General features: G+C 43.6%; 1 long non-coding RNA gene across 1 annotated transcript; it reads left to right on the top strand.

Annotated features, from left to right (window-relative positions):
- The first annotated feature begins 34,135 nt into the window (after positions 1–34,135).
- LOC121289966 lies at positions 34,136–129,967 on the top strand. Its single transcript, XR_005945684.1, has 5 exons — positions 34,136–34,381; positions 119,187–119,561; positions 121,692–121,765; positions 123,128–123,196; positions 128,638–129,967. It is a non-coding gene; the product is annotated as an uncharacterized LOC121289966 (long non-coding RNA).
- Positions 129,968–144,179: the final 14,212 nt, after the last annotated feature.

Raw genomic sequence — 144,179 nt, 5'->3', positions numbered from 1 at the left:
TTCCTAGTGGTATGATCCTTAGCTTAATTTTTCTTTTGTTATTTATGTGTCTGTAGAATACTTTATTATTTCCGTATATATTTCTTATAATTGATCCACCTGCAATGTTAATTATGTTTCTGTCTCCGTGGATGCTACCAGGTCTGTTAAGATTTTCCAGCAATTTCTGTTGTTATTTCTGATTCTTAGCATCCATAATATTTAGCTTTTGTTTTAGAATAAAATGAGAGAGCCAGTATATTCTCCCAATGATCTGCTTGTCAATTCCAGTTTTGTATAATTAAACTCAAACACCAATGTATCTGTGATTGATTTGGAATTAGGATCAGCATCTATCACTGTGATCTAACCAAATTGATCACAACTGCATTCCATAGAAATTTGGTGCAAGTAAAACACAGGGACATTTTTGTAAATGATTTTCAGTTCTAAAAGTTCCTTTTGACTTTTTACAGAGGTGGTATTCTTCTTCAATTTTCTTGTATGCTCAATTGTAAAGAACTTTTATTGACAAATAAGTTCATGTGCCAAATATAAAAGCATACATAGACAGGATTTCAGTGAATATATTACATCTGTAGATGTCAAATCAAGTACTTCAGCTATTGATGGAATCGGTCGTCGTCAGTCTAATTCCATGCTATGGAAACAATGTAATGCATCTTTTGAAAGCATTTTGTGAACAGCTGAATATCTTTTGACAGCTGAGTGTTTCAGAGCTCTGTGACATAGGTAGCAGAGCAGCTGTCATCCCTGGGTTATGTAATTTATCCATTGGACAAATGGAATGGAATTGCTTTTCACAATTCATGTAAAATAGACTGTAGCGATACTGCATTTGTATGACGAGACTGATAGTAACTTTGGTGGCAACGATGTAATGTAAATGAACCACTACTCATGCCTCTGGCAACTTGGAGTACATTCTCAAAATACTTTGCCTCACACCACAAGCAAACGTGGAAAGTTGTCATTGTACTCTGACTTCAGGCTGGCATGCAACCTAGCAGAAATATGGCTTTTGTATAGTTGGCTTCATTGATCTTCCCCAAGCATTGGGAAGGTTGTCACCTAAAATGAAAACTTTAATTGTTTTTCCTTTGAGTTTCATCCATTTGGATCCTTCTGCTCTGTCTTATTCCTGAAGGCATTGACTGCTTCCTCAGATACAGTTCCACAGGTGCCACATATTTTCTAGAACCTGACCCAGAGGCCATTCTTTATGCTTGAGTTCTAAGCAGTGAACATCAGCATAACATTCATTCAGAATGGACTGAACATCCAAGCTCAATCCCTTCCACAGCAGATGTTCACGCAGCAGGGACTACCCAGTGTACGCAGCTTAGAAGCACTAACCAATTTTCTCCTCCCTATGTCACGGCTGCTACAGCCAACTGTAATTTCCATATCTTTGTCATAACTTACCACAGACTGAGGATTGAGCCAGACTTCTTCCATCCCATATAGTTTAACTGCAGACTGCTTTAATCAGCGAAACCATCAGCGCTACGGATTTTTGCAGCAGTGTTTTTATATTAAATGGGGTAAATTTGAATCTAATTCCAAATATTCACAGCACTCTGAATGCAGAAATATCTCCTCACCCCAGTCCTGGCTGACCCCTTATCCTGAGACAATCGCCAAACTCTTTGGTCAATGGGATGTAAGTTGGGAGATGCGTGTCAAGACCCTGGAGATGTCCTGACACACATATACGTGGAAATTGCCCGGGAAGTTTACACTTCCGATGGGTTGATTTCCACTGACCAGGACCATCTGCGAATGTCTCCAACTCTGAGCTTAGGGCGAAGACTTGGGCCAGATATGCAGAACCTATCCGCATAATTACCTTGGAAATGTTAGACCGTTTAACACCTGATCTAACTCAGAGATTAACCTGGGTAACTCAACTGAGCGCTACAACAAACCACATGACACCAACCCCCGACTCAATCAACACCAACCAACCCAACCTGACTACTGCCCTGACCACTGGACTAACCCCCTGACTGGACCGGACTACCACCGTGTCCATGCGACTACTCCCTGACCAGGCTCAACGACCACTCAACTACCTGACTAATCACTTGGCCAGACCTGAATACCTCCCAAGCAGCCTGATTACCCCACCCCCAACCAGACCTGCTGACCAGAAGATCTAGGCCAAAATTGTGACTTATTTCAGGATTCTCCAACCAGGGAAACCAGCTCTACCCTGTCAATTCCTCTAACATTTTATTGGCAGGATTTTTCCTTCATCAGGCGGGCGCAATGGTGGGCCCGGGAGTGGCCGCGAAATGGACCGCCACCTGCAATCGGGCCCCGACAATGATTTCACGCTGGTGGGCCAATTAAGGCCTGCCCAGCGTGAAACGTGGCTCCTCACTGGTCGGCAAGCAGCATGCGGGGGAGGGGGCTTGTCAGCCGTTGGGTCCAACGGCAACCTGACAGCCAGTTTAAAAGTGGCCTAGGCAGCCCCTAAAAAGCTGCCATGGAGGATATTCCCTGAGTGGGCACTATGGACCCGAGTGCAGCTGGACATGGCAGGTGGGAGGGCAATTCAGTTGGGCACTCGGCTCCCCGCTTCTCTGATGAGTGCCTTTGCCATCCTCCTGGAGGAGGTGGCTGCCTGGAGGGACATCCTTGTCACAAGGGATGGGAGGAGGAGGCCATCACACCTTACCAAGAGGGCATGGGAGGAGGCGGCAGTGCTGGTCAGCAGCCGTGACGTAATGGGGCACTCCTGAGTGCGGTGCCGGAAGTGCTTCAATGATCTGCTGCATTCAGGAAGGGTAAGTACCATGCTGGCATGGATCAGTGCGCAAATGTGTTAAGGTCTGGCTGTCCCCCCCAGGTTGCTAGAGCCTGAGTGCCAACTCTCAATCACACTGGAGCTGGCCCATTGGGTGAGCCCTGACTGCTTGGACTGGGTGCCTTGCGGCTCAAGGGCCACGACTCAGATGTGGGTTCACCAGGCTGCAGTGGGGCAGCAGGTAGAGTCTGGACTAATCAATGCTCCTCTGTTGTTTCAGGAGAAGACGGTCCACAACAAAAGAGAATGGTCGCAATTCAGCAAAAGCCCCGCTAGCCTCCTAATCCTCTCCAGTTATGAGCAAGATGTCCTTGAGCTCAAGGGTTGGCATGCTCCTCGTGCTTTCGGGGCATTGAGAGGCGGGGGTGCCAGATGAAGGCAAGAGCGCAATGCAGAGATGAGACTTTCGGCTTGTGCACCCATTCTAGTGTAGTCTTTTCATTGATGGGAACTTCAAACTTGGAGTCCCCATTGATCATTGGAAGACTAGAGCACCATAATGAAGATCTCCATTGTCTCAACAGGGTGCCCGGCATGCACAGTGACAGCGTGATGACTTAAACTAATGATATGTCTTTCTTCTCCCTTTTAGGTTCACCAGCAGGTTCGATCCCCGGACTCCGAAGGGCTACCCCTGACACTGGAGGACCACTGGGTGCCATTTGCACCTGCGTCAGACCCGTTCTCTGAAGCAGGCACCAGCACAGATACCAGCACCTCATGGGCATTAGAACAGCAGCTAGTATGGTGGTGCACATTGATCAGGACACTTCAAACTCACTTGAGGTGCAGGCGGAGGCAGAGAGTGCCCAGGGCGCCGGCAGCCGGAGGATTGCTGGGGACCAGGACTATGCTCAGTCGAAGGCTGATGATGAGTATCTGGATTCATTCATTAGGCGGCAGATGCTGGATGTCCAGCGAGATGTGTGGAAGGATCTAGCAGAGATCCACGAGGGTATGCGTGCCATGATCTCTATAATGGAGGAGTCCATGCAGAGCATCAGCACTGCATTGACCATCATGGCCAGGTGCACTGCCTCCTCCATTGAGAGCTTGGCAACTCTCATGGAGAGGCAGCTCCAGGGGCAGAATGAGGGGTTCCTGGTGTTGCGCTCAGACCTGCAAGCTCTCACACAGGCAATCGCAGGTGATTAGTGTCAGTGTGAGAGATGGATGAGGCACTCAGTATCCCAGCTAGGTGCCTGTCCACCAGTGGTGAGCAGGGAGGTCCACAGTGATCTCGCGTTGACCCACAAATTGCCTGTCATCTATGTGGGCTCCTCTCAGGGCATTGTGAATGACAGCAACAGCTCTGCCGCCCCTTTGGAAGTGATAATGACTGGGAAGATGCCAGCCATAGCACTGGCCACTCCCTCCCAGTTAGGGCAAGCACAGGCTCCACTGGCCAAAGGACGACCATCAAGGTCATCAAGTCCAACAAGACAGCAGTCAGCAGGCTGTCTCCAATGCCGATGCCAGTGAGGGGGGAGCACCAACTTGTAGCACTCACAAACCTAAGATAAAGGTGCCATGAGCACAAGAGGAACAGGTCACGGGTGATTTTCTATTCATTTTTGCTTAGCTTATGAATACTGGTCTGATGTTGAATACCAGAAACATTTCTGTTAAGATTACTGAACTGTTAGAATGGCATAAATTTTGTTTTTGTAGTCATGGCCTGAGTATGCTACACCTTTTTATTTCATTGGTGCGGTGAACGCCAGTACCTTAGGGAGGCGATGGCGAAGTGATATGGTCGCTGGACTGGTAATCCAGAGACCCAGGGTAATGCTCTGGGGACCTGGGCTTGAATCCCGCCACAGCAGATGGAAAAACCTGGAATTAAAAGTCTGATGATGACCGTGTCAATTGTTGTAAAAACCCATCTGGTTAACTAATGCCCTTTAGGGTCTGGCCTACATGTGACTCCAGACCCATAGCAATGTGGTTGACTCTGAAATAGCCAAGAAAGCCATTCAGTTGTAACAAACTGCTGCAAAGTCACAAAAAAGGAATGAAACTGGGTGGACCACCCAGTATCGACCTAGGCACCGCAAACGACAACGTCAATCTCAGCCCTGTCGACCCTGCAAAGTCCTCCTTGCTAACATTGGGAGAGCTGTCTCACAGACACAGACATAGTCATCCTCATGGAATCATACCTGACAGATAATGTCCCAGACACCCCGTTACCATCCCTGAGTATATCCTGCCCCACTGGCAGGACAGGCCCCAGAGGTGGCAGTACAGTGGTATACAGTCCGGAAGGAGTTGCCCTGGGAGTCCTCAACATCGACCCCAGACACCATGAAGTCTCATGCCATCAGGTCAAACATGAGCCTCCTGCTGATTACCACATACTGCTAATGAATCAGTGCTCCTCCATGTTGAACACCAATTGGAGGAAGCACTGAGGGTGGCAAAGGCACAGAATGTACTCTGGGTGGGGGACTTCAACTTCCATCACGAAGAGTAGTTGCGCCACTACTGACCGAGCTGGCCGAGTCCTAAATGACATAGCTGCTAGGCTGGGTCTGCGTCAGACGGTGAGGGAACCAACAAGAGGGAAAAAAAACACTTGACCTCATCCTCACCATCCTACCTGCCGCAGATGCATCTGCCCATGACAGTATCGGTAGGAGTGACCATCGCACAGTCATTGTGGAGAAGAAATCCCCCCTTCACATTAAGGATACCCTCCATCTTGTTGTGTGCCACTACTACCATGCTAAATGGGATAGATTGTGAACAGATCTAGCAAGACTGGGCATCCATGAGGTACTGTGGGCCGTCAGCAGCAGCAGAATTGTACTCAAACACAATCTGTAACTTCATGGCCTGGCATATCCCCCCACTCTACCATTACCATTATCATCAATTCAATGAAGAGTGCAGGAGGTCATGTCAGGAGAGCACCAGGCATACCTAAAAATGAGGTGTCCACCAGTGAAACTATAACACAGGACAACTTGCGTACCAAACAGCATAAGCAGCAAGTGACAGACAGAGCTAAGCGATCCCACAACAATGGATCTGATCTAAGCTCCGCAATCCTGCTGCATCCAGTCGTGAATGGTGGTGGACAACCCAGCAACTCACTGGAGGAGGACGAGGCTGCACAAATATCCCCATCCTCAATGATGGAGGAGCCCAGCACATCAGTGCAAAAGATAAGCATTTGCTACAATCTTCAGCCAGAAGTGCCAAATGGATGATCCATCTCAGCCTCCTACGGACGTCCCCAGCATCACAGATGTCAGTCTTCAGCTAATTCGATTCACTCAACGTGATATCAAGAAACAGCTGAAGGCACCGGATACTGCAAAGGTTATGGGCCTGATAATGTTCCAGCAATAGTACTGTGCTCCAGAACTTGCTGTGCCCCTAGCCAAGTTGTTCCAGTACAGCTACAACTCTGGCATCTACCCAGCTATATGGAAAGTGGTCCAGGTATGGCCGGTACACAAAAAGCAGGACAAATCCAACCTGGCCAATTACCACACCATCGGTCTACTCTCAATCATCAGTAAAGGAATGGAAGGGGTCATCAACAGTGCTATCAAGTAGCATTTCCTTAGCAATAACCTGCTCACTGATGCCCAGTTTGGGTTCTGCCAGGGCCACTCAGCTCCTGACCTCATTACAGCCTTGGTACAAACATGGATAAAAGAGCTGAACCCCCAAGGTGAGGTGAGAGTGACTGCCCTTGATATCAAGGCTGCATTTGGCTGAAAGTGGCATTAAGGAGCCCTAGCAAAACTGGAGTCAATGGGAATCAGGGGGAAAACTCTCCACTGGTTGGAGTCATACCTAGCACAAAGGAAGATGGTTGTGGTTTTTAGAGGTCAGTCATCTCAGTTCCAGGACATCACCACAGGAGATCCTCAGGGTAGTGTCTTTGGCTCAACCATCTTCAGCTGCTTTATCAATGACCTCCCTTCCATCATAAGGTCAGAAGTGGGGATGTTCGCTGATGATTGCACAATGTTCGGCACCATTTGTGACTCCTCAGATACTAAAGCAGCCCATGTCCAAATGCAGCAAGACCTGGACAATATCCAGGCTTTAGCTGACAAGTTGTAAGTAACATTCACACCACACAATTGTCAGGCAATGACCATCTCCAACAAGACAGAATCCAACTATCGTCCCTTGATGTTCAATGGCATTACCATCACTGAACCCCGCATTATCAACATCTTGGGTGCTACCATTGACCAGAAACTGAACAGGACTAGCCATGTAAATACTGTGGCTACAAGAGCAGGTCAGAGGCTAGGAATCCTGGGGTGAATAACTCACCTCCTGACTCCCCAAAGCCTGTCCACCATCTACAAGGCACAATTCAGGAGCGTGATGGAATACTCCCCACTTACCTGGAACAGTGCAGCTCTCACTACACTCAAGAAGCTTTACACTGTCCAGGACAAAGCTGCGTGCTTGATTGGCACCACATCCACAAACACTCGCTCCGTCCGACACCGACTCACAGTAGCAGCTGCATGTACCATCTGCAAGATGCACTGCAGGGATTCACTTAGGCTCCTGAGACAGCACCTTCCAAGCCCACAAGCACTACCATCTAGAAGGATAAGGACGGAAGTTAGATGGGGACACCACCAACTGGAGGTTCCCCTCCCAGTCACTCATCATCCAGACTTGGAAATATATCGCTGTTCCTTCACTGTCGCTGGGTCAAAATCCTGGAACTCCCTTCCTAACAGCACTGTGGGTGTACCTACAGCTGCAGTTCAAGAAGGCAGCTCACCACCACCTTCTCAAGGGTAACTAGAGATGGGCCATAAAATGTTGGCTCAGCCAGTGAAGCCCACATCCCATGAATGAATTTGTAAAAAAGTACATAGAATTGAACAAAGCTGACTCTGGACTTTATTGCACAGGCATGGAGTGTTCTTTGTGTTCAAATGAAAGGGTCCTTTCAGACATCCGGGATGAAGTCGGCAGCACTGGCATGCGTTTGAAGCTGATCTTTGGTAGCCTCACTGAAGGAGTATTGGATCAAGGCGTCCCTGATGTCCCTGCCTCCCAGGAGGTTACCGAGGTTTGGCTCCATGCCCTCAGCTTCCTCCTCACCGTGCTCCTCTTCAGACTCACTACTGGATTCATCATCTGTGGCTGTGGAGCTGCGTCAAGATCCTCTTCCTCCAGTGGGTCCCCTCTTGCCACTGCCAGATTGCAGAGAAAGCAGCATGCAACCAGAGACACCCATTCTGAGGGGGCATTGTGATGCTCCCCCTGAATTGTACAGGCATCGGAAATGCATCTAGAGAAGACCTATAGTCCTCTCTACCACCACCTTTGTGGAGGCATGACTCATATTGTAACACTTCTCTGCCTCTGTTCTTGGGTAGTGGTGAGGCGTCATGAGCCACCTCTTCAACGGATAGCCCTTGTCACCCAGCAGCCATCCATCCAGTCGGGCTGGAGCACTGAAGAGCCTCCACACCTGGGAGTGTCTGAGGATGTAAGCATCACGGGAGTTGCCAGGGTACCTTGCACAGACTTATAGAAACGGCATCCTGAGATCACACACTTTCTGCACGTTTATGGAGTGGAATCCCTTCCTGTTGATGTGCTGGCGCCTTGATGGCCACATGTGTACAGCCTATTGCGCCCTGGACGCGGGGGAAGCCAGCAATCACTGCAAAGCCTCTAGCTCACTATGCCTGGTTGGCCTCCACCATAGGGTAAAGAATAAAGGTCAGTACCCACCTGAATAGAGCTTCTGTCACCAGCTTGACAGAACTGTGGACAGCTGATTGGGAGACTCCACACAGATCCCCCACTGACCCCTGGAAAGAGCTGGAGGCATAGAAGTTGAGGGCCACCATGATCTTCAGCTCCACTGGCAAGGGGTGTCCACCCACAGTCAGAGCTGATATCAGGTCCAATCATCTGGCAAATGGAGGACACGCTCTCCCTCAAGAGGAGGAGCTTCTTCGGCATTGCACTTCAGGTATATTGAGGTAGCTGCACCACCTCCTGTATGCCCTGGCAGCAGGATTGTGGCATCTTCTGTGGCCCCTTCCACCTTGGACTGCTTGCTGGCGCTGCGCCCCTTGTGCATGTGGCTCCCCTCCCACAGGTCCCTCCCCAGAAGCTCATTGGGACACCTGACCTCCTTTATCTTCTGCCCCTCTCTTCCTCCTCAGTGGAGGTGCCTCCAGAAGACACCACAATCCCCATTACCAGGGTAAGGGAAGGCGGTCTGATACCTTGAAGGGTCCACACAGTCTGAATCCTCAGGGGGCCTGGTAGACAGCAATGAGTCCTGAAATAAAGCCTGGAAATGCTAAGAATGAAGCCTCGAACAGAGATGAAGCTACCAAGTACCAATAAGCAACCAACTGCATCCTTCCCTAGGTAATAATCATGCATATATGCTTACTGATTAATAAAGGAGAAACAAAAATATAAATGCATGTTTTCAATTAATTTAATTATTTGACTAATTATGTATTAAGACTTACAAACACATAAGACTAAGAATGTAAATCATTTGTAGCACATGGAAGAGATATCACTGTGTTGCTGCAGCTACTGGTGGAAGTTTCATCCTGCAAACATAACCTATGGGCCAAATTTTGCTCTTGAAGGGTGGGCGGGTCCTACTGACTTGGTGGAGGGCGGGCCCCACCGACTTGGTGGTGGGCAGGCAGCCAAACGCCACCAATGAAACGGGCCCTGCTGCCATTTTGAGTGGGCGGGCCAATTAAGGCCCACCCAGCAGCCTGCCTGAGCGCTTCCTGTGCGGGGGTGGGGGGGGGTGGGTGGGGTGGTGGTGATTCCCCACCTGCCAGAGTGCGCTCTTTCACACATGCACGCGAAATAGCGTACATCTCCCTGAGACTAAGTGCTGCCTCAGGTAGAGCGCTGACAGTGTTTGAAAGTTTAAAAATAGAAAAATAAAAAAAATCATTAACATGTCCCCCTCGTGTGACATTGGGACATGTTAATAAATATCACAGAAACTTTATTAAAGTTTTTATAAAACCGACATGAAATCTCATCCTGCAGGTGGGTAAGGTTTCATGTTTTTCAGAAGCCCGCTGGGGCTCCTGGCCTGCCCGCTAGCCTTAAGGTTGAACAGGCAGGGCCTTTAATTGTTTTAACTACCCTGTCAATGGTCTCAATTGGCCATTGACAGGTCGGCGAGTGGACAGCTGATCACGCTGTCCCCCTGCCTTCCTGAATACTTAACTGGTGTGGAATGATGTCAGGGGTTTCCCCCAAATATTAAATAAATCGCCTTGTCCCCAAAAGAAAATAAATTAACATGCCTTTAGGACGTACGAGAAAAAAATTGCTTTCAATTTTTGATATCTTCAACCAGAAAATATATAATCATCTACTCAGACAGCTTAATGCAATGATGGAACCTTCAGCTCAACCCTTGTAAATGCTATCCTTATGCTTATACCTGATCCAAATGGGGAATTGCTGTTGACCTCGATAACCCCATCTCAACAATAACAATAACAACTTATATTTATATTGTGCCTTTAACCTCATGAAAAGTCTCAAGGTACTTCACAGGAGCATTACAAAAATAATTGGGGCATAGGCAACTGAAAGCATGGTACCAATGGTGGAGTAATTATGATTGGCAATGCACCAGAGGCCAGAATTAGAGGAGTGCAGATACCTTGGCGGGTTGTTGGGTTGGCAGAGAATACAGAGTTAGTGATGAGCAAGGCCATCTCCCTCTCAACAATCCATCAGGTTCCATTTAAGAATAAAAAGAATGAAATGAAAAAGATTAATTATAGAATCGATGGGATTTTCCACTTTGGTGTCATTGAAGTCAATGGAAAGGAAAACTTGGCGGGATGTATAGTTGGTGGCCGATCTACTACTTGCCAGTTTTATGACCCACCAAAGTCGAACATTCCACCCTATAACAGAGAAGAAGGTGACTCAGTGCATCCTTGGCCAGTGCATGCTAGCTCTTCAAACAAAAGCTCTATGCTCTCAGCCCATTTTCCTAACCCTTTCAAGTAATCTTTTATATTCTTCTTCTTCAGCTACTTATTTTGCTCCCTTTTAAATCATATTATAGTCTCTGCCTCAATAACCATTCATGGTAAAGTTTTCTTTAGGGGTTAACTTCGTGAGACTCTATTCACAGTGCAAAGCTCCATTAGCAGCACCACAATGGTAACGTTGCGAGCTATAATATTTTCCTAACTGTGCTAATAAATGGTTGTAGCAGGAGCAGAGTGTGAAAAGAATTATCTTCTGTTTGCCTTTGCTCGTCTGGTGATAATGACCAGTCTATGCCCCACTGTTAGCAATTCACAAGCAGTGGAAATATTCTTTCATTAATTCCCTTCTGAAAATTGCTAATAGATTTTTCTCCTTAACCTTCTCTGAAAAAGGACTCATTTTTTTTAGGTACATAGGACTATGCCTTCTCATTCTTGGTTTCACTTTAGCGAATCTTTGCTGTATCTTCTCTATGCCTGTTATATTCTTGATAGATGTAACTCTTTCGAGTTTATATTCTTGATGATGCACCACATTTTTCAACTGTAGATTAACCAATATCTTGCAAACATTAAGCATCCCTTCTTTCTTTTTAGTTGCAAAATGCAAAATCCTATTCAGCTTTCTTAAGGCCTTTTCTATCTTCATTCCCATGCTGGGAATGATTTAAGCAGAGTAAGCAGGGTTGTAAAGACCTGAAAATTGCTTCAGGCTACTTGCTGCCAATTTATACTCTTTTGAGCAATAAAAACAACAAATGAACAAATAATCAAATGATCAACACCTTAAAGGGGCACTGTTAAAAAAAAACTTTAAAAGAAACTTATCAAAATTATATTAAAATGTTGCTTTGGGGGCTGATGATATACTTCAGCCCCTCAGTGCCCACTGATTGTGAAGGTCTCAAGTGACCGGTGGACACTGCATGTTCCCTCTCCAGTGACACCCAGTTACAGACAGAACCACGGAAACAAGGCAGGCAGTCTGGTTGAATGACCCACTCAGTTGCCCACTGTCTGGATCTATTTATAGCCACCTTGGTCAGGCCCAGGAGCAGGCTAACAAGGAGGCCTTCTGATATGCCTGCTGCCCCTCAACACTGGGTGGCTAAAGATCAGGAGCCTAGGGCTGAAGTGCAGCTGAAACTTGAGAAGCAGACCCTAAGATATTGGAATAGGGGCTGCACCTTTTGCCACAAATTTATGTAGTGCTTTGGCAACCATCATCTTGACAAGGATCCTCACGAGGGCAGCCAAAGCTACTGCCTGTTTCAAATGGAAAGTGCACTTTTGTAATATGCAAATTGAAGTCTTTATGATGTATATAGGATCCCAATTCAAATTTTGAGATACACATGGGGATAACATTTTCTCCATTTGCACCAACAGCTCTTAAAGGGTCAACTGAAAAACTTTTATTTTTCTGGGCCAGGAGAAGCAGTTGTGCACTTCCTGGGACCACAAAGCTACTCTGATCTGCATCTCACCCATATGAGATTGTAATTCCTGGAATTGAGCCTTCCCCAGATCATGGGCTTTCCAGCTAACCCCACTCCAACACCCCTAGCCAAGCCCAAGTCCTTACTTATCTTGCCAGGATCATTTCCATGGGCACCTGGAACTGCCACTGATATTGACACCTGGTGGTGTCAGGAAAAGAAGTAATTAAAAAGGCCTTTCTCCCAAGGGGTTTGCACTTTAAGAGTGAGCATAAGTTTCCATTGTACAGAGCCTTGATCAAACCTCTACTGGAGTATGCACTCAGTTTTGGTCACTGAAAGGAAAGATATACTGCACTTGGAGGGAGTGCAGTGCAGATTCACTGGAATAATACTGGGGCTTAATGTGTTAAATTATGATGATAAATTTGCTTGTATTGCCTTGAACTTAGAAGGTTTAGGGTTGAGCTGTGTAAAATGATAAAGGGATTCAATAGGAGGGATGCAGGTAAAACTCACTGCTTCCACCATTTATGCACCATGGTTTCAGTATGTGCCATTTACAAAATGAAATGCAGCAACTCATCAAGCTTTCTTCAACAGCACCTTGAAAACCTGAGACTTCTATTGTCTAGAACAACAAGGGTGGCAGGCAAATGGGAACAGCACCCAAGTCCCCCTCCAAGCCACACCCTTTCCTCACTGGGAAACATGGCGCCATTCTTTCACTGTCCCTGGGTCAAAATTCTGGAAACCCCTCTCTAAAAGCACTGTGGGTGTTGGGCAGCAGTGATTTAAGAAGGCTGGTCACCACCACCTCCTCAAGGGCAATTAAAGATGGACAATAAATGGTGGCATTGCTACAATGTCCACATTCCACGAAGGAATATTTCCTGTGGTTGGGGGAATTCAGACAAAAGAGCAAACTCATGGGCCAGGATTCTACATTGGTCGGGCGGGCTCAACAGGACCAGGCAGGGAGCGGTCACGGAGCCGACCGCCACCCGCAGCTCAATTTCATGCAGGCCAGGCCAATTAAGGCCAGCCCAGTGTGGATCACGAGCGGTAGCGCTGAGCGCTATCTGTGCGGGCGGGGGGAGGAAGGAGAGTCGGGTCCAGCACTCTTTCACGTGCATGCGCACAAAGGAGCGCTTCAATCTCCCTGAGGCAGCTCCGTGCTTCAGGGAGACTGAAGCACTTTTTCAAAAAAATTTTGAAGACATTAAAAAATGTAATGAAACCTATTGAATGACTGTCACATGAGATGGGACATGTTTTTACTGTCATAAGAAGGTTTTTATTTAATTTGTTATAGCTTTAGGAAACCAAATCCTGCTCGTGGATGGGGTTTCCTAAAAAATGTAAAGGCTGCTTGGCCTTTTTACCTGCCCACCAACCGTTAGGATGGACAGGCAGTGTAAATTTGAAGTTAATTAGTTCATTAATGGCCTTAATAGGCCTTTCAATTATCAGCAGGCGCACAGCCCGATGACATTGGGACGCACGCCCAACATCATCACGCGTCATATTATGTTTCAGCATGAGGGGCATGCGCCTGCACACTGAATGTAAAATTCTGCCCGTAAAATTAAACTGAGCCATTTTGGAGTGAACTTGGAAAGAACTTGTTTCACACAAAGGGTAGTAAAAATTTGAAACTGTCTTCCCAAAAGACTGTAGACATTGGATTAAGTGAAACTTTCAGGACTGAGATAAATGGATTTTACTTGGGTAAAGTTATCAAGGAAGATGAAACAAATGCCACAAACAAAGTTGAAGTACTAATCAGCCTTGATCTAAATGGATGGCAGAACATGTTTGAGCAGCTGAATATCCTTGCTCCCATGTTTCTATTCTTGTCAGTTTAGGGCAGGAATCAAAGTGGGAGGCTGCAAAGGAGCCTGGGAGATTTTAATGCTCTTGAGGTGGGGGTAGGGGTGTTGCAGAAGTGCTGTATGCTTTCCAATCTACATCCCCCATTTTCCCAATTCTTGTCCTGATTTAATATTGACTATTTAATTTTTGCCAGCTTGCATTTTTATCAAAATCATGATAAGAGTCCAAGTCTTAATTTATATAGAATTACTTAATATGTAAATTTACCACATACATGATTCACTGGATGCATGAAAATGATAGCGTAATTTTGTTAATATACTGCATGAGATTTTATCTGTCCTGTTAATTAGATTTCCAAGCAAGTCTCTGTGGCATGCCAAAACTCTTCTGATGTGCTTCCAGAATCTCCTGTGTCTGGATTCCATGCTTTACAAAAAGAGAAGCCTTCAGAACAGCCCTGACAGGTTCCAATCAGAACACGAACACTGGTGGCAATTATCCAACAACACGTTCTCTGAAACAAAGCAAACCTTTCGAATATCCTGAGTATTCAACCAGAAGGATGAATGCACCCAAAAAAGTTCATAATTTCTGACCTAAGCAATAAGTAATTTGTTTCCTAATGGACCACTTGATGAAGGGGCTGTGTGTGCAGCCATAACCACTAAAGGGTCCCTGATTCAATTCCCTGTCAGTGCTACTAGCTAATCTCACCTGAAGGAACTGGTGGGTTGCATCAGTGAGTCTCAATAAAGAAAAATAAATAAAGTAAAGTTGCAATCATCCCTGTGATCTATTAGCCCTTGTTAGAAAATGCGCATATGGGCATTCAGCAGAATGGCTGTGATGCTCCCAGTTTGAATAGTCTCAAACAAATCAATTTAGACAAGTTAGCAGAGGGCTGTTAGCACATGTAGAATGATGCATCAACATAATTCTTTCATAAGCCTTTACATAGAATTATATGGTTTGTACAGTATAGAAACAGGCCATTCAGCCCAACTGGTCCACACCGGTTTGTGTGCTACAGCCAAGCCTCCTCCCACCCCTCTTCATCTAGCCTTTTCAGCATATTTTTCTATTGTCTTTTTACACGTGGGCTGAATTTTCCCCCTGTTGGGGGGAGGGGTTGTGCGGGGGCAGGCGGGAGAAGGCGTAAACCCAATCGGCGCCCCCGATCGGGCCCACACTGACATTTTACCATGGGCGGGCCAATTAAGGGCCGCCCAGTGTGATGCACACCTAAAAACACTAAGCAGGCGGGGGTGGCGGGGGGGTGGGGTGTGCGATGGTGTGGGTGGGGTGGGGGGGAGGGTGGTGGGTTCCCTGAGTCAGGCTCTGAGGTGCCTCAGGGAGATTAGTTAATGCTTTTAAAAGCTAAATAAAGGAAAGAAAATATTTTAAGACATGTCCCCTCATGTGACAGTGTCACATGAGCTGGGACATGTCAAGGAACATTAATGAAAAACTTCATGAAACCTCATCCTGCCTGTGGATGAGGTTCCATGAAAAATGCAAAGGCCGCCTGGGCTCTTCGCCTGCCCACCAACCTTAAGGTTGGACGGGCAGCTCATTCAACTATTGTAATTAGTTTTTAACAGGCCTTAATAGGCCTTTAGCAGTTTGGCGGGCGCACAGCCGAGTCAGCTGCGCGTCCGCCGAACTGGAAATCTAACGACGCACGATGGCATTGGGATGCATGCCCGACATCACCGCGTGTAATTTTACACGTCGGCGAGTGGGCCCCACCCCTATTCGCCCACCCAAAAAATCTGCCCGATGCATTTTTCTGTCTCCCTCTTAAAAAACGTATACCCAATTTGACAAGTTCCACATTCTAACATTGAGTAAAGATGGAGGGGAGAGAAATAATAGTCATAGAAAATTAATAAATAATTAAATGAACTGTTACCACAATTCAAGAGGGATTAGTAGTTTATATTAATGTAATACAAAAACAAAAATACCTGGAAAACCTCAGCAGGTCTGACAGCATCTGCGGAGAGGAACACAGTTAACGTTTCGAGTCCATATGACTCTTCAGCAGAATGTAATCATGACAGTTAAAGGCATATTCCGATGTAGGGTAGACTAACCTGTAATCAGCTGTAACCTATTTGTCCAAATGAAGTTTGTTGAGAGAATTACAGATTCTAGAAATGCAGCATGGTGTAAGCCATTTTGTATTGAAGAATTGCAGTGTCAGCAATGGTTCCATGGTTGTATTCTTTTAGCTGACTCAGAAGGGCATGGGTTCAAGTTCTGTGCCAGATGCTTGAGTTCATAGGGCAGAATCATCTGCCTTGATGAACTTCTCACCTACTAAATCAGATTACCTGATCACTTATCTAACTGCTGCTTTGGCAATCTTGCTTTATGCAAATTGATTGTTGTGATATTATAACAGTGATAAAGCTTCATAAGTATGTAGCTGGTTGTGAAATGCTTTGGGGCTGCCTGAGATTGTGAAGGGCACTATAAATTAAAATTATTTCTTTAACTGAGTATAAATGAAGATGTGGAGCCTGCATTTACTTGGCTCTGCTCTCAAGAAGTGCCAAAATTGAGGCAGCACAGACACTCATTGAAATACATCTTCCAACCTGTTGTGGTGCTTCAGGAGTTACTTTCTCGCTGTTACCATTATCCTTCTGCTCTTCCATGCTCTTTATGTTTTACGGTAAGGCCTATCACAGAATTAAGTTATGGGTCATGCAGCAGATGGCAGTGTGTTGTGAGTGCCTGAACTGCAATACACCCCATGATCTGTCAAGACTGTGAAGTGTTGCTTCAAGATTCCAGCTGCATGCTCTATAATTATCCTCGCAACAGCATGAGTCACATTGTATCTGCACTCTGCATCTGTCCATAATTTGGCACAAGTGTAGTTTTGGTCTCCCTGGAGTCATAGTTCAACTCTTCCTTTCCTTTCAAATTAAGCTGGTGCAGATGATTGGTGTAAGATAAAAGCATTCTGAGGCCATTGGGAAAGCAGGCATTGACGTACAAGATTCTGCACTAGTGACCACATATCAGCGACACACAGAGTAAAAATCCTTCTGGTTCATGTAAGCCACAGCATTAGACACAGACAGCAGAATGACCATTAGGGTGGCAATGACTGATCCCCTGGACACTTGAATAATCATCAGAGTGGTAGAATTGTGCATCGCTTGCCTGCTGCTATTGCTGGTCAGTGAGAAATATATTGAAGTTGTTAACCTGGCTAAGTTACACATCTATGATTTACGTGATATATTTGCATATATAAAACTAACAGATCCTGCAAATAACACAAGTCCCAAACTGGAAAAAACTATGTATGTTTATGAACTGAGAGTGAGATGACCTTGATCTTCCTGCAGGAGATGACAGCCTATATTTTCCAATTGGGATGCAACTCTGGTGGCACAGGATATCCGACCATGCAAAGGTGCCCTCCAAACCCGGACAAAATGCCAGCCTTGGGGTCATTTAAATGCAGGAGCTGATCTCCCCAACTCTGCCCGGGTCTGCCACTGCAGTAGAAGGCTGGGTTAATCAGTAAGTCTCAGATACCCCTCATTGTGCAGGATTGTCAATAATCACCTAACTGCCAGTGAAACAGCCAAATTGTTTTTTCTAAATTATTACTAATTTTTCAGGGGGCGCGTGCATGAGAGCGCTTTAAAGAAATGACACAGACCCTGGCTGATAAGCACTTCCTTTATCCCTCCACTGGAATATGCATGCTGAACATCTAGGCCTAACAATTAAGTGGTCCTTTTATCCAATGGATATTAATACTAATAACAGAGATTTGCCATGCAGTGAAGTGGTAAATCCTCCCTGTGCAGATGTTGCCTATAGATTTTTCACAGTTGTTCCAAATTGAAAGCTACAATTCCACTCGTATTATGCATTGGTAGCAGTGAATGAATGTCCATATGTGACAGAATGAAAATGACAGAATAAAAAAGGTGATGCTTGCCTTCAGCGTGAGGGAGACCTGCAACTTCCCCACCTCTTTGCTGCCTCAGTCCTAAATAGCTTGTGATGAATATTAAGTCCATGGTTCATGTTAATATTTTTGAAGTAATTTTTAGTTCTGGGAAAATAAAAGTTTAACTGTAGAAAATGGGATAAATGCAATTCGAGCAGCTTGGAGTCTATTACACCTAAGAGGCTGGGGCCATGTTGACTTAAAGGGGTGAGCAGCGAGAAAGGTAAGATCCTAAAACAGCAGGTGGGCTTACTTAATGGGAGAGCTGGAAACGTGATGTCTACACTGCTTGCAAAGAAGCGCAGTTGGGAGGGATGTTTTGTTTTGGGAGTTAGAGTTACATTAGTTTAAAAGCATTCAGTGAGCCCTGAAAGGCTACATTGTCATGGAGATGGGTGATACTTAAGAAGGTCCCCTGCTTTCAATTTATCTGTGTGTTTGATGGGAGGTGCAGAAATGGGATTATGGCAGTTTGGACTTTGTGCAGTTTGCAGCTCACTGAGAAGCCCTGGGAGCTGTCAGCAGGCTGCAGGCAGTTAGTGCTCAAGAGAATTCCTGGGGAGCTGAGAAGGTGGCAGAAGATCACTGATTCCATGCTGGAGACAGCTCAGGTTCAGTGAAGCCCTGGGAGCTATTTATAGCTCACTGCAGCTGGGAGACTAGAAGTCAGAGAATCCCAGGGGCAATGCCTGCTTATTGAAGTTAATGGTCTGAGAAAGAGTTGGAATTGTGCTGGTAATTGGAGGTGGGAATGCAGCTTTGTGAATCCCATAGAACACAGTCTCAGGAGAAGAGATTGAACCATCAGGAGGTGAGCAGCTGTTGACACAGTCCGAGTTAAAGCGGCTTTTGAGGGAATTGAAGAATCTAAATCTCTCATGAGGAAGACAGAGTTGTAACGAGATTTTGTGACTCACAGTGGGCATTGACATGTAAGTGGATTGTAGAGAAATCCATGGCTTTTGGTCTTGGTCACATCTGCCATATAATGTGCTGTGTGGTGCGTTTGGCCACTGTTTACCTGTTAATTCATATTTACCTCATGTTAATTCTGAATGTTAGGGCATAAGACAGATATTGTATTTTGTTTTTTTACTTTGCTGACAAGGTATAGTAAAGTTTATTTTGTTTGTTTAAAACCTTGGAATCTTATGGGTTTATTATTTTAATGGGTAATTGGGATTCCAAACTTTGTCGACTGGTCCTTAAACTGATCATGACATAAATTGGGTCTTGTCTGGGATCACAAATCAACAGCCAATTACTGGGTTTGGGGCTTGCAAAAGTTAAGGCTGATAAGGTTTTCACAGTGAAGTTCACTAAATTTATTGTAAAGCAGAATGGCTTTGTCAGTGGCTATGACTTTTCTGGAGAGGGAATATTTATCCCTTAGTGACTTGCAACAATTAACCAAGGTTAGTCACATTAGCAGAAGAGTTGAAGTGTTAAAAGCAGGAGTTGGGAAAGCAGACATAGTTGAGGTAATAGCACAGCATTTGGAATTAGAAAAAGAAAAGCCTGACACAGATATAACACAGCTTGAGTTAGCTAAAGTTCAGTTGCAGATGAAGCAGATTGAGATAGAAAGAGATAAAGAAATGTAAAAACTTGAACTCAAATAAGAGAAAGAAAGAGAAATGCCAAAGCTTGAGCTTGAACTCCAGAGAGAAGTTAGCAAGGGAAGAAAGAGAAATGGAAAGAGACAGAGATCTTCAAAGAGAGAAAGAAATCGGACAGTATGAACTGGCTAAAGAAAAGCTTAGGTTACATAGTGAAAGAAAAGATAGTAGTTTGGGTGATGGGTCAAGAATTCAGGAAAGGAAACCAGTGTTAAACCATTGACACTGCTGCAAGTGACAGATGTTTCCACAGGGAAAGCTGCACGAGAAAGTGAATTTCGTGAGAAATCCATTGCATTGAATGTTTTTTGCCTTGCGGATAGAGAGGGATGCAAAGGACTATAAGGAGTTTGTATTTGAAGGGGAATTCACTCAATTTTTGTCTAAGAGTCTAGAACGATTGTTATCCTGAGAGATGCTGGTTCGTCTTCGAGCTTATTGTTAGCAAAGGATTTAGACCTTTCTTCAGAAAGTTTGCTGAATCAGAGGACAGAATTTTTCCCTTGGTGTACGGGTCAGGAAACCGCCCGCCACCCGCGATTGGCAGCACTCCATGATTTTAAGCAGGTGGGCCAATTAAGGCCTGCCCAGCATGATATGCGAGTGGTAGCGCTGAGAGCTGCCTGTGTGGGCAGGGGAGGAGGGTGAGCAGGCCTAGCGCAAGCGTGTGAGAGAACGCCAAATGAGAGATATTTTTAAAAATAATAAAGAGCAGAAAAAATTAATGAAACATGTCTCCTCATGTAATTCTGTCACATGAGCAGGGACATGTTTTTGATTAAAAATTAAAGTTTTGGTTTAATTTGTATTTGCTTTAGGAAACCTCATCCGCCCCGTGGTTCAGGTTTCCAAAAAACATGCAAAGGCCACTTGGCCTTTTTGCCAGCCTATCAACCATTAGGTTGAACAGGCAGTGAAAAATTCAGCACAGTTGCTAACTTAATGGCCTTAAGAGGCCTTTTAATTGTCGGTGGGCGCACTGCTGGCTCCGGCGAGCGTCCACCGACCAAACTACTGCGCTACTGCACGTTGACGTCAGCACGCCCAGTCGACATCATCGCGCATCATTTCACACTCAGTTGGGTTGGGCGCATGCCCACCCGCCAAGCAAAAAATCCTGCCCAGAATGTATTAATGTAAGGTGTTGATGGTAATTATGTGCCTCTCCCATTACATAAAGGAAATTTAAATTGTGCTCTTATGAAGGTGCCTTACGTGGTTGGAATTAATCTGAAATTACCTATCAAAAATATATATTTATAATGAGAAATTATATAATGGACAATGTTGTTTTTCCACAGTCTGGGACAGCGTGCCATAATTCAGGAATGGTTCCTGTGAGTAAAAAACAAACTGATGGAAGAAAAGATACTGATGGAATAATTCTCACAATGCACAATACAGGGATAGGGAAAATGTTGGCAGAATTTCCAAATCAAAATTTGTCACAGAAAGGATTGAGACCTCCAAGCGATGCTAAAGAGTTAATGACAGATAACATTGAATTAAATGGTCCTTCCTGTCAGTGCTGAGAAAGCATGAGAATTAACCATGCCTGTCAGGGCTGAGATGCAGGATACAGCTAGAAAAATCCAGGCAACTGGACTGAGATCAAAAGACCAGTTACAACCTCGAGATGGCTGGAATAAAGTAATTTGTGAAATGTATGGAAGACTCAGTTTTAGAAAGAAAATTCAAGATCCAAAGGAAGAGGCTATTGATATTGTGCTCGAGAAAAATAAAATAAAATTTGATCTGAATGGGAAAAAGTTACTGGTCCCTAACCGGATGGTAACAAGCTTGTGTACCATTTTGTCGCAATAACTGAGGGGTTTCTAGTTGTGTGGCCATTGTCTTGTGTTCTCATTTGTCATGTGCCACCTTGTTCTAAGAGGAGAGAAGCATGAGTAGAAGTTTGCATTGTTAGAAAGAGAAACAGGATTAAGTCAGGATCATTGATCTGAGTTTGAGTCAGAGACTGAGTTTGAGTCAGAGACTTTGGACAGTTTTGCAGCACTTACCTGGATACCCAGAAATGTTAGACAGATTAAAACCTGGTCTAACGTCAGCTAACTCCATAACTGACTCCCCAATCATCACCCTGACTAGCCCCAACCACCTGACTACCCCTTCAACCTGAGCCAAATACCCTCTTGACCCAACCACTCTACTGAACTGACCTGACTACCCACCTCTGCCTGACTACTCCACCAGGCCACCCAAGCGCCCTCCTGACCTGAACCAACTACCCCACCTCCACACCCAAGTATCCTTCTCAACCACCCAACTGCCCTCCCAATCTGGCCTGATAAACCCCCTGACCTGACCCAATCTGACTATCCCCCAACCCGAAACCCACTCACCCTCCTATCCACCCTGCCCACCTTCACACCTCACCCACCCCATCGTATTGTCATAGTATTTGGGTTGTGACGTTAAAGCTGTTGCTTGGGGAAAAGTAGTCCTGATCACTGTAGCTGGAAACTACTTTCACATTGCCAATATTTGATCCCCAGCCTTAATTGGCCCGCCCACGTAAAATGGCACCGCGCCCCCAACTGGGGGGTGCTGACCGGAAGCACGCCTGTGCTTGCCCACCCTTCAACCTCACCCCCAAAGGGGGAAAATCCTGCCCTATGACTTGAAATCTAAATGCTGACAATGAGAATAATTCCAGGATTCAGGACCTCAAATGAAGAAGAAAGGAAATGAAGAAGAAAAATGAAGAAGAAACTGTTATTTTCATTGCAGATAAAAAGATTCAGGTTCACTTGATCCAGAATTTTAAAATGTATTTAAATGATATAAACAAACTTATTTGACTTAGATTGGAAAGTAGAAATTGGAAGCATTTTTCCCAGTACAGAACAAAATTCATGACAAAAGTGTCGATTAATTGTTTTATTAAGAAAAGGAGTTGGATAAATATTGGATAGTGAATGGAATTAAGTTTATGTGTTGGAGATGCAAGTTAGGAGACATTGGGGAGCATGGAACATTACTGCAGAAGTTTCACTCAGAATAAAGTAAGTGTTGTAAAGTCCATGAGAGAATCACTATTACATGATCTGTGAAGGAGCAGGTATAGGAGACAAATAGGCCACATTCTCATTTCATTCCTTATGCTGGCATCCCATGAGAAAGTTGGAGCACTGGGAATTTCCTGGATGTCACTTCCAATTGACTACCTTAACTTCAGCAGAAGTCCACTTATTTATCCATTCAGTGTTTCAGCTAAACATCTGCTGACATTCTAATCTTTCGTGTGATGTGGGCAAGGCCAGCATTTGTTACCCATCACAAATTCTTCTTGAACAGAGTGGCTTACCACACAATTTTAGAGGGCAGTTGAGAGTCAACCACATTCCTGTTGTTCTGGAGTCACATGTAGGCCAGACCAGATGAGGACAGCAGATTTCCTTCCCTAAAGGGGCAGTAGTGAATCAGATGGGCTTTTACAACAATCAATGATATTTTCATGCTCATCATTACTGCAACTAGCTGCAGTGGTGGGATTTGAACCCATGTCCCCCAGATCATTAGTGGGCCTCTGGATCACTAGTCCAGTAACATTACCACTACACCAGTCTCCCACATTATGGTGCATTATTAGTTCCCAGGAGTAATATCCAAGTGTTAAATTCTTGGGCACTTATGTTTTTTAATTCATTCATGGTATGTAAGCATTGCTGACAAGGCCAGCATTATATTGCCCATCCCTAGTTGCCGTTGAGAAGGTGCTGGTGAGCTGCCTTCTTTAACCCCTGCACTCCATGTGGTGGAGGTACACCCACAATGCCGTTAGGGAGGGATTCCAGGATAATGAGTGGCTTGGAGAGGAACTTCCAGGTGGTAGTATTCCCATGCATCTGCTACCCTTGTCCTTCTAGATGGTATTAGTCGTGGATTTGGAAGGTGCTGCCGAAGGAGCCATGATGAGTCCTTGCAGTGCACCTTATATAGATGGTACACACCCCTACCACGGTGTGTCAGTGGTGGAGGGAGTGAATGTTTGTGGATGGGGTGCCAATCAAGCGGGCTGCTTTGTCCTGGATGGTGTCAAGCTTCTTCTGTGCTGTTGGAGCTGCACTCATCCAGGCAAGTGGAAAGTATTCCATCACACTCCCAACTTGTGCCTTGCAGATGGTGGACAGGCTTAATGGAGTCAGGAGTTGAGTTACTTGTTACAGGATTCCTAGTCTCTGACCTGCTCTTACAGCCATAGTATTTATATGGCTAGTCCAGTTCAGTTTCTGGTCAATGGTAACCCCCAGGATGTTGATAGTGAGGGATTCAGCGATGGTCATGCCATTGATCAAGGGGTGATGGTTAGATTCTCTCTTGTTAGGCTTGGCATTTGTGTGGCGCGAATGTTACTTGCAGCTTGTCAGCCCAAGCCTGGATATTGTCTAGGTCTTGCTGCATATGGACATGGACCACTTCAGTATCTGAGGAGTTGAGAACGGTATTGAACATTGTGCCTGATATGACTGAAACTTACTATTAGTTGGCTCTCTCAGTTTGTTTATGCCTCTTTTTGTAGCTAATCACCCAACTTCATTTTTAAGGCACAATTGTTAACTTTACAGTAGCTCTTTTGTTAAGAAGTTTTGTTGAGGACATATGGAATATGTTATTTGCATAATAACATATTTAAGTCTTCCTGCAGCACTTTGTAAAATTCTTCTCAGAATTTTGAGTTCGAACTCATGCTTGTTTTCAGTGTGAATAGTTAAAACGAAAGCAGACAAGAACATGCACATCTGCTTCTTTAGTGGGAAACTGATGAATTTCAATTATTTATCATATTGATCTGCAGAAATTCTCATATACGTTATATGCTCCTGGTTTTTTAAGAACCTCAGTCCTTTTAAATCTGTGAACTCTAAACATTGCAAATCTTTTTTATAACATATTGAACTAATTTAGGCAAATCCTTGTCACCTCATATAATTCTGATCATGTTTGTTCTCTCTTTTTTTAATCTTTCATGGGATGTGGGCTTCGCTGGCTGGGCCAGCATTTATTGCCCATCCCTAATTTCCCTTGAGAAGGTGGTGGTGAGCTGTCTTCTTGAACCGCTGCAGTCCATGTGGTGTCGGTACACCCATAGTGCTGTTAGGAAAGGAGTTCCAGGATTTTGACCTAGCGATAGTGAAAGAACGATGATATATTTCCAAGTCAGGATGGTGAGTGATTTGGAGGGGAACCTTCAGGTGGTGGTGTTCCAGCCCAACTGCTGCCCTTGTCCTTCTAGATGGCAGTGGTCGTGGGTTTGGAAGGTGCTGTCGAAGGAGCCTTGGTGAATTCCTGAAGTGCATCTTGTAGATGGTACACATTGCTACTACTGTGCATCGGTGGTGGAGGGAGTGAATGTTTGTGGATATGGTGCCAATCATTGGGCTGCTTTGTCCTGGACAGAGTCCAGCTTCTTGAGTGTTGTGGGAGCTGCACTCATCCAGGCAAGTGACGAGTGTTCCATCATACTCCTGACTTGTGCTTTGTAGATGGTAGACAGGCTTAGGGGAGTCAGGAGGTGAGTTACTAATCGCACAATTCCTAGCTTCTGACCTGCTATTGTAGCCACAGTGTATATGTGGCCAGTCCAGTTCAGTTTCTGGTCAATGGTAATTCCCAGCATGTTGATAGTGGAGGATTCAGTGATGGTAATGCCATTGAACATCAAGGGGCAATGGTTGGATTCTCTATTGTTGGAGATGGTCATTGCCTGACACTTGTGTGGCACAAATGTGACTTGCCACTTGTCAGCCTAAGCCTGGATATTGTCCAGGTCTTGCTGCATTTGGACATGGATTGCTTCAGTATTTGAGGAGTCATGAATGGTGCTGAACATTGTTCAATCATCAGCGAGCATCCCTACTTCTGACCTTATGATGGAAGGAAGGTCATTGATGAAGCAGCTGAAGATGGTTGGACACCCTGAGGAACTCCTGCAGTGATGTCCTGGAGCTGAGATGACTGACCTCCAACAACCACAGCTATCTTATTTCATGCTAGGTATAACTCCAACTAGCGGAGAGTTTTCCCCCTGCTTCCCATTGACTCCAGTTTTGCTAGGGCTCCTTGATGCCACACTCTTTCAAATGCTGCCTTGATGTAAGGGCAGTCACTCTCACCTCACCTCAGGTGTTCAGCTCTTTTGTCTATGTTTGACCCAAGGCTGTGATGATGTCAGGAGCAGAGTGACCCTGTCAGAACCCAAACTGGGTGTCAGTGGGCAGGTTATTGCTAAGCAAGTGCCACTTGATAGCACTGTTGATGAACCCTTTCATTATTTTACTGATGATCAAGAGTAGCCTGATGGGGCAGTAATTGGCTGGGTTGGATTTGTCCTGCTTTTTGTGTATAGGCCATAACTAGGCAATTTTCCACATAGCTGGGTAGATGCCAGTGTTGTAGCTATACTGGAACAGCTTGGCTAGGGGCGTGGCAAGTTCTGGAGCACAAGTCTTCAGTACCATTGCCAGAATATTGTCAGGATCCATAGCTTTTTCAGTATCCAGTGCCTTCACCCGTTTCTTGATATCATGTGGAGTGAATCAAATTCACTGAAGACTGACATCTCTGGTACTGGGGACCTCCAGAGGAGGCTGAGATGAATCATCCACTCAGCACTTCTGGCTGAAGATTGTATCAAATGTTGCAGCCTTATCTTTTGCACTGATGTGGTGAGCTCCCCCATCATTGAAGATGGGGATAGTTGTGGAGCCTCTTCCTCCAGTGAGTTGTTTAATTGTCCACCACCATTCATGACTGGATGTGGCAGGACTGCAGAGGTTAGATCTGATTCGTTGATTGTGGGATCGCTCAGCCCTGTCTATCACTTGCTGTTTTTGCAGTCTGGCACGCAAGTAGTCCCGTGTTATAGCTTCACCAGGTTGACGTCTCATTTTTAGGTATGCCTGGTGCTCCTCCTGGCATACCCTCCTGCACTTTCCATTGAACCATTTCTGCAAAAATAAGGCCATTCTGCATCATAGAAAATTTTATTATTTCACGAACTTAAGCTCAAACAAAAATATCTGGGCCAGAATTTTTCCGTCAGCGAGTTGGGGGCAGAGCCCCCTTGCTGACGTGGGATGACGTTGGGGGAAACCTCCGACATCATCCCGCCCCATTTAAATATTCAGGAAGGTGGGCGGACAGCGGGATCAGCTGGACAATTGAGGCCATTGACAGGATAGTTAAATCAATTAAAGGCCCTGCCCGTCCAACCTTAAGGTCAGGGGAGCCCCAGCGGGCTTCTGAAAAACATGAAATCTCATCCACTGGCGGTGTGAGGTTTCATGTCTGTTTTTAAAAAGTTTCATAAAGTTTCTCTGCTTTTTATTAACATGTCCCATCTCATGTGACGTTATCACAAGAGGGGAACATGTTAATAATTTTTTTTTATTTTTCCATTTTTGATGTTTATAAAGCTTTCACCGATCTCCCTGAGACAGCACTTAGTGTCAGGGAGATGTGCGTGCATGCGCGAAAGAGAGCACTTTGACAGTTGGGAAATCCCTCCCCCCACCGTACAGGAAGTGAATAGCTCTTTCCGTCGGGCAGCCCACTGGGCAGGCCTTAATTGGCCCGCCCATTCAAAATGGCGGCGGGGCCCATTTCGGCAGCGGTGATCGGCTGCCCACCCGCTGCCAAGCCAGTGGGGCCTGCCCACCCATCAAGGGCAAACTTCTGCCCCTAGAAATCAAGGTTATCCCACTTACGTCAGTTGGGGGAGCTTACAAATGGGAACAGATACCCTGGTGCATATCAGTTTTTTACGCTTCATCTTACTTGGAATAACTTATATTGCCACTCTCCTTTAATGGTTCTTCGTCACATGTGCAACTTATCAATAACTGTATCAGTGAATAAAACCACAATCAATCTACACACATCCATTTCTTACAAATATATATGTCCATTGCTTATCAATCTCAAGTCTTTACTCACATCCTAAATACCAGTTTAGACATTCCCTTCACTTGCTATAAACATTTCTTTTTAAACAAAGTTGTTCTCACCAACTACCTATGAAACATTTCACTGCACTTTCTACACAAGTCAGTTCCATTTACATATATGTTAATCAACTATCATGAACGTTGTGATGAATATAGATTACATTATATCTAGCATTGCCAAGTGGATTTTGTATAACCTTTTAACCTGGCAATACAAGAGATCAATTTTTAAATAATGCAATAGATGGGTTTTATATCCTCCTATCATTTTATATAAACCTGATTGTAGAGACAGATCAAGTTATATTTTGTGAGATGTTAATACCAATCAGGATCACTTCACTTGCCTTGACAGGTTAGTTCCTTAATAAGAAGAAAAGGATATATTCACATTAAGGGTAAAGGTTTCCAACAGTCCACATCACTGTCAGGATCTCAGACACTGCAGATGGTTTATTGGAAAATCACAGGTGGACTGCATACCTTTTCATTGGGACAGGATTGGGCCATTTAGCCTCTCAAGCCTGTTCTGCCATTCAGTGAGGTCATTACTGATCTGCGGCCTAACTCCATATATCTGCCTTTTCCCCATATCCCTTAATATCTTTGGTTGAAAATAGTCTATCCAAATGGGCTCTCAGCCAAGAATGTATAATAAGGCTTGGCTGAGAGCCCAGAAATCCATTAGAGTGCAGAACTGCTTGAGCCCCAGGGAAACCATTACTTAATTTTCAGCTCTGTCTCTCTGATCTATGCGGTCAATTGCACAATGTTAATATACACAACATAAAGAGATTTCAAGTGCTTGCAGTTTCAGCTATTGACACTTTAAAGAGACTGACTGATTGAAACTTTGATTAGTCTGTAGTAAAAAGGAGTTTTTTTTAAGGAAGTGGAAAGTTATCAATGAATGAATGGGCTTTTTGAAGCTTTTTGTTTATACATTCTATTGTCACTTTAGGGTTCATTGGTTCAATCAGTGCTTAGTGGGTGAATAGGCATATGGCACATAAGGGGCCATGGGGGATGTGTGAAGAAGATGGTGGCACAGTGGTAATGTTGCTGGACTAGTAATTTAGTGGCCCAGGCTGATGCTGTGGGGACATGGGTTTGAATCCCACCATGGCAGCTGGTGGAATTTGAATTCAGTTAATGAATCTGGAATATAAAGCTAATCTCAGTGATAATGACCATGGAGCTATCATTGATTGTTGCAAAAACCCATCTGGTTCACTAATGCCCTTTCGGGAAGAAAATTTGCCATCCTTACCTGGTCTGGCCTACATGTGACTCCAGACCCACAGTAATGTAACTGACTCTTAATTGCCCTCTCAAATGACCTAGGATGGGCAACAAATGCTGGCCTTGCCAGTTTGACCACATCCCATGAAAGAATAAAAAGAAATTCTCTTTTATGGAGAGCATGAGGAGCTGTGGGGTTTTTTGGGGTCATCCCTTGGCATGGGGGAGCATGATGAGCCATAGGGGTTGTTTGGGGGATGCAAAGCTTGGTGTGGGGTGCATGTGAGGGGTGAGGGCTGGAGGGATTTTCTGTTTTTATGATAAGAGGGATGAAGTCCCAGTGAACCATGGTGGGTCTTTTAAACAGCCCACCTCCACTCCTGTCAACACCTACAGCTACCTTTGAATTTTTTTTCAGGACAGCTGGCCCAACAATCTTTATAAAGCACTGAATTGACACTTCTATGATGTAATATTGCTGTTAAAATCCACTGGAATAGACAAATCCACTCCTGTTGATGGGCTACAATTGGTTCTTAATGAGGTATTAAGTCATAATTATGGCTAAGCAACGTCTCTTGCCCTGGAAAACTAATTTTGTATTCGTGCAATGTCAAATGTTTCCATTATGATAACATTTTCATTAATTTTAAATATAACAATAATTATGTTAGAGATTGTTTAAAATATTTCAGTTTCTAATGCTTATCACCTAATCTTCATATTGCACTGTAAAATTGAAGGATAATCAATGTATTTTATTTCCTGGTTTGCTGTCTGTGAGGACTCTTCAATTTGACTGGCTGCTTTTGCTGCTTGATGAAAGCCTGGACTTTCTATTGAGTTGGAGCCAGCTTCAATTAAGGTCAGGAAATTCGAAATCCAGGCCAGAGGGACGGATATTTTTTTGTTGTTAGCTTTCTTCACGATCAGAGGCAAATATATTACTTTGTCGCTGACCACAAAATCCAGGCAAGTTTCTCTACAAAGTTATTTGTATTCCCTTTTGTCCTCCCCTTTAGTACCTATGTTCCTCTTGTATGTTTTTTTTTTATTTAGATTCAATTTTCTCTTTCATTCTCTGTTCATCCACAGTGCCCCACATTTAAATAAAAACAAAAAACTGCGGATGCTGGAAATCCAAAACAAAAACAGAATTACCTGGAAAAACTCAGCAGGTCTAGCAGCATCGGCAGAGAAGAAAAGAGTCGACGTTTCGAGTCCTCATGACCTTTCAACAGAACTGAGTGAATATTAGGAGAGGGGTGAAATATAAGCTGGTTTAAGGTGGGGGGCGTGCGGTGTTGGGTGGGGGGAGAGAAGTGGAGGGGGGTGGTGTGGTTGTAGGGACAAGCGAGCAGTGATAGAAGCAGATCATCAAAAGATGTCACAGACAAAAGAACAAAAGAACACATAGGTGTTGAAGTTGGTGATATTATCTAAATGAATGTGCTAATTAAGAATGGATGGTAGGGCACTCAAGGTATAGCTCTAGTGGGGGTGGGGGGAGCATAAAAGATTTAAAAATATTTAAAAATAATGGAAATAGGTGGGAAAAGAAAAATCTATATAATTTATTGGAAAAAACAAAAGGAAGGGGGAAGAAACAGAAAGGGAGTGGGGATGGAGGAGGGAGTTCAAGACCTAAAGTTGTTGAATTCAATATTCAGTCCGGAAGGCTGTAAAGTGCCTAGTCGGAAGATGAGATGCTGTTCCTCCAGTGTGCGTTGGGCTTCACTGGAACAATGCAGCAAGCCAAGGACAGACGTGGGCAAGAGAGCAGGGTGGAGTGTTAAAATGGCAAGCGACAGGGAGGTTTGGGTCATTCTTGCGGACAGACCGCAGGTGTTCTGCAAAGCGGTCACCCAGTTTACGTTTGGTCTCTCCAATGTAGAGGAAACCGCATTGGGAGCAACAAATGCAGTAGACTAAGTTGGGGGAAATGCAAGTGAAATGCTGCTTCACTTGAAAAGAGTGTTTGGGCCCTTGGACGGTGAGGAGAGAGGAAGAGAAGGGGCAGGTGTTACATCTTTTGCGTGGGCATGGGGAGGTGCCATAGGTGGGGGTTGAGGAGTAGGGGGTGATGGAGGAGTGGACCAGGGTGTCCCAGAGGGAACGATCCCTATGGAATGCCGACAGGGGGGGTGAAGGGAAGATGTGTTTGGTGGTGGCATCATGCTGGAGTTGGCAGAAATGGCGGAGGATGATCCTTTGAATGCGGAGGCTGGTGGGGTGATAAGTGAGGACAAGGGGTACCCTATCATGGTTCTGGGAGGGAGAGGAAGGTGTGAGGGCGGATGCGCGGGAGATGGGCCGCACATGGTTGAGGGCTCTGTCAACTATCGTGAGTGGAAAACCTTGGTTAAGGAAGAAGGAAGACATGTCAGAGAAACTGTTTTTGAAGGTAGCATCATCGGAATAGATGTGACGGAGGTGAAGGAACTGAGAGAATGGGATGGAGTCCTCACAGGAAGCGGGGTGTGAGGAGCTGTAGTCGAGGTAGCTGTGGGAGTCGGTAGGCTTGTAATGGATATTGGTGGACAGTCTATCACCAGAGATTGAGACAGAGAGGTCAAGGAAGGGAAGGGAAGTGTCAGAGATGGACCACGAGAAAATGATGGAGGGGTGGAGAACTCATTTCTCGTTATCTTGACTCCTTCTTTCTCCCCTTGTCCAGGCCCTTCCCACCTACATCCGTGATTCCTCTGACACCTTACGTCACATCAACAATTTCCAGTTCCCTGCCCCAACCGCTTCCTCTTCACCATGGACGTCCAATCCCTCTACACCTCCATCCCCCACCAGGATGGTCTGAGGGCCCTTAGCTTCATCCTCGAACAGAGGCCCAAACAATCCCCATCCACCACTATTCTCCTCCGTCTGGCTGAACCTGTTCTCACACTGAACAATTCCTCCTTTAACTCCTCTCACTTCCTCCAAATAATGTGTGGCTATGGGTACCTGCATGGGCCCCAGCTATGCCTGTCTCTTTATGGGGTACGTGGAACATTCCTTGTTCCAGTCCTACTCCAGCCCCCTTCCACAACTCTTTCTCTGATACATCGATGATTACTTCGGTGCTGCTTCATGCTCTCGTCATTACTTGGAAAAATTTATTAATTTTGCTTCCAATCTCCACCCCTCCATCATTTCCACATGGTCCATCTCTGACACTTCCCTTCCCTTCCTTGACCTCTCTGTCTCAATCTCTGGTGATAGACTGTCCACCAATATCCATTACAAGCCTACCAACTCCCACAGCTACCTCGACTACAGCTCCTCACACCCCACTTCCTGTAAGGACTCCATCCCATTCTCGCAGTTCCTTCGCCTCCGTCGCATCTGTTCCGATGATGCTACCTTCAAAAACAGTTCCTCTGACATGTCCTCCTTCTTCCTTAACCGAGGTTTTCCACCCACGGTCGTTGACAGGGCCCTCAACCGTGTCTGGCCCATCTCCCACGCATCCACCCACACACCTTCTCCTCCCTCCCAGAAACATGATAGGGTCCCCCTTGTCCTCACTTATCACCCCACCAGCCTCCGCATTCAAAGGATCATCCTCCGCCATTTCTGCCAACTCCAGCATGATGCCACCACCAAACAAAGCTTCCCTTCACCCCCCCGTCGGCATTCCGTAGGGATCGTTCCCTCCGGGACACCCTGGTCCACTCCTCCATCACCCCCTACTCCTCAACCCCCACCTATGGCACCTCCCCATGCCCACGCAAAAGATGTAACACCTGCCCCTTCTCTTCCTCTCTCCTCACCGTCCAAGGGCCCAAATACTCCTTTCAAGTGAAGCAGCATTTCACTTGCATTTCCCCCAACTTAGTCTACTGTATTCGTTGCTCCCAATGCGGTCTCCTCTACATTGGAGAGACCAAATGTAAACCAGGCAACCGCTTTGCAGAACACCTGCGGTCTGTCCACAAGAATGACCCAAATCTCCCTGTCGCTTGCCATTTTAACACTCCACCCTGCTCTCTTGCCCACATGTCTGTCCTTGGCTTGCCTCATTGTTCCAGTGAAGCCCAATGCAAACTGGAGGAACAGCACCTCATCTTCCAACTAGGCACTTTACAGCCTTCCGGACTGAATATTGAATTCAACAACTTTAGGTCTTGAACGCCCTCCTCCATCCCCACTCCCTTTCTGTTTCTTCCCCCTTCCTTTTGTTTTTTCCAATAAATTATATAGATTTTTCTTTTCCCACTTATTTCCATCATTTTTAAATATTTTTAAATCTTTTATGCTCCCCCCACCCCCACTAGTGCCAAACCTTGAGTGCCCTACCATCCAGTATTAATTAGCACATTCATTTAGATAATATCACCAACTTCAACACTTATGTGTTCTTTTGTTCTTTTGTCTGTGACATCTTTTGATGATCTGCTTCTATCACTGCTTGCTTGTCCCTTCAACCACAACACCCCCCTCGACTTCTCTCCCCCAACCTAACACCACCGCCCCCCCCACCTTAAACCAGCTTATATTTCACCCCTCTCCTAATATTCACTCAGTTCTGTTGAAGGGTCATGAGGACTCGAAACATCAACTCTTTTCTTCTTCGCCGATGCTGCTAGACCTGCTGAGTTTTTCCAGGTAATTCTGTTTTTGTGCCCCACATTTAGCTTGTTTGTATTTGGTTTTCAGTGGAATTTTTTTCTCTTGGATTCTACTGATTACCCTTATATGGCTTCCCATTGTTTTTCTGTTTCCTTGCTTTTCCAAGTCCTCTCCCAGTTCACCTTATGTATAGCTCACATATCGCTTTTTTGGAATAGATATGCCATTTGGAAGATTGTCTTGTTGAGTTGCTGGATGGATACATAGTTAACATCACTCATTTGCACATTATGTAAATGAATAGGAAATCACTGGTCATAGATTTGCAACTATTTCTATTCCAGAATCAAACAGATGTTGGTTATCAAATTCAGATCAGTTTGGTTCTTAGGTTGTATTTATTGCTTAACTTCTTCTCTAGCTTAGCTGAAAGTAAATCAATGCCGATATGCATATTGGTCAATCTCCTGTAGTTCTACAATGTACAGGTAATTGTAACAAAGGTTGTTTTGCCCAATAGAAATTGCCATTTAATGTAGGGACAAATCATGAACATTTATCATATGTCTATTAATAAACCATATCAACATCTCTGCGCCACTCTACAAAAAAACTCACACTTTTGACACTATCTATAAAAATATTGATATTATTTTCTGCCAAAAATAATGAAGAACTGCTGAATTATTGGCATTGGTACAGAAATTTGTCTTAAATTCTCTGGAGATTCACCATGAATGGCAGGAAGAAGGCAAGAATTCTAAACAGAAAAGTACAGAATGAGTAACACAATCCTTCAGCTGCAGGCAAAATGCTCTCACTACAGCTAATGTTAGAGTATTTACAAACTCATTTAACATCAAGTCTACCCTTGACCTAACTGCTAACCAGAGGGAAACCAAGGTAAAAGGTCTGATTGAATCATTAGTGAGTTATCCAGTGTTGATTTGATGTGCAAAAAACAGGAAAGTATACGGCAATTAGCCATGGATTTACTCTTTGTCTTATGTTGGGTTGATGAAGATGTCATGACTTTGAGATTAAAAGATGTACAGATTTTATCTTGAAGTAGCAAAATAATTGAAAAACATGAATGTGAAAAACTTATCTAATTGACCTAAAATATTAATTTTAACAGCTGAGACTTAGGAGTAAGTGCTGTGGGGTGTATTAGATGTACTTAATGAACTTTCAGAATTCCCGTATGAATTACTGGTCAACTGGTCAAAATAATAATGTTTACATTATGTGAAATGAATGACAATCAGTTTATATCTAATTATCACTGATTTGTCAAGTGATATAAGGAATAGATGACTATATAGGAAACAAAAACAAATTTATCTTGATTGTGGAAATAAAGTACAGAATTTAGATACTGGCACAATACAAAAAGTGCAAGCCAGGATGAATCCAGTAAAAAAAATTTTGTAGAAGTTTAAAAAATATTATGCCATGATTTAATGACAGAATAAAGAACCTCGTGATAACACACTATTATGTATTATAATGCACTACCTTTTGGTTATGATGAGATTTTTTCATTGGGAGCTAATTTTCCATTTTGCAGCAAGGAATTTCTTTGTTTATGCCAATATTTACATTACCCTAATTGATTAGTGGAGGATGTCTTGGTGCCCAAGTTGAACTGTTTTGGCATAAACCTTGGCCATCAGATCTACAATGATTTTTCACTTGATTTTAATTTTATCACAATTAGATAAGAGCTGGAGTGGTGACTGCCCTCGTGTTCCCTGTGGAAGTAATAAAGGACTGCAATTGCTGTCTGAGGCATTTTTCAAACATAATGTTGCCATTCAAACTTATAGAACCTTCTAGCAAAATTAACACTTCTCTCTAGAGATATAGTGCTCTGTACACAATGATCAATTACATTGTTTAAATAAATTAATCTTCCAACTTGGAAATCCTGCAGCATTTGCAATCTGTCAGGGATTTCTGCTCATTATAAAACTGATAGCACACTTACAAAATACCCATATTCATACATTTTAAATCAAACAGTGAAGTTCAGCAATATCTACAATGACAAATTACATTGTTCTAACTGTCAGCTGAAAGATGGCAAAACAAAAAATCATTATTCATATTGTTCCTTTTTTCAGAAAGCTAACTTTGGGATATATTTGATTTTTTATTTATTCCTTCCCTTCCAGTACCCTTCCCAATTAAAGGGGTAACTTGTTCCCAACATCCTGTCAATTCCCATCTTTAGACAGTGCGACAAATATCTAGCTCATGGCTCTTAGTAGTATTTTAGAGATAATTTTTAGTTCTGGGAAGATTAAAGTTTTACTGTAGAAAATGGGATAAATGCAACTAAAACAGCTTGCGTTCTATTACACTTAGAAGGTTAAAACCATGTTGGCTTAAGGGGTTAACAGCTAAAACAGCAGGTAGGCTTACTTAGCTGGAGAACTGGAGTTGTGGGACTGAATAATGCCTTCTGAAAATGGGAGCGTTACACGCCTGTGCTGACGTATTATTGGGTGCGGTGATGTCGGGTTTGCTGTCTCAACATCATCACAGCCAATCCAGATAATATGCTAGGTGGGCGGGACTAGAAATCGGGAGCTTGCCTGTGTTACTCAAATTTCGTTAAATGGTGTAGTTAAGTTCATTAATCTTCCAATTGACTACAATAACACGTTGTGTGAACAATAAAACGCTTGCAGAGTGCGTTTCACGCCAGGTGGATTTCTCAGTTTCTTTACCAGGCAGCTTGTTAGTGTGGGTTTAAAGGCTCCACCTGAGCCCTGACTGTCAACTTAGCAGTTCAGGATTCTGTGGCTGCTGGAAATGCTTCAAACAAGAAGTAGAGTATGCATTTCAAACTTATCTTATTTAGAGGCCTTATTCGTCCTCCACAGAGGTCACCAGTCTGTCCATGGAAAAAGCTTGGCACTCCAAAGAGTGGGTGCAATGCATATGGCCTGGATGGACACCTCCACAGTCCAGGCCAGAGCACACAACTACTCTGGTATATCCGTCAAACCTCCATGCATGTCACACTGGGCATCCAGCATCTGCCGCCATACAGTCGACTCCAGAGGCTCATCATCTGGCTTGGAATCAGTCTCTGGATCACCTCACACACTTCTCTGACTGCCCAAGGCCTGCTCCACAACATTCTCCAGCAGCTGCATGTGTGACTATGAAATGCCCTCTCCAGATTGTGACTGCCCTTGTTCCGATGCGCTAATACCTGCCGAGGTGCCAGTCTCTGTGGTGGTGCTTAGGGCAGAGAAAGGGTGTGACAGTGTTTCCTCCAAGTGTTCTCCCTCATCCTTGGAGGGGAATGATGGGCCAGCATCGACAATCTGGTCCGTGGAAGAGGTTTCATCTGTGCAAGAAAGGTAAAGAAAAGGGCGTTTGTTGTCATTACAAATCTATCCAGAGCTGTGCAAGGTCACAGTGCTCAGCAACATTACAGCCATGTGCAACAAGAGATACGACATGATGCAAATACTTGCAGCAACATCAAAAGCTTTCAACTAGGAAGCTTTCCTGGCTTTTAGCACCGGGATGAGAATTTCAACATTCATTGAATCCTGCCAAGTATCAATGCATCTCCCACTTGCTCTTTCCCCTTTCCCCCCAGTTTCAGCCATTTGCTAACTCACCAGACCCACGCCTTCCTCCATTCTTGTTTCTGTCAATCGATCTTGAGGATTCGGCTAAGGAGAGCAGGTGAACCTCCTCCTCATACGGCATTGGTATTGCAGGCTCAGGGACACCACCTCCAGTTCTGCCTCTCCGCCTTGCATTGTGGGCATGCTTCTCCTGAGAATAGGTGTAACACTGCAATGACTACCACTGTTAGGTTAATTGATGTCACCCCCCCTATGCATGATCAGCACAATGCTTGGCAGCCAAGATGCTGTCCACTTTCATCATCTGTACAGGCTACCACCGCACCACCCATCCACTCCACCACCCCACTGGACCAAAGTGAAAAGGGCACACAGACATCAGTGCTAAAACCAATGTCTTTGCTGTACTGTGCTGTCTTGAACTTCTGAACAACCTCACAAGCCTCCAGCATTTGTGACACTAACCTGTAGCTTCCTGGCACAAAAATGCACATACTGAGGACTTACTCATCCTGGCTGACGTCGGGAGATCATTGAGCCCCTTCTGGATTTGTATCCAAGTGCAACGCACTAGCCCAATGCTGCTGACCTTCATTGCAACCTCCTCCCAGGCTGCATATCTCACCAAGGGAGCTCTCCTCTTCCCCTCTGCTGGCATTAGTTGCTCTCATCTGACGGACAGAGCCCAGAGGAGGGCATGCAGAGATTCACCATCAAATCTCAGGGCTGCTTTAGCCCCTCTCCGCTGCCTCTCCCCTTGCTCATTTACCGCCGCTAACTAAGGAGGGAAACATGCTAAAACTAGACAACTCCTCTATGTTAAGATCTGGAAAACATGTTTATGTTCAAATTGAATGCCACCTGTGAACAGTGGCAAAACAAATGCACCATGGACATTTCAGAAAAAGATTAAACAGATTCAAAATTACCTGAAAAGTCTGCAAGTATTTCCAGTTGAAAAATGCTGCAGATCTATTTTGAATGAACACCTTTGCTTGGTCTCCTGACACTGCCCCTTGCCAGGTGGCCCTTCAAATGACTGGCCATGACCTCCTACAAAGTCACAGCCAACGACCTCGGACGCCGGACATCCTGTCCTTCAGCATTGATTGGGCGGAATCCTCACTGCCTTTGGCCCTCTAGGCCAGGAAACCCTCCCTTCGGTCTCAATTTGCCTAATTGCTGTGTTATACAGCATACTTGCACTGCGGGGCCAAGAGTCAGAAGACTGCTTACTTCAGGTTATGAGTCCCGGCCATCACACCAGAGTATTTTATTCAGCCCGTGGTTTACATTGCTTTTGGAGGTAGAGCAAAATTAGTTTAAAATCATTCAGCACCATGGAGATGGGTAGAGCTTAAAAATGTTTTCTGGCTTCAATTTATCTATGAGTTGGCTAGGAAATGGAATGTTCTGCAGGAGGGGAAAAGGACAGACTGAAAAGATGCTGCTGTTAGCAGGCTTCAGGCAGTTAGGGCTCTAAAAAGCCTTCGGCGAGGCTAAGGCTCATGGAAGTCTTAAGGAGTTAAGAAGGTGGCAGAAGGTCGCTGGTTCCAAGCTGGAGAGGGTTAGGGCTCAGAAGGAGCTCTGGGAGACATTTATAGAGCAATGCCACCAAGGAACTGGAGTTTGGTGAAACCGAGGGCAGTGCCAGCTTAGTGAAGCTAGCAGTCTGCAAAACTGTTGGAATTGTGCTGGTAATTAGATGTGGGAGTACAATTTTATGGAATGCTGTCTCAGGAGAAGAAAGTGAACCACCATGAGGTGAGCAGTCAGTGTGGCATCTGAGTCAGAGCGCCTTTTATGGAATTCGGAGGTTGGCTCTTCAAAAGTGAGAGAGGCAGAATTTTAATGAGATATTGTGGCTCACAATGGTCATTGATGCCTGGGTCGGTTGGTAAGAAATCCATGGGAGCTGTCTTGGTCACAACTGCCATTTCATATGTCGTGCAGTATGTACAACCACAGTTTGTCTGTTAATTAATATTTACCTCATGTTAAATCTGAATGTTATATTCTTTTACATTTTTGACTTCATACAGTAAGGTTTACTTTGTTTAAAACTCTGGGATCTTATGCCTTTATTCTCCTAGTGGATAACTGGGGTTTCAAACTTTGTCCACTTCAAACAAAAAGTTATTGGACTCCAACTGAATTTTTTTTATTCTTTCATGGGATGTGGGCTTCACTGGCTGGGCCAACATTTATTGCACATCCCTAGTTGCCCTTGAGAAGGCAGCAGTGAGCTACCATCTTGAACCGCTGCGGTCCATGTGGTGTAGGTACACCCACAGTGCTGTTAGGAAGGGAGGTTCAGGATCTTGACTCAGCCACAGTGAAGGAACAGCGATATATTTCCAAGTCAGGATTGAGTGATTTGGAGGGGAACATCCAGGTGTTGGTGTTCCCATCTATCTGCTGCCCTTATCCTTCTAAATGGTAATGGTCATGGGTTTGGAAGGTGCTGTCAAAGGAGTCTTGGTGAATTCCTGCAGTGTATCTTATAGATGGCACATACTGCGTATACTGTGTATCGGTGGTGGAGGGAGTGAATGTTTGTGAATGTGGTGCCAACCAAGCATACTGCTTTGTCCTGGACAGTGTCCAGCTTCTTGAGTGTTGTGGGAGCTGCACTCAACCAGGCAAGTATTCCATCACACTCCTGACTTGTGTCGTATTGATGGTGGACAGGCTTTGGGGAGTCAGGAGGTGAGTTACTCGTTGCACGCTCCCTAGCCTCTGACCTGCTCTTTTTGCCACAGTATTTATATGGCTAGTCCAATTCAGTTTCTGGTCAATGGTAACCCCCTAGGATGTTGATAGTGGGGGATTCAGTGATGGTAATGCCATTGAACATCAAGTGGCAATGGTTGTATTCTCTCTTGTTGGAGATGGTCATTGCCTGACACTTGTGTGGCATGAAAGTTACTTTCCACTTGTCAGTCCAAGCCTGGATATTGTCCAGGTCTTGCTGCATTTGGACATGGGCTGCTTCAATGTCTGATGAATCACGAATGGTGCTGAACATTGTGCAATCATCAGTGAACATCCCCACTTCTGACCTTATGATGGAAGGAAGGTCATTGATGAAGTATTTGAAGATAGTTGGGCCAAGGACACTACTCTGAGGAACACCTGCAGTGATGTCCTGCAGCTGAGATGACTGACCTCCAATAACCACAACCATCGTCCTTTGTGCTAGGTTTGACTCCAACCAGCAGAGTGTCTTCCCCCTGATTCCCATTGACTCCAGTTTTGCTAGGGCTCCTTGATGCCATACTTGCTCAAATGCTGCCTTGATGTCAATGACAGTCACTCTCACCTCATCTCGAGAGTTCAGCTCTTTTGTCCATGTTTGAACCAAGGCTATAATGAGGTCAGGAGCTGAGTGGCCCTGGTGGAACCCAAACTGGGCATCAGTGAGCAGGTTATTGCTAAGCAAGTACCGCTTAATAGCACTGTTGATGACCCCTTACATAACTTTACTGATGATCAAGAGTCGACTGATGGGGCGGCAATTGGCAGGTTGGATTTGTCCTGCTTTTTGTGCACAGGACATACCTGGGCAATTTTCTACATAGCCGGGTAGATGCCAGTGTTGTAGCTGTACTGGAACAGCTTGGCTAGGGGTGTGGCAAGTTCTGGAGCACAAGTCTTCAGTACCATTGCCGGAATATTGTGAGGGCCCATAGCCTTTGCACTATCCAGTGCCTTTAGTGGTTTCTTGATATCACATGGAATGAATCGAATTCACTGAAGACTGGCATCTCTGGTGCTGGGGATCTCCGGAGGAGGCCTAGATGGATCATCCAGTCGGCACTTCTGGCTAAAGATTGTTGAGAGTGCTTCAGCCTTATCTTTTGCACTGCTGTGCTGGGCTCCTCCATCGTTGAAGATGGGGGTATTTGTGGAGCCTCCTCCTCCAATGAGTTGTTTAATTGTCCACCACCATTCACAACTGGACCTGGTAGGGCTACAGAGCTTAGATCTGATCCGTTGGTTGTGGAATCACTTAGCTCTGTCTATCGCTTGCTGCTTATGCTGTTTGTCATGCAAGTAGTCCTGTGTTATAGCTTCACCAGTTTGAACCTCATTTTTAGGTATGCCTGATGCTGCTCCTGGCATGCATGCCCTCCTGCACTCCTCATTGAACCAGGGTTGATCCCCTGGCTTGATGGCAATGGTAGAGTGGGGGATATGCCGGGCCATGAGGTTACAGATTGTGTTTGAGTACAATTCTGCTGCTGCTGATGGCCCACAGCGCTACATGGATGCCCAGTCTTGAGTTGCTAGATTTGTTCGAAATCTAACCCATTTAGCACGGTGGAAGTGCCACATAACACAATGGAGGATATCCTCAATGTGAAGGTGGGACTTCATCTCCACAATGACTGTGCGCTTGTTACTCCTACCGATACTGTCATGGATAGGTGCATCTGCGGCAGGCAGATTGGTGAGGATGAAGTCAAGTATGTTTTTCCCTCTTGTTGGTTCCTTCACCACCTGCCACAGATCCAGTCTATCAGCTATGTCATTTAGGACTCGGCCAGCTCGGTCAGTAGTGGTGCTACCGAGACACTCTTGGTGATGGATATTGAAGTCCCCCACACAGAGTGAGCCCTTGCTACCCTCAGTGCTCCCTCCAAGTGATGTCTAATATGGAGGAGCACTGATTCATTAGCTGAGGGAGGGCGGTATATGGTAATCAGCAGGAAGCTTCCTTGCCCATGTTTGACCTGATGCCGTGAGACTTCATGGGGTCCAGAGTCGATGTTGAGGACTCCCAAGGCAACTCCCTCCCGACTGTATACCACTGTGCTGCCACCTCTGCTGGGCCTGTCCTGCCGATGGGACACTTCAGAGGGCATTTAAGAATCAACCACATTGCTGTCGGTCTGGAGTCACATGTAGGCCGCCGAACGCCCCCCCCCCCTCCCCCCCACCCCCGCACACTTCTGACTGGCCTACCCGACAGGCAGAAGATTCTGCCCATGGACTCTCATTTTGAAGAGCGTCTTGGTCAGGCTATCTATGAATGTGTATTCTAGTCTTTCGGCAGAACAATCCTCACACTATGAGGCCGTTAAAATTGTGTAACTCAATGCCTATGAGCTTCTCCCTGAAGCATTTCAACTGAAATTTCAGACTTGTTATGATCCTTGGCCAGACCCCCAAGTTGTTGCTAATAGAATAAAGCCGCAAGATTCCACCCATTTTGAACAAACAAAAATAAACTTTAGTGTATAGAATCAGAAAGATAAAATGATTTACAATATTTATCTTTTACTCTAACATTCAGGGTGTGCATGAAGTAAAGTGAATTAACAGGCAAACTGTCGTCGACCACACCACACTGCACAATAAATAACAAATGTGACCAATAAAGATTGCATGGATTTCCCAACAACCCACCCAAATATTAATTAAACTGTGAGTCAGCCAATCTCACTGAAACTCTGTCTCTTTCACAAGGGTTTTCAATCTTCACCCTCGAAGATCTCGCCTTGGAATTCTCTTCAAAAGCCACTTCAACTTGGATTGCTTCACCGACAGCTCACCTTGCAGGGTTTCAATCTTGCCTTCCAAGATTCCAATTCCCGGGTTCCCGAGTACACCAATGCATCAACCTACAAGCACAATTCCAGTTCTTTAGCCATGCCAAGGAGACCACCAATGCTCCAAAGGGTACCTTTGCCCTAGTGTCCCACAGCACAGAATCGCCAACCTTTGGCTGTCTTCTCAAATCTTCAGGGCTTCTCTTGAGTCCTCTTCAATTACCAGGGCATCCCCTGGGCACACTTCATTTAAAATCTGCTCCCCCACAGCCCTTTTTTTCTAATTTGGAGCCTGTTTCGCTTCTCTCTTTTAACTGAACTTAACTGGGATCTGTTTCTATCCCCTTTTTTTGTCCCTTATCTGAGACCTCTCCGTGTCCTCTGCCTGGGATAGTTTTTGGGACCTCTCCCTATCCCCCTTCCATGTCCCTTTCTCTGGGACACTTCTTTTCAGATTAAAACTGACTGACTGACTCAAACAGACTGCCTCAAATCTGCAGTTCACTGACCTTTAAACTGATCTGTTGACGGAAAATATTGTAACAAGCATTGGAACATCCTGTACTTTAAATGCTACAATCTCCACAGACTGTAAGCTTTCATAGCAAACAGAGACACAGAAAGAATGGATTTCATAACAGTCTTTAAATAAAAGACAGAATGAAACATGCATTGAATCTACTAGGGAGAAAGAAATGTGGGACCGGTGGTTTTGAGCACTGAAACATGATTGAATTTTGAGATTGCAGAAAAGTGAATGATAATGGAAGAATTTCGAAACAGCATCCTAATAGCTGTTAGGTCACATCTGGAAGACCACAAGGTTTCTAATGTAAGGCAAGTGACAGTTTTCGCAGATGGCTTTGATAAATCACATAGGCTGCTAGGAGTGCAGTAAATCTTGTTTGTTAACCCACAGGGAAGCTGGAGGAATTGAAAAGATCCTAGCTGTGGGGAGAAGGCATAAGCTGCTCCAGTCAATGACAATTATAGTATGGAGGATAAAAGTGATATGAAGAAGCCAATATGCTTTTATTTTCACAAGACAGAGCATACAGAAGCAAATTGTTTGAAGTGAAATGGTAAACCAGTGACAGTAATAGCAAGTCTTCTCAGCAAGTCTTCAGGAAAGGTTTTACCAGAAAAGGGGAAAGTGTTAAATCTGTGTCACTGGTGCAAATGACAAATATTTCCACAGAGTAAGCTATACCAGAAAGTGAAGATTGTGAGAAACCCATTGCATCTAATGTTTTTACCTCAGGAATAGATAGGAATTCAAAGGGTTATAAGGGTTTATATTTGAAGGGGAATTCACTCTATTCTTGTCTAAGAAATAGTCTGGAAAGATTGTTATCCTGAGAGATATTGGTTCAGCTCAGAGCTTATTGTTTGAAAAGGATTTAGAGCCTTCTTCAGAAAGTTTACTGAATCAGACTATATTAATAAAGGGTATTGATGGTAATTGTGCACCTTTCCCATTGCATGAAGGAAATTTAAATTGTGCTCTGACGAAGGGGCCTTGTGTAGTTGGAATTGTTCTGAAATTACCTATTAAAAATATAGAGTTTATATTGGCGAATGCATAGCTGGCAATGTTGTTTCTCCACCACCTGGGACAGCATGTCACAATTCAGGAATGGTCCCTGTGAGTAAAAGCTCCTCACTTATCTGTGATCCAGTTAAGAAACAAACTGATGTAAGAAAAGATACCAATGGAATAATTTTCTTAACGGACAGTACAGAGATAGGAAACATGTTGGCAGAATTTCCAAATCAAAATTCATCACAGAAAGGGCTGAGACCTCCGAGTGATGCTAAAGAGTTAATAACAGTTAACACTGAATTAAATGGTCCTGTCAGAGCTGAGACAGCATGAGAATTAACCATGCCTGTGAGGGCTGAAATACAGGATACAGCTAGAAAAATCCAGGCAACTGGACTGAGTTCAAAAGGCCAGTCACAACCTCAGATTGGCTGGAATAAAATAATTTGTGAAATATGTGGAAGACTTAAAGTCTTAGAAAGAAAATTTGAGATCCAAAATGAGGAGGCTGTTGATATTGCTCAGAAAGAGATAAATAAAATTTGATCTGAATGGGATCAGGGGAAATTGAAAGATCACAAATTGTATAAAGATCAATCCAAACAAATATATCAAACTTTTCTGCTTGAGCATATAAAACATCTGAATGATATTCTTAAGATGGCTAAGGAAGATGTTGATCAAAGGAGAGAATTGTTGGAACACAAAGAGGCCATTTTGAACTTGTTATCTCAGAAAGAATTTAAAATGTTTGAGTCTGGAAAAATTAACTTAAAAATGAAGATGCACTTACAATTAAGGCAGAAGAAGACAATTTAACCATGAACTTAACTGAGAATTCTTTGTAGAGTTTAAAGATGAGAAAGCTACTGACATGGAGGCCAATAAGGCTCAAAAAGCTGAAATCAGCACAGACAGTTTTAAAGAATATTCATCTGTGCAAAACAATGAAAAATCCTCTTTTGCAGATGGACCTTTGGACTATAATGATTAGGTAGCAGAATTACTTCATATTATTTACCTGGTTCCAGAAGATAGGGATGAATAAGTACGTTAGATAAGGGATCCAAGCATTAAGGTTCTTACAGCTTTACTTTATCCTCAAAATGATGGAAAAAACTGAGACAAATTTCTGAGGAAAGGGCTCTTTTAATGTGATGTGCATTTAACAGGCAGTTTTTCAGCCAATGGCGATCAGTTCTGAGAATATAGACAACAGTCTTCTTCCAATTTTTTATTCTTTCAAGGGATGTGGGTCCCACTGGGAAGGCCAGCATTTGCTGTTCATCCCTAAAAACAGTTCATCACCTCTCCTGATCTTAACACAGTATATGTCAGGGACTCATATGTAAGTTAAGCTAAACACAATAGTTGAAGTTTAATATTACTGTGATATGTTGCATATTCTATTTTATCCTAGGAGGAATGAGTTTTCAGTCAGTAAAGTGTAAACAACACACAACCAAATTCCCTATATGAATTGCCTGTGGTCAAGACTCTCCATTGGCGATAGGGACATAAGAAATTAACTATTCTGCACAAAATGTTATATTCTAGTTTGTAGGGAGTTAAAGCTCTTCTTGCAGGGGTGATCTTTTGGAAGACCTAAAAAATTAATCGCAGGCATTCACCATGTTATAGTTATATCATATCCCTTCATTTCAATAAGTATTTCTAGTCACCTGCCATGTTTTCTAATACTTTTAACATTTTCAACCTGGATCTATTCACACTCCTGAGTGTACTTTTCTCAATGTTTTCTTTTCCTTTGCTATAAATATCCTTAAGCCATCGCTCAAAAACTCCAAAATAGGTTTCTCCACTTATCCACCTTACCACACCAACAACAACACCACCAACCTACACCTCATCCCCAAGCTCACCAGTTTAAACTCTCACCCACAGCTTCATTTATAGTTGGCCCTTGAACAGTGGCAGCAGTTTGCTTTAGGTGAAGTCGATTCCTGCTGTACAAACGCCTTCTGTTCCAAAACTAGTCAAGTTCCTGGCCAACCTGACATTCTCCCTCTTATACTACAGTTCATACCATTCATTAAGCCTTTTAACCTTCCTCTGCCTGTCTGGTATAGTGAATAGCACATGTATTATTGAGAATTCTAGCCCTGAGTTGCTTTTGAGCTTTGTTCCTTGTGCCTAAAATTCCCTCTATAGGACCTCTTTTCTCAGTCCTACTAATGTAATTAATTCCCATAGGATCAATAAACATTCAAACTGTCATTATACACCTTGATTTACTTTGCTTGGCATCAGGATGGCAACATGCCATACTGGATTCCAAGTCAAGGCCACAGTCTGACCTGCTCATCCCCTAACTATTGATAATCCCACTAATGACACCTGTCTCCTGCACACAGTTGTCCCCAAGTTAGCAGCAGGTTCCATAAATCTGTGCTCTACATAATGATACCAATCTTCTACTTCCATTCAGAGCCTGATCCTCAACCTACCTCATATTTTAGGCAGGGGTAGGAATTGCATAGCGCCAACTCTGATAATCTGCTTCTTGACCTGACCTTTTGGTTGCCTGTCCTCTTCCTGTCACCTTTTCCCATCACTTCACTTCAGCATCTTTCTCTTCAGACCCATTCATACCTCAGAACATCGATGTAAAATTCTGTCTCCAGCTTGTGTACTGGATATTGCATTGAGTTTCCTCTCTCAAGTTCAACAATGCGCTGCTCAAGTGTGAGTAACTCAATGGCAATCTATATAGTTATATTCATCCTGCTGAGGTTTACAAGCATATCACATTTCATGCAATTCACTTGTCTCATCATTGTATACAGGCTTTTTAAGTAGCTGCAAAATTTAGCTTAAAAGAAAAATCATATCTGAAAGGTTCTATATCTGGACATTTGCCTTTTACAAAAGATATTACTGGAACATTACAGCATTAAACATGTACTGAGGTAGAAAATCTCACCCAAAATAAACAAAATCATGTTTTAAACAGACCAGCCTCAATCCTAAAATGTTAAGATAACACTGTCAATATCCTCACCTCTGAGCTTATGCAATCTCAGATATTTGAAAACTCAATTTAAAAATACAGATCTTTGACCTTGAAGTTGATTAAAGATCATTTTAGACTTTTACCATGACTAGTAATAAATAATGAAAATACATTGTTAAAGATGCAGTGAGAAGTAATAGCCGCATTAACCTCCTTGCACAGGAATACCCAAATATTTAGGTCATAATTCAAATTTTATGATATCAAATATGATGTGTTACAACAAAGTGACTTAGCAGAATTTAGCAAATAAAATTGAAATGTCAGTGTTATGGAACTTGAATGTTGCCAGTGTAAACCACTGCAGAAAATATTGCGTAGGCCAATGCTGCTGTATAAAATCTATTCTGATCCAAAACTCATCAGATGTTATACTGGGCATGATTGAGAACAAGCTGTACCTTTGGCTGCAAATGCTAACTATCGGCTGAGGAAATTGTGTACCACACCCAAAATGTATTATTAATAACATGCAGCTAAAAATTCATAAGGCATTTAGTGTGAATCAACTTGTTTAAAGGAAATGAAAGTCAAGGTTAGCTGTATTATGTATGCCACGAAGGCTTCAGTAAAACTGAACTTACAGAAAGTCCCACAGAGAGTAGTGTACACTGTAAAAACAAACTCAGCAATTAACAGGAAAACATGGAAGATAAGATAATAAACAGTCAGTGACAGAAAATGGGACAGTGAAGAAGTGAGACCTGATAGGAAAATGGATGGCAACAAAGGTTAACATTGTCTTATTTTGGAATATTTTTAAAGTAAAAAAACATAAATACAGCTAACAAAATAGAGCACAGATTTTAATGTTTTGGCATGCAATATTAAAGAAAAATGTTTTTCTTTTGAAGAGATATTAATTGCAGAAAACAACCTGCTAGTTTATAGAGATATGAATAAAAAGATGAGAGTTTTCCTCAACTATTGTTTGTGATCAGGGAGGAACTTTCCTTAAAATAAGTAGATGTCACAACTTCAGCAACTTTAATATTCTTTTCGGCTGAGCATCACTGGTCTCTCCCATAAATGAACTTTGCATCCTCGATGAGCTAGAATTCATCTTATTCAGCACAGAATCTACTCAGACAATAGCATGACACAAGAATTGTAAAGGAGAGCCCTTACTCTTTGTACTATCTATTGAAATATAACAGGAGCTGATGCAGAAGGTAGATTGGGAAACATTTGATTGAAATGATGCACAGCTTCAAACAAACAACAGATTCATTTTTACATAAAAATTCATGAATGAACAATAGACAGTCTTTATGATGAGTTCAATCAATTAATCTTTGCTCCTCTATTATGGAAAAGAATAAAGATGCAGCTCACTAACTCTTTGAACATTGGCTCACCTGCTGTAGCTAAGGTTGTCCGGATATTTTAATGCATAAACAGTTTCTTTCTCCTGCTCAGAGAATATGATATAACCTGTGCTTTAAAGGCAAAGAAAGGCTTCTCTACCACCAACCTTTCAAAACTTAATTAGTAAAATGATGGTAAGGTGTCAGTGAAGCAATCAAGCAGCACTTACAAAGCTCACTGACACTCAGTTTCAGTCCTGCCAGGGACACTCAACTCCTGGCCTCATTACAGCCTTTGTCTAAACATGGACAAAAGAGTTGAACTCAAAAATGAGGTGACGATAGCTGCTCATGATATCAAGTCAGCGCTTTACCCAGTGAGGCATCTAGGAGCCCTAGCAAAACTGAAGTTAATGGCAACTAGGTGGAAACTCTCTATTGGTTGGAGTCATACCTAGCACAAAGGCTGTGGTTGTTGGAAGTCAAACATCTCAGCTGCAGTACATATCTGCAGAGATTCTTCAGGGTAGTGTCCTACTGCCAATCATCTTCAGCTGCTTCATCAATGACCTTCCCTCCATCATAAAGTCAGAAGTGGGGATATTTGTTGATGATTACATTATGTACAGTACCTTTCGTGACTCTTCAGCTACTGAAGCAGTCTATATCCACAACACACATGCTTGGGCTGATAAGTGGCAAGTAACATTTGCACCACACATTGCCAGGCAATGACCTCCTCCAACAAAAGAGAACCTTACTATCTTCCCTTGACATTCAATAGCATCACCATCATTGAATCCCCCACTATCAACATCCTGGGGTTAACACTGACCAGAAATTTAACTGGATGAGCCATATAAATAGTGTGGCTAAAAGAGCAGGTCAGAGGCTAGGAATCCTGCAGTGAGTAACTCACCTCCTGATTCCCCAAAGCTTGTCCGCCATCTACAGGACACAAGTCAGGGGTGTGACGGAATACTCTCCACTTGCCTGGATGTGTGCAGCTCCAACAATACTCGTGAATTTTGACACCATCCAGGACAAAGTAGCCCGTTTGATTAACACCCCATCCACCACCTTAAATATTCTTTCCCTCCATCACTGACACACAGTTGCAGTGCACCCTATAGAAAATGCACTGCAGCAACTCATCAAGCCTCCTTCGACAGGACCTTCCAAGCACACAACCTGAAGGATAAGGGCAGCAGATGCATGGGAACACCACCATCTGCAAGTTCCAATCCACACACAATCCTGTCTAGGAATTGTATTGCCATTCATTCACATTCATAAAACCCATTCAAAAAATTAAAGTCTCCTCAAGCTGTCAATCTGCTTTAAAAAAAAAACAAAGCCTGTTTCACTTACCACATCAAAAACAGATAATCCTTTAATAACCTCTTAAAACCGTCAATCAAAATGTGAACACAGACCCCCAACCCCCCCAACCGCCCCCACCCCCCCACCCCGCGCTGAGATAAGTGGTTCAACAGTTTTTATAAATCAACTAAGCATTCATAATGGGCTAGGCTATAATAACAACCCTTGAACATTTGAACAATAGAGACTAATGAAATGGAAAAACCAGATAACATTTTGCTTCTAAGCTGTGCCGGATGTCATGTCAATCAAAGCAGCAGATTTTTTTCTCTCCAAATGAAAGCCACTGAACTTTTTTTTTCATTTTAAAAGGATCGTAGGCATTTAAATCACTTCAGATTATTACACTAGCGATCCCAATCACTGCAATTAAAACACACCTAACTTACAATACAGCATCTTACTGAAAGAACAATAGTTTTATACTTCCAATCCCGTCACTGAAAGAATTCCAGGAGTAGTTGACAGTTTTTTCTCTCAGTTCCCCACTTCGGGCTTTCCCCATGGTTCACACGTCCTCTGAGAGACTATGAACCATATCCACTTACTGAAGAGGCCCAACACCACAAAAATTGCAGGAAGTGGGGTGTTAAACTTCTCACCCCCAGCAAGGGTGAGAGCGTTGTATGTGGAAGTGCTCACCAACTCAGTGGAAGTGCTCACCAACACTCACAGTGACATTGGCACCCATTCTCTTCCCATCGCCAATGGCAGTGCTGAGCCTTTCTCTGGGCACATTTCACAATGGCTGCCATTAATTGGCCAGCCAGTGTAAGGTCACATTCACAGCGCGATCTTGGCCGGGAGTGGGTTTTACGTCCACTTCTGGCCATACCAACTTTGGGCACACTCAGAGGGTATAATTCAGGCCATGGTTGCAGGGGAATATTCTGAACTGAATATTCAAGGGTATTTGACATTTTGGAAAAATTGGATGAAAGGAAAAAGGAGGTGAGGGTAGCTCTATTAATACAGGATGAGACCAGTACAGTAGTGAGAAATAAACTTGCCTCAGAAGATCAAGATACAGAATTAGTTTGGGTAGAAATAAGAAATAGCAAGGGAAAAAAGTCACTGGTACATCTAGTTTACTGTCCCTCTCACAGTAGCAACACTGTAGGGCAGAGTTTAAATCAAGAAATAAAGGGGGGCTGTAAGAAAGGGACTACAATAATTGTGGGTGATTTTAATCTCCATATCAATTCGACAAAGCAAATTGGCAAAAATCACCTTGTGGATGAGATCATAGAGTGTATTCAGGATAGTTTCTTAGAACAATACGTTTTGGAACCAACCAGGCATCAGGCTATTTTAGACCTGGTAATGTGTAATGAGACTAGATTAATTAACAATCTCATAGCAGTAAAGGATTATCTAGGCAAGAGTGACCATACCATGATAGAACTTCACTTTCAGGTTGAAGGTGAGCAACTTGGGTCTGCAACTAGTATATTAAATTTAATAAAAGCAATTTAAGAATAAAATACATACTGATTTTGTTTCACAACAAGCCGGTGTGTTGTCCTGCCGCAATGGGAAAACATGCCAGGGACAAAATGGAACCTACAGAAGTGATTGAAATAATAGCACTTCTATTCACTAACAAGTGTTTCCAAGCTGGTTTCTACACATGAAATCTGTTCTTAATAATTTCTGTGCTGGGTATCATGTCATCAATTAAGGTTAGCCTAAAATCACAAGATTTTAAAATGTACCTGCTGAGGGATGACAAGTGCCAAACAGCTTCAATAAATCAAAAACTGCTGAGGGATCACAAGGTTAAGGTCTGCCTTTTTAATAATAAGAAGTGGTGTAGATTCTGTTCATTTCATTAGGAGATTGTAACTAATTAGCATATAAAGTCTGTCCTGATGTCAGAAGCCTTTAAAGGAAAGCAATTTACGTAATGAAATTTAAAAGTTCTCAAATATTTTAGCCAGATTACATATTATCAAGGAATGTCAATAATTATGAAGAGATGTCAATGTCATAGAATGAAAAAAGTGAAAAAAATGTTAATGAAAGAAAAGGCAGAATTTGGAAAAGGGATACTGATAAAGCAAACAACAAAATGAAAATTCCCATCTATCTTTGCTTCCCTACTGCCTCTTATTGTGTGCAAAATTTTCCTGCAAGAAAGTACGGGATGTGTGTTCGTGTTAGCACAGTGCTGTGGTTTGAGGATGTGCATGTCAGAGTAGAATAGTGCAGCTGTGTGAAAGGTGAAAGTGGAATGAGGTGGTGAGGGAATTAATAATGTGGAGAATGATATGTACAGAGTACAACAGTGATCAGAGGAGAGTGGTAGAAATCAGGGAAAGGATGGATTGTGAGTTCTGGAGCTACAGTTAGTGCATGGCTGAGCAGATATTAATTAGAGTAATTAGAGGCCATATCATAATTAGTCTTGTGAGTTCATTAAACTGCTTTTCCTACATTACAGCTTTATCCTACATACGATGCTTTTAACACTCACACGCTCTGCAATCTCTGCCCACTCAAGCTAGGCAGTTTGCCTGGATATTTTACTTCCCCTGGGGGATTTGAAAATGGCCCATCTCCTGCTGGCCCACACCACCAACACCTCCAATACAGCATCAGAAAACCAGGGAATCCTTGCAACTTCTTCTCTGCTTGTCATTATTAGCATCCTTCAGTCAGCAGCCAAAGTGGCCCTCCCCGTTAAGAGCTGCATAATTCTTTTAAACTCCTTTTCCAGAGGAGGTGGTGAGTTACCTCCTTGAGCAATTGTTCCTACAATTGGGTGGTTTGATAGGCCATTTCAGAAGGCAATAACAGTCAACGATATAGCATGGGGCTAGAATCGTAAGTAGGGCAGAACAGGTGGAAATGGTGGCTACCCTTCCCTGAAGAACATTAGTAAATGAATTGAGCTTCTTCGCCTCTTTCTCCTTCTTTAAGATGCTCCTTAAATCCAACCACTTTGATCCAGCTTTTAGTTATCTGTCCTGAAATCTCTTTCTGTTGTTTGGAGCTCATTAGAAAGATTGTCAATAAGCAGCACAAATAACACTGGCAACTCTTCTGTTCCATTTAAATTAGCCAGGAAGACAATTCTGGGCCCTTTATTGTGTCTACATGATTGGGCATATGCTCCAAGCACAATACCTGTTCCTTGCTTGAAAATGGGCTTAAACCAATTTTTACCTGTTACTTAATTAATGCATTAGCAGCGAATACTCACCAAGACATTCTGCTATTCCGTTTCTAAGATTAGAAAATTAAATTTGGTCCAGGACAGTTTTTAAACTTTAAGCACTCCCATGGGAAAGATTAAAATTAATGTTAAAACTCAGTGTCAGAAATAAGACTGTGTCGTGTAATGGGCTGACATAGTAGAAATTTCCAGCTGTGGACCCTGATTTTGTATTCTGCCCAGATTGACAGGGCGTGCAGTTTACCTGTCTACTGCCTATAAGAATCCTGCAGAAAATGAGTGGTAGTAGAAGCACAACAGAAAACTGGACCTAATTTAACAATAAAATAGCAGTCTCATTCAGGGACGTCACAAAGATGATTGGTGTAGGAGATATCACACTGATGAAGCAGGACATGTTCTCTTGAAGTTGGGGCAGAAGGAGCTTTAATTTGCATCTGACCTGAGCTGGGAGTCTTTGATGCTGATGTGGATGCTGGGTGCCTTTAATAGGAAAATGTTCTATTTCCCAGCAATAATATCCTTCATCTTGATGAGCACAAATACTGACAAAAAGATGAGAATTCATTCCATTCTCCAGCGTAGACATCCCTGTCTTTGATGAACAGAAAATTTGTGAGAAATTAAAAAAGTGAAAGAACAAAATTGAGCTCTCATCTATAGAAGCTAGGGAAGTGATTCAACTCCTTTGAGGACTCACTAGATAATATCCAGAGATCAATATCCTCAAGAACAGGATGTGTGTTAGAGAGCAAGCAGCACATTGACGAGTTAGAAAATTCTAACATGGCTTTATAACATGGTGTGTGATCACTGGAGAATACAGGCTGGAAATGGATTGAATGAATCAATGACAGCAAAATGAGCAAAAGAAAGAGAAGCAGAATTTTCTAGATTCAAATTGCAAGATTGCCTTTGCGAGATTACTTTTTTTTCTGCAACAGTTCCTGAGAAAGTTTTCAGGTTCAGCCACCCAACATCATTATGTTTGTGGGAACGCACAGACTTTAATATTTAATTTAACCTCTGCCTTGCCATGTATCTCACATTCCACTAGATGGATGATGTGTATATTATGTACTGGCAGATCTCCCTGTGATAAGGATAAGGGCATTGTATCATATTTAAAATTTGTTCCTGAGATTCAGATGCTGGCAAGATTACATTTATTACCCATCCCTCATTTTCCAGAGGAGCTGGTGAGATTACCTCCTTGAATAATTGTTTCTACTATTGAGTGGTTTGATAGGCCATTTCAGCAGGGATTAACAGCCATCGATATAGCGTGGGGCTAGAATCATGTGTAAGGCAGAACAGGAGGAGATGGTGGCTACCCTTCCCTGAAGGACATTAGTAAATTAATTAGGCTTCTCTACCTTCAGTCTGTCCGCAAGCATGACCCAGACCTCCCTGTCGCTTGCCATTTCAACACACCACCCTGCTCTCATGCCCACATGTCCATCCTTGGCCTGCTGCAACGTTCTAGTGAAGCTCAACGCAAACTGGAGGAACAGCACCTCATCTTCCAACTAGGCACTTTACAGCCTTCCGGACTGAATATTGAGTTCAACAATTTTAGATCATGAACTCTCTCCTCCATCCCCACCCCCTTTCCGATCCCCCTTTTTTCCAATAATTCATATAGATTTTTCTTTTCCCACCTATTTCCATTATTTTTAAATGTATTTCCATCCATTGTTTTATCTCTACCTTTTAGCCTATTTCTGTCCCTTCCCCCCACCCCACCCCCACTAGGGCTATCTGTACCTTGCTCGTCCTGCTTTCTAGCCTTAATGTTACCTATTAGCACATTCCTTAGATAATATCACCACCTTCAACACCTCTTTGTCCTTTTGTCTATGATATCTTTTGGCTATCACCACCTATCACTGGCCCTCTTTCCAGCTCTACTTATCCTACCCCCACCTTCCCCATTAAACCAGCTTATATTTCACCTCTCTTCTATTTTTCCTTAGTTCTGTTGAAGAGTCATACTGACTCAAAACGTTAACTGTGTTCCTCTCCGCAGATGTTGTCAGACCTGCTGAGTTTTTCCAGGTATTTTTATTTTAGTTTAGGCTTCTCTACCTCTCCCTCCTTCTTTAAGATGCTTCTTAAATCCAACCACTTTGATCGAGCTTTTAGTTATCGGCCCTGATGTCTTTTTCTGTTGTTTGGTGTCAAAAATGTTTTTATTTGCATTGCTCTTGTTCAGCATCCTGAAGTGTTTTACTGCTTCAAAGGTGCTAAGTAAATGCAAGTTGTTGTTGTTTTGTTACAATCTCCGTTACGTCTGCCAAAAATAGACCAGCAGATAAAGGAGTCGAAAACTGGCGTAATCAGGTTCTTCTTCAATTTCCCCTACAAGCTGTCCTATATATAATATTCTTAGGCCAAAAAATACAAGACAATATGCGGACAAAAGATTGCATATGGTGACACAGATATATTCCTGGCCAGAATAGAGATGGTCATAATTTACCTATCAATCAACCTTGGAATATGCTGTAAAGCACTGTGGTTGATTTTACATACATAATTTATCTATATATATAACTATCCCCCACCCTCTGCATATTCTGGAAAAATAATCTTGTTTTTCTGAAAAAAATGTAACTTTGCTGCAGTTTTGGCCGTGCATTCTATTTGTAGAGACTCTTTTTAAGTAGACTCAGGTTTGCTGAGTAACTATACTATTTGCTGTAGTGTGCTGTTTAAATGAACTGTTTGCTGTATAAGACATTTGCTGCAAGTCCTGTCATAAATCCTGCCCTGCCTCCAACTCATTTTGGCTGACACACGTGTGTGTCAATTGACACAGTGCTACTGATTAGCAGTTGCCTCTAAAATCTTATCACTTGGATAATCAGACTTTAAAAAGTTGCAAACAGCTGATTGAAACCGCTTTAAGATTCTACTTTGGCTGAAACTTTGGCTGAAATCAGGATAGCCCTTAAATGGCTAAGTACAGGACAAGGACTTATTCAACTGCCTGAACTAGTTGGCATAATTAATATGCTATAAGTGGCATCTTTGTAATTAACTCATACGGTAATGGGAAATGGTTAGTGCCATTTGCCTGGTAAAGGTGGCTATCCATGACAAGTCTGAATGGTTTAACCATAGATTTCCCATGATGCTGCAGAAATTTTGTTTTCTTCTCTGTAATATTCATTATGTTATTAGAGCCACTGGTTCATAGTGGTCAAGTAAAATGAGATTATGTGATTCTTGTATCCATATTTTCATGGCACTTGTAAATCAGTAGCTCTGATTATTTTTGGCCCAGATTTTCCCACAATGGTGAAACCGAAAATGTATATTGTAAATTGCCCATTAAATGCCCTGATCTCACTGTTGCTAACTTACTCCAAATGTTCCTAGTTTTCTAATAAGAGCATGCTGAATCAGGCATCACTCAGCAAAGAGCTGAAGTCATGAAACAGTCACCATCCAGAGGTGAGAATGGAAGTGTAATTCTGTAAACTTTAACCTACAATTATTTTAATCTTGACCCTTTCTCAGGATTGAGATTTTTGTCAGTTTTATTGCTGTAATTTGTGAACTCAGGCCAAGCCAAGTGACTACATTACAAATTACACCAGTAATTCATAAATTAAATAATTATTAACTTCTATTTTTGTGGATTATGAAGGCATTAAATGAGCTAAGCAAGTCAGCTTTAAGCTTTTAATTTATTAAAAAGCCCTGGCTTTGAATGAGACTGAAGATCATATGGGGGCAAAACATTTATGTAATGACACGTTGCTTTTCCCCTAAGTACTTGGGCTTGGAACATTTTTGAAGCCGATGCACATCAATTCACTCATGAGTGATTGAAACAATTATGATCAATAAGCAAATTAGTTATTCAAAAATATATGTTTGTTGTTTTAGTGGCCTTTGTGAAGTTGAGCATTGTGGGGAAACAGAGCAGACTTAATTTAAATTCTGAAAACGATCTCATAAATTGAATAGGCTCCAGCCATATGGCATGGCAATATTAAAATTGAAAATCCCAGATGCAGGATGTGTATATTCAATGACCCTATTTGTTTATTCATTAGCAGTAATACATTTTAACAACTTGGAGTTTACCCTCTTGGAGCAATAACATTACACTCCTGCCAGGCCACTTAGACCAATGTTTTGAAGTCTATATTGCAGCAGTGTGAAAATTGGTTTTAAATGCAGGAACCTCATGTTTACCATTGATTTCAAAGGGGTAAAGCTATGATTAACAACTTGTTCCAATGAGGGTAACAACAGAGCTGTGCAAAAATCCCAGTGTAACAGACAGGGGTCTTCCAGTGCAAAGAGTTGTCCCCGACCGAGTGTTGCAGACTGGCACATTCCAAGGTCCAGGACTACGTGCTGAGGGACACAGTTAAGCTTGGGGCAGCCACCGCAAAGGCGCAATGGGGAAGGGTCGCTGCCTAAGACCTTTCTGCCACAGTGCACTGGGGGGCTGGGAACTGTTGAGAGCCCCCCGGGCTGTACAGCGCAAAATGAATGTCTGCCAATGATTGTAATATTCATTGTTTGTACTGATACACCTTGTGATTCATGTTGTAAAAGTTGAAACTGATTGTATTTTTGTGATGGTGATTTTGAAATGGTTTGAAATGTTTTTGAAGACTTATGAATAAAGTATATTTTTGCAAAAAAAAAGACAGGGGAGGAGAGATAAGCTGAACCCCGCGCCCCCCAAATACCCTTCTCTTACTGCCCTTAATCAGTGTGTTATATTTTGTCGGAAAGGTAGATATGTGTGTTTCTAAACCCCCGTTAGCATGTGGTCAAATTAAAGAACCGAATCAGACTTTCGTGGGTTTTAAAAAAGATCATGTATTCACACTTATTCTGAAAATCTAAACGCTACATCAGTCACACACAATACACTCAAGAAAGATACAATTGAAGAAGACAATGTATTTCTACAATTGTTAAACCAAAAGCATAGCTACTAGTTGACATGTTTAGCTTGTTATATGGAATCAGTCCTTGTGGGCCTGGAAGAGAAAGGAATCCTGCTCCACTTTGGATTGTAGCTGAAATCAGATCCATTTTGTTGCAGGATTCCCTCAAAGATATGCATGTTCAGCAGGTCACCAACTATGCATTTGTGGTTTTTGTATCAGGAGGTCAAATTTCTTTACAGATGGACTTTTTGAAAACATTACAGCCTTCTCGTTCTTAAAAGGCAAAGCTGACAGTGCCTTTTCTGCAGCTGCTATGGCTTGTGAAGTTCTTCTGCAGACTGCCCAGATCTTTTCTGGGTCTTTGGATCAAAAGTCATTATCTCCAGCCAGTTTTGGTCACATTGATAAACTAGAATGGCTTGGAAGTCCAAAGATATCACTACGCAATAGGAGATAGATGGTGATCTTTCTCACTTCACTTGTGGATAACTGGTCTCGTCAACTGATTTGTTAAATTATAAACTTGGAGGCACAGGGCAGAATCATCCCAGATTTGTACTAAGCAGGTGTGAAAAAGGACATTTTACCAGCTAGCTTCAATGGTGAGTTTTCGTGCCATATCATCCCAATCCCACCTCATTCATCATGCATTCCCAGGAAACACGCCATTTCTCTGGTGGGTAGCCTCCGATTCACCCTCATGCTGTCACCTTGTTGCTTCCTCACGTCGGGCACAATAAATGCAGCCACACACACATCTCTCGTGCTTCCAGCCCAGGACTACTGCACAGAAGACATGGCCCCAAAAGGCAAGACAACTACAGCCCTCCGATTCAGTGACACATCCTTGGGAGGCCTTCTGGATACTGTTGGCACCCGCCGCGATGTCCTCTACCCCCACGCTGGCCGCAGGAGGCTCATCATTACTCCGGCTTGGGAGGCAGTTGCAGTGGTGGTCAGTGCCAATGCTGCACAGAAGATGTTGGCTATCCATTGCAGAAGGTGGATGAATGATCTCATCCATGCCGCCAGTGTAATGCAACCATCTCATCACCCTAAACTCACACACAGACACACACACATACACACACACACAAGCTTCTCACTCACTGCCAGCTCAAAGGACGTCACCACTCACTCTCTCACACATCCTCACAATCCTCCATCTGGACTCATCTCCTCTGGAGTCTGCCTCGCCAGCCCTGACCATCTTGAGACCACTTGCACAGATCAACATGTGTCCCCAGACACACCCTGGATTAGCCCCCTTCCCAGTAATGCCCTAGCCCTGTAGCCTCTTCCTTTGCCTGAGGCCACTTCTCTCCCTTCCCCAAGCAAGCCATAGCCCTGCAGCCATTGAAAAGCCACCCCAGCCTTACGGCTCATAAATAGAGACCTGCCCATGAGCCCGCTAAAAGTGACATGGTACTGCCTGCAAAGCCTGGTGCTGATGACTGTGAGTGCTGCCCGAAGCACGGTAGGCAAACAAGCCTCAAAGTCCCGCGCAAAGTGCAGCTCGCCAGATGCACGTCACTTATGTTCAGTTGTAAAACATGTAAGCATGATTGCCCAGATGATCCAGAGTGGGGGGATGATTCCAATATATTTTTCTTAGTTATGTGGTGAGTTATGGGAATATTGAGCAGATAATCTTCTTAAACATATCCGTGTTACTGTTCCCCAGAAATTTCAACCCACCATTGGAGGCCATGTCTTAAACTATCTAAACCCATAATCTAGGGTTCTATTCCTGAACTTCTTTACCTCTCTATCTCTCTTTCCCCCTTTGTCCAAACACATACATCTCTCCTAATACTGCTTCTCCAGCTCATGTCAATTTTTGCTAGATTTACGCTGAGGTGAAGTGCTTTAAGATATTCTTATCTATGCAAGATAAAGATAAAGTTGCAAGTTGTCTCACTTGAGGGGAGGTGGTGGTATAGTGGTATTGTCATTGGACTAGTAATCCAGAGACCCAGGGTTATGCTCTGGGCACCTGGGTTTGAATCCCATCATGGCAGATGGTGACATTTGAATTCAATAAAAATCTGGAATTTAAAGTCTGATGATGACCATGAAACCATTGTTGATTGTTGTAAAAGTTCATCTGGTTCACAAATGTCCTTTAGGGAAGGAAATCTGCTGTCCTTACCTGGTCTGGCCTAGATGTGACTCCAGCCTAGCAAGCCACTTAGTTGTATCAAATTGCTTAAAAGGTTGCTTGCATTTTTAATGCCTAGCCCTCCCACAGACACACATGCAGAAGAAGAGAAACAGCAGTTTGATTTTGGAAGCTATTTGAGTTGAATTGGTTTTGAAAGTAGCTGCCACGATAAACTGGAGCAAAGAGGACAGACAGCCAGTCCCAAGCTAAAGAAAACACCCCAAAATCCAGGGAGAGTGGAACAGAAAAAAGTCCCAAGCAGACCTTCTACTCCAAGGAAGGACAAGAATCTGGAAAAGGTCCTGTTACTGAAGTGAAGAGTGAGGGGCTGAGATGAAGGCTCCAAGCTTCATATTTAAAGAGATAGAAGCTCCCAAAAGCAGATTTAAAATAAGAACAGCTTGCAAGAGGCAAGAAGGTCCAAAGGGACAACTGAAGGTCTCGTAACTCTTTGCTGTGGGCATTTGAAGCAGTTGTACTGTTGACAGCTGAGTCGGTGAGAGAGAATGCACAGAAGACAGCTTGAATGCATGTGGGAAGAGGAACATCAGAAGGAGAGTTCAAAATCCTGGAGGTGAACCCTTGCAGAAGACGTCTGAGAGAAAGCGTCGGTTTGGGAGAAGATTCCAAAGTGAGGTCTTGCAGAGTGGAGATTGGAAACCCTCGTGTAAAAGACGGAGTGCAGTGAGTTCGGTTGGCTCATGGTGTGACAAGCATCTGAGGGGGGTTGAGGAGAGGTCCATAGCATCAGATTGACGTGGCATCTGTCACTTGAGGTCAGAGTGTGTTGTGTCTGACTAAAGGTTCCCATTGGTTTACATGGACTGTGTATTTACTGTGAACATTAAAATTTAAGATAGCTTTTGCAACTTGTGTTATCCTTACAAATCTGTACATATCTGTAAAAGCAGAGTTATGGGTAAAGAAGTATTGTTAAACAGTTCATCTTTTCTTGTTGAATAAATGTTTCATTCTTTTGTTCAAAGTTCATCAGCTGACTCCTGTGACTATGTTCAGTAGCTACTCTCCACGTATTTAAACAAACAAAATAAAAGTTAGGATCTATCAAGCTGGGTTCCACTCTGGGATCAGCCTTGTCCAGGGGTAACCTCAGCTGGTATCTTAACAACTTGGAGCAAGCACTGAGGGTGGTAAGGGCGCAGAATGTACTCTAGACGGGGAACTTTCATCACCAAGAGTGGCTTGGTAGCGCCACTACGAACGCAGCTGGCCGAGTCCTAAAGGACATAACTGCTGGACAGGGTCTGCAGTAGGTGGCGAGGGAACCAACAAAAAGGAGAAACATACTTGACCTCATCCTCACCAATCTGGCTGCCCCAGATGCATCAGTCCATGAGGATTTTCCCCTCGTGGGGTGGGCGCAGCAGATGGGCCAATTAACGGTCAGCCAGCGTGAAAGGCGTACTAAGACCCTCAGCGCTGCTGGGGTGGGGGCAGAGGAGCACGAGCACTGAAGTGTGCGCATGCACAGGGGAGCTTTCACTGACAGCTCCCTGAAGGCACAGAGCTACCTCAAGGAGCTGAAGGATTCTAAAATGAAAAATAAATTTTTTACATATGAGATAAACATGTCCCCACATGTGATTCAGTCACATGAAAAGGGACATGTAAAAAAGGATGTTAAAAATTTTTCATTGTTTTTTTAGTAAGTGTTGGAAACCTCATTCCGCCCGTGGATGAGGTTTTGATAAAAATGCAAAGGCCGCTGGGCCTATTCGTCTCCCCTCCCCACCCCCACCAACCAAATGATTGCACGGGCAGTGAAAAATTACTTAAGGGCCTTAATAGGCCTCTAAATTGTCAGCGGGCAAGCCTGCCAACTGAAAGATCGCGGGAGTGCGCAATGACATCAGGACGCTTGCTCAGTGGCATCGTGCACTATTTCATTCCCGTTCAGGCCAGGTGCGTGGGACAAAAAATTCTGCTCAGATTCGGTATGAGTGACCACCACACAGTCTTTGTGGCGATGAAGTCCTATTTCACATTGAGGATACCTTCCATCCTGTGGTGTGGCACTACCAATGTGCTAAGTGGAATATGTTTTTTTAACAGATCTAGCAACTCAGGACTGAGCAACATGAGGCACTGTGAGCCATCAACAGCAGCAGAATTGTATTCAACCACAATCTGCAACTTCATGGCCCAGCATGTCCCCCATTCTACCATTAAGACCGACCCAGGGGGTCAACCCTGGTACAATGAAGAGGGCATGCCAGGAACAGCACCAGGCAGACCTAAAAATGAGATACCATCCTGATGAAGCTACAACACAGGGCTACTTGCATGCCAAACAGTATAACCAGCAAGCGATTGACAGAGCTAAGCAATTTCACCAACCAATGGATCAGACCTAAACTCTGCAGTCCTGTCCCATCCAGTCATGAATGGTGATGGACTATTAAACAACTAACAGGAGGAAGAGGCTTCACAAATATTCCCATCGTCAATGATGGGGGAGCCCAGCACGTTAGTGCAAAAGATAAGGCTGAAGTATTTGCAACTGCCTTCAGCCAGATTTACCGGATGGATGATCCATCTCAGTCTCCTCTGGAGGACCCCAGCATCATAAAGGCCAGTCTTTAGCCAATTTGATTCACTCCACGTGATATCAAGAAACAGCTAAAGGTACTAGACACTGCAAAGGCGATGGGTCCTGACAATATTCTAGCAATAGTACTGAAGTCTTGTGCTCCACAACTTGCCGCCCCTCTAGCCAAGCTATGCCAGCACAGCTACCACACAGTTATCTACCCAGCAATGTGGAAAATTGCCCAGGTGCATCCTATACACAAAAAGCAGGACAAATCCAATCCAGCCAATTACTGCTCCAACAACCTACACTCCATCATCAGAATAAAGTGCTGGAAGAGGTCATCAACAGTGCTATCGAGTGACATTTGCTTAGCAATAACCTGCTCCCTGACACTTAGTTTGGATTCCACCAGGGCCACTCAGCTTCAGACCTCATAACAGCCTTGGTTCAAACATGCATAAAAAAACTGAACTCCAGAGGTGAGGTGACTGCCCTTGACATCAAGGCAGCATTTAACCAAGTGTGGCATCAAGGAGCCCTAGCAAAACGGAGTCAATGGGAATCGGGGAAATCCCTCCACCGGTTGGTGTCATACCTAGCACAAAACAAGATGGTTGTGGTTGTTGAAGTTCAGTCATTTCAGCTCCAGGACATCACTGCAGGAGTTCCTCAGGGTAGTGTCCTCAGTCCAATCATCTTCAGCTGCTTCATCCATGACCTTCCTTCCATCATAAGGTCAGAAGTGGGGATGTTCGCTAATTGCACAATGTTCAGCACCATTTGCGACTCCTCAGATACTGAAACAATCCATGTCCAAATTCAGCAAGACCTGAACAATACCCAGACTGAGGTTGACAAGTGGCAAGTAACATTCACGCCATAGAAGTGCCAAACAATCACCATGTCCAGCAAGAGAAAATCTAACCATCGTCCCTTGACATTCAAACACCATTACCATCGCTGAATCCCCCCACTCAACATGCTGGGGGTTACCACTGACCAGAAACTAAACTGGACGAGCCATATAAATACTGTGGCTACAAGAGCAGATCGGAAGCTAGGAATCCTGCGATGAGTATCTCACCTCTTGACTCCCCAAAGCCTGTCTACCATCTACAAGGCACAAGTCAGGGGTGTAATGGAATACTCTCCACTTGCCTGGATGAATGCAACTCCAACAATACTCAAGAAGCTTGACACCATTCAGGATGAAGCAGCCCACTTGATTGGCACCACATCCACGAACATTCACTCCCTCCACCACCAATGCTCAGTGATAGCAGTGAGTACCATCTACAAGATGCACTGCAAGAACTCACCAAGATTCCATGAAGAGCACCTTCTAAACCCATAATCACTACCATCTTGAAGGGCAAGGTATCAGATAGATGGGAACACCACCACTTAACTTCCCCTCTAAGCCACTCACCATTCTGACTTCGAAGTATATCACCATTCTTTCACTGTCGCTGGGTCAAAATCCTGGAACTCCCTCCCTAACAGCACCACTGCATGGACTGCAACTGTTCAGAATCACAGCTCATCACCACCTTCTCAAGGGCAATTAGGGATGGGCAATATATGCTGGCTTAGCCAGCAACTTCCATATCCTATGAATGAATAAAAATACCTTTGATATAATTTACAACTGTTTAAATTAGTCACATGAAAATGTGCCAAGAAGATTGAAGAAAGGGTTAATCAATTTTATATTTATTCCTAACTAGAAAATACGAAGCATTCAACTGCTTGGAGAAAGGGCAGCATCAATTTCTTTACAGTTGAAGCTCCTGTGGGAGATTCCAGCCATGGCATGCATAACACATATAGGCAGACTGCCCTTGATTTATAAGACAGAAAATGAGACCCTCTGGTGTCATTTTTCAATAGCTTGGCTCTGGTGCCGTCCATCTAGAATATCAAACTCATCCCTGAAGGGTAATACAGACAGCCCTGAAAATTGACAGTAATCCAGCTGGTAACCTCATTTGCCCTCTAAACACCCACTTGCCCAGGGAACCAGAGGTGACTATTTGATTCCTGCAAGTAATGGCATTGCTTCCCAGTAGGGAATAAAAAACAGAAAAAACATCAAATATACAGACCTCATATAATCTGGAAATTGCTGAATAAATGTAAATTTCTACATTAATCTTGGAAAATACTAATATACTGTGTACCAAATGTTCCCACGGCAAGTGCGTCATTAAAGCCAATGATATAGCATATGACAGCATGGTACTATCAACAGTTGGATATGTATTTAATTATTTTTATTGTTGACTATTACATCATGAAGTATTTACCGTTTAATAGAAAGATACATCATTGAGTTTAGATGAAGATATATAGGATAAATTTTGTCTGATTGTTTATATCTGTGTTATCAGGTGTTTATAGAGATAATTTAAATGAGAATACAAAGTAAGCTTTCAGGACTCTATTGCCAAAGCCATAAATCACATATATTGGAGCAGGTATTATACCTTAGAAACAAATGAAAGCCAGCATTCATCTTCAGAATGGAAATGCTATAGCGCCTGTGACCTTTTATTTAATTTTTCATAAACTAATAGCAATTAGTTAGGGACACTGGGTTAAGGGTCACAATGACCTCACTAACCTTTACTTAACTAAATGGAATGTAAATAATGTTCTGTTTAATACAACACATGACTTGCATTCTTATTGGAAATTTCCACTCATTGCTGAGAAATGGATGGCTTGGAAACTGCAATTTCTTCTCTTTTCAATGTTCCCTCTTCAAAGTAAAACGCCAATTGGATTAAAACAGCACTTTAGAAAATTGAATGCACCTGCTAACTTCAGTGAAAATATGATGTGGCACTAATTTAAAATTCAGTTTATAAAGCTAATATGTTATTGGTGCTTATGTTTACTTTAACAACTCAGATTAAAATAAGAACTCAACACCAGAGTCATCTTTCAAAATTTAAAAGCCACTGACATTGGTTTATTTAAGAAAACTGCACATTATAAATGCTGTACTTTTACACCTCATTAGCTACAAATAATATTCCAATACTATTTTCAAACAGCATGCTGCTTTGGATGATAGTGCACTGTGATTTGAAACACTATTTTAGTTATTGTATTCAACATTGCAGAGCAGCAGTTAGTGTTGTTAAATAAATATTACACACTTAACTTAAACAGATAATCATTTTATACCTTCTGTTGATGGGTCTGGGAAGAAATAGTCTAGCCAACCAGTTTCAGTAATGTTGATGCCACTTGATGCTAATGGACATGAATAAAAATGAGTGATTTAATTTTAAAATGTTCTATTTCAAAAGATAATGACATTGGCATGTAGTGGATAATTAAATAAGAAATTGTTCACTTTCATGTAACATCGAAAGAGATGCAACATGGGAAAGGAGAAGCAAAACTAAAATAAATGACATACTAGCAAAATATCATTTTATTCCAATACAACTGTAATAAAATTTACTTCATTAATTTTTGTTGGAAGATCTTCATTACTCCTGAGTGCCAAAATCTAGCGTGGACTGTGATTTGCTATGATGTACATCTGTCAGGAATTCCATCCCTCACAGTACAGCCTCATTTCCCCAAACACATTTACTGTGACAGACTGGTTACCACAACAGACACCAAAATTGGTCCCCCATGACCTTCCATCACGACGTCCAAGCTGATTTTCACAAAGCAGGGGAAGTAATATATTTTAAAATATAAACAGTTTACAAAAAATAAAAAAGGGCCAGATTTGTTGGTATAATAGTAGATCAACTTTGTCCTTCAATTACCGTCTACGAAGTAGATAAAAAATGTAAACTCCTATAAGCTAGGCTGAGCCAAGTCCAAACCCCTTATGCAAAACTTTTTGCTCAATGCAGCAGAGGAAAGTGTATTCCTTTGGCCTGATTTTTGGAGCAAAGTCTTCAGCCCTCTTTCTGCTGATTTTTCAGTCGAAATGGAATGGATAGCAATGTGAAATAGGACAGGGATGTGCTATGCTACATCAATGCCCATTTTCACACTCTGTTAACTTGCCGTTGAAAGCAATGTGTAATGTATAAAGCAACTGCCTGTATTGGAATCATATGCAAGTGCTGAAAATACATCATCCTTTGTATGTTGTACCAAAGTTTCAGAGAACCTTATATCACAGAAAAGGTCTGTTCTGCTTGTCTTGCCTGTGCTGATGTTTTAAAGAGTTGTCCAATTTAGTCCTACGCCCCAGCATAACCCTAGAAAATAGTCCTCTTCAAGTACATGTCCAACTACCTTTTGAAAGTTACTATGGAATCTGATTCTATCACATTTTTAGGTTGGTATTCCAGATCTTAGCACCCCTCTGTGTGAAAGTATTTCTCCTACTAGTGCTTTTGGCAATGTTTTTAAATTTATCACCATTGGTTGCCAACCAACTTCCAGATGAAATAATTTCTCAAAACTCCTCAAAAGTTTAAATCAGTCTCCCCTTAAGCTTCTGCTCTAAGGAGAAAAATCAAAGCTTCTCTGATTATCTCTCCATATAATGGAACTCCCTCATCTCTGGTGTCATCCTAGTAAACGTCACCTATACCCCCTCCAGGACCTTGACATACTTTCTAAAGTGTGGTGCCCAAAATTGTGCACAATATTCCAGCTGAGACCTAACCAGTGATTTCTAAAGCATGCCTTCCCAGGTTTTGAGTTCAATGTATAAAGACATATATCCCTTAGGGTTTCTTAACAGCCTTGTCAACTTTCCCTGCCGCTTGCAGAGAGCCATGAAGATGCCATATCATTTTGGGCACCCCTCCAAGTAGCACCATTTCGATTTCACTGCCCGAAGACATACGGGTGCCAGAGATATCCATTTTCCCCGGGTATCCAGCATTGCTTTGGCAGTAGTGACGAAACTGGGGTGGGGCTAGGGGGAAGAGTTTCATTACTGACATCCCAAAAGCCTCTGCAGACCATGGTAGCGAATCCAAAAATACAAAAGTAAGACAATCTTAAATAAGCCTGCAAGGCCTGGGACAGCAACCAACTATCCTTGCAAGCTCCCTGACATTGACTGGTCTATCCACCAATATATTTAATTGACAATAAGACCAGTTTGGCCAGGATCATAAGTTTCCAGTCAGAATTCCCAATAAGCTGGAGATGCTTCATAGATGGAATATTTAGATCATGGCCAGAATTTTCCCGTTAGTTTGCAGGGGCGAGGCCCGCACGCTGACGCGTGAAATAACACGCGGTGATGCTGGGCGAGTGTCCCAATGCCACCACGTGCCATTGCGATATTTCGTTGGGCTGGCGTGCAATGATATCCGATGTGCATTCGCCATTAATTAACAGGTCACTTTAGGCCCTCAAGGCGCCAATCGATGGCAACTTTTCACCGCTCGTGCGCCAACAGGCAGGTAGGACACATTTGTATAAACCTCATCCACAGGCGGGATAAGAGGGCTCAGTGGGGTCACAGGTGGGCTCTGTCAAATATTGATTTTTCGAAGTTACTGATACTTGCCTCTGTGATCTGCAATACTTCAAAACACATACCAGCTGCTTGGACTGGACTCACAACCTTCAGGTCGGCACTCTGCAGTGAGGAATCTTTTTTTGGCCTGCAGGTTTCAGGAAGCCTTCCCTTAGCCTGGGAATGGGAGCTGAACTCTCCACTGGAGCCACCTCCACTGAGGAGGAAGAGAGTGCTAGAAGGGGGAGGAGGCCAGGAGTGCACATTCAGCCTCCAGGGAAGCCACCTGTGGGAGGAGAGGTGCAGGCACAAGGGGTGCAGGGCCAAGAGGTAGTCCAAGGTGGAATGGGCCGCAGAAGATGCCACTATCCTGCTGCTAGGGTATTAAGGCAGTGAAGCAGCTACCTCAATATGTCTGAGATGCAGTGCTGAAGGAGGCTCCATCTCTCAAGGGAAACAGTCAACTATATCTGTCAGATGATTGGGCCTGAGATCTCCTCTGTGTGGGTGGACACCCCATGCTAGTGGCTGTAAAGGTCACAGCTGCCCTCAACTTCTATGCCTCTGGCTCCTTCAAAGGGTCGGTGGGTGATCTTTGTGGTGTCTCCCAATCAGCTGTCCACACTTGTGTCAAGCAAGTTAGAGACACAATGTTTAGGCGTGCATTGACCTTCATCCACAACTGTTGGAACCAGGCAAGTCAGACACAGTGAGCCAGAGGCTTAACGGTGATTGCTGGCTTCCCCCGAGTCCAGCATGCAATAGACTGCACACATGTGGCCATCAAGGCGTCAGCACGTCAGCTCGGTACCTTCATCAACAGGAAGGGCTTCCACTCCATGAACGTGCAGATAGTGTGTGATCACAGGATGCTGATTCTGCAAGTCTGTGTAAGGTACCCAAGTAGCTTCCACGACGCCTACATCCTCAGACACTCCCAGATGCTGGGGCTTTTCAGTGCTCCAACTCGGCTTGATGGATGCCTGTTGGGTGACAAGAGCTATCGCCTCAGAAGGTGGCTCATGACGCCTCTCCGCCATCCAAGAACAGAAGCAGAGCCGTGGTACAATAGGAGCCACGCCTCCACAAGGGATGTGGTGGAGAGAGCCATCGGTTTTTTCAAGATGCGCTTCCGATGCCTGGACCGCTCAGGGGGCACACTCCAGTACCCCCCAGATCGTGTGTCGCTGATAGTGGTTGCATGCTGTGCTCTCCACAATCTTAGGAAAAGGGGGAATCAGTGGACGATGAAGATGTCGACGCAGCAGCTGCAGCTGCACACGATGAGTCCAGCAGTGAGTCCGAGGATGAGCACGCACAGGGAAATGCTGAGGGGGTAGACACTGACCCGGGCATACTCCAGGGAGGCAGGGACACCCGGGAGGCTTTAATCCAATGAACCTTCAGCTAGCACAACACAGATGGACCTCTAGGATAAGTCTAGGCTGCAGGCTCCATACTCGATATCTAAGTGCAAAATCTGCTTGGATAGGAACATTAACTAAGGGCCTTGTCAATAAAGCTGAATGTCCCACAAATCACTCATAGCATTATTGGTAACCACCCAACTGCAGAAGAAAAGAGGCACCCTCAGCCATGGTGACATGTCAGAATTTAATATTACAACCAAAGGAACTTAAGAAAACAAAATGACAAATGTGTTAAAAATCACACCAACTCATAAAGACCTCATTGCGGGCCAACACAAAAGCACCGGTGATAAACCCATGGTGTGCCTAAGGTAAGAACAGAATTACCTGGAAAAACTCAGCAGGTCTGGCAGCATCGGCGGAGAAGAAAAATGTTGACGTTTCGAGTCCTCATGACCCTTTTCTGTTGAAGGGTCATGAGGACTCGAAACGTCAACTCTTTTCTTCTCCGCCGATGCTGCCAGACCTGCTGAGCTTTTCCAGGTAATTCTGTTTTTGTTTTGGATTTCCGCAGTTTTTTGTTTTTATCTTTTTGTTTTTATAGCTGTGTGCCTAGGTGCCTTGTGTTTATGTTTTCGGGTGCTAAGTCTTGACGCTGACCCCTCGCTGGGAGTGGCATCTGAGACAGCCTGCTCACTCTGCTGTCCTGTTAGCCTTGATCATCTTGGTGGTCGAATTCTGGCCCGTGGAGCCTATGCTGGCCTCGCCTGGGAGGGAGATGCCAGTTCCATGGCTGGGATCTCCCCAGCTGGGATCTCCCCAGTTATCGCAGCCTCATTGGATGCAACAGTCACTGGCAGAGGGGCGGAGGAGCTGCTGCCCACATCCAGAGCCCCTGACAGGTGCCTGCAGAGACGACAGGCAGCTGCTGCATCGATGTGAGGTCACTTCGGACCTCCCTGCTCACCGTAGATGGATGGGCACCGAGCTGGGAAACTTGTTGCCCAGACCATCTCCCACACTGGCACTGACCAGCTGAGGTCAATGCTGATATGAGGGCTTGGTGGTCCGATTGGAGCCCAGATTGATCTCCTGGAGGAGCCTCTCCACGAGAGTCGCCACTCTCTCCATGGAGGAAGCATGGCGCTCAGCCATGAGGCTCATTGCATCAGCAATGGTCTGCGTAGACTCCTTCACCACGGACAGCAAGCCAAGCATAGCCTCATATATCACCAACAGATGCTCCCGCACACCCGGCCCATTTCTTGTGTTTGCTGCATCGTGGACTGACTCCAGAGGCACATCATCAGCCACAGACTGAGCATGTGCCTGGCCTCCTGCAGTCCTCCAACTGCTGGCACCATGGGCATTCTTTGTCTCTGCCAGCTCCTCCAGTGACTGTGAAGTGCCCTCACCACTGTGCCTCGGGACACTAGCCGATGTTGTAATTCCCATTGAGGTGCTAGTATCTGCGCTGGTGCCTGCCTGGCAGAGATGGTGTGACACTGGTGAGTCCACGACTTCAGGGCCCTGAGGAGTGTGAGGGGGCCCCTGCTGCTCCTCCCCACAGCCCTGCTCCACTGATGCTGAAAGGAAGAACAAGGACATTGGATCAACTAACATGGAGACAATGTCAATGTGCATCCCTGTCCCCCGGATCATTATGTGCTCATCCTTCCATAAGCAATTGGCAAACCATGTTGCAAACTTCAATCACTGAACATTCAGCACTGCCATGGCTGTTGGGAGAACAATGTTGACCTCAATGCTGGACATACATACCTGACCGTGGCAATCCAGCCTCACCGACACCGGTGGATCTGGGCACATGGCGCCTCTCCAGATCTAGGGCCTCCTGCTCGAAGCGGCTGAGACTCGCCAACTGGGCCAGCCATCCACCAGTCCTCACCTGCTCGGCGGCATTATGTGCATTCTTCTCCTGCAAAGGAGAGAAGAGCATTGATTGGTGCTACTTGTACCTGAAATTTCTTCGCAGATGGCCCACACCAACCAGACACATTGCTGGGCCCCAGTGCCTCCTCACCCCGCTGCTGCCGGACACTCGCGCAAAGGTGCTAGGCCTGTCCACCACCCCCGCACCCCCTTGGCCAGATGCTGCCTACATCACATCAGGCAGCACACCTTCCATAGCAAGGAGGCGCAAGCATGTGGAGCGCAGAGGACAGCAGATCGATCAGTGCCAACGCCACCTTAAAGCTCCCATCCCAGAATGTCATCACCCTGACTTTGGCATGTCCTGGAGATCCAGCACTGCGCCGAGGTGCAGCTCCTCCAGGTTGCCCCCAAAACAGTAACGTGGGTCTCAGTGAACCACATGCTGTGGGTGCAGAGCCCATCTCCAGGGGGGAAAGCCTCACTGCTGGGTTAAATGACCAATGCCAACATGTTACTCACCCTTCCCGAGCACAACAAGTCATTGAAGCGCTTGCGACACTGGATCCAGGTGCACTGCACCACATCGCGGGAACTCACCACCTTCACCACCTCCTCCCAGGCATGTTTGGTCATGTGGGGTGCCTCCTCCTCCCGTCCTGGAGTACAAGCACCTCCCGCTGTGCTGCCACCTCCTCGAGGAGGGCAGCAAGGCAATCGTCAGAAAAACAAGGGGTACAGTGCCCCCCTTCCCTACCGTCCTGCCTGGCCTGCTCACCAGCAGCGCTCTGGGGAACCCTTCCACTGGCCGTGTTTCACAGCCTTTGAAAGGCTGCAGCAGCTTTTTAAAACAGGCTGCCGGGTCGCCATTGGACCCAGTGGTCATTGCAGTCCCGCTGCCGCCTGCCCACTCCCGCTGTCCTCCGGAGCCATGATTCAGGCTGGGCTGGCCTGGCCTTAATTGGCAAATGTAAAATGGCAGCATGGGCCTGATCGCGGGTGGCGATTGGGTCCACGCCTGCTCCTGCACCACCCACCCGACAGGCAGAAAATTCTGCCCCATGACCTTTGCTTTGCTACTGAAGAGAGTTCATTGAAAAGCTTAATTACCTGGAGTTTGGCTCACTTTGTAGGTTATCAGGTTATCAAACAGCGTGCTGAACTGCAGTCCAAGCTGTGAAGTTGAAAGTCGTACTGATGGCACCATGCCAAGGACTAGCATTATTTATTTGTGTTATTAACAAAATAAGCAAGAGGAACAACAATGGCACATCCGGATAATCTTTAAAGGGGCATTGTTGAAATTCTAAGCATTATGCCAGCCTTTATACTGGATACTGATCTCATTGGGTACTTATGATTATTACGGTCTGATTTGTAAATTGATGTTTCAATACGATCATTTCATGGAATAATGCATGTTGTAATTTATAATTTGTTGTTTGTTGAAAATAATGTCTAACAGCTTTCAAGGCATTTGTGGGAAGAAGTAGCTTCTGCCATTTTGTCACATCAGGAACAAGTGAGGCAATAGAAGTGAAATGTGTCATAGGTGGTAAGGCAAAACAGACCATAGCAATTCAGCAACTTGATTTACACCCCACTCAATTTCCATTTCCATTTCCTTTTTCATTGAGTGGTTGTTGTTTCACTATCATGTGTTTCATGTCACTGTCAATGACCAATTTCAGCCCCAGTGCATTCTACAGTATTTATCTGTGCAGAAATTAATATTTATTCATAACAACAATTTCTGTGATCTGTCCATACCTAATTGCCCTTGAAAAAGCAGTAGTGAACCACCTTCTTGAACTGCTGCACCCCATGTGGTGTAGGTACACCCATAGTGCTGTTAGGAAGGGAAATATTTAGAAAGTAAATCTAATCATTTGATTATTAACTGGTTCCACATCAGTTCACGAAATTAAAACTAAGGCACAGCAGCTTTCTTTGCTGGAGAGTTTATTGACTTAGTTCACAATCAACACCACTCCACCTCACCAATGTACCAGCTATCCCCATATATAGGTGTACAAATACCCACCACCTGTTTAACAATGTAACTCTTTCGAGTACAAACACGTTTCCATCTGTTTCAGATGAAGTTACATTGTTTCATAGTTTGCCATTGTGAGATTTGAACTCTTGATAATCTTTTAAATCTTTTATATTTTGAACTCTTGATACTCTTTTTGAGTAAACCTGTTTCCATCTGTTTCAGATGAAGTTACATTGTTTCATAGTTTGCCATTGTGAGATTTGAACTCTTGATCTTAGGGTTACAAACCCAGTACCATAACCACTTGGCTATTTAGGCCCTGTTTAACAATGTAATTGCCATTAAACCTTAACAATATAATTAATAAAACATTGATACTCATTACATTGTTTTTTGTATAATCAAGGTGAAGCATGCTAATGCTTAGGGAATGCAATATTTTGACATTGTCAACCTCAAGCCACCAAGATGACTCTGTCCCATACGATGCATCTGAACTCCAGTAACTCAGGGGTTTTGTATTATGCTCTCCTGTCCACTTTGAATGAGATAGGGGTTGTTTAAGTTCATTTCATTTAGGACCCAGAGATTAAAAGGAGACTTTCATTTCATCAATCTGAACAAGATTCAATTCCAGGCTGACAGGAGTGAAAAAACGGTGTACTAATCCACCCATGCTTCTGGTCTTCTCCATCTGATTGGATTTTCAAAATCTAAACAATGCAATCAAATCACTACAACCTAAAATCTAGCTCTCAGATTCAATATTTCAAATCCAAATTGTACAGTTTCCACTCCCATGTTACAGGGTGTAAAGCTGTGTTACATCCCTTGTACAAAATGTAATTCCCTAATTTCAAATGAAGACATCCACTTGATTTGATTTGCTTCTTTATATATGTTAGGAAACAGAAATGTAAATCCTTAGCAAAAGAGATGACATAGACTACAGAAGAAAGCAAGATTATTGTCTAATTGAAGCTAATGTAATCCTTGTTGCAAACCATATAACAAACAAATATAGATTGAAATAAGCAGCATATCAACCATGAGGCAAAAAAGAGATAAGTCAACCATTAATGAATATTAAGTAGAAATTTATTTGCATTTCATCCAAGTTTTTGAGCATGGAATCTCCATTCCACTCACCAATTAATATTTGTAAGCATAGATTCTGTCATTTTATTTAGGCTCCTTTAGGAAATTGGTGCCTGGCGGAGAGGGAGGAAGGACAGGCATTTCGTTCATTCATTCTTATGCTGTCAGGAAAAACATCTTGTGAACATTCAGCAAGCAGAACTATTTAAAGTAATCACTGCCTCCATTCGTATAAGGTTCCGAATAGGCATTTTTGGCTACTGCTGAGTTTTGGCAATTTTCAAAACAATTTAGCTCTGGGGTAGCTTTGACTGCAGCTGCGCTCTGTGCCTTCACTGCTTACAGGAAGGAGTTTTGAAAAGTTGTCAATATTGCTGGAACTACCATTGGGGCAGACACAGCAACAGTGATGCATGAAGGTTTAAAGAAGGCATGGACATTGTGGACAGGGTATGTATCAGGATTGTTGTTTCTAGAAAGGCTGAAGAGAAGTCCATTAGAGTTTTTAGCCATCGGTCCAATCTCATTGAAATCCCACACTCACAGACTAGCCATGGCAAAATGCTTCTCTTGCTATTAACTGTGGTCCCTGTTTTCCATTTCAGATCCTGAAACTCTAGAGTTCAAAGCTGGACCTGAGCAAGAGCAGACATTCTTCTAGAAGATCACACAACCTAACCTAAGCAGGCACCAGCTCAGGGATTGCTACCTAATTAATGCAGAGACTAAGGTAGTGAAGTCCGCAAGGGCACAGGATCAGTGGACCGGATGGCTTAGGGAAACATGTAAGACAGCCTTGCATTACCGCTTTGCTGCAGAGGGTAGAGATGTAGACCTCAAGCTTATAAAAGTAAACTGTTAGTTATACAGCACAAACCCCGAAGTGTCCTGGACAGCCTGCCAGTGAGATTCTGGATATTGACAGAAAGAATGAAGAAGTCCAACTCAAATCTCTATAAGGGCTTTGAACATGGAATCCACACCATTCAGTCAACCATGGCACAAGTGGTCAGCTCTGTGAACACTGTATTGGGACCGACAATGTTAGAGACTTAGGTGGCAGGTCTGACAGATTCGATGGAAGATCAGACTGCTGCCATCATGGTTCTGGGTTCCAGCAGGATTTGCAATCCATGAAGATGTGTGTGAATAGGAGCTTTGAGAGGATCTCATCACTCCTACACTCTACTTTCTCACAAGCCAATGGGAGTGCTCGGGTGCAGACCCAGAGGGTGGCTTTGGCCCCATGAGAGAGGGATCCTGTCCTCAGGATGATAGTATGCCTGGATCCTCATTACACCATCAACCAGTTCTCTTCTTGATATCAGACAGCCAGATGGGCCTGGCTGAAGCTGTTGACATACTTTATCCTGTCAGTGTGTCCTCTACTGCCAGGTACTAAAGGTCATCCACCAGATTTACCTCAGTAGGCCTCAGTAGAAGCTTAGCAAACTTCCACCTCCTTTCCAATAGATACTGGGGGCATACCTCATAAGAGCAGTAGAACAGGAGAGCATGCACACAAGGCAGACAATGGGGGAAGAATCTCTGGATTTAGTCCCTGCAGGATCAACAGGACCATCTTCGGTTCAGGAACCCAACCTCCTAATGGGTGGGCATTGCTGAGGTTGTATCCCAAAAGCAATGGCATTAAGCATCACATCTCTTGACTCCCCTACCAATTAGGGAGGATGGACCATTCTGTCTCAGGAAAGGTTCTTAATTAAAGGGACCATGACATGGGTTGAAAGGATTCATAAACACTTGGGGCAGAATTTTATGTTTGTCAGGCAGGAGGGTCCGACCCAATCGGCGGTGGGCGGGTAGCCGATCTCTGCCGGCGAAACGGGCTGTGCCGCCATTTTGCACGGGTGGTATAATTAAGGCCCACCCAGCATGTTTCAGACTCCCATGTACAGCGAGAAGTTCAAATGTGCAGCGGGCGTGTACAGACTGCCGGTTCCAGTTGCAGTCTGTATAAAGAAAGGCCAGGCAGCCTCCTTTAGGCTGTTCAGCATGGCCAGTGACCGGGCTCCAGAGGAGGTCAGGGCACAGGAAGAGGAGGAGGGGGAGGGGGGCAGGCTGCAGGGTAGGCCAGCGGCGGGGGGGGGGCAATGTGCCCCTCGGTTCTCTGATGCCTGCCTTGCTGCCCTCCTCAAAGAGGTGTCACATCTTCGGGAGGTGTTGTTTCCCGAGGATGGGAGGAGGAAGGCCCCCCACCTTACCAAGCAGGCCTGGCAGGAGGTGGCGGAGGTAGTAAGCTCTCAAGATGCTGTGTAGCGCACAGGCACACAGTGCTGCAAGCGCTTCAATGATTTGTTGTGCTCTGGAAGGGTGAGAACCATGTTGGCCTTGGCCATTTGTCCCAGCAGGATGCCTTAGCCTTTGAGGCCACACATCCACACCACCCCCCCAACCCCACCCCCACGTCTTGCTGTCATTACTGCATTGGGCATTTGGTGCTAACTGGGTGGACAAACAGATATTCACCATGCTTACAACAGCCTTAGTGGCTGAGGAGAAGATGGGTTCTCCACACAACATATGTTGGTGTTTGTCGCATTTGAGTAGTCTGGGGGCAACCTGCAGGGGAGGCAGCTAGACACATACTCAGAACTCCAACACATGTCATATTGATGGTGATGCTGGAAGAGGAGCCTCAAGGTGTCATGGCCAAGAGCTATCTGCTGGCCCTGGCACCACACCTAGTTGCGCCTCCTTGCCATGGGCGCTAAGACCCATGTGCTATTCAAAGTGATGGATGCCGAATGTGTCCAAAGTGGCCGTTGGGGGAGGGTGTTGGGAGCAGCCGTACTATCTTCTGGGGACTGATCACCAGTAGTGTGGACAGGAGCCGCTGGAGGCCTCAGATGGGCCACTGTGGTTGGGGTGCGGCGTGCGCGTGCAGAGTACATGAGTGATCAGCCCCAGTAAATCCTCTTCTCTGTTCTGCAGGCAAAAACTGAGAGCAATATCCGGGAGTGTCAGCGGACTGGTGGTGGGCACACCGTGCTGCAGCACCTCACCATGTGCGAGGAGTAGGCCATGGAGCTGGGGAGGAGGCAAGCGGCCAGGTTGGCAGGTTCGGTGAGGCTGGGGTGCAGCGGCCAGGTGTCTGAGGGCCACAGTCCCATCCACTCTGTCTCCCCACCATCCAAACCACTGATGATTGCTGCAATCGTTAATGCAGCAACACTACTCATTCACAGACAGATACAGTCAGACGTTTGGGTCATACACAAAGGTCCCTTGGCCCCTTGAGGATGCTCGTCTCTAGCACCTTCCAAAGTCACCTTATCCCATTTGTGACCACTATCCCCATGGCCTAACATGCCATGGCATCGCTGCTGCACATCCAAAGACTTAATGCATCTTAGGAGGGTTTGTATCTCCACCACCCTTTCAGCCAGTGCGTCCCACATTACTCTGTCCAAAAGGTCCTCAGCACCTCACCTGTCAACCTCATGGCCCTCAACTTAAATAAATGCCACCACGTTAGTCATCCCTGTGCCAAGGGGAAATGTTGCCTTCAGTCCACCCATTCTATACCCCTCTTAATGGTATGAAGATCAATAATGTGACCTGTCAATCTCCTGTGCTCCACGGCAAATGTCACAAGTATTTGCAATGTTTCCTCATAACTTCAACTCTCCAGGCCAGCATGCATCCAGGTCAGGAACCTCTGCACTCTCCCCACTCCAATGCCATCCCTCCAATGAAGCGCAGGTCACAACCGAACGCAGAATTGTAGATGTGGCCTCGATAGCGTTTTCTGCACATGCAACATGACCTCCCTTTTCCTACATTCTATTCCTCATCTAATAAAGGCAAGTCTGGCTTTGGCCTTGTTAAACACCTTGTGTTCCTGTTCTGCTATCTTAACGGGTCTGCCCCGCAAGGTCCCTGTAATCGTCGTGACTTCCCACAGTCCTACCATTACTCATGTATTCCCGTACCTTGTTTGTCTTGCGCAAGTGCTTAACCGCACACTTATCCACAAAACATTCGAAGTGGCATTCCTTAGGCCATCTGACCAGCCTGTCTGTATGCGTGTGTAATGTTTGGGCCTCCTCTTGACTATTTACCACCCCACCAATGTTTGTCTCCTTGTCTTGAAGGTTGAGCGCATTAGGAGACTGGGGGGAAAGGGGTAAATGGTGTTATTGACTGAACACTAACCAATGCACTGTACTTTTTGTTAATTTCAGCATCTGCATGGCTGCCAGCAACAAGCCCAGAGCTCCCCCTCCACACCTGAGGGCCATCACTTGCAACTTGCGCCACATCAGCAAGCTAGGCGCCAGCGCAGCGGCTACCACATCAGTGGGGATTATGACATTGGCTAGTGTCCCGGGTCACAGTGGAGAGGGCACTTCACAATCGCTGGAGGAGATGGCACAGACAGAGAGTGCCGATGGCTGACTGCAGGGGACCAGGCACATGCTGAGTCCAGCAGTGACGATGTGCCTCTGGAGATGTCAGCCATGCAGCAGCTGCAGGACAAGCGACAGGGTGGGTGGGAACATCTGGCAGGGCTGCATGATAGTGTTCTTCACTTGGTGTCTGTGGTGGAGGAATCCAAGCAGAGTGTCAGTGATGGCATCAACCTCAGGACAGAGCTTCAGGCTTCCTCCATTGAGAGATTGGCGACTCTCATGGAGTGGGGCTTCCAACAGATTGAGAATCTTCTGATTGGGTTACGCTCTAACCTACAAGCCCTCACAGCGCTAATGGCCACAGGTGGTCATTCCCAATGTGGGAGATGTTGTGGGCACCAAGTGTCGCCGCTCGGCGCCCATGCATCTGTGGTGAGCAGGGAGGTCCAATGTGACCTCAAGTTGGCGTAGCAGCTGCCTGTCGTCACTGCGAGCTTCTCTCAGGGCCCTCTGGATGAGGGCAGCAGCTCCTCCGCCCCTCTGCCAGTGACCGTTGAGGCTGCGACAACTGGGGAGGTTCCAGTTCTGGAACTGGCCACTCCCTCCCAGGCAGGACCAGCAGAGGCTCCACGAGCCAGAGGACGGCCGCCAAAGTCATCAAGGCCAACAGGACAGCAGAGTCAGCAGGACGTCTCACAAGCCAATCCGAGCAATGGGGCGGCATCTAGATGTAGCACTCACAAACGAAAGCATAAGGCACGTTAGGCACTCAACAGGTATGTCACTGGTGATTTTGTGTTAGCCTTAGATTAGGGTGTGTTTCATTATCAGCGTCAGAGCAACGTTTGTCATTTATTTTGATGGCAATAAAATCCACTTTTCTGACCATGGCTGAGGGTGTTTCCTTTGTGCTGTTTCACAGACATATCATGAGTGTTTGAGTGGACATTGATGTTCCTGTACTAAGCCCTTAGTTGCAGCTGATGTGGTGGAAGATGTAGCACCTAAATGCCACGTGTGGAAGCATTGCCGGTCCTCCTGATCCATGTGTGTGGAGCTAGCTGAAGGTTCGTTGGATTAAAGTGTCCTGGATGTCCCTGCCTCGTTGGTGTAATAGCGGGTCGGCGTGTTGCCCCTCATCATCGCTCTGTGCTTCCTCATCCTCTGAGCCACTACTGAATTCATCATGTGCAGCTTCATCCACTGCATTAATGTCTTCATCGTCAAATGCATCCCCCTTTCCAGCGCAAGATTGTGCAGAGCGCAGCATGCTACCACTATCAGAGAGACACAATTTGGGGGGTGCTGGAGTTCTCCCCCTGAGCGGTCCAGGCAACGGAAGCGCATCTTGAGAAGACTGATGGCTCTCTCCATCACAGCCCTTGTGGAGCCGTGGCTCCAATTGTACCGCTGCTCAGCTTCTGTTCTTGGATGGCAGAGAGGCGTCATGAGCCACCTTCTGAGGGGATAACCCTTGTCACCCAGCAGTCAACCATCCAGCCGAGCCGGAGCACTGAAGAGCCTCAGCACCTGGGTGTGTCTGAGGATGTAAGCATTGTGAAAGCTGCCTGGGTATCTTGCACAGACTTGCAGAATCAGCATCCTGTGATCATACACTCTCTGCACGTTCATGGAGTGGAAGCCCTTCCTGTTGACGAAGGCACCGGGCTCACCTGCTGGTGCCTTGCTGGCCACATGTGTGCAGTCTATTGCACCCTGGACGCGGGGGAAGCCAGCAATGGCTGTGAAGCCTCTGGCTCACAGTGCCTGACTTGCCTGGTCACAGCGGAAGTGGATGGAGGTCAATGCACATCTGAAAAGATTGTCTGTAATCTGCTTGACACAAGTGTGGACAGGTGATTGGGAGACACCACAAAGATCACCCACCGAGCCCTGGAAGGAGCCAGAGGCATAGAAGTGGAGGGCAACCGTGACCTTCAGAGCCACTGGCATGTGGTGTCCACCCACACAGTTAGGGGAGGTCTCAGGGCCAATCATCTGACAATCACTGTCCCCGTTGCCAGTCAGAGCCTCCTTCGGCACAGCACCTCAGTCATATTGAGGTAGCTGCTTCTCTGCCTGCATACCCTGGCAGCAGGATAGTGGCGTCTTCTGTGGCCCCTTCCATCTTGGACAACCTCTTGGCCCTGCGCTCCTTGTGCCTGCGCCTGGCCTCCCAAAGGTGGGTCCCCTGGAGGCTGATTGTCCACCCTTGGCCTCCTCCTTATTCTATCCCTCCCTTCCTCCTCAGAGGAGCTGCCTCCAGTGGAGATGTCAGAACCCATACTCCCAAGCTAAATGGAGGCCTCTGGAAAGCTGCAGGCCCGATAAAGATTACTGTCTGCAGACTGGTGAGCTGAAGTACCGAGTACTTCAAAGTACAGAGAAAGCTGTTGGAAATCAATCTGAACTGCTAACAATCAAACAGGCAAGTTTAAAACGCTTTCTGCAATAAATACTTTAGATAAAACATTAACAACCCCTCTGAGCCCACATATCCCACCCGTGAATGAGGTTTGTTAAAAAACTACTTACCCGCCTGCCCGTTGCGCCTGTGCGCCGAGCCGAAGATCGCACGGGAGCCTCAAAATCGGCGTCGATTGCCGAGTTAAGTGCCTTAACAAGGCCTTTAATTAATGGCGGGCGCACGTGGTGCTTCATCGCGCGTCCGCCCAGCTAAATATCGCAATGGCATGCACTGATGTCAGCATGCTCACCTGACGTCAGCACGCGACATTTTAAGCACTGACGTGCGGGGTCCACCACCTGCACATCATACATAAAATCTGCCCTTGGTGTTTCAGGCTGCAGCAACCTCAGAAATGGAGAATAACCTGGGAAGGCTAGTCCCACTCCCCCTCCCTTTCCTTTAGCTCTGAAACTTTTTTCTCTTCAGATAATTATCCAGTTCCCTTTAGAAAGCCACAATTGGACTCTGCCTCCACCATATTCTCAGGCAATGCCAGATCCTAACCACTCACTGCATGAAAAACATTTTCCTCATCTATGGTTCTTTTGCTATTCATCTTAAATCAGATAGTGCTCTCTATCTAATCTATCCAGACTGCTCATGATTTTTAACACCTCTTGCGAATCTCCTCTCAATCTTCTCCTCTCTAAGGAGAACAACCCCAGCTTCTCTTATCTATCCACATAACTGAAGTCTCTCTTCCCTGGAACCATTTTCATTAATCTCTTCTGCATCCTATCTAATACCATCACACCTTTATCAAAGGGTGGTGACTAGAATTGGGAGAATACTCCAGTCAAGACCGAACCAGAGTTTTATAAAGCTTCACCATAACTTCCTTGCTTTTGTATTCTATGGGCCAAATGTTTTGCTCCTGACCTGGGAGCGCAGAGTCAAGAAATTTCCATACTCATCAAACTCAACTCAGGAGAAACTGTTCCAAACCAAACTGCCAGATTTTCATTCCAGGGATGGGGGCACAGGTGCTAACTAGAGTCGGTTCCACCAACCTGGAAACAGTGCAGAGGAAGACACAGGGATTGCTCTGAGGCAGGCTTTTTAAAAGGCCTACCTCAGTGTTCTGGGGCTTCATCTCAGTTGTAATAAAAAGAGTGCAATAAAAAAACTACCATCTAGCCCTCACCTCTTACACCCACTCACACCTATACACTTCCCATGTCCCATCCAAGCCAACTCATGCACCCTCATGCCTCACACCCACCCACCAAAGCCCTTCATACCCTCCATGCCAACCTATGCACCTCTACCCACCCCATTGGCCATTTATAGCCTGATGCCAACTTAGCATTAACTCATGCCAACCCATGGCCCCCCCCACTCATCCCCATGGCCCTTTATATCCCTATGCCAACTAAGTGCCAACTCAGGTCAACCTATGCCCCATTCAGCACCATTTTCCCTTACAAGCTCCATGCCAACTCATCCAGTATCCACCATGGGTAGACATCAGAAACCATGTTGAGATGAAATACTATAAGGTTCAAAATATCTATTATATACTTAAGTATGTTAAAAAAAACACTCTGACTGATTAAAAAAAAACATTCAATACATTTAAAACTCTTCAAATACTTTTCCCCTTTTAAATTTATGTATTCATAGCTCCACATCAATGACAACTAATCTTTATGTAACAATTTTCAATCAAACTGTGAAGTTACAAGACCCCTGCTGTGATAATGATAGGTGTGGAATCAGTATCAAGCAGCACTAATCCTATAAAGAGAGCCCTCAGGTTTATGTCAACAAACAGCTAGTGAAATTGCAAGCACCAAATTTTTTCAACTGCAGGCTTTTTTTTTCAAAAATGTAAATGACTTGACAGCTTGACAGTTCCACAGACTTTATCCACTTTTTACACACATTCACGTCTGCTCTTAATAATCCCATCAGGTGCCTGACTGCTCCCAAAAGGGGACCTGACTTCTCCAAAAGGGCACCTTACCTCTCCAAAGAACTCCAGCAAGTTTCAACCCTTTTCTCTAATGTCCAAAGCCCACGAGTTGTGTTTCAGAAACCTGGGTGACCAAAATTGTTTCTGAGTAAAGACAACTGCATTTTTAAATGTGCAGCTACCTCCATGAACCGCAGATGGGCAAAATATATCTCATGCCCATTTCCCCTGCCCCAGGCAAAAATGGTGGGTGCCATGTTCGGGGATTCCAGATTCAGGACTCCAGCACCATTTTGGCTCAGGCAAGGAACCCTTCCAACTCAGCAAAAACTCAGGCCTATGCCTCTATTTCTAAAGTTCAGGATCCCGGATGTCATCTTAACACTTTCTCAACCTGCTCTGCTGCCTACAACAATTTGTGCACTTATACCACAAATCCCTCAGTTCCTGCACTCCTTTAGGATTATATCCTTTATTGTTTTGCATTGCCTTTCTTCATTCTTCCTACCAAAACAAGATTAAAAGGAAAGACTTATAAATATTCCAGATGTAGATGTAAACCTGAGAATTGGGAGGTTTTTGGAACACAGCAAAGGAAGAACAAGAAACTGGTAAAGAAAGGGAGAATAGAATATTAATGCAATCTAGCAAAAAGCATAACAACGGACTGTAAATGCTTCGATAGGTATATAAAAAGGAGGCGTTTGGCTAAGACTGTGGGTCCATTGCAGCCAAAGTCAGGAGAATTCACAATGGAGAATAGGGAAATGGCAGAGGAGCTAAATGATTACTTTGTGCCTGTTTTCGCTGAGGAAAATACAGGAAATCTCCCAGGTTTAGAGATCCAAGGGACTAGGGAGAATGAGAAGTTGAAGGAAATTAGTAAAAATAAGAAGGCTGTATTGGAGAAATTAATGGGACTGAAAGTTGATAAGGAATTAACTCATATACACTCAAAGTAGCCTTTTTTTTAACCACATCATAGTTCGCCGACATTCCTTCTGACAGTGAAGCATTAACCTCTTGTGCTTTAGCCACAAACCTGGATTGTAACAACAATGTCCATATTTCCTGTGGCCATTTCATCTATTTAGCTATCTTCTCAAATGAAATAAAGAATGCTTCAATATTTCTTTCTTCAAGCTTTGGAAGAGCTCGTACAAATTTAAACATCGCCGCACTGAGTTCTGATCTGGAACTAAGTCCTTCCTCACCTCCTGGTATCTCTTTTTCAACTGCCAGCCTTTTAAGATAGAATTTTCTGCCTCTCTCTTTTTCCCTTTCCCCTTTTTCTAAACTCACCATTTCTAATTCCCTTTCCTACTTTCTTTCTCTTTCCTGCCTTTCTGCCTGTTCCCTTTTGGAATGCCCTTTCTTTTTCCTTTCCTGCTGCTTCTGGTTCCATTTTTTTCATTTGCAGCTGAATTTGAGCCCATTCCAATGACCTGCCCCTTGCAGAACTCGATCTCTTGGGTGTCCCTTCCACATTTAAATGCTGTGCTATACCTTCAATTATGTCTGATTTCCTTAACTCTGCAGGTAACGCTAATTATAACTTATCTGCCAATCCCATTAATTTAGCTTTATTTACCTTTTGTAATCCAACCAAAGTTGTAACTTCGACTCCCAGAAAAGCCTTAGCAACTGCCAAAGATATTTTGCAGTCTTACCACTTAAAATAAAACCTCACACCAACTCCTGAATTCAAAGTGCTTCTTGTACTCATAAGCTTAAGATTCACCAACTCCAAACCAATGAAGGAATTTCAAATATACTCCAGATTAACCCCCAATTTTGTTATGGCACATCGGTTGGTAAATGCTAAGCTGCTGAAATCCCAGAGGGAAACTTGAAACAACTTCCACAACTGTTATGCAATTTGTATTTTTATTTCGAGATGTGTGCCTTGAATTCAGTAGAGTTTTTTTACAAAACTAAATGAAACATTTATTAATAAAATAAATAATTGTAATCACATACATAGGTCTGAAAATTGCTACTATGATAACCCCTAGCTCCCCTAATTAAGCTGACTACAAATTACACACCCATTAAGGCAACAATAAAAACAAAATAGACCCAGGCAAAGTACACAATACCCTGGACAGGGATACTCACAGTGAATTCTCTTAGCCTCGGTTCCTATCGGCAGCAGCTTGGTACATAGAGGATGGAGGCTTTTCACACTTGTTAGATCTTAGAATTCCTTCTTCTTACACATAGCCTTCTCTCCTTTACGCATATTTTCCCCTTTGAATGCAAATGTTATTGTTTCAATATGCCTTTGGACTTGACCTTTCTAATAATAAAAATCTTTCATAGTACCAAATTTATCAGTAAGCTTTGGGAAAAATAAACAAGCTGTTTGGCTTCTTCTGGCTAAGTGTAACATTTCACCCTCTCCTTTGAAATTCAAACTACTTTGGCTTATCTAAAAATGCATATTTTCCTTTACACCTCACATTCTAAAATTTCAGCCATGTTTACTTATTTAGCAATTCAAACCTAACTTCTCTTCTGATAGATCAAAGCCTTCAGACCAGCTGTCTTTAATTCAATTAAGTTCCACACACAGAAACACACACACATAGACTATCCAGGTGCCAGTCTTCCTGCTTTACAATAAATCCCGATAATATTATGAAAGTTATTATATTTTCATGACATCCCTGGGACCTGATATTCTGCATCCAGAGTGTTGAAAGAGGTTGCTATAGAGATAGTGGATGCATTGCTGATCATTTTCCAAAATTCTGTAGATTCTGGAATGGTTCTTGAAGATTGGAAGGTCACAAATGTCACCCCACTATTTAAGAAGTGTGGGAGAGAGAAAACAGGGAGCTACAGACCTATTAGCCTTACATCAATAGTAGGGAAAATGCGAAAACTGTATTATAAGATATGATACATGGATACTTGGGTAATCATGGGCTTATTTTTCCCTTGCCGAGCCGGTCGGCTAGGACGGGCAGGAGCGGACAGGAAGCCAATTGCCGCCCATGATTGGGGCCCAACCGCAATTTCACGCTGGTGGGCCAATTAAAGCCCGCCCAGCATGAAAGGCGCACAGCAGCGCTCAGCGCTGCCTGTGTGGGGGAGCGGGAGGAGGGCGAGCGGAGAACTTCACACATGTGCACGAGTGCACACAGGATAAACTCCCTGAGGAACGGAGCTGCTAGAAATTAGCATGAAAATTTTTTATTTGTTTTATGACGGATCAAAGCCCCATCATGTCCGTGGATGAGGTTTCACAAAAAACGCAAAGGCCACTTGGCCTTTTCGGCTACCTGCCAACTGTAAGATTGGACAGGCAGTGAAAACTTTCATTCAATTACATTGTTAATGGCCTTAATAGGCCTGTTAACTGTCAGCAGGTGCGCACTTGTGCGCTCTGACATCGAGACAATCGCCCGACGTCATCGCGTGTCATTTTACGTTCATTTGGGCCGGGCGCACGCTCGCCCAACAAGCTAAAAATTCTAGCCAGGATCTGATTCGGCATAGTCAGTATGGATTTGCGAACGAGAAATCATGTTTGTCGAAGTAGTTGGAGTTTTTTGAGGATGTCAGTAACAAAATTGATAAAGGTGCGTCGATGGATGTAGTATACTTGGATATTCAGAAGGCTTTTGATAAAGTCCCCCAGAGGAGGTTGATTAGCAAAATAAAAGCACATGGGATAGGAGGCAATATACTGGCATGGCTTGGATTGGCTAACAGGCAGAAAACAGAAAGTATGAATAAATGTGTCATTCTCATGTTGGCAGGCTGTGGCTAGTGGGCCCCAGCTGTTCACAATATATATCAGTGATTTGAATGTGCGGACGAAACATAATATTTCCAAGTTTGCAGATGATACAAAACTAGGCAGAAATGGGTGTTTTGAGGAAGATGTAAAGCAGCTACAGGAGGATCTGGACAGGCTTAGTGAGTGGACAAGAAATGGCAGATGGAATGTAACGTGGGAAAATGTAAGATAGAAGGAACAGATGTGCAGAGTATTTCCTAAATGGTAAGAGATTAGAAAGTGTAGATGTACAAAGGGACCTAGGTGTCCTTGTCCATATGTCACTGAAGGCTAACATGCAGACGCAGCAGGCAATTAGGAAGACTAATGGAATGTTAGCCTTTACCGCAAGAGGATTTGAGTACAGAAGAATAGAAGCTTGTAAAGACTACAATTGTATAGAAGCTTGGTTAGACTGCATCTGGAGTGCTGTGTGCAGTTTTGATCCCCTTTCCTGAAAAGGATATTATTGCCATAAAAGGGAAAGCAATGAAGGTTCACCAGACTTGCTGCGGGGATGGCGGGACTGCCTTATGAAGAGAGATTGGGCAAACTGGGCCTGTGTTCTCTACAGTTTCAAAGAATGAGAGGTGCTCATTGAAACCTGCAAAATACTTAAAGGAATAGACTGGGTAGATGCAGGTAAGATGTTTCCCCTGAAAGGCAATCGAGTATATTGATACAACCCTTTGATGGTATTAATTGTGACAAGTTCCCAGGTGGCCTTCTCTAATTCTAATTGTTGATGAGCATGACTCATATCAAGCTTCATGTAGATGGTTCCATCTGCCAGCTTGGCATACAGGTCTTCATTTTTGGTACGGGGTGTCTGCCCAACTTAGCCACTTTATAAACTGTCAATTTGTAGTCACCACAAATTCAGACACTTTGGAGGGTTTAAGGACAGGGACTATTGCCACTGCCCATTCTGAGAACTGCACAGGTTTTATAACGCCCAGTTTCTCTAACCTGCCCAGTTTGGTGTTGACCTTTTCCCACAGCACGTAAGGTGTTGGTCCCACTTTCATGAATCGGGAGGTTGCCTCTTGTTCCACATGAATTTTTGCTTGCAGCCCCTGGATCTTCCCAGGTTCATTCTTGAAGACCGAGGTGTATTTTTGTAGTAGCTCTGGTAACCCATTTGCTCTCAGCTGGAAAATTTCAGCCCACCCTAAGCTAATCTCCACTAGCCAGTTTGTCCCAGGAGGCTTGGGCCCTCACTACCATCAAGGGTAGTTTTATTGATTGGCTTCCATGATGGAAAGTAACTTTGCTTATGCTTCTGACTTGGATGTCCTCACCCGTGTATATTTTTAATTTGGCATCAGTTTCTTCCAAATTTAATTTATGTTCACCATAATTCAGATATTTGAAGGTGTGTTCACCAATTACTGGAAGTCCCTGAGTCCACTTCCATCCTAACAGGTCTGCCATTTACTTTCACTGTGACAAAGATTGGTTCTGTCTTTCCAACCTTCATATTAAATAACAAATAAGTAGCTGAATTTGTTACTTCAGGCCCTTCTACATTGTAGATCTCATGGGGTTTTTTCATTTGTTTAAAAGTTAGCCTGACTCTTTCCTTGCACATCTCATTATGTGTCCATTTCGATGGCAATAAAAGCATTAAATTTTTTTAAACTGCCAATCGTTATAAGGTTGCTTGTTTCCACCTCTAATGCAATTACTCCTTGTTTTCACTGCTAAGTCATTTATTTTTATTTTTCTGCTAGTGTTGGCTATTTCCCACTTCTTGGCAGAGCCTTGCATTTTTGGGCCCTTTTTGGCTGGGGCTTCCCACCCAGTCTGGAGAACAGCACCATTTTGCACCCCCTGTATGGTATTTGAATCCCTTACAGCACTGCCAAGGCCCGTGATATCTCTAGAGTCTTCTTAAAATCCAAATTTGTTTCGGACAGTAATCTCTTCTGAATCGGGTCCTCATTCACACCGCACATTAAATGATCTCTGACCATGTCGTTTAGAGATGTACCAAACTCAAAATGTTTTCTCAACTGTTTCAAACTTGCCATATAACAAGCAACTGTCTTCCCTGGGGCTTTATTCCTCAAGTTAAACTTCAACCGTTGCATCGTTACTGAGGGTTTTGGCTGGTATTGACCCTTCACAAGATCCACCAATTCATCAAAATTTTTCAAATCTGGGCCGTCAAACTTCGAATCAAGCTGTAGGCTTTATTCCCACATGTAGATAAGAGGATTGCTCGCCTCTTTTCTTCCCCTGTACTCTTGTTCATTTGGAAAAAGAATGCAAAGCATTCAATATAATGAGACCAATTGTCTGTGGCTGGATCGAAAGGGTCAATTCTTCAGAACTGTGACATTCTGTGAGGATTTTGTTTTGATGATTTGAACAGAACTTCTGCTTACAATTACTGTGCAAGGTACAGCCTGATTTTGTTTCTCTTGGTTTTTTCCATTAACTTATTTTGCTCTCGATGCCAGTTTGTTGTATCTTCACGTTATCCTTGCTTTATCCTCATCGCCAGTTTGTTGGACTTGTGAATCCCAGTTGAATGCTTGTTGTGGGATGACCGACTTGGTACTGTAGATAGATTTGATCAGCAGACACCTCTTAGGTGAAACACATTCTGTTTATTTACAAAGGTACTCAGCAGCAATTCATGTGTGCTTTCATATCAAACCCTATCTCCATACTTCTGACTACTAACTAAAGAGGTAGCCCGTGCTACTGCTCTATTGATGACACAAGATCATGTGATTTTCCTTTGTAACATTCTTCTTAAAGGTATGCTACACACATAGATAAATTCATAATTACCACAGTATGCCCCCTGCTCCAGTGGGAAGGAGGTCTTGTTCCAGAAGGCTGCAGATATCAGCAACAATCTGCCATGAAATCCTGAGTTTCCTGAGGCACTGGTGCTCAGACATGTCGAGAGATCTGATCCTCTGTCTGTGGACCCTGTATTGGCAGTCTCAGTTCTTTCCAGATGGATCCCAGTGTTAATTCAATCTGCCCTGTAAAGGGGTGTGTGGCTGAGGAGAAGGCAGCTGGTGCTGTAGCTGCTGCTGCTGCTCATCGGTGATGGTATGGCTTTTCCTCTTGTTCCTCATCAGAGGTGAAGGGTAGAGCTGCATAAGCTGCTCCCCTATCATGCTGAAGCCTGGCAGCAGGGATGTACAATTGAAAGCGAGTAAAGTGCTAGACAGGTGAAGTGCCTTCCAGGAAGTCAGCAATTACATCTTAAGCAGTGATAGAAATCTGAGGGAAGAATTGCTTTGAACAACAGTCTCTCACCTGACCATGGCTGGAACTCTAGTTTCACTGATCAAAGCCTTTACAGCTTGCCAGTTTCATTGAAGGACCACATCCACATGTACTTGCCTGCTCCAACCTGGCAAGGGGCACACACAGAATGATACCCATGCGTTAGGTGGGAAATTATGAATACAGAATTAAAGGGACACTGATTTGCCTTTTTAATTGGCTCAACTGGTTTCTCATTAGATCAGTTGGGACCCCTTCTTGCCACAGAACTCGCCCAGGGGAAAGTCAAAGAGATCGGGGTGATTTACGGATCCTGGTCCAACATCAGTTTCAGGAGATTTATCTCCCACATGCACTGTAACCCATCTCTATTTTACTGGGAAAATTCTCCCCTAGAGCTTTCTATAAGGTTGATTTTTAGTTCTCTGTGTTCAGTTCAAACAATTGTCAAATGAAGAGCAATGAAATAACTTTGCAAAGTTTGCCTCAAATTGCTCTTCATATTCTAGCCTTGTAAGGACAACACAAATTTAGAGTGTCAATGGTTGTTATGAGGACTGGTTTAATGGATGGAGGAGTGAGTGGGAACTTTCATGGGAAGCTCTTATCAGTGAGTTGTTGCCTTTGAACTCTGACAGTTGGCATCATTGCCAGGCCTTGCTCTTCCTCTAAAGTCCCAGCTTCCTGTTTCTTCCTCAGCTTCTTCCTTCTGTTGCAGATCCTTGCCTCATTTTGAAGGCATAATTGTGTGGTATTCTGTGCTCTTTACAGGTGGTCCATCATGGCCACCTAAAAACATCTTAGGACTAATTCAGAAGTGACCCTGACACACATAATAATCAGATGCAGATCATTGTTGTATCCATTTCACAGCTGAAGAATGGGCACAAAAATGTGGAATTTCGGGCCCATGGCTTTTTCATCTAAATGATGGGAGATTTTTCAAAACTAGAATTAGCATTATTTTCACTGAAAAGAAATTCAATCTGATGTGGAAAATTGAAGCTTGGAACCTTACAAATTTTTCACTGTATTGGTCCTATCATTTTGCCAGCTGACTTTGTTGAGCAGTAATGTATGCCAACGTGATAGAGCTGAACTCAGAAACAATCTTAAATTGAAATCGAGTGAAGTTAGGCAAATTATGGGAACACAGGAACAGGGGTTAGCCATTTCATCCTTGGGCCAGTTCTGCCATTAAAGGCGATCATGGCTGATCTATGAACTAACTGTACAGACCGAACTTTTCTCAGAGACAGTGGCCACTCCCACCACCTGAAAAGTGGGGGTAATCCTGTCTCCCCAGGCCCGGGAAGCCATGGCCAGATTTTGCGATCATCAGAGAGTTAGCTGGCTGAGGCCATGGTTGCTGCCTCCATACCACACAGATGGCCAGCAGCTCTCCAGTCCCAGCATCATCACTGCAGTGGCGGCCATAGCAGCAACAGCAGGCAGTCCCTGAGAACGAACAGTGATATAGGCTGGATGAACAGCTAAGTGGGGCAACTTCACCAGGGCCAATCAGGCAGGCCCTGGCGATGGAAGTGGTGGCGGTTGGGAGACTAGGAGAGGGGACAAGTGGAGGAAGCCCTTGCTGTTGGAGGAGGGGGCCTTCCATTGGGCATAGAGTGCATGAACAGGAGGGAGCACACCAAGCACACAGCCAGGCCACCTGTTAGCTTCGCCACCTGGCATGGGCAAACCCCCCCACCCCCACCACCACCACCACCACTGGTAAAATGCCAGCATCTGCAGTCTGAGGCCCTTACGTGGCCATTAATTGATAAAATCCCAGCAGAGGTGATTAAGCAACTGGCATAATGACCCCTCCAGGCTACCTGATTTTAGGCGGCACCCTATCCCCCCCCACCCGCCTCCCCATGTCCGACGGCCTGCTTCTGGGGGTGGGGCGTGGGGGCAGTGATGTAAAATTCCAGCCTATATATCCATTTCTTCCCCATATTACTTAATGCCTTTTGTTAACATGAAATTATCAATCTTGAATTTAAAAGTAACAAATGACCAGAATCAACAGCCATTTGTGGAAGAAAGCTCCAAACTCCCACCATACTTTGCATGTAGACTTGCTTCCTAACTTCCTTCCTGAAGGCCTGACTCTAAATGTAAGCCATGTCCTCTAATTCTAGACTCCTTGACCAGCAGGATTAGTTTCTCTCTAACTACACTATCAGTTTCCCCTTAATACCTTGAAACCTTTCTTTCAATCACCCCTTAAATTCTTTTAAATTCTAAAGAATACAACCCTAAGTTTGTGTAAAACAGATTAATTGATGAACGTGCATGACATCTACTTCAGTGGTAATGTCTTAGCATTTCTACGGCGCTTCATTTTCCTTCCAGTCTAATGGTTAAATATATTTGGCACCTTATTCCTAGAAGTCTAAGTGGCAATCAGTCTGTGACATCTGATTTCTGTGACCTTCTTGTTCGTCCATTCATGTAATTTCCCTGGCAGTCGAGTAGGATTTTGAAATAAATTCCTCAGAGACTCTCCTTGCTTATGGACCAGCATTTTAAATTGGACTTTGGAACGATATAATCTGAATTTCATGTGAGCCTAATTAATCTGAATACTTATTCCTGTTGGGCAGGGTACTTTATTCTGAGTAAGGAATTGTGACGTACTATGAAATATTTTAAATGTCTGAATTTAATTTTAAAGCAGAACTTACCCAGAAACCAGAGGAAAGCAAGATCCCCTTTTCAGTACAACATTCAATATATATCTTCAAAAAATGGACTTCTCCAAAACATAGTTCAGACAAGAAGATGGATGTTTCTGAGTTAAAGGAGCTGTTTTAAGATTGGCACAAGTTAGAAATCTTTTCTTCCTGCCCCATTCCCTCCCATAGGCTGCATATTATCACAGTTTGTAAAGAGTTAGACAAGAGTTAAATTGTAAAAACAAAAAAACTGCGGATGCTGGAAATCCAAAACAAAAACAGAATTACCTGGAAGAACTCAGCAGGTCTGGCAGCATCGGCGGAGAAGAAAAGAGTCGACGTTTCGAGTCCTCATGACCCTTGTCAGCTAAAGAGTTAAAATGTGCAACAAGTCATGAAAACATTATTGATTCAGCAAAAACCTGGCAGGTAAAACTGCATGTGAGACTCATTCACCAGTGTCAGTTATGCTCCTTCTGTTGGATCGCTTTGATCAGCGAACACGGTTGCACGCCTATCTACTGGTGAGTGAGTTGGCAAACAAGATACTGCAGATGCAGAGACCAATGTAAGATGAAGCACATGTTGTTTATTAACACACGTAACAGATCAATAACATGTGTGCTCCTCAAACCAGACCCTACTGATTGACATTGTAGCCCATGCTACACAGCAACTGGGTAATACAATCATGTGCTCAATCTGCTCGCTTTCTCTTAAAGGTATATTGCACCTCAGAATACCACATCCCTTCCCCTTTACTCGAAAGTACAATTTACAATCTTTACAATATATCAACTATTTGCTTAAATAAACTACAAATTCAGTCTCTGGAGGTTTCTTCAAATGTATTGAGCGTTCTACAACTTCGGATGTTTTATCCAAGGCCCCCCTCTCAGGAGTTATCTGTCCACTAGGCTCTCCAGTAGCAACCTGTAGGTTTGTCTTTTCCACTCTCTCAGGCTCAACAGATCCTACAGGTACTCCCAAACCAAGTGGAGTTCCTTCCACATGTGGTGTAGACTCCAACAGGAATGCTTGGCGTATCCTTTCTTGTAGATCTGTTTACCTTTTCCTGAGGTGATCTACGTGTCTTCTAATTATCCAACCTTCGACAGATATCTGATAGGAAAGGGGTCCTGTCACAGCACTAACTTCACCTGGCCATTTGGGCCCATCTCCAAAGCTTTTTGCAAAAACTATGTCTCCAACAGTGAAGTTTCTTTCACGTATGTAGTAATCATGTCCATTTTTCTGGGCCTCCTGACTTCTCTCTATCCTCCCTACTAAATTCAGCCTTATGAAACTCAACTGTGTCCTGAGATGTCTCTTCATCAATAACTGCAAGGGTAATACCAGCGGTCGTGTGTGATGTAGTCCTATAGCTGAGTAGGAAACATGATAATCTAGTTGCAATAGAGTCTCCATCCAGTTTTTTCATTCCAGACTTGAAGGTCTGGATTGCCCTCTTGGCCAAACCATTGGAAGCAGGGGGGTATGGTGTATGCCATTGAGACTTGTAAATCTTTGGGATTCCCCATTGGTGAATGTCGTTCCATTATCAGACACTATTATCTCTAGTAACCCGTGTACCGCAAAACTCTGATGCAATCTTCGTATACATCCATCCACTTCAAGTGAACATCTATAATCCAGAGGATCATTGGGTCCAAAAAAGGTCCCAGGTAGTCAGCATGGAGGCGGACCTATGGCCTTCCTGGTCATTCCCAGGGATGCAATGGAGTGGAAGGGGACAATTTCTATACCTGTTGGCACAATATGCAACTCTTGACTAAGTTTTTGATTTCTGTATCCATCCCTGGCCACCATAAGTAGCTGTGCACCAATATTTTCACTCTAGAGGTGCCAGCGTCAGCATTGTGCAATTCGGTCAATAATGGCATTCTTCCTCTCAGAGGCACAATAACTCTCACTCCCCATAGTAAGATGCCATCCTGGCAGGTGAGCTTGTATCTCCTGTTAAAATAGGGTTTCATTTCTTCAGACTTTGGCTCGTTAGACTATCCCTGTAAGACTTGTTCCCTTACATAAGACAAAATTGGATCACCATCTGTCCACTCTCTTATTTGTTTGGCATGTACTGGTGACGCATCCAGAAAGTTTAATAGCAAGACAAGTTCTTGAGGTATTGGGGCATTCACACATTGCTGTCTTTTAGAGATAGTCAGCTCAGTGCGTCGGCATTTGCAATCAGGCTTCCCAGCCGGTGGATAAAAGTATATTCGTAAGCAGCTAGAATCAGTGCCCACCTTTGGATGTGTACAGAGGCAATTGGCGGGGTATTGCCTTATCTTCCCTGAACAAGCCTAGTAGTGGCTTGTGGTCAGATACAATGGTAAAGTGGTGACCATGGATGTATTGGTGGAACTTTTTTACATCAAATACGATGGATAAGCCTCCTTTCTCTGTTTATGAGTATCTTTGTTCTGCAACACTGTGTGTTCTTGCATTGTAACCAATGAGCCATTTGGAGCCATCTGGTAGGAGAGTACTGCCCCTACTCCATAAGGGATGCATCACAGGTCAAAATTAATTCTTTCTATGAGTCAAAATGTACCAAAAGTGTTGATGAACGGAGCAACTGCTTTACTGTCGTAAAAGCCTGTTGTTGTGGAGCTTGCCAAGTCTGCCTGTGGTTTTTCTTGATCAAACTGTGTAATGGAGCCAGTACTGTTGACAAATTTGGGAGAAAATAACCATAATAGTTAATCATTCCCATAAAGGACTTGAGGTCTATAGTATTTTTTGGCACCTCACGAACAGCTCTCATCTTGTTTTCCACTGGGTAAAGGCCCTGCAAGTCGACCCTATGACCCAAGTAAGCCACATCTTTTTCTTGGAAGATACATTTTTCTCTTTTCAAAAGTACTCCAGCTTATGAGAAGTGTTTCAATGCCTCTTTCAGGTTAGCCAGGTGTTTCTCATCAGTTAACCCTGTTAGGCGGACATCATCAAGATAAACCACAACATGGGGCAAACTTTGGAGTAAATTTTCCATTGTCCATTGGAAAATGGCACAAGCCAATGAGACTTTGAATGGTAACCTGGTATATTGGTATAACCCCATATCTGTGTTGATAGTCACAAAATCTCAAGAGACCTTTTCTAGTTCAACTTGCTGGTAAGCTTGGCTCATGTCGAGCTCCACATATGCGGTTCCCCCTGCCAGCTCGGAGTACAATTCATCAATTTTCAATATAGGATGCCTGTCAAGTCTGGCCATGGTCAACTTGTTGTCCCTGAATATTTGTACACTCTGGCCAGGCTTTAGTACTGGAACTATGGGTGCTGCCCATTCAGAAAATTGTACAGGTTGTAAGACTCCCAACCTTTCCAGCCTGTCTAATTCAACATCAACTTTCTCTCATAATACATATGAGACTGGCCTCACCTTCAAGTGTCTGGGGGTTGCTCCAGGATCCAGGTGGATTTTAGCTTGCAGCCCCTGAATCTTCCCAAGCTCTTCCCTGAACACAGAGGCATATTTCTGTAACAAATCTTGCAGATCTTTCATTCTGAGTTGAAAAATCTTGGTCCACTCCAACTGTATTTCCTAAGCCAGTTCCAACCAAGTAGACTTGGACCCTCCCCTGCTACCATTATCAGGGGGAAATTAACAGACCAATTTCCATAGTGTACTGGAACCTTGCATATACCTCTTACTCGTACGGTTTCACCAGTACACGTCTTTAATTTAGCATCTGAATTTTCCAGATTTAATGAGTGGTCTCCTCCATTCAGATATTTGAATGTATGTTCCCCTATAACTGTCGTGGAAGCCCTGTATCCCTCTCCATTCGGATGGGTTTCCCATTGACTTGCACTGTCACGTAGATTGGCTTTGTTTTACCCATTTTTAAGTTGTGTCGTGAGTAAATGTCTGACTCTGTTTCTTCTGGTTCCTCTATTATGTGGATTTCACGACTTCTACCTTTTTGCTTAAAGCTTTGTCTTAATCTGTCTTTAAAATATTGCATCATGTGCCCATCACGATGGCAGTAGAAACGCTCGATTCTTTTAAATTGTCGTTCGCTTGCAGGCTGTCTAGTTTCAATCCTGCTATTGTGAATGTGGGTTTTCTCTGTTAAACCATTACTTTTTACTGGTCTGTTAATGGTGGCTGTTTTCTGTCTTTCTGTGAGCCCTGCGCTTCCGCGCCATTTCTAACCGGTGTTTCCCTCCCAACATGAGGGACGGCACCATTTTGTGCTCACTTGATTGCTTCTGAATCCCTGACTGTGCTCTCCAGTGCGAGCGCCAACTCCAGCACCTTGTTGAAGTCTAAATCTGTTTCTGACAATAACCTTACTTGAATGGCATCTGCATTAATCCGACATACTAATCGGTCTCTTAACATGTCGTTAATCGATGACCCAAATTCTCAGTGCTCTGCCCGTAGTTTTAAGGCTGCTACATAACAAGCAACTGTCTCTCCAGGAGTGCGACACCGCAAATTAAATTTAAAACGCTGCGTTGTTACCGGGGTTTCGGCTGAAAGTGGCTTTTCACAGGTTTTACCAACCCCATCAAATTCTTGGAATCTGGGGCATTGGGTGCCTTTAGACTACAAATTAGGCCGTATATTTTACTGCCACGCATCGATAAGAGGACTGCTTGCCTCTTCTCCTCCCCCAGTGTCTCATTGGCCAAAAAGAAGAACATGAGGCATTCAATATAATTTGACCAGTCACTGGTGGTCTGATCAAACAGTTCAATACAGCCAAACTGTGGCATACTATGAGAAGATAACTCCAATGACTATGATGAAGGCTGTACTTATAATCGCCTTGCAAGGTACGGCGGATTTACTTCCGTTTAATTTTCACGGCTTCCTTTAGTGTCATTGACTTTAGTGTTTTGCCTTATTGCCAGTTGTTATGCTCTTTCTGTTGGCTCGGTTTGCTCAACGAATACGATTGCACGTCTATCTACTAGTGAGCGAGTTGGAACACAAGTACTGCAGACACAGAGACCAATATAAGATGAAGCGCATGCTGTTTGCTTACACAAGTAACAGAGCACTAACACATGTGTGCTTCTCCAACCAGGCCCTATTCTAAACTACTGATTAACGTTGTAGCCCTTGCTACACAGCAATTGGGTAATACAATTACATGGTCAATCTGCTCACATTCTCTTAAAGGTGTATTGCACCTCAGATTATCACAGTGTCTCACACTGATCCCTCAGGTTCCATCTTTAAACTGCTGAAAGGGACACCTGACCAAAGCCTATGGAGTTTCTTTTTAAATATGCAGTTTGGGCTCTGATGATGCCACTGGGACCCAACTGCTGTTTTAACCACAGACCTACATGGGGAAGCTGTATGGCTTTCCCACCAGCCAAACTATGGGAAGTAAGCTGCCCCTCTATCCCTGATTCCCCCAACCACCCCTTGAGGCTCCCCCAAACCCACCTTCCTATGATTAACCAGGGATCACATTTCATCAGTCCACCTACCATATGAAATTGTTCTCCTACCGACCAGCCTGTTGTCGCTTCCCACTGGTATTGGAGTGGGAAACTACCTGAAGCTATGAAGATAACCTGGGAAGCAAAATATTCTGCATCCATTGAGATAGTGTGCCCAATGGCCATTGGCTATGTGTGTTTTGCCAATAATTATCAAATAGCCAGTGATATTACATTCTCAAAAATTACACGTTTCAGAGATGTGTGTTCCCGTGATTCCATTCATGGTTTGTTCTTTACAGAGAAAACAAATTCCATTTGTACATGAAAGGAGGAATTTTACTTGTGCCTCGGTAATGGGGAAAGGCATTTACTTTCAGCAGTCCTTTGCAAAATCATCTTATTTGCCCTGATCTCTCCCTGTTGTTGCCTGAACAGGCATTTCGGAATCACGGCCAGGACTTGATGGCCTCTCCCACCCGGTGGTATATTACGGTCCCGCCGAACTGAATGGAGATTTAAATGGCTCACCACATCCAGCAGGGGGAGACATGCCATGGCGGGGCTGTATAAACCTATCCCATAGTTCAAGTGTCTTGGCTATCTCATCATGTATTTAATGTAGTGACATCGTCATATGTATTCCCATTATTTAAAACAAGTGTGGCTTGAAAACGTGCTGAAAATATATGTATGACCATTGCAAAACTGCTATGGTTAAGCATTCTGTTGGATTTCTTCTGTTAATCTGACTTTATACCACAATTTATAGCATTAAGCACCATGAGAGAATGTTGTGTGATTTCATACTTATGGACCTGAATTTTACCCTCAGGGTGCACCTGAAGTTGGTGCAGCCGGAAGCGGAAGTAAAACTTGCTCCCTGCCGAGATTGCGCTGTGATTGCGACATTATGCTGGGTGGCAAATTAAGGCCCACCCAGCATGACTGCTAATTGGTTCTTCTGTGCGTGGGGGTGGGAATGCATCGAGCGCCAGGTCCAATAGGAACCCAGTGGGGTGTTCAAAAACAGAAGAGGCAACTTCCTGAAGGCTGCCAGGAGGTGTTGGGGAGGCTGAGGGAGCTGCTTTGAAGCTGTCCAAGAAGTGTCCAGGTGTGCAGTCATGGCTTCAGCACCTGGTGGTCATGAAAGGCGGGAGGGCAAGCTGGGTGGGCACTCTCCCCCTTTTTCTCAGATGAGTGCCTGGGATAGCTGGTCGAGGAGGTCAGTGCCAGGCAACATATCTTGGTGCCCAGGGATGGCAAGAGAAGGCCGCCCCACCTGACCAAGAAGGCCTGGACAGAGGCCACTGCCTTCATCAGTGGGCACGACATGGTGCGCCATGTGTAGCTTCAGTACCGCAAAAGGTTCCATGACCTTCTGTGCTCAGCAAGGGTAAGTGCAGAGATAGCATGGACCTGTGCGGAGAACTTTAGTCGGCTGCCCATATCTCAGAACATTCAGGGGTCTAAGAGTGTGTATTCCAACTGGCACTGAAGCCTGCCCTGCCAAGACTGGGATGTCAGCACAACTGACCTCAGTGCATTGCAGGGTGAGAGGTGTCACAGTGACAGGGCTCGCTAATGCCTGGGTGGGCGGGCAAGTGGGGACCAGGAAAGGACCTCAAGGAGACAGAGAAATAATGAGGCTATTTTTCCCTGACAGGAGAAGAGGAGTCATAACGTCACAGAGTGCCACAGAACGGGTGGAGGAGTGCCAAATCTGTGCATCCTCACTAAGCACGAGACTGATGCAGTGGAACTGGAATGTCACTGGCCACCTTGCTCCTCCGGTCACGGTGAGGGAGGGGTCTCAGATGAAGGTAAGGGTGCAAGTGACAGATACGTGTGTGGTAGGTACTGGAAACATAACAGGCTCCTCTCATCAGAAACTGAACTGTCGTAGCCAGAGAGCCCATTGAAGTTCCAATGCAGATGGCACCATGCAATAGGGCTCCACTGTCTCCTCAGCCCGCCGAGCATGCATAGTGACTGTGATGATTGAACATACTGACCTTTTGCCTTCTTCCCTCGGATGCACCATCCACAGGAACCGCCGCCGACCCTGAGGACACCCCATTGAGCTCTGGGGAAAGCAGCAGACCTGCACCAGCATCGCACTGTCTCTCTAAACCAGGCACCAGTGCAGATACTCACACATTGGTGAGCATTAGTTCTTCAGCTCCACAGGGAATGCACAGTGGTGAGGAAACATCACACTCGCATGAGGAGCTGGCAGAGGCAGAGACGTCCTAGGGAGCTGACAGTGGGAGCATAGCTGGAGACCAGAGCTGCATCTGAGGCAGATGATGAAGCTCTGGAGTCACCCATCAGGTGGTAGATGCTGGATGTCCAGCGTAATGCACAGGGAGGTCTGGCAGAGAATCATGAAGGTCTGCATGCCATTTTCTCTGTCATAGAGGAGTCCATGTGAAGCATGGGTTCTGTGTAGACCCTTAACACTGAGCACACAGCCTCCTCCATGGAGACAGAGGTGACTCTCATGGAGAGGCAGCTTCAAGAGCAGACTCAGGGGCTCCTGGGGTTGCACTCAGACCTGCAAGCCCTCACACAGGCAGTGGCCTTAGGAGGTCACTTAGTCTCCCTGCTATGTCCCCCCATCCATCAATGGTGAGCAGGGAGGTGCAAATACACCTCATGCTGGTGGACGAGCCACCTGTTGTCTCTATGGGCTTCTCTCTGGATGCTCTGGACAAGGGCACCAGCTCCTCCGCCCCTCTGCCAGTGGCTGCTGCATCTGATGATGTGGTGACGACTGAGGAGTGCCCAGCTATGGGGCTGGATGTACCCTCCCAGGCACAGCCTACTCAGGCTCCAGCAGCCAGAGGACGACTGCCAAGATCATTAGGGCCACCAGGAGAGTAGAGTCAGCAGGCTGCCTCCAACATCATTGTCATCAAGGTGAGGAACACCAAGACGCAGCACCCGCAGACGTAAGTTGAAGACACCTTTAGCACAACAGGGGCGTGTCGCAGGTGACATTATTTGCATTAATCATTCTGACTTTTGTGTTAGGGATGGACACTTTGTTCTTTGTATGTTCATGTGGAGTAACATAAACATTTATTTAACTTAAATGGATTGAGTTGTCTGGACAATTTTAATAGGTGTCAGATGCAGCACCGGCTTGTAAAAGTCTGGCTTGTCTGGTGCTGGTGTAATGTGTTGGGTTCTCATTTATTGGTTGTTAGCAAAGGAGACAGTGCCATTGGCTTGACGAGGCATTGATGCCTTGGATGCCTAGCAGAAGGTTTTCTGGATCAAGGCAACCCTGGTGTCCCTGCCTCCATGAAGGTTCCTGTCCTCTACCCAGAGGTCCTCACCCTGTGCCTCCCCAGGCTCTTCCTCTGAGTCATCACTTGAGTCATCCTCTGTGACCTGTGGAGCTGCCTCACTTTCCTCAGATCCCAGTGTGTCCCCCATGCCAGAACCAGGTTGTGCAGGGTGCAGCGTGCAACGACCAAGAGGGAGACACACGCTGGAGGATACTGCAATGTTCTCCCTGACTGGCCCAGGCACCTGAAGCACATCTTCAGCAGCCCGATGGACCGCTCCAACACCGCCCTTGTGGAGGCATGACTCCTGTTGTATCTCTCCTCGGCCTCAGTTCTTGGTTGACAGAGTGGGGTAATCAGCCACCTCTTCAAGGGATGGCCCTTGTCACCCAGGAACCATCCATCCACTCGTGCAGGAGCCATAAACAGCCTTGGTGCCTGTGAGTGCCACAAGATGTAAGCATCGTGTGAGCTCCCAGGGTAACGGGCACAAACTTGGAGAATCTGTATCCTGTGGTCACAATCTGAACATTCATTCAGTGGAACCATTTCATGTTGACAAAAGCTCCCAGCTCACCTGCTGGTGCCTTGATGGTCACGTGAGTGCCATTTATTACACCCTGGATGCAGGGGAACCCAGACATCGCAGCGAAGCCTTGAGCTTTCTCTGCCTAGCTTGCCTTATCTGTCCGGAAGTGGAAGAACATGCGGATATGTCTAAAGATAGCATCAGTCTCGAGCTTCATGCAGCTGTGTGCAGCTGATTCAGAAACACCTCACAGATCCCCCACTGAGCCCTGAAAAGAACCGGAGGCACAGAAGTTGAGGGCCACTGTGACCTTCAAAGCCACGGCATGGGGTGTCCACCCATGCAGCTGGAGCAGATTTCCGGACCTATCATATGACACATTGCTGTCATCGTGTCCCTGGAGAGGCGGAACCTCCTGCGACATAGGACCTCGGACATCTGGACGTAGTTAGTGCTGCCTGAAAACTAGCCGTTGGGTAGTAGCCTTTTCAGCGTGCCCTCCCGCCTTGGCCTCCCTGCTGGCCCTGCACCAACTGAGCCCCTGCATCTCCTCTTAAAGGTCTGTCCCTAGGACACTGCCCACGCTCACCTGGCCTCCTCTCCCTCCTGTTCCTCTCTTCCTGTTCAGAGCAGGTTCTGCCGGCGGAATACACTATCCCCATTAGATGGGAGGCAGAGGGCCAGTGCCTTGAAAATGAAGGAGCACTGAGCTGCAATACTCAGGAGAACATTCCAGGGATGATGAGGACCTGAGTTGCTGAAATGCTGGATGAGGAAATGATTACAACATGATTTCCGCCCACCCGTTTCGCCCGTGCAGCAAGCTAAAAATTGCACGGGCAGCATAAAATCGCTGTCTATTGGCTTGTTAATGGCCTCAATTGGCCCTTTAAACTGGCAGGATCCGATTCACGTAAGCACCTGCAGGTCATGGAATTGAGTGAGTGCGTGATGGCGTTGGGAAGCATGCCCGAAGCCATTTGACAATATTTTCCATTTGGTCGGGTCAAGCATGTGCCCAACCCCCGAATGTAAAATTTGGAGGGACTTCAAGCCTCAAAATCATGTGGTTTGGGTTGAGTGGGAAACAAAAAAATCCCAAACTCAAACCCAGTTTACTTATTTCTGATTTAACAGGTGGGGCAGAGATGGACGGCCAACCTGGTCCCAAATTATAATAATTCTATGTGCTTCAGACTTCTACTCTGTTCTATCTTTAACACTGGCCACATGTAAAAACTCTATTCTATTCCCCTAGTTTCTCTGCCTATATCGCATCTGTTCAGATGATACAACCTTTCATACTAGCATTCTAATATGTCCCCATTTCTCGTCAAGCAAGGATTTCCCCACTGTGGTTGACTGGACTCTTGTGCCCGTTCTATTTCAGGCATTTCTGCTCTCATGGCCTCCCCTCCCTCAGATTTCCCATTGACCTCACTATCCATCCCACAAGCCTCTGTATTCAATGGATCATCCTCTGCTAGTTCCGCCACCTGCAGTATGATGTCATCAGCAAACACACCTGGCCATCCCTGCGCTTTCAGCATTCTGAAGTGATCGTTCCCTCCATGACAGCCTGGTTCACTTCTTAATCATCCTCAACAAACCCCCCTTCCCATGACACCTTTACATGCAAGCTTAAGAGATGCAATACCTGCCCTTTTACCTGCTATCCTCACCATCCAAGGCCCTAAACATTCCATCCAGGTAAAATGTTGATTTATGTGTACTACTTTCAATTGTACTGCATTCACTGCTTACAACACGGTCTGCTCTACATTTGAGACATGAAAGGCAGATGGGGTGACTGCTTTGTGGAACACCTCCATTCAGTCTCCAAGCATGACCCCAAGCTACCCATCACCTGTCATTTTAATTCCCCACCTTGCTCTCACGCTGATCTCTCTCGTCTTTGACCCTCCCGCAGCATTCTAATAAGTCCAATGTAAGTTTGGGGAACAGCATCTCCTCTTTCTACTGGGCACTTTACAGCCTTACAAACTTGGAACATCGAGTTCAACAATTTCAGACTGTAATCTCTGCCCCATTCTGTTTCCTTTTTCTTTGCAGGTTTTGGTCTTATCCTGGTTTTTGCTTTTAGATAGCAGCTGTTCTAAGCGCATCTTTTGACTATATTTCTTTTCTTGCCCTCTTACCACTGGCTTTGGTCCTGCATGACTATCTCTTTTGTCATTATATTTCCAATGTCCTTCAGCCTATCACAGACCTTGTCCTTTGTTCTTTTACCAAACCTTCCCCATTTCACCTGCTTGAAACCTATTACATTTCTAACTTTTCACAGTTCTGATGAAAAGTCATTGACCTGGAATGTTAACTTTGTTTCTAATTCTCTCTCCACAGATGCTACCGGACCTGCTAAGTATTTCCAGCATTTTCTGCCTTTATTGCATTTCAAGACTGTTACATTCACAATAAAACTGAAAAGCCAGCTAGAGAAGCGTTCAAAGTACAATTTATCGATGAATATGTTAGCCATATTTAATATTAATGATTTTAATTCTTTCCCGAGCAGCTATTACACTAAGATACATCTGTCTCACTACAAGAGCATATATATCATAACTTCCTGGAAAATACTAGTATAACAATGACATAAGTGCAGTTTTTGCCAAGTCTTTACAAAGAAATTAACATATAACTGCATAATGCTGATTTTATGCTGAAATATTGTTGCATGCAAATCTCTTCAATTGTTTATGCCTCTTCCAAGATACATCTGCTGAAACTCCCACTATTCATTCACAAAGATCCCTCCCTGTGCAAAAAACGAACTCATTTGAGATTCCTGATATACATGAATAATGTGAAACATTAACAGCTCTATGTCAAGAAGTTCCTTTGTACTTCTATTTAAAATTCGGAATCGCATTTGTCTGTTTTCTCCTCCATTTTCATCATTAAAAACCTAAAAGTCTAAAATTGCACTCCTGGCACAAAGAAAGTTACTGTACTGCAATATTGGCCTAAACATGCTTAGTGCAGATGTTCACTGACTGCCCTGAAACTTGCTCTCTGGTTTATTACAATAGCTGCCTGTTCACCTTTGTGTAGGGAGCTAGCCCAATGAAGCAAATGAAATTTCTGGCCCAATCAAGTTTGAATTAAAGATTAAATAACTTAGAGGTAAGTGCCTGCAACTGGGAGCAAATATTTATTTCAGCTTTATCAAGCTTCAAAATCAATCTTCACATATTTGTGGGTCTTTGCCAATGAAGTAAATGAGGAGACATGTCAGATATAAATAAATTGAAAGGAACTCAATGTAGCTGCACAAAACTAATCCTTTGGGCTAGTGATTGAGAAGAACAGCAGCTGCACCTATGTTTCAAAGATGGCTAAGGGCACATGCTGCTGGGTGCAAGGAAGGTTGCCTAATATTGGTACTTCAGAACTCTGTTCCCACAGGGCACTAGAGTACCATTAATGGCAGCAGGTGGTAGGTAGACTCAATGCTGCACACATCACCTGCAGGACCTAGAACCAGATGGAAAGAAGATAGCACAAAGGAATGTAACAATGAAGCAGTGCTAACTAGACCATATACTGTATGGTTGGCCCTAAGTATTATTTCTGCCAAGTGTAACCTGTTCCATGTGTTCTCCTGAGCTATACCAAGCCCTCATGCAAACTTACATCTCATTCTTCATTTGCCTTGCATGCCAATGCTTCAGGATTCCCTATTCGAATCTCTGCAATGAGGGTTTTTATCCCTGCTTTAGAATTGAAACAATTATATTCTCTGTGACTGTGGTGCATCAGGCCTCCTCATTCTCTTCATCCACTCTGGGGCCATTAACATGGCTACCCACACCAACCTACTCCCACTCCTCTCTTCAAATTTCCAGTTAAATTGTCTGCCCTCAACTAGTTCCATTCATACCAACATAATCATAGCCACAACATCTGTACCAATGTCTTCTCTTCCCACAAGAACACTGATCTCAATTTTCTAGTTCCTCTACACCAGGCTTGTATGTCATTGGGTGTCACAACAAAAGTACTCCCAAAACACTAAGGAACTGTCATTGATGTTAGTAGGCACTGCATTTTATGAAAACTTTAATTTATTAATTCCCAAGATCAGTGTATTGTATCTGAATACAAGTCAAAAATATTTGATTCACACAAGCAATATATATCTTAGAGCATAATTGTACTTCTAATAATAGTGTAAAATTGGCAATACTGGACTTGCAGCCCATTGAGACATAGCTACTGGTATTCCTTTTCATTGAGCGGAAATTTTCACTCGGTCCAACCTACTTGAGTGTGAAATGATGCGCGTTGAGTACTAAAGTCAATGCGCAGTCACGCGATAGTTCGATCGGCAGGCGCACGCCGGAGCTGGCAGCGCCAGCCAACAATTAAAAGGCCTGTTAAGGCCATTAATTTATCAATTAAATTAAATTTTTCGCTGCCTGTCCAATCTAACAGTTGGCGGGCAGGCGAAAAGGCCAAGCGGCCTTTGCATTTTTTTGAAAACCTCACCCACGGGTGGGATGTGGCTTCCAAAATCAAATAAAAACTTTAATTTTTCATTAATAACATGTCCCTGCTCAGGTGACAGAATCACATGAGGGGACATGTTTTATCACATTTTTTTTATATCTCTTCATCTCCCTGAGGCAGCTCTGCGCACATGCACGAAGTTCGCACTTGGCTGGCTTGTACTCGCCCCCCTCCCAAACAGGTAACACTCAGCGCAGCTGCTTGCATTTCGCATTGGGTGGACTTTAATTAGCCCGCCAGCGTGAAATTGCGGTGCGGTGCCCATCACGAGCGGCGGTCGGCTTCCTGATCAGCCCCGCCCATCCCACCTGCCGAGGGCAAAATTCTGCCCATTGACTTCTTTGGAAATAAAAATTAGGAGAGATACATAGCAGGTGATCAATTAGATACCAAATATTTTGCACTAATGTCAAAAGTTAAAAGTCCGCCCATTGATTCTACAAGTGTACCTACTAATTGGCATTTTCTGAAGTTTTGATTTTATTTGCTTCCATGCCAAGGGAATTCTGACTCACCAGAGAAAATTTTTCAAGTGCTCTGCTGTCAGTCAAGAAAGTTGAAAAATAAAGCTCCTTTGACTCTACCAAAGTGCAACTCAAACATTCAAGTAAGACCAGGGCCCAGTAACACATTTATTGTAGTTTTATTCACAACTCTTATTACCACAGGTCAAGTTTCTGTACTTTTGGGCTTTGTCTCGGAACACAATCATTTGCGTTGTTCAGCTGTGCCGCTATTTCTTGTTTAACCTCCATGAGCAACCCACTGTATCGATGTGAAACAACTCCAATGATATTTGAAGTTGAAAAACAAATGAGTATAGTTCTGATTTCATTAATGGTGTAAAACCAGATGCAAATTAGTGAATTCTGGGGATATTGCACCCTCACTTATTTTGGCAAGAAACAGATACAGTGGAAGCTAAATCTAACCTACTCAGATAACTTCACAAATTTATTACCAGTGGAAGGGAGGTTACCTGACCAAAAATAAAACTGGTAGTTCATCTCATCGAGTGGCAAAATGATCCATCACCTTGAAATAGCAAGGGTCATGCATTCAAACTATTAGCAGACATAAAAAGTTATTCAGGTGTGAAATGTGCATTGATTTTAATACACATAAACTGAGCTGCTATGCACTGTAGGTAAAAGAATATACAGAATACCATGAAGACAACAATAAAAAGGGGGACTAAATTCAACATTGTTAGTCACATTTTTCAAGTACTCGGTGCAATTATGACGAATTTAGCAACATGACAGCCCATTCCCAATTTGCACATGCACATGCGCCCCTGCGACTTTTTAGCAATGTTTATATTACCATAAATTTTATACTAGCTGAATAGAATCTTTGAAGAACCATAGAAAAGTTACAGTGCAGAAAGAGGCCATTCAGCCCATCGTGTTTGTGCCTGCTAAAAAGAGAAAAAAGAAACTTGCCACTCATCTTAATCCCATTTTCCAGCACCTGGTCCGTAGCCTTGCAGGTTACATCACTTCAGGTGCAGATCACTTCAGGTGCATTTCAGCCTCAATCACTGATTCAGGCAGTGAATTCCAGACGCCCACCACCCTCTGGGTGAAAAAGTTTTTCCTCATGTCCCCTAATCCTCCTACCAATCATCTTAAATTTATGCCCTCTGGTAATTGGTCCCTCAGCTGGGGGAAAAACTCTTTCCTGTCCACCCTATCTAGGTCCCTCATAATTTTGTACACCTCAATTAGGTCACCCCTTAGCCTCCTCTGTTCTAAGTAAAACAACCCTAGCCTATCCAATCTCTCCTCATTGCTGCATTTTCAAGTCCTAGCAATATTCTTGTAAATCTCCTCTGCACTTTCCCCAGAGCAATTATCTCCTTCCTGTAATGTGGTGACCAGACCTGTACACAAAATTCCAGCTGTGGCCTAACCAGTGTTTTATACAGTTCCATCATTACATCCCTGCTTTTGTATTCAGTACCTGACCCAATAAAGGAAAGCATTCCATAGGCTTTCTTGACCACCTTGATGACCTGTCCTGCCACCTTCAGGGACCTGTGGGCATGCACTCCAAGGTCTCTCACTTCCTCTACCCACTTCCCACTTATTGAATATTCCCTTGCTTTGTTTGCCCTCCCCAGATAAATTACCTCATACTATTCCAGATCGAATTCCATTTGCCACTTTTCTGCTCACTCAACCAAACCATTGATATAATTCAACAGCTATCCTCTTCACTATCAACTACAAGGCCAATTTTTGTGTCATCTACAAATTTCCCAATCATGCCTCTCACATTTAAGTCTAAATCATTAATGAATACAACAAACTGCTTGGGCCCCAACACTGAGCCCTGTGGAACACCACTGGAAACCGTTTTCTATTTGCAAAAACATCCATCAACCATACCCTTTGTCTCCTGTCAATGAGCCGATTTTGGATTCAACCTGCCACCTTCCCCTGTATCTCATGAGGTCTCACTTTCCTGACCAGTCTGCTATGTGGGACCTTGTCAAATGCCTTACTAAAATCCATGTAGACAACATCCACTACACTACCCTCATCAATCCTCCTTGTTACTTCCTTAAAAAATTCTATTAAGTTTGTAAGGCACCATTCTCCCCTAACAAAATCATGTTGACTATCCCTGATCAATCCGTGCCTTTCTAAGTTACAGTTTACCCTGTCTCTCAGAATTGTTTCCAATAATTTGTCCACCACCGAAGTCAGGCTCACCAGCCTATAATTTTCTGGCCTATCCCTCGCACCCTTTTCAAGTTCCTTTTTCTAAATTTTTGTGTAGGGGCAGCAGATGCATGGGAACAGCAAGTTCCCCTCCAAGCCACACACCATCCTGACTTGGAAGTATATCATCATTCCTTCGCTGTTCTTGGGTCAAAAGCCTAGGGCTCCCTTCCTAAAGCATTGTGGGTGTACCTAAACCATATGGACTGCAGCAGGTCAAAAAGGCAGCTCACCACCACTTTCCCAAAGGCAATTAGGGATAGGTAATAAATGTTGGCCTAGCCAACAATGCCCACACCACATTAAAGAATATAAAACAAAGAGTTGAAGACATAATAGCAAGAAAATATTGAGGATCAGGAAGATGATCCAGGAGCTGAGACTGCAGAGGAAGAGCAGAGACCAGCAGTGATGCCAAATGTCAGAGCTCGCAGGCAGCAACTCATTGGTGTGAAATTCTCATGAATGTTCCATCCGCTTCCCAATATAACAACAGTCTCCCTATCGATCTAACTCTGCCCACATAGCTACCATCATGCATTCCAAATTCATGGTTGATGGCCTTACATGGGTAAGAATATCAAAACCAACAACAATGTGAGAAAAATAATGCTTACTTTGTAAAGATAATTTATCACTATTCATTTGACAATTGCAACACTGAACATAGGAAACTAGTGCCTTTCTTGTGTGCATATCTAATCTATGCCTCTACAAGGTGCAATCCCAATAGCTATACCAAGAGAGGTGGAATGTTCCAGTATAACTATTGAGGCCTTCTAAGAGGGCTGCGGTGAGTGACATTGAAAGCTCTGGTCACAAAGGGCCTGACTGTAATCCATAATGTCTTGGCAGTCAGGCTCAGGTAGCTTGTCTGACATCAACAAGTTTGATTATTTGTCTTGAGGGAGCAGGAATGCTCTCCTCTTGATGTTAGCAGAGACAGATGAACAGCTACTGCAGCCTGCAATCCTTTGACATGATATGTGAGGGTGAGATTTCAGTGAGAAGCAAGTGAGTGTGGAAGCGTCAAAAACCTTACTTCTCAGGGGGAAATGTTCCTTGTGGGCCTTCTGCTCTTAATGTCGCTGATGGTCATTTGTACAAGGAGTGGGCCCTCCTCGACGTAAGGTGGAGTAGGCTAGTGAGAGGTTTTAATGATGTTCCCATGCAAACAGGCACATGATGGAACATGCCTACTATTTTGCCTCCTTTTTGGCAATAATACATATAGGCCCCAAGGAACTCATGTATTTGTCCCATTTTAATTTTTGATTTGAAAAAGACTTTTAAGTAACATTGATTAAGCTGAAAATAAACTTAATAGCAGTAGCAGCATTTTGAGAAGGAGTCTTAAAGCTGGAGCTAGGTCCTCTTTTTGCATTTTCAAATTCTTTAACAATATGGCAGCTTCCAGACTTCTGGGACAGGACATATGCTCAAGTGTCACCTGTCATTTTGAATCTATAGTGTAGTATATTCAAGTTAGAGATTACATATTGTTGGATACTAAAGGAATCAAAGGATATGGGGATACTGCAGGAAAGTGTAGCAGATGTAGAAGATTAGTCATGATCTTATGTAATGGTGGAGCAGGCTACTTCTACTCTTATTCCTAACATACTTAATGCTTAGGCATCTGTTTTACACTTGTAAAATGGGTCTTAAACAATAAATTTCTAGGCTAATCACTCCATTGAGGCAGTTTTATAACAGTATCAACCTTGCTTTAGTTCAATATATTGAACTCATTGACATCTTAATCACATCATAGTACTAGAAACATATGGCAAAGGTGACACAAGAGTTAAGATTCTCAGGAAACTCCTGCACAGCTGGCAGCTTTAATATCTGCAATGCCATGTGGCAAATAGCATATTGTTGTGGCCCTTTATACAGTATATCTCCAGCCCATGATAATCTCCTCAGGCAGGATTATGTCCTGAGAATTGTATTCTCTGAATGCAGAGGTTCAAATGCAAGTTAATCATCAGCTGCTGCATCAGAGGTGATAGAACAATCAAGCTAAATGAATGCTCTGGAATTTTTATTGGCATTCCGGTACAGATTCTTCAGATTTTTCTGTGCAGCAGTCACAACCAATACAGATTTTGTGAAACGTCAATCCTTGCTACAGTGGTTTGAAGCACCTTCGTGTCACACTTAGGTTAAACTGGTAAAACTGATGAATATATAGTGGTCAAATTATATCGAATCTACAGCAAACAAACAGTTCAACCCACCTGCTCTGTATTGGTGTTTATACTCTACATGAGCCTTTTTCCATTCTAATTATCTCTTCTCATCCTGCCCCTCTATTCCCTTCTCCCTCTTGTATGCATAAAGCCTTCCTGTAAATGCATCAATGACATCTATGTAAACTACACCACATGGATGTGAGTTCCACATTCTGACCACTCTCTGTGTAAAGAAATTCATCTTAAATTCTTTATTTGCTCTTTTTGTAGTTATTGGTATATTTATGTCTCCTTAGTCTAGACTCACCCACATTAACTTCTATGTAATATATATTCTGCTAATATGCATAACCTCAACATTTTTGATGTACAGCCCATGATTGTTAGAAGTTAGATGTGTCACTTGGCAGTCAGCCTTCAAAGTTGACCTTGGTTCATTCACATCAGGTTTTAAAAGGACTGTAACATTAGACCTACCATTTATTAGTATTATGTTACAGGAAGAGATTACTTACTGAAAAGTCACACTCAGTTTTTGTGCTTATTATATGATCTTTAATTATTGATGTATTATGTTGTCTCCCCTTTGTACATGTTGTATTGCTGCAATAAGATAATAGTTGGTTGTTGGGTCATCTGTAATTACTGTAGGTGTTTATGTTCTCTAAGATAATAAAAATAATGCAAATATTCTAAGAAGAATGCCTATATATAAAAGAGGATTATATGACTGTTTTTTGTTAATACTTGCTCTACACTGCAATGATTAACATAAAGATACCATCTTTTAAAAGCCAGAATGTATAAAACTCATGCAGGAATCCAAATTCATTACAACATTTTGATAAGAATCCAAGAGGAAAGCTAACATGTTTTAAATTGTCTCATACTGATCCATTAATCATCCTATCGAGATTTCACAGGATCTCTTACCAGAATCAGCACATCAGATATTATATGCAATTACAAATGACAGTGTGAGGTGTACATTGCAATCCAGAGATTTTATCAATGACTTAAATCACACTTGCAAATATTCTTCTACCAATATTTATTAACTGAGAGTGTCAAAAATAGTGCTGAGTTGTTAGAAATAATAACACACATTTAAATAAAGCAATTTTAACAAGTGAAGCTAACTAATGAAATAGTCAATAAATATTATGAACAGTTGTGTGTTTTTTTAATATTTGCTATATGAAAAATCACATGCTAATTTGGCTGTAATACATTCTCATTGGTTTATTTCATCTCGTCAGCTTCTTGTTCAATGTCTGACCTTCATGGTGTGCACAGCACAATGAAAGGATTGCATGCTATGTCACAGACATGTGTTACCTTATTATAGTCTCACAAGCTGCAGACTTCAGTGCCAGACATTAAGCAAATTCATTGCTAAATTTGTACATCACTATTTCCTTTCAACTGAACAGATAAGATGATGAGAGAAATTTCACAAGAAGCAGAAATTTATTTTAAAAGGAATTGTTTTGCAAACAATGGCAAGACAGGTTACATTACTGCATTGTTCCAGCACCCATTTTTCCTCCTCATTCTATAAATTAAGTTGAAAAAACATTGCAGGGTAAACAATCCTGGTGCTGGTCACACATTTGGCCACTTCTGGTGTGGCCTGCGCAATATCCCATGCCTTGAAGGGCACAAGTGTGGGTGTATCATAAGTGTACTGCAGCAGAAGAGGTCCTATCCTGGCCTCAAACAGCCTTTCTGGTGATTTCGTTTCACTAACTTAGTTTGTGCATGTCTAGCAAATGCCTGTGCCAATCATTCACAGCTGAGCATCCATTCAGCAGCACAAGAAACACACATCTCCCAAACCAAATAGCATTATTTAAATGCCCAGTCACCAACCTAAGTTGAGCTGCTTTTGACTTTCTTCTGCTTATACAGAGTTAGTGGAAATGTTGTGGATTGTTTACAGAGGGTTTTTTTGTATTAATTCATAGGATGTGGGCACCACTGGCTAGGCCATCATTTATTGCTCATCCATGATTGCCCTTGTTCAGAGGGCATTTAAGTGTCAACCACATTGCTATGGGTCTGGACTCACATGTAGACCAGGTAAGGACAGCAAATTTCCTTTCCTTAAGGACATTAGCAAACCATATGGGTTTTTACAACAATTGATAATGGTTTCATGGTCATCATTAGACCTTTAATTCCAGTTTTTTATTGAATTCAAATTCTACCATCTGCTGTGGCAGGATTCAAACCCGGGTCCCAGAGCATTATCCTGGGTCTCTGGAATACTAGTCCAGCAACAATACCACTACGCCATCACCTCCCCCTGAGCTGCTGCATATTTTTAGAGTGGTAACAGTCTTTGATGATTCAACTTTTCTCAAGCTATGGGGTTTGTGGTTGTAGTGCCTCTGGATCTGAAACAACCAGCAAATGCACAAAGACTGCAGAGAGGGGAAGCTCTCCAAAGAGGGAGGAGAAGGAGCTCTTTCCACAGAAGGCCTTACCTTCCGCGGATTTTTCAAGAGCACTTTCCCTACCTCGAACTCAGTCAGGAGGAGTGTCTGAGATGACTAAAGTTCAACAAGAAGGTAGTCACAAATGTGCCACCTCCTTCAGCCTGATCTGTAGCCTTGCACCACGGTGAGGATGGCACTGCCAGTGGCCGTCAAAGTCATAGAAGCACTGAAATTTTATTCATCCAAGTCTTTCCAGGCAGGACATTGTCCATCAATGCATCTGGGAAGTGATGGAGGCTATCTACATCAGGCGAGCTGAATGTATCATTTTCTTCTTCAGCAGGGAGAAGCAGTATGAGAGGGCACGTGGCATTTCCAAGATAGCAGTGTTTCCAATGATGTAAGGAGTCAGCAGCAGAACGCTCATGCCTCTGCAGGCCTCCCATGTCAATCAACTTTCAGTTGGTGTATGACCTTACATAATACAGCATATTGGTGAATGCCTGCTGTCCTGACAACAGCCACGATGCCTTCATTATGAGCCAGTCTGCTGTTCCCACCATCTTCATCTCACCATATATAACTTGAGGCTGTCTTCCTGAGGACAAAGCTGATCCCCTGAATATATCACTCCTAGTCCTGCACCCCACCCCCATGTCCACCACCAAATCATGCAATGATAATGCGCATATAATGAGAACTATGGAGCCACCAGAAAAATCATGGAGCAGACCATCAGCATACTGACAAATTGCTTCAGATACCTGAACCAATCCCGGAATGCCTGTCTTGTAGATGCCTTTGCCTGCACGACCTAATGATTCTACACATTGCTACCCCACTGGCTGTAGCTTGGCTGGGAGGAAGACTGCTGACTACAAATGGCCCTAAAAGACACTTTAGAACAGCCCTGGGCCTTGAGGGTCCTGTTTCAGACTGCCCCACTATGCATGGACAACAGAAGGTATTGACAGAGTGGCAGTGATGGGAGCACATCAAACTGAGAGAGGACAGAAGGTTCATGCTCCACAGAGCCACTGGCACTCCTCCTGGGTCGTGCCTCAGCAACCTCGCTAATCTGTCAGAGGACAGAATGCTGAACTTCCGGGAAAGCCTGCAAGCTCCTTTGAGCACTGAGATCCACAGCCATGACAGCAGCAGCCTGAGCCATGAATTTCATGACCCTTCATCTAAGCTTCCAATGTAGCACTGAGATATTGGACGACTTCTGCCTGTACTTTAATGGAAGCGGAGACAACTGTCAACAGACACTGCATCATATTCAGTTCTGTTAGCTCAACAAAGGAATTGGCCACTATAGTAGAAAGGATGGGCTCCAAGCACTGCATGATACCCTGTGCCACATTGGAGCCAAACTCACACATGCTTCTTGACATTGATAACAGGCTGTCTGGCCAGCTTGTCAATGTATTAAATTTCTTGATGTGCATGTTCATTAGCATCTTGAAGTCCTCATCCGAGACCCATACAGAAGAACATGGCTGCGCCCTCACCGTTTGGGGATCTGACAGATAGCTATTCTTTCCCCTTGGCCTGGATGCAGCCCATTCATGTCAGTAACTCATTACATGTGGATTCTGACTCTATATGATGTTGTAAAGTTTGTGCACTACCAGTACCTGAGTTAGGGATTGCGGGCAACAGATCAAGCGGCAGGATTTCAATTGTAGAGGTCTGGTGCAGTTCAATCTCTGCCCCCTGAGGATGTTGTGGCTGACCAGAGCTGATAGTACAGGAGATGTCACATGAGGATGTATTCACTGACCTTGACCATTCACATGAGGTCATCAAACTTGTTGAGGCCCTGTTACCATGTCCCCAGGGCCGGACTCCAGGGGTTGATCTCCCTGACCATCTGTTCGCAATCCCTTCAGAGGGGTGCCCTTGAGGGATTTCTGACTATGCATGGAAACATGACACCTCTCGTCCTGCTCACTTCCATGAATGTGGCCTCCAGCACTGTACCTATGAACTGTGGAGTCCTCTCCCTGCCTTGGTGCTCCATTTCCATTCTCTACGTTTATGGCAGCAGGAGTCAGCAGACAGCAATCTTTTATTCAGTGCATTTTTCCTTTAAGAGGGTCAGACTGCCTTTAAGAGCTGCAGACTAGATGAAGTGCATATTGGCCTCAAATTCATATTGTGTGTGCAGCCAGCCACCAGCACACGGCATGTTGGGTTGCATGCAGAAATCATGTAAATGAGGAGAAAGCACAAGGGTTTTGTGCTGCCTGCCTACATGAGAATAGGCAGATGCAGATCGTATATCAGGGTTCCATGTCAGATATGGACCTCAGTGAAGTTTTAGCCCTGTGTATTTGTATAAAGTAAATGCAAACTTATTCCAATACCAATGGGTCAGACTTGAATTTAAATTTTAGAGTAATACATTTCTGATGAATCCAGCTCAACTTGTTCAAAAACAATCGCAACACACCAACAATTAAGAATGTTCTAAAATGTATTTTTTTAAAAGAAAATATGTATTGGTAATATGTCTCAAACTCCTATGTCCTTAAATAATACAATAAACATATTTCTGTAAGGAGGCTTCACATTTCAGATTTGCCATTCCATTCGTATGAAAGCCAGTAACATTATCAAGGCTTACTTAGCAGTGTTCACGAGCAGAATATAGACAAAAAATAAAAACAACATAAATCGCCTTGTTCCAAAGGGAAGATTGGATCTTTATTGGAAAATATATAAGGTGCACACTCTGGTGTATATTGAAAGCTTAGATTAATTGTCAGAGTAGTATTAGCGATTCAAGAAGGCGGCTCATCAGCACCTTCTCAAGGTCAATTAGGGAAGGGCAATGCATGCTAGCCTTGCCAGCGATACTCACATCACATAAACAAGCAAAAAAATATCGGGATAGCTGTCTGATTCAGTGAGGCAGTCCATCATAATGGCCTAATTGAGAGAAACTGAGACACAATTTTTGCGTAAAATGTTTATTGCCTAAGCATGATCTCAGGAATTAACAAAGACCTCCATGTAATGGACCTATGCGGGCTGCCATAGGAGAGCACCAGGTGGCAGAGAAGGAAGGGTTGTAAATAGTGGGGCTATAGGTAGTGCAAGGCAAAACATAGAAAAATGAGAGATATGAGTTTGAGGCTTACTTTAGCTAGCCTTGTGAGGCTATTGAACTTTTTCTTGCATTGCAGCCATGCCCTTGGGGCGATGTTTCTGATTCTTTATGTGAGTTGTCAATAAATACTTGAGTAGCACTGGCAATTACCTATTATATTTAAATTAAGTCTACAACTATGGGGCTTTAGTTCCAGTCATGTGATTGGACATGCTTGGAGTGTGGTTCCTGTTCTGTGCCTGAAAATGGGCTTCAATCAATTTCTATCCCATTCTGTTTTGTTAAACTTCTAATAGATTCTACAATTTGTGATTAATGTGATCTCTTGTGGTATAATTAACATTCTCTGCATATCAGTCTGCTGGTTTTGAGAACCTTTTCTTTCAACAATTCCAAAGCCAAATTGCAAACTCTCTCAAACATTTGAGGCATATGCCATTAGCCTATCATTGCACAGCAACAGAAGTCATTGGATGATTATGACTTAAAATGGTCACAAAAATTATTTCTATTCAATGTGGGTGTTTGAAAATGAGTAACAAAACTTTCATAATAAGTACACATTGCACAGTTTGAACAGTTAGATTATAGTTATTTTGACAGCATGCATGCCTTAGTACCCTGGACTTTCAAGTGAAGTTTGGAATTGTATATATAATTTCATGGTCCTCTGTAACAACAAGAGTCTCACTCAAAACGCTTTGAGACTGCATCGTGCAAACTTTCTTAGTGATCTTTCAGACATTACACAGGCAATGAACTTTATGACCCTATGCAATGTTAAAACTAATATTCCCTGCTGACATTTCTGAAGTTCGCAGGAAAGAATTGTATCCAATTTCAATTGAGATCTTGCTTTTGCTTTAATTTTAGTTCCAACATTAGAAAATATGTTTTTACTAAAGCGGGTGCCTAGCATTAAATAAATATACTAAATCCAAGCTCATGATGCATGTTTGCCAGATTCCACCTGTGTAAGCTATCTGGAGGATATCTTAACTCTATGGCCTTCAGGGAAGTATTTTTTTATCTTGGACAACAGCTTTGAAGCCAAAGCCCCATGAATGTGCTCTATTGTCAGAGGAAAATGCAGCTACAAAACAGTTTCTAACTTTTGATTTGATTTGGTGTCCTCTCTTGTGATTTCAAAGATGTTGTTCACATTTTTAAGTACATCACAAATGGTATCAAACTAAATAAGCAGTCATCAACACTTCTGAACATGTCTAACCCTGTCGATGATTGAAACTCTGATGTTTTCTGAATAATATTATTCCTGGCAACAATAACATTAGAGAACTACAATGGTTACCAAGTATGCAGCAGGGAATTATAAAGATCTTTTTCTGTCTGTGTCTGACAGCTATGCAAAAAGTGGCTGAGTGAACTATTGTAATCTTACCACTTATTAATCCATTTAGTGAACTCACAGACAACAGATACACCTGTTACTTCGCTGTAATTGATACAACTACATTCTAATGTGCCAATTTTCTAACTGAAATTGTTACCAGAGGCTTTAGGACTTGTGGGAAAGGGTGACAATTTCCATTTTTTTTACAATGAATTCAGTTACAGAAATGGTAAGAGAGCAATCACAAGATCATTGTGAATGAAGAAAGCCAATCTGATATGACCTATCCTTTCCAGGTCATTTTAGTATTGTTTTAATCAGCATTGGTGCCAAAAGTTTGCAGCAATGATTATAATGTGCTGGAACTTACAGTATGTCTCCAAAGTTAATGTTAAAAGGCCATGAGATGCAAACAGACTAATGTGTCTGGTAACTGAGTGGGTGGATTTCTGCTCTTCTGTTTTTGGTTCCCTATAACAAAACTGTACTTTCATGTCCTTCTTTTTGCTGATATTATGCAGATGAACTAATAAGAGTGGGCAAAACATATTTAAAGATGCAAGTGAACAATACATTATTTGAAAAACAACCCCTCAGGCTGTGCAGCAGTCCCTGCACTGGAGAGTCTGCCTCAGTTTTTGTGCTCAAGTCTAAACGTGGAACATGAACAGCCTTCTGGCTGACAGGCAAAATGGAGAAGATCAACAATGTTGTTTGAAGCATGTTTTGAAGTCCATTTAGGAGGGAACCAATAAAGGAAAGTTGTCCTCTTACCTACCGCTCAGCATAAATATGTCTGCTGCGAGGTAGACAGCTAGGGTAAAGCAATCTGCAAATTCAAGACAAGATGGAATCTGATCAAGAAATGGGTTAAAATCTTCAAGAAGACCAATAAGGTAAGAATAGCCCATTTTCTGTGTCAAATAAATGGGCAAGGTGTACATGCCTCCAACAGATTCCCTTCATTGTTTCACAGTGGCTACATACTGAATCTTTAGAACACCACTTTTTCTAAACTCTGCATGCATGCCTATACTGCAGCACAGCACAATTTATTATTGTTGCAAAAAGTTACAACAGTTCAACGGTCATTTGGATAAATGTTCCTACAAAGTCAAGATACCATATAGCTAACATGCATGTTCATTTACTCACATACAAATTGTATTACAAAGTGGATAAAAATAACATTTCTTTTAAATTTTATTTATACGCACCCTTAAACATAGTAAAAACATACAGAGGTGCTTCACAGAGGGTTTATCAAAAAGGGATAAGATGGGCTCTGAGCCAAATCTGGAGATATTAAGAGTAATTACTGAAAAATTGGCCAAAGAATTGATTTAAGGAGAGAGAGGTGTTGGAATTTATAAAGGCAACTACAGAAGGTGGGGTTTGTGGCTGAAGGCCACAATGGTAGGCAAAGGAAGAGGGAGTACACGAGGGACCAGAGTTTGAGAGTACTGGTGGGATAGGTGGAATGTGGAGTTGGAAGTGGTTACAGAGATGAGGGAGAGAAAGGCCCATAAAAGGATTTAATTGCAAGAAAGAAAATGTTAAATTTGGAGGAGTCAATGTGGGCTAAAGAGGTCAGCATCGATGGGTGAGTGGACCTTGGTATGGGATAGCACATGAGCAGCCGAGTTTTGGATGGTTGGAGATGAAAGGTTAACTATGCGGAGCATTGGAATAATTGGGCTGAATAATATGTTGAGGGCCGATCCCCACACCCAGCATAAATATCAGTGGTGAGGCCGCCTCCATATAGTTGGCTCTCCCCACTTTAATTTTTGAGGAACGGCCCTTTAATTAGCTTGAGGGGAGACTTCCATCCATCTCCAGTAGGAAGTCCCACCTCTTGGAGCCAATTTAAGGTCATCAGATCTCCATCTGGCAGTGCCAAGCAACAGCAGTGCCATAGTTGGTGCTGCAGGTAGGCCAGTGATGGACCCAGACATTCAGGTATGTCCGGGATCTTGCTGGGGCCAGGCAAGTGGAGATGGGGGGGGGTGGGGGGGGCGGGAGGGGCATGTCAGGGAGGGTAGATGTGCGAAGGTAAAACTGAGGGTCCAAGCCTCCGATTGACTCCAGATGCCCAGCAAGATACCAACAACTGCAGGGGTGCGCATTGAGTGCCAGCCTCTCCCACATCTGTTAAATCAAAGCAACAGTGGATTGAGGCCCTTAATTTTCCACTCAAGGGCCTAAATTGGGCCATGGGCAGGCAACCCAATCAATGCCTCCCCACTCTCATATAATTGTGGTAAAGGCAGGGGCGGTGGACTAGCAGTGGGTATACCACTGATGGCATGGCAACCTAATTTATGGGTCAATCTTCTTGCTTTCTTGTCCATGGGTGAACTGTAAAATTAAGCTCACTGAGTCTGGAGTTGAAAGAATTAAGGTTGGGGGCTTGGTCTCAACCAGAGTCCATTTGACAACAAATCAGCACCCTTTTCTCATACTGTATAAATTTTTGTTCCCTTTGAAATTTGGTTTTCTTGCATCTGTCCTGATTTGTGCAAGGTGAAAAGCTTCAACAGCTTATCTATTTTTTCAGCAATAATTGGTAAATTAATTTGGCATGTGTTAGTTTCTTGAGAATCATCTATTATGTTAAAAGTCTTGTGTATAAGCCCTATATATTGTAAGTGTTACAGTAAACTTTTAGGAGCATTTTACCCTTTAGTCTCTACTGATAACACCCCTAATGCCATAAAACAAAACATTCTTCAACTCACTTTGCAATGACAATGGAGATCAGCTGGTATGACAAAAGGATCCACACTTAACAGCACAGATCCCATACCTCTGACCACCTCTTCCTTAGACACTGGTAGACAGCTCTTCCTGGAGCTGTCAAAACAATGCAGACAGAAGGTTCATTATGCAGTAATAGTCATTAAGGAGTATGGCAATAACAGAACATTGATGGGTTTTTTTCTGAATATGTAACAAAACCAGAATAACTGCTCCTTCTTTTCTTCGCTTGAACATTTTTATGTTGATGCACTCTTTATCGATAGAAAAGGATTTTAATGGAATCAAGTTTAATCCTCAAATGAATACCTCAAGGTTACAAGAGCTGCTGAATGAGCAGGTAAGAAGATGGGCAGAATTAAATATAGTGAGTTAAAAATTGTGTAATTTAAGATTTCTAAATACTCCTTGGTACTTGCAATATATTTATTAAACTGAAAGAAAATAAGAAGAAATCTCTTCACAAATTGAAGCAACAACCAAGAATTTGGGTGCTGCAGCTGTTTAGGTTTCCATCTCATTCTTGAAGAAAACCACAATTAGTGTAAAATAGTGATATTCTCATAAACAATGGGCGGGGTTTTCTCCCCGTTGGGGGTGAAGTTGAATGCGTGCCTCCGATCGGCACCCCCAATCGCTATGAGCTCCCTGTGCAGGCGGGGGGACGGGGGAATGCCTAAATGCAAGAGTGCACTGTTTCGCGCATGCACACGAAAGAGCGCACTCATCTCCCTGAGGCTAAGTGCTGCCTCAGGGAGATCGGCTGTTCTGTCACAAATATTAAAAATAGAAAAAAAAACTCACTGACATGTCCCCTCATGTGACACTGTCACATGAGTTGGGACATGTCACATCATTTTTTAAAAAACTTTAATAAAATTTTTAAAAGCCTACATGAAACCTCATCCCGCCAGTGGATGAGGTTTCATACTTTTTCTAATTCCCGCCAGGGTTCCTGGCCTGTCCACCAACCTTAAGGTTGGACGGGTAGGTCCATTAATTAGTTTAGTGACTTTATCAATGGCCTCAATTGGCCATTGACAGGTCGGCGGGTGCACAGCTGATTTTGCTGCGCCCCCACTTACCGGAAAATTTAAATGGGGCGCAGTGATATCAGGAGTTCCGCCTGATGTCAACGCGTGTCATTTTATATGTTGGCAAGCGGGCCCCATCCTCCATACGCCGACGGGAAAATCCTGCCCAATTGCTGCTCTAAGCTTTGTAAACAATACTTCTACCTCCATTAGTATTAATTTTACATTAGAGCTGAAATTGACCAATATTTATTGTTTAAAGGGGACAAACCTTCAAGTAAAAAAATATGTATCCACTCTTTGAGTGGGCTTTTCCACACCCACTCGCTGCCGTGATCTTCTGGTCCCGCCGCAAGTCAATGGATTTCTGGCTGGGGGGGCCGCCTCACCTGCGGTGGGTCCCACCTGCAATGGGGCCAGAAAATCCCAGCCTTTATTAAATGTTAGTCACAGGACTTAGGCCACAAATCTCAGTTGACTGTACTTTCACCATTACCTGAGCCCTTCATCCAAAACAACATTCTTTCCTTGCACATGTACTCTGGCGTGGACAGCACTTAATCCAATTCTGGGTAATTTGTTAGCATAGCCGCTGCAATGCTAACTTTATTCTTGTGGGGCCATGTTCAATCTCAATACCTCAGCTAATGCCCTCTCTTAACTTACAGCTGAACACGCATTCAACAGCAGGCAAGGACCCCACCAGTGCTACTTCACGGGATTTCAGCCACTTTCAGGTTAGTTACTGATTCATTTCTACTGGCTGTCACTGAGTTAGTATAATTGCCTGGAGGTTTGTACTGCCAATAAAAGCTGATAAAGTCTACAGGTAGCGGTGTGGCATGTACTGAAGGCCTTGGTTCTCACTTGAAGGGTTTAGCTGATACCACTTGCTCCCAATTAGAATGCTGTAGTTTCTAGGCCAGTGGCCTGCAGTTTGATATATAGAATAGAAGAGGCAACAGAGAAGGACATGCCGTTTGAAGAAGGAGGAGATGGAGGAGCTAAAGAGGCGCTCTAAGCGGATGGCCATATCCACCTAGAGTCTTCACAGAGCAATTTCATTATCTCAGTGGAAGTGAGGAATAATGCCTGTGACACCATCATTTCGCTAAGGAGCAGCTCACTGCAATCTGCCACCTCTTGCAGGCAGTTCTGCAGCCTCAGAGCAGGGAGAGGATGGCATTGCCAGTGGTGGTAAAAGGTAGTAATGGCCATGAAATTCTTTTGGTGGGCTATTCTAGGCTGGAGCAGACAACATCCCCAACAGTTTGCAGCTTGCTGTCCACTGTTGTACAAGGGAGGTGACTGTCACTCTGCATGCAAATCATAGGTGAGAGTGAGGCTGTAATTCATTCCATTTTCCGGGTGCTACAGCCCTATTTCAATCAGACAGCAGGCCTCAAAATCTCCCCCAGTGAGTCCTTTGCAGTGAAAGAACAGTAATCTTATTCAATCGTTTATCATTCCACAAGCTCTGTTTCTCGAATGAGATGAATAAGCTAGCCTATTGATCGTAAATTATTGCTCTTGGGAGACTCTTTGCCATATGGACTAAATGATAAAATAAAATTGAAAGTAAATTTGTATGCTTACTGTCAACATTCATCCTTCAAGCTGTCTTTTCCTGTAAGCCAGAAATCCTAATTGACAATGAACCTTTAAATCATCCTTGGTGCACACAGTTTCTGAGGGATTCCTTTCAAAAACAAACTATTATTTGGAATCACGAATGACTTGATGAACATGGTTTGCATCAGCATGGCTAATATTTAATGAATAGAAACATTCTGTAAGACCTAGCTTTGCGAATGTAGCAAAATCAAGGTTTCAGTTATCTGTGTCAGAAATGCCTCAGCACCAGTGGTAGTGAATCCCATCTTAAACAAATTTTGCTACGCTGGTGCCTCTCCCTAAATTCTATATGCTCCTTGCATGTGCGAACTCTGAAAAAGTAGCAATACAATTAGCCTGCTGGGATTGAAAAAATCCATCTAGATAGTAGCTTATAAAGGACTGCTATTCACTGTTAATATTGTAGTTATTGTCAAGCTGAAGAAAAATATAACCATTGTTGGCAACTTTTCTTAAAAGCTTACCATGAAAGCAGTAGGTAAGACTCTGTCATTTCAGGGAAAGCATTGGGATACAGTAATTGAAAATGTCTCACTTAAAAAAGAAGGCCACTTTCCTGTTAAAAGACGGGCCTAAATTAAATGGCAGCAGATAGCAGTATGAGTTAATATTTCATCCCAGGTCAACCAGATCTAGGAGCAAATACAAAGGAAGTTCACTATCACAGTTCTGCATTTATAAATAATACCTCAACCTTAAAGCACCAAGTGCAGTGAGACACCCACAGTAACCCAGCTCTGGGAAGCCAGGAGTAGTGAACTACCCAGAGCACCCTCGCTCCAGGAAGCATGGAGCAGCAAAGTCCTTGTTGAGGAACAGAAAGGAAATACAGCACTGATGGAGGAAAGCCCAAACCTCCCTGCTTGCATGACTCCCTGTTCCCTCTCAAGGAGAATCATGATGGTTTTCTCAGCCCAACAACAGTGCAACAGTTTGTTAACAGTATCAGTAAACAGGGACATACCCAAAGGTTACGATTAGCACAGACAACTGGACTGGTAAACGACACATAGTTTTAATAGGTTTAAAGATTGCCTTCACGTGCATAGTACAAAGCTTGCTACACAATGCGTTTCAACTTTGGGGTGCCTCGCCAAGGACAAAGCTGATCTACTGTTTCTGCAGGAGTGCAGAATGCCACACTTCACCACCTACTGGCACTGCTGGCAATGGTGGTTCCATAGGCCATTGATTTGGTCAGGGGGAAATAATTCCTATTCTTCTGGTCTGGGTATTCTGCTGCGAAACGGCAACTTCACTGAACTTAAGGAGGTAGTGGATGATCACCACCTTATAACAGACATCGTGTACAAAAACTCCACTCTTGTTAATTACCGTGTTTGCGTCAGTTTTAAACAGTGAGCAACTGACTATCCTCCAGCAGCTTCCATTGCTGCTGGCAACATCCAGGCAGTCATTCTACATGGTGATTTCCACTGCAGAGTGACATGGAAGCTGAAACTATTGACCAAAGTAAACATTGAGGAACTCATAAAGGATTACAAAGATTGGATGAAACCTCCTCTTTGAGTCCCCAGAGCACTTGTAGGAAGCAATCAAGGCAAATGTCAAGAAGTTATTCATCCTCAAAGGTGTTCAGAAGATGAGAGAGACAGAGGGAGATGTCCCGACTCCAGAAAAACATGCCGAGTCTGCTCCTACTGCAGTCAATGGTGGTCGATGTTGAGGAGGATCTCCAAGAGGTGAAGAGTTAGCAAACCTCGTTCTTTGCCGATGAAGTGTCCAAGGTTATCATCCACATCAGAGTACTCTCCGTGGAGAAGGATGAGACATGCACACATTTCTTCTTCCAAAAAACACTGCAGGAGCTCTGCGATCAGGGGCCTGAAGGAAGAGAATAGTTGGTAATGTCATCACAGCCTGACACACTAAGGATCAGCAAATCCTTTCATGCCAGTCTGTATGATGTGAAGCCCACAAACATTATAGCCTCCCAGACTCTCCTGTTCTCTATCACAGATGACAGTACGTGGGAGAACCTGGACAAACTGTTTACTCTGGATGAACAGATAAAGGCCCTCAGACCATACAAGACAAGTAAAACTCCTGGAAGTGACAGCTTATTAACCAAGTTGTATTCAGGTCTGTGGGACTGGATTGGCTCAGACCTGCTGGAATTGTACAAGACTATGCTTCTGGCCTAGAGCATATCAGAATCCATGAAGAAAGGCATCATCATCCTCATCCAGAAGTGAAGGGGGAGAGGGAGGAAATCAGAAATTGGCGACCCGTATCGCTACTTAAAATGGACTACAAAATCCGGTCCAAGGTCATCACGAATTGAGTATGCTTTGCTCTGGAATTAGTATCCACCCCAATTAGACCTGCACTGTACCAGCAGGAAGATCTCTAATGGCCTTGCACTGCTCAGGGATACAATCACCTATGTACGGAACAGAGATCGACCTGCCTCATCAGGTGGACCAGGAGAAGGCCTTTAACAGAATGTCTCACACCCACATGGTCGATACTTACGGAGGGAATCTGCAATTTGACCCATTGCTCTACAAGACCATCAGTTGTGTTTTCACAATTTCAATCAATGGTTGGGAATCAGAAAGCTTTCCGATCAAGTCTGGAGTCAGGCTGGGATGTCCTCCCTCCCTTGTCTTGTTTGTATTTGTATAACATCTTTTGCCAAATCCATCAGGAAGGAAGTGGGCATAAGGGTCATGGATGAGGTTGCTATCTTCTGCTCAGATAGTCGGTTCATAGACTGATGAGCATCTGCAACCATTTTGAACTGGCCTTGGGAGCCAAAGTAATTTGCAGCTACAGTGAGGCCATGTTCTTTGGAAACTTGACCGACCAGTAATTTGTCCCCCTCACTGTTAGGTCAGACTGCCTGAAGGTGTTGGCAAAATGGTTCGGAGGGGCCGGGGCATTCACTAATTGCTGAAAGGGGCATGTAGCCAATGGTGAAATAGAAATTGGGCATGTCAGAGTGGCACTCCCTCCAAATTGGTGAAAGAGCCTGATCATCAGGTGCAAAGCACTCTCAGTATTGCTCTACACGGCACAAGTCTGACCCATACACTGCTCTTGCATCAAGCTGGTCACACAAGCCATCCTCTGCTTTGTCTAGAGATTGAAAATGGGCCATGTCCACAAAGACATGATGTACAAACCTTTAGATAAACAGGGAGGAAAACCATACCCGATGTTGGCCTCATCCTAACGGCAAGTTTTGTGTGCAGCTGCATCAAGTTGTGCATAGACCATCAGAAAACAAATACCCAAGTGCCAGTATGTGCTGAGGTTCTATCTGTTCCTGGTGATGCGAAGAATATGTCTGGCCATGTCGCTGTGGAAAGCTCTATTCAGTTGGATTATGCTTGCCACCTGACCATCAGTGAAAGTTTTTGCAGAAAAACACATTTGATCACATGTCCATCATAGAGTGGTCCACACATAAAGTCCTGAGAGCTCTGTTGGAAGAGGAGATGGTGGGTCCTGTGAGATGGTTCCCTAGCAGATTGTCAAAGTCATTTGGCAGAATGCCTCATCACCAGAACTTTCAGGCAAGCACCAAGATGTAACTTGGCTAGTGGTGAGAAGGGCACTCCTATCAGAACCTTCCTGCATGCCTGGAGTCTCACTACCTCCGCATGCTGCCCTCAAGATGACTGCTGCAGGGAAGAAACCGTCACCCACCTCCTTCTGGAATGTTCTTTTGCAAAGCGGGTCTGGAAGGAGATGCAGTTGTTTTTTGTCAAGGTTCTTCCCAAGCAGCTCCGTAATTCAGGATTCTGTGCTCTTCAGGCTATTCCCAGGGACGCATACTGAGATAAACATCAACTGCTGCTGTTGAACCATCAACTCAATGAAAAATGCTTCTTGGTCTGCCTGAAACCTGCTGATTTTCCAGTGCAAATAGTTGTCGACAGCCTAGTTTTGCAGATGAGGTCTAGGACTACATGCTGAGGGATGTACAAAAGCTTGGGGGCAGCCACTACATGGGGAAAGATCACTGCCTAAAGCCCTCCTGCCATTGTATTTCAAAGGGCAGGAAACCATGTAAAACCCCTCAGGCTGTATGCACCAGAGAATGTTTTACATTAAATTTAAATGTACACTGTAAATATAAACTGTAATGGCAAGTGTAGTGAGGCACATCATGTGCAACCATATCCCATTTTAAGTAGTTTTGAGTAGGATAGCTTCATTATTAAGTAGTTAACAAATTACAACGGATGTATCTGTTGTGCATACCGCTTACCTCATTATAAAGTAGTTCGCCCAAATTATCAATACCCATCCTTGTTGTGGACATGGTTAAAAAAGGTCCTGGGCTTGACAGAGTGCCTGAGTAAGCTTTTAATCCACAATCTGCGTATATCCATAGAATGTTTGAAAAGAACTTTGATACAGTATTCAATGCATGCGATATTCTGCACATGTGCATGGGGTGTTTGAGTAGGGCTAATAAGGAACTAATAAGATTCTGCGCATATGTAAGTTGTCCAAGATACATCAGCTGATGTTGCTTTATTTTGCTCCATTATTTTACCCTATGATACAGGAGTAAAGTCTGCAAAATGACTAGCAAATGTGTATCAAGTGACAAGGACTCCATTACTCCCAAAATGAAGAGGAAAGTTATTACTTTGGAACAGAAATTAGAAGTGCTATGACATGATGAAGTTGGAGAGAAGGCAGCAGCCATGGCTAGTTCACTTGGACTTCTACTAATGACTGTGTCCACCATCAAGAACAAAAATAAGATAATGGCTAGTGACCAAAATGCTATTCCTCTAAGCGCTATGAAGATTATCTATATAATGTGCAGCATGTTAGAATATATGGAACCAACTTGAACGTATGGGTTATGCCAGTTAACTGACCAACCAAAGAATGGCAAAGAATTTGTTTGATTAATAAGGAGCTGCTTCAGCTTGAGCTGAAGCGAGCTCTATCAGAAGGTGAAGAAGCGGAGGAATTATCACACAGCAAACAATACAAGTTGGAGGCTTTCAAGCTAACTGAAGGAGCACTGAAATTTTTTGAAGATAGTGATCCTTCTTTGGAAATGCTATAAATATGTATATCCAAGAACTACATGTTTTAAAAAAAAATTGGAAGGATATTGAGTTATTTGGACACTGTCTTGGAAACTGACCTTTTTTAAAAGGTGACAAGTTCACTTGGGACTGTGGGAAAACTGCCTTTTCCAACGAGTCACATGACTTCAGCTAAATAACCAGCAAGGCACCTGAAGAGATAAGAACTATTTGCTTACTTGAACTTTAATTAATGGAAAAAAAATACTGTTTTCAGACTTGAGGCCTTGGTGATTTTCTGGAAACTACCTAACTGAGATGAGTTTCTGTTTTGAACTTGTGTTTTGAACTTAGTTTTGGGAAAACAGAAAAGGAGAAGGTTGCCCAACTCGCTCTCTCCTTCCCTCAACTGAAATTCAGTGTAGTTATCAGTGTCCAGCGAGAAATCCTCATCTCAATATAACTCATCTGTATTTGGAAATCTGAGAAGCTGAGATGAGAGAGAGATCCCAAGGACATTGATTCCATTCAGTTCTCCTCCACACTGAAGCTCCTTTGGAAAGAACTCCCAGACAATTACTGTGACCAGCGATCAGTCTTTGTACACAGGTACACCAGATCGACAGTGTCAAAGCCCTTTGAACTAAGTCCTTTCTCATAATTTTTTCACAATGGCCAGAGGTTTTTTCCTTTAATATGCCAGCCTCTACAGGGACCCTATTTGTTTTGTCCTTTGTGTGTATGTGTATATGTTGGGATTTAGAGGAGTATATAGTTACACTTCTGGATTACAAATTGTATGTTAACCAGTTTTTTGCAACTTTTTTTTAAAAAGAAGTTTTGTTTCATAATAAATCAATCATTATGAGTTTATTGAAAGAAGGCTGGTTAAAGTCTCTTTTATTCTGAGTCTAACAATAATGAAAGTAAACAATTGGCCATTTTGGTGACTAAATTAAACATTTACACTTATGGTGCGACCTGTAGAGTAGTAGGCCTAGAGAAATTGCACTCCTCCTAAACTGGTCATAACAGGAAAGAAGTTTAAAGGTCAGCACAGATGTTAAAAGGGTCATCAGCTGCTGCCAGAAATTGGACCAAGAAAATCAAACGCAAAAGGTGCAACAATCATTTAAGCATTTTCCAAACTTGCAATTCATGAAGCTGTTCAAGATTACAGGTGCCAAAAGGTGAGGCAGGAAACTCAGATTTCCATCTCCCAATAACACATTCCCACCTCATTGACGATGAGTATTGTGTATTGGTTTGTGCATTATGTGGTAGGTGGTGGCATAGTGGTATTGTTACTGAACATGTATTTTAGAGACCTGGGTTCAAATCCCACCATGGTAAATGGTGACATTTGAAAACCTGGAGTTAAAAGTCTAATGATGGCCATGGAACCATTGTTGATTGTCATAAAAACCCACCTGGTAATGTCCTTTAGGGAAGGAAATCTGTCTAACCTACATGTGATTCCAGACCCAAAGCAATTAGGAGGGGTGTTATGACTGATGCAGGTGGTAAAACAGTTATTTAAAATTCCAAGAGGGGAAACTTTAAACAACTGTCATAACCTATCATTTTAAGTGTTATGTTTGAAATGCAACTCTAAATTCAGGAATCAGACTACCAGTTCTCGAGGCTTTACTTTAAACTAATTGAAAGATTTTATTAATTTACACAGGTTAAAATATATACACATGGCTACACAAATTACTACTATCTTAACTTATAACAAATTCCCAAACTAATCTCCATTAAGGCAACTGAAATTCAAAGACTTAACCAAACATCAGGCATAGCATTTTCACCTTACGAATTCAAAATGAGGTCCTTTTTACTGTGGAGCCAGTTGGATGCTTACAGCTGTCTTTTGATCTCATATTGCCTCTGCTCTGCTCACCTGAAAACTACTGAAATTATATCTACTACCACTGATTAAATTCAAATTCTCATTTGAGTCTCACCAGCCTCTTTGAGCTTCAACTTTTGGCAATGAAACCACTTTCATAGTACCAATTTTATTAATAATATAAACATATTGCTTGATGGCTGCTAGAAAGGTGTCAGTTTTCACCCCCCTTCTTGAATGCCCTATTCAAAAAATTCAAATGCATGCTATCTCTCTTACCTATCAAAACTAGTACACATCAAATCACCCAAACTAGCTGGCTTTAATCCAATTAAGACATACCTGCAGACTAACTCTCTGTTTTAAAAGAAAAATATTTTCCAAAATATTATATACATTAATAGCTTCATGACACATGGCAATAAATGCTGACCTAGGCAGCGATGCCCACATCCCATAATCAAAAAAAAAGTGCATTGTGTTTTTTCGTTTATAAATAAGGTGCTTTTCATGTTTATGTTACACATTGGGGTTGCAAATCTTGGGTTGGGAATGCATATCCTGATATTAGATACATTTAAATGAGAAAACTTGCTTTGAAATAAGTAATTTTGATTTAAGTACTGGTTTCCAAAAATGTATCTACTACTTAAAGCAGGTTATTCATGTGTTGAAAGAAATTGATCTGAATTACACTTTATGTAATGTCAAATTTGAACTGTTACGTAATGTACTTTTACAAATTTTATGAATAAAGTATAATTTTGAAAAAAAATCTTGTGCCGTATTTCAGCTGAGAGAAATTTATAGATCAGGAAATGAAAATTATTCTCTTAGACAAAGTTCCCAAGTTCTGAGACAGACTGTCAATATCATGTGCAGCTTCTCGTGAACACCTTAAGGTTTCCAAGAGGTAATGAAAATCCAAGCAGATCAGACAGCTGTAGAAAGCACTTCTAAACCTGAGGATAAGATACTGGTTCTGGTACCTTTATGCTGGGTGAACTACTGAAGGCTAGGTTTAGTGGATCCTAATGGTTAAAAAGAAACTTAATGAGGTAAACTATATTATTAGTACGCCAGATAGAAGGAGAAATCAATGAGCATGTCATATAAACATGCTGAAACATTATTACGCCAGGGAGGATAACCAACCAATGAGTGTACTTCAGGTAGCAAAGAAGGGGGAGAGTAATCTGACCAAACGTGAGGGTTCAAATGATGAGGTAGAGACCAAAAGTTTTAAATTTGAACCCTCAGAGATGAGATTGGTCAATACAGAAGTGTTAGGAAAATTAGATAAAATATTATATCATCTTCCAGCAGAGTCTTGAGGTGTCATTGTCAAATAGCCTAATGAATGTGAGTCATTGTGTAGAGATTGACACAGACAACCTTCTTTGGCTATGCATGATGTTGATGTGGAAGTAAACAAGACCCTTACAGACAACTTTGAGAAATTGGCTTAAGTCAGAGAATAATTCACTTTCCTGTTGGATAATGATATAATAGAATTGAGTCTGAGCAGTTGAAGTTCACGTATTGGTACCAAAACCTGATGGAACTCAAAGATTTTGCATTGATTATTGTAAAATGAATACCGTAACAAAACCTGATTCCTATGCTATATCACAAATTGAAGATTGCACCGATAGAGTTGGAAACTCAGAGTTTATCAGCCAGATTGATTTATTAAAAGAATATTGGCAAATGCCACTAAGCAAAGGAAATCTCTGCTTTTGTAACAACAGTTGGCCTATATTAATGTAAAGTGATGCCATCAGAATGAAGAATACACCAGCTACTTTTCCAGGGCTAAAAAATCAAGTTACTAATGACATATCAAATTATGTTGACTATACCAATGATTTATTGGCCTACAGTGACACTTGGAAAGGCCATGTGAAATACCTCAGTACACTATTTGAGAGACTACAAGAAGCTGACTTATTGATATATTTGGCAAAAAGTGAACTTGTCAAGGCCAAGATCATTTATTTGGGACATTTGTGGCAAATCAACTATTGCTCAGGGAAGCTAACGTTCAAACACTATGGACTTTGCTTTTCTGAAAACCAAATGAGAGATGCTATAGTTTCTCAGGATGTGTGGATTTTACAGGAGATTTGTCCCAAATTTCAACACAGTAGTCGTTCCATTAACAAACCTACTGAAGAAGAAAGTCAAATATGACTGGACAGAGTCTTGTCAGACTGCCTTCGAGAAATTAGAGGCTGTTCTAATAAATGAGCCTGTGTTGGTTGCTCCCAATTTCACCAAACTATTCAGGATAACAAGTGATGCCAGTGATGTGGGTGTGAAAGCCATGTTGTTACAAGATGACGATGATGATGCTACCATACAGCGTCAGTCAATTGCTTCTTGAGAAAACTAATCCTTGTCAATGAAAGTCCTTCACAGTTGAAAAGGAAGCATTAAGCCTTGATTTGACTCTTCAACAGTTTGTAATACATGTTTCTGGAAATGCTGGAGATACTATGATCTACACGGACCATTATCCAATAGTAATTTTGGAGAAATTCTGGATCATGAATATGTTTGTTTCACTGGAGTCTGATGCTGCAACCATTTACTTCAAAAACCGTTCATGTTGAAGGAAGGAACAATGTAATCGCAGACAATTTATCGAGTGTTTGACTGTTCATTTAAATAACTCACAACTGCATAAAGGAGAGTTGTAAACTTTATTTATATGCCAAATGTTTTGGACATGATCTCTCCATCTGTTAAATGCTATGACCTTTGGATCAAGGATCGCAAGATGTTGGACATTTGAATTTTGATTGAACAATGGGGAGGGGATTGTTATGTGTTTCGCATATAAGATAGTTGCTAAAGTATTTATGATGATTAAGTGTGAAGTATTGTAAACAATTGTGAAAAATTCTTACTTCAGTAAGGTTTTTTTCCTTTTGAGAGGGTATTGTCACAACAGGTGTGGGAGGAGTGTGTAAATTATCAAGCCCCACTACTCCACAGGCTGCACCCTTAATTTAAATGTTTCATTTTCTCACCAAAATGGCCAATTGTAGTACCCAGAATAAAAGAGATTCTGACCAGCTTCTTTCCAAAGAACTCAATGGGCTGAATTTTACGTCCCACTGTGGGCACGTGCCCATATCGATCAGGTGTAAAATCGCGCGAGAAGACGTTGGACGAGCGTCCCGATGTCATTGCGCACTCGCACGATATTTCACTCGGCGGGCGCATGTAAAAGTCGGAAAGGTGCCCGCCAGCAATTAAGAGGACAATTAAGCACATTAACAGCGCATTTGACTCCGATTTTTCATTGGCCGTCCAACCTTACGGTTGGTAGACTGGTGAATCGGCCAGGCGGACTTTGCATTTTTCATCGAGCATCATCCAAGAGCAGGATGAATTTCCGTGATGAAATAAAATAAAAATAGATTTCAGTGGGCAGCATTTTTAGCAGCTATATTTTCAGGAGATTATGATGCACAGACACATTTCTTCAGCTTTTAAAACGTTTATTTAAACTTTTTCAGGTCTCCAGCTCCCTGAGGCAGCTGTCTGCCTTCAAGGAGCTTTCTCACAGTGCTCACACATGCCCGCAGTGACGTCATTGCCCACCCTCTTACCACCCCCACCCCAGCAGCACTGAGCATTTCAGTGCGCATTTCACATTGGCAGGCCGTTAATTTGCCAGCTAGCCTGAAATCGTGGTTAGGGGCTCATCACGGTCAGCAGTCATTTCCTGACCACTCTCGGGCCCACCAATCGGGCACGCCCACCAAAGGTAAAATTCAGGCCGATGGTTAATTTATTATAAAACAAAACTCCTTTTAAACAGGTTTCAAGAACTGGTTGACACACGATTGTAATCTGGAAGTGTAACTAATTAACCCTTTTAAACTTCCCCAGCACACACACAGACACACATTCACAGACAAATAAAAGGCACACAGTTAGTCTCTGCAGAGTCGGGTGGATGGAAATAAAACTTTCTTAGAAAGAAAGGAATTACAGTTCATGGATGTTCGATCTGAAGTTCCCTTGGGTGATGATGTGCTGCTGGGCAGTAAATGTCAGGAATGATGAAGAATAAAGGAGAGTATAGCTGGACCAATTCTTCCTGTCTCAGCTAGCAAGACCAAAATTATGCAAACAAACTACATTCAGATGAGGATTATCTGGCTACAGATCAAGAACCACACATGGTTTCACAAAGCAGGGAGGGAGAGAGAGCTAGTCAGGGTAGCCTTCTGTTCTCAGCCTTTCCCCAACAAGACTGAAAGCAAAACCACAGGTTCAAACTGAAGGTTTGCCTCTGCAATGTGATTGCTTTTTGTCTTCCAGCTTCATTAATTAAAGTCCTTTGCAGTTCAAAACAAACAAACAACTCCTTCTCAAGTGCCATGCAGCTCAGGTGATTCCTTGGAAGAGGCCTGCTTGTTGGCAGTTCCAAGGTGAACTTATGACCCTTTAAAAAAAAACTCTCAGCAGTCTCCAAATGTCCAAACACTGCAATGGCCTTCCATATTTTAAGAAGAAAAATCCATTTTAAAGAGATATGATTCCCATAGTATATATAAAGGCCCATGTGCTTTTGGGGGGAAAATGATACTTTGTTTTGGGCTGGTGATCCTTCTAAGAACTAGGTTTGTCTAGGAGATGATTTCTGGTAAATTCCCTTGCTTCTGCTTAATGATCATGGGAACAAGTTGCCTGGGAGATAAACAATGGAAAACGGGTCAACAAGAAGTTCATTATAGGGCCGAGTAGATTGTGGTTGTAGCTCTGCTCTCAAGCAGGATTTTAGTTTTCGTTTTAGAATAAATTTACTGCAGGAAACATCCCTTTCAAGCAGAGTTTAGTTAAGATTCTATGTGTGGGCTAAAACAGATTAAACCTCTTGTTATCTGAAGGACTCCTAACAGTGTGTTGGACTTCTGAGATAGCCAAGCCAGTTTTAGATGCAAGCCATCAGAGTTAAAGAATATTAGAACCAGAGGTTTCTGATCGGATGTGGTTAGGCTTAAGATGCTAGTGACATCTGTGTTAAACAGGGTGTGTACAACCATAGGAAAGTTGGGGGAAATTTGAAAGAAAATCCTTGCTGGAAGCATGTGGAAGGCCCAAGAAATCTGAGCCCATATATGAATCTTTGAAACATATTCAGACCAAATGGTTAATCTTCCAATAGTCCAATAAGTATCTAACTTGAATTAATTGGGAGCGTAAGTCACATGGGTGAAGAAGGAAAGTTGAGTTAAGAAGTTCGGTTTCAAGTATAAATATCTGTGTTTATCGTACTTTTGATATTTTTAATGTAACTGGCTATGTAAGTTAGGGTGTAGTTATTAGCATTCATGTTCTTTGATTTTTGTGTAGTAAAATTCTTTTGATTTAAACCGTGAACCTTTGGCTTCATTCTTTTAGTTAATACCTGGGATTCTAAAATTAAATCGATAAGCACATTATTGGTATCTACCGCAATCATAACACATAAGTAACCAGAAATGGCTGGTGGAGAACATGCAGCAGTTCACCTCCTAACTACTGCAGTGAGGGATTTCTTCTTATTCTTGAGTTCACTGCCCAAATGCAGGTCCAGACCACGATACTGCAAATCTCTACCACAGGTAGAGGCAAGGGACAGGTCCCAAGTCCATCTCAACTGGAACAGAGATCGAACCCTGTTCTGTTTGAACCCTGGCACCAATCTGATCCACACCAGCCATCCAGCCAACTGGCTTAGGGGGTCTAAGTTGCTTTGGCAAAATATACTCTTATAAGCATGTTGCAGTCCAGAGCTAGGAATTGTGATGGTAGAGGCTCCAATTTTCTTTTCATCACATGGTTGATGAGGAATACCTCCTGCTGTCAGCACTGCCATTGGAATACATGGAAGGGTTTGCAGATTGATACTTAACCTGCTTGGCCACAATTGGAATTATACCTTCCTTGAACATCAAGTGCCTGCAGTGGGACTTGAACCTATAGCTTCTGGCTCAGAGACAGGAATGCTACCCACTGTGCCATAAGACATACTACAGTGGGGGATTTACTTAGCTGCAAATGGTCATGGAAGAAATGGTTTCTTTATTTGCAAGGGCAGTGCAGTGCACAAAGGATCAAGTGCTTGGGTTTTAATCGCTCCTGGGTGCAATGACAGGTGCAGGGGCATTTTGCATTTCCAGATAAGAACAGAAGAAATAAGAGCACTAGTGGGACATACTGCCTCTCAAGCCTATCCACAATTCAATATGATCTCCCTGATCATCATCCTTAATCCCACTTTCCTGGCTGCTTCCTGCATCCCTTAATTCCCTGAAACACCAAAAATCTATCTCAGTCCTAAATATATTCAACGATGAATCATCCACAACCCCCTGATGTGAATTCCAAAGATTCACAACCCTTTGAGCGAAGAAGTTTCTCCCTTTGATAGTACAGAACTTGAATATTGCTGAAAAAAAGAGACATGTCTAAGCTTCTTGTATGGCATTCTTGCGAGTATCCTGATGAGTGCAAGACAAAAGGCTTAGACATGTCTCTTTTTTCAACAATAAATTTCTCCTTCTCAGTCCTAAATGATCATTCACTTCTCCTGAGATGGTGCCCCCATGTTTTAGATTTCCCAGCCAGGGAATCTACTCTGTCAAGCCCTTTCAGAATTGTATATGTTTCAATGAAATCAGCTCTCATTTCTCTAAACTCCAGAGAATATACACCCAATTTACTCAGCCTCGTATCACAGGACAACCCTCTCATCTGAACCTAGTGAACATTTGCTGTGCTGCCTCCAATGTATGTGTGCAAATGTCCTGAAGCCTCCATGATTCACTGCTATTTTCAAAGCAATGGGCAAGGAGGAAGGATCCAGCAACCCACTTTTCTCCAATTATCTGCACATTAAGGTCCTTGGGGAGTTTGTTTATTGGGCTCAGGAGAACCAGAAAGCAATTTTCAAATTGCAAATCATCAAAACTGAACAGTCTGATGCACGTTAGGAAGCAGCTGTTGAGTGCAACAGAGGGAGCCATCAAGTCATGTTTCTGCTGATCAAAATATTTTGGGAAAAAGGGTTATTTTCTAAGAGCGGGTTTACTACAGTGAAAATGTGATGAGCCAAACCCAGATGACATGAAATCCCAGTTATGTCAAAATCGTCAACCATTCCCACCGGCAGAATAGTAAATCCCACAGAACAATGTCTGTGCCAAGCCAAAATTCCGCATGGGTAATTCTGGATTAGCCTAAGTTTGTCATATGGCCGCATTGACCAGTCAAGCAGAGTTGGACCTTGCAAGAGCACAAAAGCATGGAGCACTGGGCTAGCCATCAGTTGACATCAAGAGCTCCCTGTGAAAGGACTTGCAAAACCTGGGAGTGTGGCTAAAGCTGTGAAAGGGTTAAAAATGTTGTCAATTGGCAAGCAGGCATTCTTCCCAGCAAGGGAGAGAATGAGATTGACTTTCTATTCCGACGTTGAAGAAGCTCTGCTAACATGGTTCAAGGTACCCTGAGCATAGAGCATTCCCATCTCCGGTCCAATCCTTTTACAAGGTCAGACCAATGTGAGGTGTGAACAAATTGAATAAAGACATTTTTACACATTTGCTACTTTACTGTTTTTCACTGGCATTTGAATCTGTTGTTTTTGACACAGACTGCATTTTTAGGCATCTCAGGTTACACAGTTACATTCACATTACATTCATGTGGGAATGGGGGCTCATCGGTTATCACAAAGCTCTGCTTAACTGAAATTTGTAGGGAGATCCCCTGGGATTTGACTCAGCAGGATTTGACTGTATCTTTCATTGACCATTTGGCCACTGGTCAGCACCATGTGCAGTATTCTCTATTAGTCCAGTCATGGCTGCCACCTGCCTGTGAGGGTTGTGAGGTGGGAGTCAGTTCTCAGCTCCCAGCAGCACCCGGCACCACTAATTATGCGCTGAGCCCACACCAGCCCAATTAGGAGATAGGCCTTTAAGGACGGTCACATCAGCATTTCAGGTATTGCATGGGGTGGGGACCCATAATGATTCGGACATTCCTCAGCTTGGATTGAAAATAAAGCCCCAAGATTACTGCAACTGGAACTTTGGGCACTTGCTTAATGCAAAAATGGAAGCAGTTTTTCATTAATTTCCAATTACACCAACCTTACTTTAAGGATTTACTAAACCAGGTCATGCAGTAAAAGTGTCATGTATCTATTTCATATGGGAAAGATGAGAGTTCAGCAGGGGGCCTATTTTACATAATTATTTTATTTAGATGAAATGAAGCATTGAAATGAAGCATCATCTTGCCCATCAAATTCCCTAGTTGCAAAATTCAGTGTGGTGTGAATTTGTTGAATGAAAGTGATGCTCAATTTCACCCTCTTCATCTGCTCACAATAACTCAATGAGTAGGAAAACATGTGGACCCAAATTCCTTATATGAGCTCCCAGTATGCAAAGTTCTGTGTGTGGAACACCAACAGTGAATGTTTACATATGAGGGAACAGATCCAAATAAAACAGCTCATGCAAAGGAGCTCTTCCAATACCTGTCATGGGCATTGTCAATGTTCGCTGGCTACAAGAGTCCATACTGCAGATGGCAAAGCTCCCTGCTGACCCTACCAAGCCAGTTGGCCCTTGCATATTCACCACTAGATGTGCCAACACTTGCAAATATGAATTCACAGCAGTCAAGGAGCTACAAGACATCTGGCACAAGATCCAGAGTCACTTGGCAGGTAATAAGTGAAGGTAAAGTTAAGGGGAAAAAATTGCTGATTTATAGCAGTTCAGCTCTTAGTACTAACTTGTTTATTCATTAATGCAGCTGTTAAATTGACAATGGCAGTCAATTTTGTGTGGAGCACATGTTAGGCAGTGGTGGGGGGGAGATCTGCCTCCGATGATATTGATGGGAGGACCAATCGACTTTGGTAGTCAGGTCTTTTAAGTAGAACAGGCAAAGTGCCAGCAATAATCTGTGTTGCTTATAGGCAACTTATTGTTTGGGAGGTCAGCAACTCTGGCAGGCCAGGTTTTCATCACAGGTCTTCAGCAACACCTTAAAGATGAGAGCTGAAAGCATTGAGAGTTAAATGGAGCAGCAGTTTTCTGGTTCAGGGAAATGTTATGAGTGCAAAATGTGCAAAGGCAAATTGTACTGCTTGAAATAAGAGAGAGGCCTATTGGGGTCTTAAAATGGTTTTACTGTTGGCAGCTCACAAGAGCCTTTGCAATTTTCCCCAGCTGACATATTCTATGTAGCTGTAGCCTGCTCTTCTCTGTACGATTTTGCCTGTCAACATTTCTGACAGGTGCCCCAAACATCTTTGGAGACAGTAATATATGGAGAAGAGCATCATGATCGCTATCAATCAGTGGACATCTCACTCCTGCAAGAGGTATCAAAGGACAACTGATTACCAAAGTTACTTTACTTTAACAGTCTACCTTTATCATTACTCCCTTAACTCCTTCCCCTTCCCCATTTTTAACAATCCTTCAATCAAGTCGCCATTCCAGAACACAACAATTCATCAGAACCTTTTACCCCTCAAGGCAATAATGGTCACCTGCTCAAAGAAACCAGGTAGAAACAGTGGTATAAGTGCACATTATATTTTAAAATAAAGTCCAAAGCGAGCATAAGCTTATTGTTTTCTAACACTGCCTATTCCCTCGGTTGCTACATATACTTTTTTACCTCCTATTCTATTTCTTCTTCTAGACACAACCAGTGGTCTAATATTGCAAAGGTTGGCTGGCTATTCATATTCTACAAAGAAAATTATAGTTCTGAGGTGGCCCTAGTTTCATGGCAGTTTTGGCCTGAGAAGGGTTACTGCTGGCTCGCTGTCCGGAGCTTGTTCCTGTGGCAGTCTGGTGTTGTTGGAGAGGATGTTTTGTGGGAAAATCTAAAACTAGGGGTCACTGTTTAAAAATAAGGGGTCGCTCGCTAAAGACAGAGATGAGGAGAAATATTTTCTCTCAAATGGTTGTGAGTCTTTGGAACTCTCTTCCTCAAAAGATAGAGCCTTTGAATGTTTTTAAGGCAGAGCTAGATAGATTCTTGATTAACAAGGGGGTGAAAGGTTATCGGGAGTAGACAGGAATATGGGATTGAGGTTACAATCAGATCAGCCGTGATCTTATTGAATGGTGGAGCAGGTTGCTGCTCCTAATGCAGCGAAGAGCAGTTGGAAACCAGGGGAATGGGAAGCCTACAAACCAACAGAGGACAACTAAAAAAGAAATAAAGAGGGAGAAGATTAAATATGAGGGTAAACTAGCCAGTAATTTAAAAGAAGATTGCAAGAGTTTTTTTTTAGATATATAAAGGGTAAGAGAGAGGCAAAAGTAGACATTGGGCAGCTGGAAAATGACGCTGGAGAAGTAGTAGTGGGGAACAAAGAAATGGCGGAGGAACTGAATAGGTACTTTGCGTCAGTCTTCACTGTGGAAGACACGAGTGACATCCCCAAAGTTCAAGAGAGTCGGGGGGGCAGAGGTGAGTATGATGGCCGTTACCAAGGAGAAGGTGCTAGGAAAACTGAAAGGTCTGAAGGTGGATAAATCACTTGGACCAGATGGATTACACCCCAGAGTTCTGAAGGAGATAGCTGAAGAGATAGTGGAGGCGTTAGTGGCGATCTTTCAGAAATCACTGGAGTCAGGGAGGGTCCCAGAGGACTGGAAAATTGCTAATGTAACCCCCCTGTTTAAGAAGGGAGTGAGAGAAAAGATGGGAACTTACAGGCTGATTAGCCTGACCTCGGTCGTTGGTGAGATTTTAGTGTCCATTATTAAGGATGAGATTTCAGAATACTTGGAAGTGCATGGTAAAATTGGGCAAAGTCAGCATGGTTTCATCTAGGGGAGGTAATGCCTGACAAATCTGTTAGAATTCTTTGAGGAGGTAATGAGTAGGTTAGACAAAGGAGAGCCAACGGATGTTATCCACTTGGACTTCCAGAAGGCCTTTGACAAGGTGCCGCACAGGAGGCTGCTCAGTAAGATAAGAGCCCATGGTGTTAGAGGCAAGGTACTATCATGGATAGAAGATTGGCTGTCTGGCAGGACGCAGAGAGTGGGGATAAGGGAGTCCTTCTCAGGATGGCGGCCGGTGACTAGTGGAGTTCCGCCAGGGTCAGTGTTGGGACCACAATTTTTCACTTTATACATTAATGATCTAGATGAAGGAACTGAGGGCATTCTGGCTAAGTTTGCAGATGATACAAAGATAGGTGGAGGGGAGACTGCAGAAGGATTTGGATAGGTTAGGAGAATGGGCAAAGAATTGGCAGATGGAATACAAAGTGGGGAAGTGTGAGGTCATGCACTTTGGTAGGAAGAATAGAGGCATAGACAATTGTCTAAATGGGGAGAGAATTCAGAAATCTGGAATGCAAAGGGACTTGGGAGTCCTAGTCCAGGATTCTCTTAAGGTTTACTTGCAGGATTAGTTCGGTAGTTAGGAAGGCAAATGCAATGTTGGCATTTATTTCGAGAGGACTAAAATATAAAAGCAGGGATGTGCTGCTGAGGCTTTATAAGGCTCTGGTCAGACCACATTTAGAATATTGTGAGCAATTTTGGGCCCTGTATCTCAGGAAGGATGTGCTGGCCCAGGAGAGGGTTCAGAGGAGGTTCATGAGAATGATCCCAGGAATGAAAGGCTTAACATATGAGGAACGTTTGAGGACTCTGAGTCTATACTCGATGGAGTTTAGAAGGATGAGGGGGGATCTGACTGAAACTTACAGAATACTGAAAGGCCTGGATAGAGTGGACGTGGGGAAGATGTTTCCATTAGTAGGAGAGACTAGGACCTGGGGGCACAGCCTCAGAGTAAAGGGAAGACCTTTTAGAACAGAGATGAGGAGAAATTTCTTTAGCCAGAGAGTGGTGAATCTATGGAATTCATTGCCACAGAAGGCTGTGGAGGCCAGGTCATTGAGTGTATTTAAGACCAAGATAGATAGGTTCTTGATTGGTAAAGGGATCAAAGGTTACGGGGAGAAGTCGGGAGAATGGGGTTGAGAAACTTATCAGCCATGATTGAATGGCGGTGCAGACTCGATGGGCCGAATGGCCTAATTTCTGCTCCTATGTCTTATGGTCGTATGCTCTAATTCCTATGTGCGTATGTATGTCGTTGATGTAGTTTATTGAGAGAAAAAGACTGAGGTTTAGCATGTGTTGCTGGCCTCAAAGGTCGTACAACATGGACTACAGTGCATCAAGACAGAGATCATTTTATAGACACCTAGGGATCAACAATGAATGCCAGTCTTGTCAGTGATAGCCACATCCTGCATACCCTTTCAGAAGTCTCTTAACACACCATCCTTATACAAAATTTGAAAAGCTGTCTCCAGCAATTTCTTCTAATTCGCCAAAGTTTTTTGAACATGTTTACATCCAATAGATATAATGTGATATTCCATTTTGAAATATGACCTGAAAATCCAAAGAATTCCCTCACCACTAAAACTCCAATCCTTGATGGTACTCTGCTGAAAATTCCAACAGGGTGAAAGGTCACCCGGATTTTTGTAACAGAAAAGATAAACTCTTTGCATTAAGTATAACAGGCCAATTTCAATATGGACAAGCTGTTTGCAATGGCCATTGGAACAGTAAAGTGGTTATTTATTGAATAATCAATGTAGTTTCACTTCAGTTTCAAGAGTAGGTTACATCCCAGGCAGTATTTCCTTCTGATTTCTGTCAAGATCAATACAAACCAATTAGAACTGACATCTCAGGAGATCACTGCTCATTCTCTTCAGATTACTAATTTGCATAGAGACTAATAATTTTCTTTTTTAATATGTAAACTTTGTAACAATAATGTCTTAAAAGAATGGCAGCTTGGCCAAGGTGACATGGCGAGGAAAGAATAAACAATTGTAGCTATTACAACCATCAGGTCATGTTTTGGATTTTCTTAAATATAAAACTTGGCTGGAAAATTATACCGTTTGTTCACCCTTACAAGGCCTATGTGACATAGTTAAGGTATTACTTGTTGGGTTTCATGACACACAAATTCATCTTTCTGTTCAACATAATATTTTTTGAGTTCAAGTGAAATATAAGGCATAGTGGTAACATAAACCCCACTCAAATGACAACTCTTGCAGCCAAACCATCTGACAACTCAGTGCTTACATAGCAACTATGGCAGATGGAAACACTCTCAAGG

The sequence above is a fragment of the Carcharodon carcharias genome, chromosome 2 (genome assembly GCF_017639515.1).
Source record: "Carcharodon carcharias isolate sCarCar2 chromosome 2, sCarCar2.pri, whole genome shotgun sequence".
Taxonomy (NCBI): Eukaryota; Metazoa; Chordata; class Chondrichthyes; order Lamniformes; family Lamnidae; genus Carcharodon; species Carcharodon carcharias.
This window is presented reverse-complemented; position numbering and strand designations above follow the sequence as displayed.